This window comes from Macrosteles quadrilineatus, unplaced genomic scaffold (assembly GCF_028750875.1).
Source record: "Macrosteles quadrilineatus isolate MER2022 unplaced genomic scaffold, UCM_ALF_1.0 Scaffold_3__2_contigs__length_128488019, whole genome shotgun sequence".
In the NCBI taxonomy this organism is placed as follows: Eukaryota; Metazoa; Arthropoda; class Insecta; order Hemiptera; family Cicadellidae; genus Macrosteles; species Macrosteles quadrilineatus.
Window position 1 is genome coordinate 47101093 of NW_026542596.1, and position 125695 is coordinate 47226787.

General features: G+C 34.7%; 5 protein-coding genes and 1 long non-coding RNA gene across 8 annotated transcripts; 2 read left to right on the forward strand and 4 right to left on the reverse strand.

The window, feature by feature from the left end:
- The first annotated feature begins 365 nt into the window (after positions 1–365).
- On the forward strand, positions 366–51472 carry LOC128988620 (mitochondrial protein C2orf69 homolog). 3 transcript variants are annotated; one of them, XM_054410080.1, is made up of 8 exons: positions 366–469; positions 27856–27962; positions 31936–32097; positions 36943–37070; positions 39832–39894; positions 46653–46815; positions 47785–48037; positions 49618–51472. In XM_054410080.1, exons 2-8 carry the CDS (start codon positions 27894–27896, stop codon positions 49812–49814), a joined length of 1035 nt encoding a protein of 344 aa, XP_054266055.1. In that variant the 5' UTR covers positions 366–469; positions 27856–27893; the 3' UTR covers positions 49815–51472. The 3 variants fall into 3 exon arrangements, with proteins under 3 accessions (XP_054266055.1, XP_054266057.1, XP_054266056.1); XM_054410081.1 differs by lacking the exon at positions 366–469 and adding an exon at positions 23172–23276; XM_054410082.1 differs by lacking the exon at positions 39832–39894.
- On the forward strand, positions 22072–23106 carry LOC128988623 (two pore potassium channel protein sup-9). Its single transcript, XM_054410086.1, has one exon. It carries the CDS (start codon positions 22072–22074, stop codon positions 23104–23106), a length of 1035 nt encoding a protein of 344 aa, XP_054266061.1.
- A 1509-nt stretch (positions 51473–52981) lies between the features above and the next one.
- Positions 52982–66326, reverse strand: LOC128990271 (uncharacterized). The gene is made up of 4 exons (XM_054412587.1): positions 66195–66326; positions 57781–58364; positions 54075–54176; positions 52982–53112 (listed from the first exon to the last, which is right to left on the reverse strand). Exons 2-4 carry the CDS (start codon positions 58292–58294, stop codon positions 53057–53059), a joined length of 672 nt encoding a protein of 223 aa, XP_054268562.1. The 5' UTR covers positions 58295–58364; positions 66195–66326; the 3' UTR covers positions 52982–53056.
- Positions 66327–90488: 24162 nt separating this feature from the next.
- LOC128989173 (uncharacterized) lies at positions 90489–100125 on the reverse strand. Its single transcript, XM_054411043.1, has 6 exons — positions 100003–100125; positions 98776–98850; positions 98499–98543; positions 96530–97886; positions 93453–95633; positions 90489–91978 (listed from the first exon to the last, which is right to left on the reverse strand). The coding sequence occupies exons 1-6, from the start codon at positions 100081–100083 to the stop codon at positions 90489–90491; spliced, it is 5229 nt and encodes a 1742-aa protein (XP_054267018.1). The 5' UTR covers positions 100084–100125.
- Positions 100126–100912: 787 nt separating this feature from the next.
- LOC128989174 (uncharacterized) lies at positions 100913–106944 on the reverse strand. The gene is made up of 6 exons (XM_054411044.1): positions 106822–106944; positions 105595–105669; positions 105318–105362; positions 103349–104705; positions 101412–102452; positions 100913–100962 (listed from the first exon to the last, which is right to left on the reverse strand). Exons 1-6 carry the CDS (start codon positions 106900–106902, stop codon positions 100913–100915), a joined length of 2649 nt encoding a protein of 882 aa, XP_054267019.1. The 5' UTR covers positions 106903–106944.
- A 9361-nt stretch (positions 106945–116305) lies between these two features.
- Positions 116306–119602, reverse strand: LOC128991168 (uncharacterized). Its single transcript, XR_008490606.1, has 3 exons — positions 119459–119602; positions 117783–117921; positions 116306–117223 (listed from the first exon to the last, which is right to left on the reverse strand). It is a non-coding gene; the product is annotated as an uncharacterized LOC128991168 (long non-coding RNA).
- Between the last annotated feature and the right edge of the window lie 6093 nt (positions 119603–125695).

Here is a 125695-nt window from a genome sequence, read left to right on the forward strand (position 1 = left end):
AAAAAAACAGGCCATGCTGCAGCACGGACAGCGCACCACTACGTCACAGTGGTGGATAGTTGTACTAAACTCTTACCATTAAAATCTTACAAACAGCCAGCTTGTTTATTTACCCAAAACATATGGGAATGGTGATGGCAATGAATTTATCAATGAAATCCATCCAATAGTGTGACGTCATGAATCCTGCAGCATGGCCTATCGGAGTTTCGAAAGTCGAGTTGAAACGAAACGAAATTCGGTTTCAGAACAACATAACTGAACAGCGGAATGTAGCGGAAATTGGGAACGGGCTGAGAATGAGGAACGAGTAAAATGAACTTAAAATTCATTCTTCTGCTCCTGCTGTCTAGTGTCTAGCATAGTAGTGCCTGCCTGCTGATTACTATTCGATTTCACTCTCTGTTTGAGTTTATTACTATTGTTTAGTTTGTTGATAGTGGAGGTGATTGAAAGAATTAATTTCAACGTAAGTATTCCACACTTTATTAAAAACAAATTTAATCTTAAATTTGTCTTTTTTCCGTCGGTGTATAACAGTGAATAATGCCATTAGATTGACAAATGGTAACTAAGTTAATCACGTTAACCGGATTGGCATAAAAAAGCAATAAAGTAAGTTATTAAGTTAGAGGCCCTAGGCTAAACAAATAAATATTGAAAAAGTAAGTCTGGGCTAGGCCTACTTAAAGAATTTGTGTCAGTGGACACATTGAGTAGGCCTAGTAGTTGTTCAAGTTTAGGTGTAGGGTGTAGGCCTAAGCCTAGTCAAAGTTAAATCCCTAACTAACCAGCCCTATTTTTAACTAAAAAAATATAAAGGGCCTAGGCCTACCTACTTATTTGCGAATTTAACCCTCCAAAGGTCCATAGTTTAGGCCTTAATGTCCACCTATTTTTGGCCCCTTTGCAAGGTTTTATTAAAACGGATCTGAGAAGCTTAAAACAATGTTAATTCTAATGTTCTATATACCATTTTGTTTGGAAAATCATGGGCTTCAATATTATATATAAAACATAAGGAACATTTTTTCAAAAAAAAATTTTTAGGTAAAAAAAAATATAATTTTGAAAATTTAAAAAAAAAAAATAAGTTCGCGCTCAATGAAATTGTATAACCCTCCGAGTGTCCATAGTTTAGGCCTTAATGTCCACCTATTTTTGGCCCCTTTGCAAGGTTTTATTAAAACGGATCTGAGAAGCTTAAAACAATGTTAATTCTAATGTTCTATATACCATTTTGTTTGGAAAATCATGGGCTTCAATATTATATATAAAACATAAGGAACATTTAAAAAAAAAAAAAATTTTTAGGTAAAAAAAATATAATTTCGAAAATTTTCAAAAAAAAAAATAAGTTCGCGCTCAATGAAATTGTATAAATTATAGGCCTATAAATATTTGAAAATAGCCACTTTGTTCTAAATTTAATGAGGATTACAAATATATAATCATATAGCGAGGTAAGTTATCAAATAAATAAGTTATGAGCGAAAAACGGATTTCAGTACATAGCGTTTAGCTAAGAATGCATAGCCTAACCATAGCTAGGAATCTGGCTGATAATTTACATCAATATCACTACCTACTTCTTCAGGATCATCAACCAGCACTTCAAAACCACTTAAATCTTCTTATAATGCACCACGTATATCACTACTTTTGATTTTTAACACTAAAACAATGATAAACGTAATAAAACACATCAGTCATCGGTCCGGGGGAACCTAGCTGTTTACAAATACACGCACGTCAGCTGTCTGCTACAATATTTTCGGAACTAAAATGAATAGCGCTTAGAGACAGACCTCTGGAGAAAGCTTAGAATATTACGGAAAGAACGATACCTAACTCGATCCAGTTCAATCCGATTCAGTCAGTCATAGAGCCTTCGCCGTAAACGATGTTTGTGCGTCTTAAAAGCGACGCGTGACCCTACACAAAGTGTGTTGTGTGTCGTTTTTATGACGCGTGACACTCGGAGGGATAAATTATAGGCCCATAAATATATTTGAAAATAGCCACTTTGTTCTAAATTTAATGAGGATTACAAATATATAATCATATAGCGAGGTAAGTTATCAAATAAATAAGTTATGAGCGAAAAACGGATTTCAGTACATAGCGTTTAGCTAAGAATGCATAGCCTAACCATAGCTAGGAATCTGGCTGATAATTTACATCAATATCACTACCTACTTCTTCAGGATCATCAACCAGCACTTCAAAACCACTTAAATCTTCTTATAATGCACCACGTATATCACTACTTTTGATTTTTAACACTAAAACAATGATAAACATAATAAAACACATCAGTCATCGGTCCGAGGTTAAGTAACCTGTTTACTAATATGCACGTCAGCTGTCTGCTAACAATTACGATCGGCTCAGAGAACAAACAGCGCTTAGAGACAGACCTTTAGAAAGCTTAGAATCTAATGAAAAGAACGATACCTAACTCGATCCAGTTCAATCCGATTCAGTCAGTCATAGAGCCTTTGCCGTAAACGATGTTTGTGCGTCTTAAACTAGACGCGTGACCCTACACAAAGTGTGTTGTGCGTCTATTTTTTGACGCGTGACCCTCGGAGGTTTAAGGCAATTTACAGACAAAAGTAGGCCAGAGCTAAAGTCTTCTCTCGGTAATTCAAACATTCGATACGGTAAATAGAAACTTTTGATAGTTGAAAATAAATTTAAAGCGTTGTCTTTAACCCTCTGAGTGTTATGTGTCGTAAAAGCGACTCATAACACACTTTGTTTAGTGTTTTGTATCGCTTTTGCAACTCACAAACACTATTTACGGCGAAGGCTCTATGACTGACTAAATCGGATTTAACTGGATCGAGTTAGGTATCGTTTTTTTTTGGCAGATTCTAAGCTTTCTCCCGAGGTCTGTCTCTAAGCGCTCTTTTTCTCGAGCCGATCATAATTGTAGCAGACAGCTGACGTGCATATTTGTAAACAGCTTTTGGTTAACCTCGCACCGATGACTGATGTGTTTTATTATGTTTATCATTTTTTTAGTGTTAAAAATCAAAAGTAGTGATATACGTGGTGCATTATAAGAAGATTTAAGTGATTTTGAAGGGCTGGTTGATGATCCTGAATAAGTAGGCAGTGATATTGATGTAAATTATCAGCCAGATTCCTAGCTATGGTTAGGCTAGATGCATTCTTAGCTAAACGCTATATACCGAAATCTGTTTTTTGCCCATAAGTTAACTTATTTATTTGCAAATATAATTCCTTATATTATTATATTTTTGGGATCCTCATAAAATTCTGAACAAAGTGGCTATTTTAAAATATTTGTAGACCTATAAATTATAACAATTTATTGAGCGCAAACATAAATTTTTTTCATTTATTTTATAATTTTTGAGAAATGTTAACTCCACAAAAATTTGAACATTTTTTTGTAATGTTTTATAAGTTTATGTTACATTGAAGCCCATAATTTTCCGAACAAAATGATATATAAAACAGTATAGGCCTACTTTAAATTGTTTTTAAGTTTCTAAGATACATTTTAATAAAACCCTGCGATTGCGCAATAAATGGGCGAACATTAAGACCAAAACTAGAGACACTTGGAGGGTTAAAGAATCAGTAAAAAATTAAGGACCCAGACCCCAGCTTACAAACACTTCCTAAAGTGTGAAATTGTGTAACGAGTGTATAAAATGAAGTTTTGGAGGCTAATAATTGGGGGAAAAGCAATTCCAGTCCCAAATATTGACTGGAATTTAATACGGTAACTTAAAACCGACCCTGACGTAACAGTTTCTCCAAAACCTCTATTTTACACAATTCCACACACTTCAAGAATGTTGGATTCACTATAGGCTATCGATGTGAAAAATTCACAAGGAATATGCACTTGACATATAATTTACTTTACCGCCGCCGAAAATGAGCAGAGCCGGCAGAGACAGGAAGACCATCAGAATTGTATTATACCATAAATAAAAACAATAACAAATAACAAAGTAAAAATAAAGTTGTTTGTTTAGCCTATTTTATCCTATATATTTAGTCAAAAAATGGCTTTTAAAAATATTTATATACTTAGGCTAGGTCAATAAAAACTGGTGTAACATCTATCACCTATGTAGCCTATCCTTACCTCTAAAAACGTGAAGTTAAGTTTTCAGTCTTCTTTTGTTTGAATATTGATCAGGGCCGATTTACCGAACAGGCAAGGTAGGCTCGTGCCTAGGGCGCGAGGCAATTGGCTTTTTTGAGGGGCGCCAAAAAATTGGAAAAAAGAAAAAAAAATTGTGGCCGTTTTTGCATGCAATCGCGGTAAACTGATAATCCCTTGCGGCCGTGAAGACACCTTAACAGTCTCCCACAATTGCGGCAAGATGTTAATTATTTACCGCGGTTGTATATACGTCATCATCGTCCGTCTCCCGCGATCGCGTCAAAGTTCTGACTATTTCCAGCGGATGTTTGGACATAATTATCGTCTTCCTTGATCGCGGCAATATATGAACACATCCCGCGGTCGTGATGAGATTATCACCGTCTACCGCGAATGAGGCAAAATTGTAATCTTTTCCCGGGGTCGTGTGGACATGATCATCTTCTTGCGTGATCACGATAAAATTCTGATAATCCCTCACAGCCGTGAAGACATCATTGCCTCCCGTGGTCGTGAGGAATTGTCATCCTCTCCCGCCATTGCGGCAAATGGTAATCATATCCGCGGTTGTTTGGAGATAATCATCGTCTTTCACGAATGAGGCAAATTTCTGATCTTTCCCGTGGTTGAGTGGACATTATCATCGTCTTACGCGAATGCGGTAAAATTCTGATCATCCCTCGCAGCCGTGTAGAGTAGACATCATTATTGTAACTCCCGCGATCCTGTAGACATCGCAATCGTCCCCCGCTGTCGTGAAGACATCATAATCGTCTCCCTCGGCCGTGAAGACATCGTAATCGTCTCCCGCGATCGTGAAGACATCGTAATCGTCTCCGCGCGATCGCGAAGACATCGTAATCGTCTCCGCGCGATCGTGAAGACATCGTAATTGTCTCCGCGCGATTGTGAAGACATAGTAATCGTCTCCCGTGGTCGTGAAGACATCGTAATCGTCTCCCGCTGTCGTGAAGACATCGTAATTGTCTCCCGCGATTACGACAAAATGTTAATAATATCCCGCAGTTATGTGGATATCATTATCGTCTTCCGCGATCGTGGCAAATTTCTGACTGTTTTCCGGGGTTGTGTGGACCATGATCATATCCCGCGGTCATTTAGTCATTATCATAGTCTCGCGCAATCGCGGTAAAATGATGATCATATCCCATGGTCGTTTAGACATTATCATCGTATCATGCGATCGCGGCAATATTCTGGTTATCCTTCACGGCTCTGTGGATCTCATTATCGTATTGCGCGATCGCGGTAAAATCATGATCATATCCCGCGGTCGTTTAGATATTATTATCATCTCATGCGATCGCGGCAAAGTTCTGATCATCCCTCGAGGCCTTGTGGAGACATATTATCGCCTCCCGTCTCCCGTGGTCACGGAAACGTCACTGTTGTAAATTGACAATTCCAGGTATAAATAGAAAATTAACACATAATTCCTGGTTAAAAAAAATTCACGCTTAGTTCCCGGATTTCCCGGTTGGTGGTCACCCTGTTATTTATTGCAAAGGGGCGCTACTATTAGTTGTGCCTAGGGCGCTGACATGGTCAAAAACGGGCCTGATATTGATAGTTTTATTTATTCAAGTTCATTAAAAACGTAGCCTACACCGATCTTAACTCGAAATTGTATTTTTACATTCAAAACATCAATAAAATATATAAACAGATCATGACCTATTTCCAAATTGTTTATATTTAAAAAACAAATATTTTAGAAACGATATATCAAACCGAATTTATATTAATATTTCTGCAGCTACATAATGTTACGAATAATTAAAATAGATAAAACAAACTGGTCTTCAAGGAGTATGGAATTAATAAATAAATATATACCTATATAGCAAGTTTGGTTGGTTTGGTAAGTTTAGAACAGTTTCATTTCATAAACAACAATTATTTTTCCTCATAAAATCATACAGCCAGTTTGGCTGGTTTGGTTAGTTTAGAACAGTTTCATTTCATAACCAACAGTTATTTTTCCTCATAAAATCATACAGCCAGTTTGGCTGGTTTGGTTAGTTTAGAACAGTTTCATTCCATAAACAACAATTATTTTTCCTCATAAAATCATACAGCCAGTTTGGCTGGTTTGGTTAGTTTAGAACAGTTTCATTTCATAATCAACAATTATTTTTTCCTCAACAAGTGAGTGTTCAATTTTCATAAGATCTATATGTTTAAATCTTGCAGTACTTTGCAGTTATAGATCTATATGGAGGACGTAGCTCAAATTTGTGATTAATTTTCATTCTGATTGTGTCGGAAAATCGTGTTTGGACATTATGTAGAAAACGGGGTGATTCCTGGTGAATTATGTGGATAGGTACCTATCAATATGTATTTGTTGGACAAAGTGATTTTAATTTCCGCTGTAGGCTACTTGCTGGTTGGCTATCGGCAAACCAAAGACATGGTGCTCTCCGTGCGTGCCGGTTTTGGTTACCTATCTTTGAGTGAGACGGTAGTAAATTATATGTCAAGTGCATATTCCTTGGGAATTTTTCACATCGATAGCCTATAGTGAATCCAACATTCTTGAAGTGTGTGGAATTGTGTAAAATAGAGGTTTTGGAGGAACTGTTGTCAGGGTCGGTTTTAAGTTACCGTATCAAATTCCAGTCAATATTTGGGACTGGAATTGCTTTTCCCCCAATTATTAACCTCAAAAACTAAAATTTATACACTTTTTACACAATTTCACCCTTCAGGAAGTGTTTTTAAGCTGGGTTCTGGGTCCTAAATGTTTACTAAAATAAGTCCACTCACTACTTATGGAGTGAAGGGAGGGTCAGTTACTTGCTGAATTATCCTCAAGGAACTCTTTGATGGGGGAATGCAGGCCTGGAACTGAATGAGTTGATTTTTATGGTCCTCTCAAATTTACTGTTTCAAGGTTTCTTAGGCGCAGGACAGCTTATTGAACACCATCACCCTTATGGTGAGATCTAGATTTGGGAAATTTTTTCCCACTTAAGCGGAGAAGCAAAAACTGCAATGTCTGCTTCCTAGGAAAAGTGTTTGCAGTCACAACAACTTACTTTAGGCTACTATCAACTCATACAAATCTCTGATTTGGTGTGGACTGAAACAAAATCTAAATCAAATGAGGGTAGCAACCATGTAGGGTCTAAGTTATTTCAAATGGGTACTGGAACCAGCCCAGTCCACTCTTTAACTTTGTACGTAGGTTTAAGTTAGGCCTAAAAAGTTTTTTTCTTAATTTTGCGCTGGCAGAATAGACCAAGGTCTTTTTATTTTTTAAAGCGGTATGTTAAATAACCTAGTATTTGTCTTTACACTTTGATAGGTTCCAAATAAATAAGTTTATAAAGTTTGGTAGATCTGTTTCTAAATTATTAATTTACACAACAGGTGTCCCTCGGAATAATCTGACAGGTATGGGGCCGAGAGGATGTCAGATTACTTATTGGTACCAAAACCGTTGTAGGCCTAACTAACTCTATTATCAAGATTGTTTTTCTTCTTAATTTAAGTTATTCAGTGAAGAATCAAGATTTTAATGTGACCACTATCTAGGCTAACCTATTTGTTGATACGACAGAGTAATAACTTATTAAACAGTATTTAAAGCACAACTAGTTAGTGGCATGTAGGGGCATAAGTTCCTAAAAAGCTCAAATGTAAAACAAATTATTGTTATATTTAGCCTACACAAACTAAGAATCAAATGATCTTTCACACAGCAGTTCTGAAAATTGTAAGTTAATCATTTTAGTGAAAGCAGAATTTATCATCTAAATTATTTGTTTATTAGTAAACAAACATCACAAACTCTATCAACAGAATTAAAACTTATGATACTTACCTACTCCTGTGGCCATTGAAAACCTAGGCAATATTTGGCCTCGCCAACTATGTGCCTTTAGGATCCTCTGTCGGGACCGCGTCTCGTTGTCCCTCCGTCTCGTTGTCCCTCCGTCTACTTGTACCTCGAGGCCTAGGGACAACTAGTCGTAGGTACAACTAGACGTAGGTACAAGTAGACGGTGGCTCACCCGACTAGTTGTACCTGCAGATTTTTAGGAGGTACAACTAGACGTAGGTACAAGTAGACGTAGGTACAACTTGACGTGTATCCCACCGACAAGTAGTATCACCTAGCTTGTACGGATGCGACCAGTTGTCCCTACGACTAGTAGTCCCTACGACTAGTAGTCCCTACGACTAGTAGTCCCTACGACTAGTGGTCCCTCCGTCTAGTAGTCCCTACGTCTAGTTGTACCTACGCGTATTTTGCGTCCTTATAGTCTAGTTGTATCTATCCTTCAATTCGTTACCCTGTTTAATTGATTACTGCACGAGTACTTTTTAATAATACCCTTAATTAAATCAGGAACAGCAGTGTTCCGAGTCGATTGAGTATGATTGGCAAATATTTTTCACCGCAATACGATGTTTTAGTAGTTTTACAGACGTTAATTGGAGGCTGGAAGCTACGCATTGCTGTCCAGGGTCGAAATGGCAGCTATAGTTGTGATTAAAATTTTCCAGCCCTAGTACCAAAAATCGCTTATTTAATTAAAACATTTATATATATCATTAAATACAGGGTGTTGAAAATGTCTGGAACCAACATTATATCTGGTGAGTGGTTAAAGAAAAACAACTGATATTTTGTGTACGGATATACTATGGTTTTACCTATCTTTTGGTGCCTTATGACATTTTTTACCACTTATAGGGAACGTCCTGTGGAGGATGTAGTAAAAAGCTTTAACGGAAGCCTATGGTAAATGATACATCATTTTAAAGGCTATTTTTTTCTGAGTAAGGAGCCACAAGTTTCATCTCAAAAGGACCACCCTAGCGAAAATGGTGACTGTTTGAAGTTTTTGAAAATAATTTAAAGCTAATTGGTATTTCTGTTAAAAATAAGTTTAGTAAAACGCCATTTTCGCTAGGATGGTCCTTTTGAGATGAAACTTGTGGCTCCTTACTCAGAAAAAAATGGCCTTTAAAATTATGTATCATTTACCATAGGCTTACAGTAAAACATTTTACTGCTTCCTCCACAGGACGTTCCCTTTAAGTGGGTTTTTAAATTTCAAACAGTCGCCATTTTTGCTAGGGTAGTCCTTTTGAGATGAAACTTGTGGCTCTTTACTCAGAAAAAATGGCCTTTAAAATGATGTATCATTTACCATAGGCTTCCATTAAAACTTTTTACTGCATCCTCCACAGGACGTTCCCTATAAGTGGTAAAAATTCCATAAGGCACCAAAAGATAGGTAAGACCATAGTATATCCGTACACAAATTATCATTTGTTTTTCTGTAACCACTCACTAGATATAATGTTGGTTCCAGACATTTTCAACACCCTGTATACAAGCAGTATATCCCTAATGAATTACAATAGACCGCTGCCCAGCAATTATGTATTACTATTTTTGCTGATTCCTTTAAATATTTTTCACATAACCTTAAAGTGTTTGCATTGATTAGTGTGCATATCTTATAGTTTACAATGGATTTCCCAGTGATCAATGAACAATGAAGTGTACAATGAAGTTGAGGTCCAGCGGTTGAAAAATACCATAGTAAAATTAAATCAAATAAATAAAATCAAAAGCAATTCATAACAAAAGAATAATAGATACAGAAGGAACGTAATTTCTGAAAATCGACAGGGCCCACATATGCGAAGCCTGTGCGTGGGGACCAAGTTGACTCAATAATTGGCAATTTGTTATAGTCTTATAACATAATTAACTACCACTATTATAATTATCAATACATTTTCTAAGGAGAAACAAACGTCCGATTATTTCTAGGCAGCCACAACAGATAACTTTAGAAAACTACGTTATAAGAATTAGAACAACTCAAAAATTAAATTGTTTACATGATTTGTTTAGCCTAACGAAGAAAATCATGAAAACCAAATTTAACTCCCATAAGAAAAACATGGGGAGCAATTTCGTTTATGTATAAGCCGAGTGAGATAATAGAAAAATATACGCCGATGCTTGATGGCAAATCTGTGCTTGCATACCTTTAATTTGAGACCTCAATAATAAAAGGGTCGGGTAGCAGAGCCAAACGAATAACCCATTTTCTTAAATTTATAAGATTATTTATTATTTATTTATTTTAATTATTTATTTATTTTACTTGACTGTTAATACCAAAGCAAAAGCTTCAACTTCGTGTAGATATTATGCGTCCGGATTACGAATAAACATAAAACAATCTTACACCAATTTACCAATAAGTTTAATAAACCAAAATTGCACATACTCCGGACAGATTTCTTATAAAGAGATGCTATGACAATATGATCAAATCTCTAGTTAATATCGTTTAGGTTGTGTATTCATTAGTCAGGACATTGATTGAATAAATAAAATTTATTTATTCAATTACAGTAGAAAACAGGATCTCTGTTTAAATATTTAATATTTAAACAGTATGTATATATACTAAAACATAAATACAGCACAAAACAAACATATAAAACATAAATGTAAAACATAAATGTACAGTAAATAAATAGCCTAATTGTTACAATAAATTAACAATGATCATTTGTTAAATTAATCAGTTCAATGTTATTTATATAATACGACCATAAAGATAGGCGAATGTCTCTCGTGTTTATTAGGACAATAACACAATATACCTTATTGTTGATTCAGGAACACGCCATGAACAGCTATTTCTGAGAAAGGTGAAAGGAATACCTGTTGTAAAATGCAGCTAAAGACATCTGCTACAAAGTATTTGACTTACTGTTTAATATAAGCAAAACCATATAGATTCAGTACTTGGTAAGGCAAAGGAAATATTTTGTAAACAGCGTACAGAATGTCCCGTTAATCCCCACACGTCACTCAAAATGGACTTCATTTGCAAATTCTTAGAGTTTCCTTTCACAACAATCCATTCCAGTTATTGGGGTGTTGGGTCAGCCCTCTATCGCGTAGTTGCGAGAAAGTGATTGACCTCCAATCAACCTAAATATTGTTTTGATTTTACGTAGTACTGTGGTAGTTGCTAAAAAAAAAAAACTCTTTCACTCACAGTATTAAACATTTTCAAAAAAATTTTGATTATATCAAACTGTTATGAACAGTGTGATTTTTTTATTAATAACATAAGCTTTTAGTTGAGTATTTTAAACTCCTTGAATGACAAAAGTTTTAATGTAAAACAGATCTATAATCTGATGTACGCTGCCCAACAAAGACGTTATTTATTTATTAGTTTTGAAATAATTCCTGGTAATACACATAGCTTAAAAATTAGTCGATTTCGAGAAACAGGTACACTACATTATAATGCAAACAAAACGTAAATAACACTTAGATTTTCAATCCATTACTGATTTTATACTGATTTAAGTCTAAATCTACACGGGAAACGGAACACTGGCGAGCTCTGGCCCTAATCCGGGGTCGAACCCTTTAACGCTTCATTAGGCTTCAGTTCGCACACCAACTAGCTTTCCCCCCAAGAATACCGATCTCCCCAAAAATACCTGACGCGTGGGTAAGAGAGGAGGATGCTCCGGTGGGGGGAGGGGTGCAAAGGGCAATGGCTTTGGGGAGGAAACACTTCCGTTACTGAGAGGGCAACTGATGGGATAGTGACCTTCCTGGAATAGAATTCTTATTGTTGAGATATTAAGTTAAACAAAATGTATTGCAGCCAATTCTTTGAATCACTAGAGTAATAGGATAAAGACGATTCAGGAAATGAGCTAGCTATTTCCGACTTAAACTTAATATATGATTCCGTCTTAAGCATGAGTAATATATGAACAGCTCAGGAAATTACCAAATAGTTTCTAATAGTATATTTTCTGTTCCCTTAGTGCACTGTTTTGTTTTACAATAAAAACAAAAAACTTAGCTGTGTTTTTTGTGAATTTTATTATCGGATCATTATTATTGTATATTTATTATTGTCAATTTGATTTTTTAAGTTTTGTTATCTATTTAGTCAATCAAATGCATAAAAAAATTAATAGTTATATATATACCTAGTTGAGTTCACAATAAAAGTAACTTTAATTTGGACCGTATTTAAATAATGACGATTAAATTTGAAATAATAATGTAGTAACTAGTGTTGTGTATACAACATTCGGTTGTGAATTTTCTTGTGCTTTGTCTTGAAACAAACATTAGTTATATATGAGCGGTCTCTGGAAGATCACGCGGGTTTGTATGAATAGTTTAATGATGCCTATTGATTTGTTTCTATTGTTTCAGTATAAATTGTTAATTCGATCAGTTTGTTAAGCGAATTTCCTATTCAAAGGTGTAGGCTTATTTCCGGAGGTCTCTTAGTAAAACTCCCGGGACTAATTTACTTTTTCGTTTTGAAGGGTCATAGAGGCCAAAAACACCATCCGTCCACATTTTTATGTCCGTCAGCACGATAACTCGAGCAAATATAGTCTGATTTTGATTCAATTAGGTATAAACGTGTAAACTTACGTTCAATAATAAATGAGGGATTTCCCGTTTTGAACCTAAAACAAACAGTTTTTCTATTTCTTTTTAAAAAAATTTTGTAGAGCTTCAAAAAAATTATTTAGTACCACGAAGCGTTGTTTGGTACGCCTGACGGGGGGATAAAATTCAACAAAAATTGTAAAGTAAATATTACTATGTTATTTTCATGAAGAATAAATAGACTGTTGCAGTTTGCTTGTTTATTGACGGATATTGTACCTAATACAATCGGAGAGTTTTGTTTATTTCATACCAAGCTATCGACATTTTAACTAACAAACATACCTCTTTACTATCACTTTAGCAGCAAACTTAGGTGATCATTAAATCACTGTTATTTAATTTGGAAATAAATTAGACAGTTTTAAAGGAATATTTTTTTGTAAATCATAGGTAAATCTTAGGCGATCCTCTAGGTAAGCGGAAATTAGCTTAGTCTGCAGGTTAACTACGGCGGGGGTAGTTTATTATGAAACCGTTTACACTCCAAAGGATTTAAATCTGTACAAAAATTAACCAATAAAGAAAATTAAAGATACAAAAAGTCATCAATTTGTACCTTACAGTTACAACTAACTCATTAAAATAAATTTTATTCCGATGAGAAATCAAACTGCGTTATTTAAAAATCCTCGCCGCAGCAAACCTGCAGACTAAGGAAATTTTAATTCATCTGTTTGGATCTCCAAGAAGAACTGGTAATATTGCGTAATATAAAACTAGCAGAGTATCCGTTCTTTGTAGGCGGTTGGCTTATAGGTATAAAATGATTATTGCAGTTATACTCTAGCTTTGCTTTTGCAATGGGGGAGGATAAGACTTGAGAGAATTCGGTTCTTTATATTTACGGTATGCTATAGTATTACAGATATAGTTCAGTATATATAGTAGGCCTATAGTAGCCTATTACATATCTACCATAGCCATTCTGTTCCACCCCTGCACCTGAACACTATAAAATAGTAAATTATCAAACATTCACACAATATTACAAATTATATATTAAATTAAAAACATAAACATTACTGTAAAAATTCCTACTTTGACAGTTCTCATAGTGTATCAAAGCTTTTTGATGCTGCTTACTTCAAATTAGCTGGTATCTCAATGGAAAAATATATAATAGTGTGTTGGTAAACCTTATCACTTTTTAATGCTATTGAATATCATAGAATAACTTTATTGGTGGAATCAGCTGACAAAATTGTTTAACTCCTTTTAAATGTGAATACGCATAAGGTTAACATGGGAAACTCCAGAGCCACTGAGGCGGAGCCTGAAAGGAGTTTTGAAATAACAATATGCATATATTTTAATCGGGAATGTGAGCTATCATCACCCCAAATTTCAGCCCAATCCGACCAGTAATTTTCGTGTTTACTTGTCACAAACATACATACATACATACATCCAAACTTTCGTATTTGTAATATTCGTAGGATGTTCTTGTTAGAAGAATCATTTAATTACTGCATTCAATAAACCAAACTTAACTATATTTTCTAGGCCTATTACATTATATTAGCCTAGTTAGTAGTGTACCATAAGCACCGGTTAACATAACTTGACTTGACTAACATGACTTTTCATTTTAATTTACCAAATTAAATTTACTTATCATCAATTGGTAATTTTTTTAACACAACGCGAGCATTCCTATTTTGGTAATAAGCAAAGTATAATTTGAATCAAATGTAACAGTTTTAACTGAACTTAAATATACAATACTAGCGGAATACCCGTGCTTCGCTACGGTAACTTTCAAATTGGTAGAAGTTTTAAATGAATTAGTGTCGTATAAAATTCATATAATAATTTTGTATTATCAAAATTAAAAACAATCTGATATTAGTTTTAAGGGGTTCTATTTTCATTTATTATCATAGAACCAACTTGTGCAGTTGAAACAGCTGACAAAATTCTGTATTTCCTATTAAATATAAATACTCATATAGACATGGTAAACTCCAGAGCCACTGGGGCGAAGCCCGAATTTCATTTTTGAGATAAGAATATGTCTATATGTCAATCAGGAATGTGAGCTATCATCATACCAAATTAAACCCTGTCGGTTTAGTATTTTTCGCCTTTACTTGTCACAAACTTCCATCCATCCATCCAAACTTTGTCACTTATAATATTGTTAGAATAAGCACCGGTTAACATATGACTTTTCATTTTAATTTACCAAATTAAATTTACTAATCATGAATTGGTAATTTTTTTAACACAACGCGAGCATTCCTATTTTGGTACTAAGCAAAGTATAATTTGAATCAAATGTAACAGTTTTAACTGAACTTAAATATACAATACTAGCGGAATACCCGTGCTTCGCTACGGTAACTTTCAAATTGGTAGAAGTTTTAAATGAATTAGTGTCGTATAAAATTCATATAATAATTTTGTATTATCAAAATTAAAAACAATCTGATATTAGTTTTAAGGGGTTCTATTTTCATTTATTATCATAGAACCAACTTGTGCAGTTGAAACAGCTGACAAAATTCTGTAATTCCTATTAAATATAAATACTCATATAGACATGGTAAACTCCAGAGCCACTGGGGCGAAGCCCGAATTTCATTTTTGAGATAAGAATATGTCTATATGTCAATCAGGAATGTGAGCTATCATCATACCAAATTAAACCCTGTCGGTTTAGTATTTTTCGCCTTTACTTGTCACAAACTTCCATCCATCCATCCAAACTTTGTCACTTATAATATTGTTAGAATAAGCACCGGTTAACATATGACTTTTCATTTTAATTTACCAAATTAAATTTACTAATCATGAATTGGTAATTGTTTGTAACACAACACGAGCATTCCTATTTCGGTACTAAGCAAAGTATAATTTGAATCAAATGTAACAGTTTTAACTGAACTTAAATATAAAATATGTGCTGTGTTTAATTTAAAACATTACAGTTTAAGTGACGAGGGAGTTATCTATTGATATTTATTTCATTTCACTAACAATATAATAATATATCAACCCCACATGGAATATAAGATCTGCATGGCCCATCCCCCCTACACTTCATAATTTCGTGGAACGGCTACAGGAAGATGCCTATGAATCATCTACAGCTACTTAAGCAGGGCCAAAGTCTCATCCCCATTCATTATCGTTCTCCACACCCCCAGTGAAACAGTTCGATATGGAAAGTGCGTTAGAATTAAAATCTGGCTTAGTAGGCCAAGAAAACTTATGTTTAGGCGGGTTTGTTTACAGTAAAAGCGAGAAAATTTAAAAAGTGTAAATTTAAAGTTCCCTTGTTATTCTTATGGAGAAAATTGTAAACTGTTGTAGTTTGCTTGTTTATGAACATATTTTAATCAAATTTGGAAAATGTATTAGTTTCATACTAAACTACTAGCAGTACGCTTATTCTGCGCGTAACGGGATGAGTGAACGTGAGCGCAACAATGGAAGAGTCCACCAGCACCTAGCCTACGTACTTACCGGTGTCACTGGTGAACACAATCAACCAAATCTCAGTCAACAACAATCCTAACTTCTCGTCCAAAATCTTAACCAAAGTCATTGGTAATATACGTAATGGATTTCCAACAGTTATCGATAGGAGGTAAATCCATCGTTCCTGTACAAAACGTCTTTTGATTAAATGAGTCCTATTTCCTTATTTGTTATGAGGCCTATCATAAACAAAACTAAGCCAAACTGACCTAATGTAACTTAACCTAATTGCCACAGCTCGGTGTAAGGGAGTCTTCTTAAAAATATCGTATGGTTTTTAATGATGATATATAACACATACTAACGATAGCGCTATAATATCGCCTAAAAATGATCAAAAATCCAATATATGTTTATCTAACTAATGAATCTAAATGCCATAAACGATTCCCACACTCCGCACTGCTTGCCTTTACCACTTCCATTGCCACTACCTAAGTGGACCTGTTTCCCTCACTTCCCTCAGCATTTTAGTATTGCATGTACATTAATCTAACTGCCACAAACTGCTCCCACACTCAGAACTTCTCGCCTTTACCACTTCCTACCCCACTTCCTACGACGTGCACCTGTTTTACTCTCTTCCTATAGCCTTTTAGTATTGCAGATGCATTAATCTAACTGCCACCAATGGTTCCCACACTCCGCACTGCTCGCCTTGACTACTCCCTTCACCACTTCCTTCATCGTGGACCTGTTTCCCTCCCTTCTCATAGCATTTTTAGAATTGAAGATACGTTATTCTAACTGTAACAAAGGCTTCCCACTCTCCGGACTGCTAGCCTTGACTACTTCCTTCACCACTTCTTACGTCGTGGACCTGTTTTCATCCCTTCCCATAGTCTTTTAGTATTGCAGATGCATTAATCTAACGTCCACCAATGGTTCCCACACTCCGCACTGCTTGTCTTGACTACTTCCTTCACTACTTCTTACGTTGTGAACCTGTTTTCAACCCTTCCCATATCATTTTAGTATTGCAGATAAATTAATCTAACTGCCACCAATGGTTCCCACACTCCGGACTGCGCGATTTGACTACTTCCTTCACCACTTCCTTAGTCGTGGACCTGTTTCCCTCCCTTCCCATAGCATTTTAGTATCGCAGATATAATATATTCTAACTGTTAAAAAGGCTTCCCACACTCCGGACCCCTCGCCTTGACTACTTCCTTTATCACTCCCTTCGTCGTGGACCTGTTTCCCTCCCTTCCCATGGCATTTAAGTTTTGCAGGTACATTCTTCCAACTGTCACAAATGCTTCCCACACTCCGGACCGCTCGCCTCTTGACTACTTCCTTCACTACTTCCTACACCGTAGACCTGTTTCCCTCTCTTCCCATTGTATTTAATTATTACAGATACATTAATTTAACTGTCACAAAGGGTTTCCACAATCCGCACTTCTCACCTTTACCACTTCTTTTATCACTCCCTACGTCGTGGGCCTGTTTCCCTCCTTTCGCATAGCGTTTTAGTATAAAAATAGACTAATATCATAGATTAAGCATAGTATATATTTCCCATCCTTATGGAACAGCTGAATCTAATTTTATTGTTAGTTCTCTCCGGTTTTCTATAGATGTCATTTTTTGTTTTAATTAGTTTCTTGTTATTCCAGTAACTTAAAACCTCGTTTGAACAAATAAAACTATCTAATCATAAACAATAACTCGTCCACAACACCAAACAGTGAGACACAAATAGTGAGAAACTAACCCTAAAAAAATATAAACAAATTGTAAACAAAACACGACATCTACAGACAACCGGACATAGGCTAGTCAATCTAGAGTCAAAATAAGCCTAACATCAAACTTAAAGCAATAGAAATGAAATATATGGGATTTTGTCAACAAAGGGGTCCAGAACATCATACTAAAAATCGAGAAAAATCGAAGTGACGGAAAGCCGCCATATTGGAAAGAAGCTTCCGCCATATTGGATTTATGTAAGCTTTTAGTAAAATGGATATAGTTTGACAACTAAGCGTCTTAAAAATCTCCGGTTTGTTTTAATAGCTTCCTCGTTAAGTCTACTTCAAGATAACAACAACTTTTATATTATTTAATTATATTTTTGTTTAAATGAGACAGCTTTAAATTCAAAAAATACCAAATTTAAAAGATTTATTTTAGTAAAACCTTACAGTTTTTGCAAATACAAACTCGGGTGATATGAACATACATATTTTGGGGCTATACAAAAAATCGGCATTAAATTTCGAACAATAATAACCATCACATCAGTTTTTATCTCGCTTTGAAGATGGGATATATTATGGGATATACTGTATTTGTTATCAGTCTTCAACTTGGAACGTTAGCCCTGACGTGCGCTACACCGCTACATCTAATCCGGGTGAAATACACTTCGAGGTGGGAAAAATTACTTTAAGAAAATTTAAGCCATATTTTGAAATCATTTATACAGGATAATATACTAACAAATATCCGACAAAATCCGAGCATGGGAACACAGAAAAAGTAGACTTTTTCAAACATAACAAAATTCAATTTTTCATAATAGACAATTACAGTAGTAGTCAGAGAAATAAAGAAATTACCTTAAAATTTTTTTTAATGTTACGTTTTATAGTTTTATTTTTAGTGTTGGGTTTGCAGAGTAACATACTAAAAGTTATTAAAAAAAGAGTCCACAGAAAACCCCTAAAACAACTATTAAAAATGGCGGCTTTTCTCAAAATTGACAAATTTAAAAAAAAACACGTGCATGAACATTTTTCAAGAATTTGACTTGGTACCACTGCTGATATTTATTCATTTTCTAGTTCCTAATTTCGATAGATAATCCTTTTTTGACCACTATCTTGGAATGACATATTGGATATAAATAAAATATTTTAAATGTAATGATAGTTTTGTGACACATCAATTTAAACTAGATTTTTACGATGATTTCAATTCAAGAATACTTTTTTAGATATCCTTTTTAGTTTTCAAACGACCCCTTACATTTCTTATGAACGTAATGGAACTAACAATAAAATAGGCTTCAGCTGTTCTATAAGGATGGGAAATCTAATGCTAATATCTTTGACTATTTAATAGTCAATGCCACCATTAAATTGAATAGTGTAAAAAGCTGATTATTTCTAAATATATACATATATATTTGTAATGTTAAGGCAAATTTTAATACTGAACATAAACTGTATATAACTGCCAACTAATATTGTAAAGTTCAATTTATTATTCTGAAAGCTGTGAAATTATAATGATATATATTCATAGGCGCCATAACTGTTTACTCCATGAATGAAAGAGCTAAGAGTAAAAGTAGTTCTCTCTGTCTTAATCAGACAACAAAATTGTTTTTCGTAAAACGTAAACAAATAAAAAGAAGAAGAAGGTAGCTCCTAATGTTATTCTTATGGGACAAATTTAAAATGTTTTTTAATGGTTTTATAATTACTACTTAGCGGAATCGTCTAGAATTTTAATGGTGTCTTCCCACTGGTGTCATAATTATTTGTGCAAAATTTGAACGCTATAAGTGCGACGGTTCTTGAGTTTTTGGTGCGAACACACAGACACACTCACAAGCGGACAACTTTTCTCCGACTCCGCTATACACGATACATAGATTCGTTCACTTCGTTCACTCATCTATTAACATTTTACAAAAAAAAAACCCCGCTGCAGCAAACCTGCCGACTAAGCGAATTTCCATTTAATTTGCTTGGATTGATTTTCAATTAATCTATTAAATTAACATTTATGTTTCGAGTACCTAGGTTAGCTGCTACAGGGAAACTAATAAAGTGTGTTTTTTTATTTACTTTTTCATTTTGATGTCCCCAGAGGCCAAAAACACCATTCGTTCAAATTTTTATAAATGTATATATATATATCTATATCTATATATAGGCTATATATATATATATATTAAATTATTGTATCAAATAAGTACAACTGAGCACCCTGAATATTATATTTTTATTTTTTTTAAAGAAGTTTTTTAACTTCTTTTAAAAATATAATATTCAGGGTGCTCGCGCTAACGGACACATACATATATATATATATGAATTTCAACAGATGGTGTTTTTGGCCTCTGGGGACATCAAAACGAAAAAGTAAATCGGTCCCAGGCCTAGGTCTTACCATGAGACCTACGGTAATAGCTACTTCCCTATAGGGAAATTTGCTAAAACATCTTTTTACCCTCCCTGTTGCAGCAAACATAGGTACTCGTTAAACTGATGTTATTTAAATAGGGAATAAATGTGATATTTTTAAGGACACATTTTAGTGTAAATCCAATCAGGCAAATGGAATTTCACTTAGTCTGCAGGTTTGCTGCAGTGGGGGTATTTATATATATGTGGATTATTACATTTACTTAACATTAAATAAATAGGTACAGTCCTTATATGTTATGTACAAAATTACATCCACAAATCAATTATACAATTGCAGTTATTAGTCCAAGTGAGGTGGAAACTACATTAATGATCCCTGAAAAAATCCATTAACAATTGTTTGGCATTTAATGTGGATACTTACCATATTAAGTTCTTGTATTTTAACTTATTATTATCATTGTAGTTAAACATACCAATCTTGACTTCATTATTTACAAGGTGGCTTATTATTGTTTTACTTGGTTGGATAGACAACTTTAAGGCTGCCTTAATCTTATCTTACTAATACAGTAGACTCCCTCTTATCCGGACTCCTCGGGACCGAGGCAAGTCCGGATAACGGGTTTTCCGGTTAAACAGACATCCCCAAAAACTTGTTAAAATGGACCGTTAACTGTGATATTCGACTTAAATTTAGGAGAGCATTGTATTTATACACGTGATCACTGGTCTCAAATCTTTCCCACGAGAACAGTCGTTTCAGTACCGCCCACTTCCTGCCGATCTAGTCCGGTTAAACCAATGTGTTGATAAAAATTGTCCGGGTAAAGAGATGTCATTTCCGCCGAGTGTAGTCCGGTTAAACCGATGTCCGGTTAAAAGGTGTCCGGATAAGAGGGAGTCTACTGTATTATAAATGTGAAAGTTTGTGTGTTTGTTTGTTTATTTATTTGTTTGTTTGAAGTTCAATCACGCATTAACTACTGGTCGGATTAGGCTGAAATTTGGTATGATGACAGCTTACATTCCCGATTAACATATAGACATATTCTTATCTCAAAAATCCTTTCGGGCTCAGCCCCAGCGGCTCTGGAGTTTCCCATGTTAACCTTATGAGTATTCATATAAAAAGGGATTTAAGAATGTTGTCAGCTGTTTCAAGTACACAAATTATTCTATGATATTCAATATTATTAAAAGTTATAATGTCATCTACAGGGTGCAGCACTATTATTTTTTTCATTTATGACAACATAGATCATTTGAACAAAGCCGCAAAAAACAAGTAATGCACAATGAGAACTGTTAAAGTAGGATTGTTTACAGTTAAGTTTATGTTTTTAATTTATAAATAATGTTTAATTTATAGATATTGTGCGAATATTCGATAATTTACTTTTTTATTGTTTAGGTGTAGTGGTAGAACATTATGGCTATGGTAATATGCTTTATACTATAGCTTCCGTAAATTAAAAAAAACAAATTTTCTCAAACCGTGTCCTCTTCCGTTGCAAACACAAAGCATGATTATAACTGCAATAACCATTTTATACTTATATGCCAACCCCATACGAAGGACGGGTATTCTGCTAGTTAACCATAATTTTATATATGCCCTGCTATTATTTTTAAAACTATATACCGGCATTGAGTTTGCTACACATAGTCAAGGTTTGTCACAAAATAAGTGATATGAGCCAAAAACGGTAATTTTCAGTATAAAAATATGGAGAGAGGCTGGCATTGGGCCAACAGCACCAACAGAAATAGCTCAGAGCAGTCTCGGCCTTTGTGTCAGTCTGTCAGTGTGTGGCAACATGCGGCGCGGATTACCTGGGTCTGTGAGGAGCCGTGGGTCTAGCACGTCCACGGTGGCAAGCGACCCACGGGAGAAGCTGCAAGACTGCTGTCGCAAGCTGGTGGCGTTTATGTGCACACAGGTCGGCGTGGGCGGATTGATAGTGGGGTACGCCGTTGTAGGTGCAATAGCGTTCATGCACATAGAGGGAGACAAGGACGTCCCTGAGACTGACAAAGTCAACAGCACTCGGTACAGGATCGCCTTGCGACTCTGGGAGTTGACTACGGATGAGAACGTGTTCAACGAGAGTGCTTGGAGTATGAGGGCCAATGAAATACTAAAGGACTTCCAAGGAAACGTGGCCGAGGCTGTGAAAAAAGGTTACGACACGAGAAACGTCAATGAGAGGTGGTCCTTTCCGGCCGCTTTGATGTTTTCGCTTTCCGTTTTCACGATGTTGGGCTACGGGAATATGGTGCCGAGAACTAGTTGGGGGAAACTAGTGACTGTTGTCTATGCGGTTTTCGGCATACCTTTGTATGCGCTGTATTTCATGAATATGGGCAATGTGTTGGCCCAAGTGTTTCGATGGGTTTATACCAAAGTGTACATATACAGTGTGGAAGATAGACACAAGAGGATGGAAGGAGACATGTCTCAAGGACCAAGGATTGTTGTGCCGTCGACAGCTTGTCTGTGGGTGATGGGAGCGTACATCGCCACGGGCTCTTTTATGTTTTCAGCCTGGGAAGATTGGACGTATCTAGATAGCACCTATTTTTGTGTCACTAGCTTGTGCAAAATCGGATTTGGCGATTTTGTACCTGGAGCCAACATATCGGAATCAAAAAGTGGTAATCAGACGAAGCTGGTTATAAACTTTGTTTACATTCTGTTGGGCATGGGGCTGATGGCGATGTGCTACAACCTGATGAGGGAGTTAGTGCGGGTCAAAATGAGGGATTTTAAAGAAAATATCGGTATTTGTTTTGAAGTGATAAGATTGAGAGCGGTTGCTTGTTATAGAAGACGGAGATCATTGGACTATTAAGCCATTTGCGGAATTGTAGGTTTATTGGCTTAGAAGACATTGTATATAAAGTTTTATTATTTTTATTTTTGTACATAAATATTACGGACATTTTTGCTTACTATCACTATTTTCAGCAAAGTATCTGTGGAATAGGGATGTATTTCTTAGTACAGGTGCTTTGTAAAATGGTAAGTTTTAATCGGTATTAATCCAAATTCACATGTTACTTTAATTCTATAATGTTATACAATACATTTTTTAAGTTTATGTGGCATGTTTTCAACTGTAGGCCTACTAATAAATTCTTCAATAATAATTTTATTTGCACATTTTTGGAAAACTGTGTTTTTTTTATATATTTATGACCGGTATACAAAAATGTTGTACCAGTAACTTGTTTATTTGAAAATTTACCTGTTTTAAAATCAGTTTGGATTGGCATCTTTTCCCCGAAAAATATATAAATTGGACGATTTATATTTACACAATTAACGCAAAATTATTCCTAACAACATTGATATGATTTTGTAACAAATCAGTGTTTATTAGGAGAAAACAGATAACAGAATAGAATGATCTCTACAATAAATATTCCTACAATGGATTGAGCAACATGGCATTGAAATAGTGGTTTCTATTCTAACAGTAGCGAGGGCATAACTTGAAGTTCTATTTTTAGATCTGTCTACCTCTGCTGAAACACGTGCTTCTTTAATTGCGGAAGGAATTTAGATACACCAAAAATCTTGTACATGGGGTTCAAATGTGCGTTTAAAAGCAATTAAGCAGTACATACTATTTGTTTTTGCTGTTAGAATGAATTTTAACAATTTTGTGAGCCTCTTACAACATTATAAGTAGTCTACTTAAATAGGCCCATTGAAATCATACAGTAGATTTTTAAATTTTCAAGCCACTATTACTGCAATGAAAATTATAAATAATACCGTATGACAAAGGTTAGAAAAAAATTGTAACTTCATTATATTAAACAGTTTTTATTCAGACTATGTTTATTTAAAATAAAACCGTGTAAAGCAGTAAAAGAAGAACACGCCCTTCATCAGTTACTACTCCACTTCACTATTTTATTCATAAATAAAATCCTTGTTGAGTGTGCAAAATAAATTGGTGAAGTAAAGTGCGTAAATAAACTAGCAAAATATAAAATGTGATTAAATTCCCCTTATACGGTGAAGTATCATGAACAAAATGGAACTAAACTGTTTGACAAAATTTTGGAGTTTGAGTTTTGAGTGGATATAACCCGTTTTGGGTCCCTCTGAACAAAAAAAGTTGTTTTCGAAGTGATGTCTGAGTGTTATGTGTGTGTGTGTATGTATTTGTGGATATTGTGTATTGTCGTCCGATTGTGATGGAATTTTGTATACTAATCCATGGTATCTCCAGGTGTTTTTCAATTTGAATTTTTAATGGGTATTTTCCCATAAAACCCCCTAAAAAAATTTTAAAATGGAATTTTTTCAAAAACGGTCTGAACGATTTTAATTAAAATTTAGTACCTATGTTATTGTACTTTAAATTCTGAACAAAATGGTACAACTCCCATTGCTGTAAAAAGTACAGTTCGAAAGTTTTTGTAACTTATGTTATTTTTTCATAAAATAACAGAAAATCTGATTTTGAAAACAAACTTGTTTTTCAATGTTCTCTCACTGATTTGAGAAAGCAAAGTGGCCAATTCGCTCATCAGTGAGACAATGTTAACATTGTCTCACTCTAACTACTTTGTCTCACTCACTCCAGATTTGCAACGTGAAGGCACAAAATAGTGAGCGCGTAACATGCAGACAAGTTCGTATGCGCGTGAAATACGTTGGCAGCACTGGCTGTAAATCAGCTGGTCAGCTGTTGTACTGTTGTATCATTAAATTTCATATTAAAAGTTCACGTCTGTGTAAAAATATGTTACGTTTCTTTACCAATTTATTTGTTTTATGGTAACTGTAGGAAAAATATAATGTGCAACTTGAGTGCAAAGTGCAATTGCCTCACTCGAGAAACCATTCCTCACTCGCCTATGGCTTGTGAGTAAGTATTTCTCTCGAGTGAGTCAATTGGTCACTTTTCTCACTAGTTGCACAAATAACTATTGTTTGAAATTAGTATGTTATGTTCCTTATAATTCTAAAAAAAATAGTACAACCACCCATTGCTGTACAAATTACGCCTCAAAAGTTATTTCAACTTTTTTGATTTTCCCTATAAAATATCATAATCCCACCGCTTACCCATGATAATGGTTGTTGACAAGCTAATGGGAGAAAATATATGTCAGGTTGCTCATACCGTTTATTAATCATGTATGTACGTGTTTACTTATTGTATCTTTCGAGTAATTATTGTATTTATATTCTGTAAAGTTGCACGGCCTTTAAAAACGAAGAAGTATTGCAAAAACTAACTATATTTAACATATTTTTATGTGGACATTTAAAATAAATTTTCACTCAAAACAAAAATCTACAGCAGTAAGTGTCCGGTTGGGTAGTGATGTAAAATACCTGGGTATTTAAAACTCGGGGTAAATACCCTGGGTATTTACCCGGGTAAATACCCAAAATCCATAAATACCCGGGTATTTTGGGTATTTATGAAATCAATTTAAATTCGTTTATATTTACCCCTAAATATGTTATTGTTATCACTACATGATAAATTAGGATAGCCTATAACACCTTTTACAGTAACTTGAAGCTTTGATAGTACCTTTTATTTAATGATTTAGCACTTTTTTTGTAAATAATACATAAAGTTTCTTAATAAGCATGGGGTTTCGTGTCTTAAATCGAGTAACATCAGTTAAATTAAACATAATAAAAAATAGGATATTAAAAAAGGCTGTGTCTATTTCAATTTTTATCATTTTATAAATTTATAACCATAACATAAACAGGCTGGGTGTGCAGGTGTGCAGTAATAAAACAAGCCTGTGATGCTACCTTTGATTGAGAATGCTAGAAACTAAACACTCCCTATGAAATGAAATCAAGACAACACCTCATCAGAGAAATAGTGAACCTAAACCTACTTTTACTGTTATTTAATTATGATAGTTAAAATTTCTATTGTATAAATGGCTTGGAAGGCTAGACAGACCTAAGCCTGATTGACATAGGCAGAATGGCAGAATACTAAAAGTAATTAAACTTTTCTGTGTTACCGCTTAGTTGGAAACAATAATATATTTGGATAAACCTACTAAAAAAATGTAACTCCTGTTTTTTGGTCTAACTTAATATAATTTTGAAAGATTTATTGTGCTATAGATTCAAATGTTTTGTATCACAAGTTTATGAAATTAGGTTTTTTTTTATTTTGATACCATTGATACCAACAAAAGATCTAGAACAAAAATATTATTAAATCCTGCCATATCCTACAGATTGAGTTTTAATTATTTTCATAAAATGTTTACACATAGGCCACTACTATAGTTCGGCCGCTTAGAAAACGACCTGCGCGCTAATGCTAAACCAATGCTGGAGAAGGTCGTTTTCTAAGCGGCCGACCTATAGGTTAAATCTTCCTGTCATTCTTTCTAAATAATAATTATTACTTTACAAATTATTTTTTTTCACTTCCAATAAAATAAATGCATTTATCTATCATAGAAATTACAAAATCATAAGGAGTCAGGACCAGTGCAACCATGCGACCAGGGTATTATGCCGATAATGCTTTATGCTCAGACCTGGGTATTTATGGCGATTATACCCATAAGTAAAATGCTAGTAGTGACCATATGAAATTTTGTTTAACACATTTTATCATCATTTTACTATCCTTACAGGGTAATAATTGCAAAAAAACATCTAAATCTTCTCTAACTTTAATAAAAATTATAAATACCCAGTTTTTGGGTATTTACCCGGGCCTGGGGTAAAAACCCGGGTAAATACCCAATTTATATTTACCTACCCACTGGGTATTTACCCGACCCACATCACTACGGTTGGGGCTTGATGATGGCCAGTGTAGGCTAACTTGGAAAAAGGAGTAGTAAATCCGGTTATTAGGCCTTTTTACATCTTAAAATCTATGGTGGTCCAGGGCAGGCTGCAAGCTCTCCCCTTATTACTTTGAATGTGTTCAAAGGTGGGATTCTTTACATTGTTACAATTGGAGTTTGTCAGCAAAAGTTATGTACAGTATGAATACTTATAGCTGTTAACAAGAATTGCAGCAATGAATACAAAACCTAAGTGCAATGCCTTTGTTAAAATTCAGCCTGGGAATATTTGAATTTTGGATAGTTCCCGCGGCGGCCGCTAGGTATACAGTAGCGAACGTGTGGCCAAGTCAGCTGACTGAGTGAGAGGGAGTGAGACAGAGTAGTGCAGCCGCCGCGTGAGTGATCCCAGCGGTGACTGTGCAAAGCTCATTTAGGCGCAAAAACCCCAGTCTGACTATTAATTCTCCATAAGCATTTATCTTCTTAAAGGGTTTGTATTCATTAGCCTGCAGTGAAACTTGCTATGAGCACAGAATTGTCCTGGCTGATCTTAGAAATGAGGTTACTCTAGGCATCGCAGTCCATTCCACACACTTTCTCAAATTCAGTTTGTAAGCTGAATGGTCAACATAATGGTCAATTTGGTTGATTGGGTATGGAATGACCCTTACAACAAATGACATAATGTATATTGTTGCCTTATATGAACAATTGGTAGACTCTAAGCTATCGATATTATAAATTCTACTAGGTACTCTGTATCCCCTCTAAAATTCCATATTTGTTTGCAGGAGGGGGAGACAGTACATTTTACCTAACGATGCTGTGAATGAGGTTTTCTTCTACTCTTGCATGTTGCATAAAACGTCTATTCACTACGGGAAATACAGCCCAAAAGGTAAATGGAGAAAGAGCTTTTTAACCATTGAAAATGTTCAAACAATATCTTTTATGATGTAAGCCCTAGGTATGTTTACTGAACATCCTAGCTGCAGAGTCTAAACATATTTCTCTACCATTTTACGTAAAAAAGATGTTCAGTAAAAAAAAAAAAAACATTTAAGTGGTTATCACCTACAAGTAATATGGAATAGTTGGCCCTACACCAATATTTAATGCAGAACTGCTTACGCTATCAGTCTTATGGACAGGGATTTAAAACCTTGTTTTCATTACCTTACTAGCTGCAACCATTGTCAAATTTTACAAGAGTGCAAACCTAAATGAATTTTTAGGTTTTGGAAAAGTCAGTTTTTGTCCTTTGTAATATCAGAGCTGGTTTTGTATAATTCATTATCGAGGGTTTTATCAAGCAAAAAAAAAAAAAATATGTGCTTTTAAATTCAATTAATTTATTCTCGGCATGAAACAGTTTACAAAATAATAACATAATTCAGTAGGCTACAACAATTTTATAATTAACAAGATGACAAGCTACAAGCAGGTTTAATTTAAAACAAACGACAACTTAATTACTAACAATTAATTACAAGATTTAACACACTGAAAAAAATATATGATCAACAATTTTAAAATAAGTACTATTGAGGGCAACAAAAAGAGATAAGAACAAAACAATCCAAAAGACCAGCAAAGGGATCATCTTCAAATGGTCCAAAGTCGTTTGGTCCACAGTTTATATTGCCGTTCGTTTGGTCCAACAGTTAAAAACTCGTTCGTTTGGTCCAAAATCGTTTTATCCAATTTCATTTGGTCCAAAGTCGTTTGGTCCACAGTTTATATTGCCGTTCGTTTGGTCCAAAATCGTTTGGTCCAACAGTTAAAAACTCGTTCGTTTGGTCCAAAATCGTTTGGTCCAACAGTTAAAAACACGTTCGTTTGGTCCAAAATCGTTTGGTCCAAAAGTACAGGCCAAACTAGAAGTAAAATGTTGCATTGTAGAGTAAACTTATGAAATATACTGTACGTTTATATTGCCGTTCATTTGGTCCAAAATCGTTTGGTCCAACAGTTGTAAAACAGTTCGTTTGGTCCAAAGTATAAACTATTGCGTCCCTCACATTGAAGGCGTTCAAATATCCGCCGTCGTATACAATAATAATATTAATACAATTTTTGCTTTAAACATGTTGAGTTTCTATGTTTTTAACGTTAAAGACGCCATGTTTTGTTGTATTCAAACCACTAAAGCGTACATAAACAAACTTAAAGCTCAATAGTGTATCATACGGTTGGAAATCTTATAAATTAACAGTTTTTATCACATTTGGCGACCTTCTAATATACAGAGTGTTCAGTGGACCAACGTGTTTTAAATGTTTATCATACACCTTAATTTGTATTGTTGTACCGGTACCTATTTACAATGGAGTGTTTACTATTGATCATGGTTGTCTATAATTCTTAATCAAAAGGTTAAAATAGAACATGAAAATTACATTAATTAGCCTACTCATATTTTCTGGACGTCCACAATTTCCTGGTAAAAATTTTGTCTTACAGAATTATATATAAGGATCTTATTTTCTTATTTTAAAATTGATGTTATTCTGTATAATGTCATGTTTAGCAATATAACGTTCCATTACGAACAGTTATATAATCTTAATATTACAGTAACTCTTTCAATCATTTCTTATTGCATTATGTTATATCTATTGTACTGGTTGGTGTCTGCCTTTTTGACTACTTTTGCCGATATTTTGTCTTATTATTCAATACTGACAGATCATCACGAGATTATTGTTATACATGTGTATTTAATCATTGGACAATTTCCCATTAGGCTATGTAATACGATACAGAATAATAAAAGTGCAGAAGGCTTTTACAGTCTATGAAAATGAATGTTAAATAGGCTACTTTTATTTATCATAGACATATCATTAAGGTACATCAATTATAGGTCTACTCTTTGTGATATGCATAATTGTCTGAGACAAACATTCAGGCACGTTGCCCATATTTTTTTTTAATAATAGTGGTTTTCAGTAACTGGATAAAATTTTTAATAATTTTATGAATAAATGCATGATAAGTTATAGAAAGTTATTAATCCTAAATTCCAGTTTATTACATACTTTTAGAGAGTTTACTTTGATGCATTCATTCAGCTTAGTGAAAGAATACACAATGGAGTCAGTGAATGTTATTCAACTAAAGAAGTGATGCGCATGTTTACTGGCGCTACTCAGCAACAAAAATTATTGATCTCTCAAAGTTACTTACCCAGATGGTGACATCAAAAAGGCCCAAACTCCATACTATAAACAGTTTCTCAGACCAAAGTCAATTTAATGCGCTTGAATTGTGGCATTTATTAATTCGGCTTATATTTCTCGTAACCAACAGATTGTTCATCTGCAGAAGAAGCTCATTGTGTTCTTATCGTGTCTAATAACATCCAAACACAGAAACCTTAAATTACAGTAGTACCTATATCTTGACAGATGGTTTGCAGTAGCATCTGAGCCAGTAGAGCCACTGGGGCGGAGCCCGAAAGGATTTTTGGGATAATAATATGCTTTAATATTAATCGGGAATGTGAGCTATTATCATGCCAAATTTAAGCCCAATCCGTCCAGTAGTTTATGCGTGATTGAGCAACACACAAACACACACACAAACTCACTAACTTTTAGATTTATAATATTAGTAAGATTAAAAAATAAACCATCTGTTTAACATTAAATGCAAACTCAAAGCAAAGTCAATATTTATCCACAAATCTAGGGAATTAAAACGCGTTGTTTTAAGATTGACTGGGGATAAAAAGTAAACATTACACAAACACATTATATATAAATAAATATATGTATATGTACGTGTTTAGAAATGCAAACATATATATTATTTAGAAACATATCACAAAACAACAAATAATAGGCCTCGGAAGGCAGGCGGTTGGGTTGACGACGTGACGGCGATTATTTGAACGCCTTCTATGTGAGGGACGCAATAGTTCATACTTTTGGACCAAACGAACTCGTAATAGAGTGTTGAATAAAACGACCCGATCGAATGGTCCACAGTGAAACGTACAGTCTATTTCATAAGTTTACTCCACAATACACAATTCTGGTTTTGCCTGTACTTTTGGACCAAACGATTTTGGACCAAACGAACTGTTTTAAAACTTGTGGACCAAACGATTTTGGACCAAACGAACTGTTTTAAAACTTGTGGACCAAACGATTTTGGACCAAACGAACTGTTTTACAACTTGTGGACCAAACGATTTTGGACCAAATGAAATACTCCCCAACTGGATCATAAAACGATTTTGGACCAAACGAACTGTTTTAAAACTTGTGGACCAAACGATTTTGGACCAAATGAAATACTCCCCAGCAAAGAGCCAAATTGAGACTTAAAAAAAAAAAAAAAAAAAAAAACAGTTGATGTTATTAAAACAATGTGAAAAGCATTGGTAACAGTAAAACAGCAATATTGGGATTGGGACGGTCTGGCCGCCGTCCGCGTCGTCCTTACTAAGCAAGCCACTATCAAAAATAAGTCATTACTGAATTTAGTTATCCAATTATTTGATATATTTATGTTGTATATTGTATAAAGTAATCGTTAAAGTAATTTTAATTTAATTTAACTTAAGAATATTAAAATGTAATTTTTTTATGTATTATTGGGAGGACGGCGTCCGAGAGTCCTTATGGGCTAGCCACCACTGAATTCATGTACAATTCCAAGTCGGCTATAGGCTATTGAAAATTGTTCCCAATTTCAATGATCCATACAAAACTCATGTACAATTCCCAGTTGGCTAGACATCCTGTAGTATTTCAGACAAAGACCACAATTCAAGCTTCATGTTTTTAATTTAAATACAGTAACCTTTTACACAGACATTTCTCTGGTGCAATGTAACGTAACCTTGTGTGGTGATATTGCAGGAAGCGCAAGGCAGGATGATGGGGTGTCCAACCCTGCCCTGTCCTTTGCGAGTTCAGGAGGTGAAGGGGTACGAGGGACGCACCAACGACGTCATCTACTGCACACCTAAGAACATGGAGCTGCCTCACTCTGCCGTTGTGTACTTTGGGGGAGATGTCCAGGTAGATAAATGTGTTGGGTTTTTATTTTGTGTACGCTGTTTGGATTCAGATTAAATATTTTTCCCACACCATTGGCTTTTTTGTTTTATTTCGTGATGGGTCGGTACCACTTTTTCAATGTTGGTACCGGTTCCTAGACAAAATCAATTCTCGGTTCCGGCACCATCGGTACCGTATTTAAAAATTTTTAGGATAGGCTACTTAATTTTTTATTTTTAAAACAAAATATGCATATTGCAATTTTTAAAACTGAGTATTTTGCATTAGTATAGGTTGGTCATACTTAGGGAGTTACGAAAAAAAAACTTATTTTTAAAAAGGCCATGTAGACATCATCATTGTCTCACGGAATCGCAGAAACGGGATCGTGGAAACGTTATCGTCGTCAGCCACAATCGCGGCAAATTCATGAACATCTCTTACGGCCATGTAGATGTCATCATAGTCTCCCGCGATCGCGGTAAAGTCATGATCATCTCTCGTGTCCGTGTAGACATCATCATCAACTCTGGTCACAGAAACTTCATCATCGTCAATCACGGTTGCGGTAAAATCATGAACATCTACCGTGGTCACAGAAACATCATCATCATCGTTGTCTGCGATTATGAAAAATATCATTAGCAGCCCTATAGACATCATCATTTATTCCCACGGTCACAGAAACGTCGTCAACGACTCCCATGATCGCAGGCAAGATCATGAACATCTCCTATGGTCACGGAAACGTCATCGTTTTCGTCGTCTGCGATTATGAAAAATATCATAAACATCTTTGGCAGCCCTATAGACATCATCACTTATTCCCACGGTCACAGAAATGTCGTCAACGACTCCCGCGGTGGCAGAACATCAATCAGAACATCTCTTGCAGCCATGTAGACGTCATCATCGTATCCCGGGATTGCGGTATCATCATCATAGTCTTCCATGATTGTGGCTAAATCATGAACATCTTTTTTACGCCACCGTGTAAACGTCATCATCGTCTTCTGAAATAGCGGCAGAGTCATGAACATCTCCCGCAGCCGTGTAGACATCATCATCAACTCCAGCGGTCATGGAAACGTCATCATTATCATCCACGATCGCAGCAAAATCATCAACATCCCCGCGGTCAGGGAAACGTCTTCATCATCGTCCGCAAAATCATGAACACCTCCCACGGTCACGGATTGATCATTGACTCCCGCGGTCACAAAAGCGTCATTGTCATCTTGCGCAACTGTGGCAATATTGGTAATTTTCCGGGAATATTGGTTACAAATTTCGGTACCGATTTCACCATCGATTCTCGGTTCCGGTTCTTTTGCCAATCTTTCAGCTCTATTCTTTTAGCGAATTTCCCATATAGGGAATAAGCTATTACCGTAGGTCTCATGGTAAGACCTAGACCCGGGACCGATTTACTTTTTCGTTTTGAGGTCACCAGAGGCCAAAAACACCATCCGTCCAAATTCATATATATATATATATTTATATATATATATATATATATATATATGTGTCCGTTAGCGCGATAACTCGAGCAAAATTGATCCGATTTTGATGAAATTTGGTACAAACGTGTAAACCTACATTTATTCGAACGAGTTCGCAAACCAGCATAATCGGACCATGGGATCAGGGGTTTATGGGGGGTTTTATGGGGTAAAAATGGGTTTTTCTCATTTTTGACCCTAAAAACTTAAAATTTCTAAATTTCTCTCTAGACCATTTTGAAGAGCTTAAAAAAACAAATAATTTAGTATATTGAAGTGTTTTTTAATGTTCATTGACTACGGAGAAAATTAAAAAAATCTTAAATTTAAAATTCCCATGTTATTCTTATGGAGAATAAATAAACTGTTCTAGTTTGCTTGTTTATGAATATATTTTAATCAAATTTGGGAATTTTGTTTATTTCATACTAAGCTATCAATATTTCAATTGAAAAAACACATCTCAACATCTTCCCCGTAGCAGCAAACCTTTAACTACTCACTAAAATTAATGTTATTTAAATAGGAAATAAATCTGAAAATTTATAGGGAATAATTTAGTAGAAATCGAGCCGGGTAAATGGAAATTCGCTTAGTATGCAGGTTTGCTGCGACGGTTTTTTTTGTAGCTTAACTTGATGGTATTTCATATTATTATTGTTTTTTAAAACCTCAAAATATATGTTTACTGTTTTGTTTAGCTTGGAAACTAACTAATAACTTTGAATGAATCAATATTGAGAACACCTATGAAGTCGAATCAGCAAATAATTCTTGTATTAATTACTAAATATGAAACATTCTCTCTATTTAATTATGAATCAGACTATTTGCTTGGGTACCTTACCCATAATTGAAACTGCTTTGACACCAAGCAAAATATTGAATTTCTTTTTTTTTTTATGATATAACCCAGTTACAAGAACAGTTTTAATCAATTAATTACCTTTTTGGTTTTTCTTGCCTTGAAGTTCTTGTTGGTTTTTGATACCTGATGCGCATTTCGCCACAGGTTGTGGCATCTTTAGAGTTCACTATCCTACACTTACATTCTAATATATACACAGTTTATATACACAAGAGTCACTGTACCGGTTCACATGGTAGCGTTTACACTCGCGGCGCGGCGGGTGTGTGTTGCGAGCGCGGGGTGTTTACTTGTGCCGGGATCGTTGTTAGACTGACAGAAAGAGTGCCTGGTGGATGGACGGGTTGGGGTGTGGAATTCTCAGAATTGTTGTATCTGCGACGTTGTCTAGTTTCTGCGGGGTTGCCAAATCGGTTGGTTTCTATTTCGTACATGGTCTTAAAAATTATGGAGTTATTGAAGTCTTCTTTTATGTTAAGTAGGCTGTCAGGTCCAGATTCGGTAACTTGTTTATAGATTTGGTAGCTTTCCTGTATTTTGGCTGTGGTTTTTGACTGGGTTCTGTTCAGGATAGTAAGGGAATCGGGGAATGTTATTGAATGAGTATGGTTTTGTTTGAGGTGTTTTGCTACTATTGAGGTTGGATTTTTGTAGTGACTAGTGTTGTGTTCTTTGAAGCGTTGGGAAAATGATCTATTCGTGTAGCCAATATATTGTTTGTTACATGGTGGATTGCAGGTTATTTTGTATACTCCTCTGTCTTTTTCTATTGGTCGGGCCTTTGTACTTGCTTCTATGTTGTATAGTGGTATAGGACAGTTTTTGACTTGGTATGCAGGAGTGTAGCCAGATTTCTTGAAAACTTTGCCAATTTTCTCTGATATTCTGCCAGTGTATTTGATTGATATATATTTTGGGTTTGGTTCGGGATTTTGGGCAGTAGTCTCGTTTTCAGGTCCGTGTTTTATTTTCCTTTTCATTTTGTTTATAATGGGGTCAATTATGGTGGGGTTGTATCCATTGTTTTTTGCTATTGTCTTTATTATATTAATTTCTTTTGCATATTCCAGGTCGTTGAGGTTGTAATTTAATAGCCTATAGACTAATGAACGGAAGGCAGCCATTTTTTGATTGTATGGATGGTTGGAGTCGGCAGGTATTATGAGGTCCGTTTGGGTGGGTTTCCTATACGTAATGAAGCAATAGAAGTTCTGAAAAATAGACTAAAATCATCTAACAATTTTTTAGAAAATGAAATTAATGACATAATCAAAATAACTACCATAATAACTAAACAGAGCTACTTTTCATACAAGGGAAATATCTACTATGACCCCAAAGGCCTTCCCATGGGTGGACCTTTATCTGCCACACTAGCTGAATTATATATGCATACAATCAAAAAATGGCTGCCTTCCGTTCATTAGTCTATAGGCTATTAAATTACAACCTCAACGACCTGGAATATGCAAAAGAAATTAATATAATAAAGACAATAGCAAAAAACAATGGATACAACCCCACCATAATTGACCCCATTATAAACAAAATGAAAAGGAAAATAAAACACGGACCTGAAAACGAGACTACTGCCCAAAATCCCGAACCAAACCCAAAATATATATCAATCAAATACACTGGCAGAATATCAGAGAAAATTGGCAAAGTTTTCAAGAAATCTGGCTACACTCCTGCATACCAAGTCAAAAACTGTCCTATACCACTATACAACATAGAAGCAAGTACAAAGGCCCGACCAATAGAAAAAGACAGAGGAGTATACAAAATAACCTGCAATCCACCATGTAACAAACAATATATTGGCTACACGAATAGATCATTTTCCCAACGCTTCAAAGAACACAACACTAGTCACTACAAAAATCCAACCTCAATAGTAGCAAAACACCTCAAACAAAACCATACTCATTCAATAACATTCCCCGATTCCCTTACTATCCTGAACAGAACCCAGTCAAAAACCACAGCCAAAATACAGGAAAGCTACCAAATCTATAAACAAGTTACCGAATCTGGACCTGACAGCCTACTTAACATAAAAGAAGACTTCAATAACTCCATAATTTTTAAGACCATGTACGAAATAGAAACCAACCGATTTGGCAACCCCGCAGAAACTAGACAACGTCGCAGATACAACAATTCTGAGAATTCCACACCCCAACCCGTCCATCCACCAGGCACTCTTTCTGTCAGTCTAACAACGATCCCGGCACAAGTAAACACCCCGCGCTCGCAACACACACCCGCCGCGCCGCGAGTGTAAACGCTACCATGTGAACCGGTACAGTGACTCTTGTGTATATAAACTGTGTATATATTAGAATGTAAGTGTAGGATAGTGAACTCTGAAGATGCCACAACCTGTGGCGAAATGCGCATCAGGTATCAAAAACCAACAAGAACTTCAAGGCAAGAAAAACCAAAAAGGTAATTAATTGATTGAATTTCTGATTAGTTTTTTACCATTAACAGGACTATCCTGAAGTGATGGAGAGCCACCGAGACAACAAGAACTACCTCAAATGGAACTTGGAAAACACAGCTCTGATCTTACAGACATCATTCCCAGAATCTCACATAGTTATTGTGAAGCCTTCAAGGTATGTGCGGCATATCTATGAACAATAGTGTTACAAGTTGAATATTACTCCTCTTTTAAAATAATACAAAACTTGCATCACCGTTCGCTAAACAGAACTTGTAAGCAATACGAAGTCATAACAAGGTGTTTGTCAACTGGATTAGCCTAAATCAGGTTGTGAGGAATATTAAGTAGATGGGAAGTTTATAGTTTGTATTTTAATCTTAAAAACTTTTATGATTTTTTGTTTCAAGTTTACATTGCCATCAGTTGTGATAATGTGTGGCAGTAATTATGCCGTAGACATTTTTGGACCAGCTCTTGTTTTAGAAAAGGACTTTCCATTTGACAAATATAGAACTGTGATTGAACCTTAACTTGTATCATTGTGGAAGCATTGGCTTAAAACTATAAATCATTGTGAAATAAGACTAGTCAAGGTAGGTTTTTGGTTAACTTTGGTTAAAATGGTCTGAAAAATAGTGGAAAGCTATGCATTTTATTATGGTTTTGATCTGATAGAATTCTTGATACACAACTTGTTATTTTTACCCACTTCATTTAATAACCCAAGTTCATTTCCCACAGTTTTTACTGCTAATCGATATTCTTATCTTTTGCTTTAGCTAAAACCTCTCTTGGAAAATGTTATATTTGATTACCCTACACAATTTTCACATTTCATTTCATTCACTGTTTAAATTGAAAAAAAAAAAAATATAATAAAAACTTCCAACTGGCATGGCAAAATTCTCTAAGTGCAGTAAGCATACACATTGTTCATTGGCTACCCACCAATTAACTCAAGTTTTATCAACTTGGGTTATAATACTCGTATCACTTCCCGTTTGTTACTTTTTTATTTCACAAATAAGCTAGTTATTGTTAGGAGGTTTTATTTCATTAAATGGTTAATAGAATAAGTTGTGGGAACTAACAAAATTTAGTATTCTTTTGTTAGTTGTTAAAATTTTGTTAGTTGAGTTAATACAGTTAACTGTTAACTGGGAGTTTTATTATTAAAGATAAATAGGGGTTGTTCTTTGCTAAACGCTATGTTAATTGAGTTTCCAGTTAACTGTTTGTATAATTGAAAATGGGAGTTTCATTTTTAAGAGGAATAGGGCATTATGTACCCAAGTACTATCCAAGCACCATCATCAATTAATTAATAACTCAATTAATTGAAAATTAATTAATTTTTGAGTGTATAACCTTGTTGAATGGTGGTTTGTAGGCAAGTAGGCAAAAAACAACGCTTTCATGTTACAGTGAGTACACATTTAAAATGTATTAGAGCATAAAATTTCTTAAAATATTGATATACATAAACATTACATATTATGCCTGTTGTAATACTTTTTATGTTATTTAAAGTTTAAATTATTTATTTAAAGTTCTGAAGTAAAAAAAATTATTTTGCAAAATACTCTAAACCCTACCCTTCTAAGTATTTTACAACTCTTTAACAAATTTGCCTCCTGATTTTTCGATCATGTGGTAATATTTTCTTTCAGCTTTTCATCGCTGTTGAAGCGCTGCCCGCGAAGGAAAAAATTTAAATGAAGAAACGGGTTTAAATAGCTAGGTGCGACGTCAGGGCTTTTAAACATAAAATATTTTCATCTAGTATTGGTTTAACTTTTCTGGCACTCAGAAAACAAATTATAGACCTAACTTCCCAATTCAAGTGAGCACTTGAAAAGAATCGCTACAAACTGTGCACACAACATCGAGCTCAAAATGGTGTCATTTTGTTTGTCTTGACTCTCAGCTGCTGTTGAGAAAGCGGGAGACTACGATCGTAGCGTGGTCGCGGAGAAAAATGGAAACTGAACTTACTTTCCAAACGTTGCTTATTTAATTCCGGATAACCCAAACAATCAAGTAATCCACACAAGTAAAAAAATTAGTTTACTTTCACTTACGATTCTCACTCTAGATAATTTAAGGTTTCCTTTTATATAGCGAATTCGTCATTTAAAACTAAGAACCATATTGTGGTACCTTTTCACTGGACTGCCCCCTAACAAACTTGAATATTTTTTATTTTCAACAATTTTGGCTAATTTTTTAAATCACATTAGAACCTCGATAACAACACTCTTTTGGGGTTTATTAAACAATAATTGTTATCAAGGTTGACTTCTTATAGAGGTTGGTAATAACGTGTGATTAGGGGTAAAATAAATTCTAGGGGATTTCAAAATGACACTTGTTATCAAGTGTGACTTGTTATCAAAGTGTCTTATTATTGAGGTTCCACTGCATATGAATTAAATATATTTTTCTAAAGCACTCAAGGTTTTTAAAGCCTTGGTCAAGTTAAAATATTTGAAGTAAAAATTTAGGTGACTACTCTCTGGATCACCACCCTTTTGTTTCTGGCTTTACAACTATTCCAAATAACTCGCAGAACATACACAATTCGTATATAAGAATGAGCCATGCCAGTTTATCAACAATGGTTAAGTATTGCTATTTAATATGAAAACTTGCTTACATAGCAAAATTAAATTGGCTGTTATGAAATCTGAATCTGCAAGTTGCTTTTACAGTTTTCTAAATTTATTACTGCACATTTCTTTGATATTTCCATTAAGAACAAACAGCCTTCAACTAAAATTATTGTATTATTACCAAAGTAAGTTTTCATTAAAAATTCAATCTTATCTTATATTCCTTAACTGCAATGACAGCTGCCAAGTCTTAGTGGAAGTATCAATGTCAAGTATTTTATGGATGAGCAAGCATGTGCATCATATTTGTGTGTTACTCAGATACATGTCACCCAAACTAGCCACGTTCATGGGAATTGTCTGCAATGACTTGGACCACACCAGGCAAGTCATTTTCTGTTCTAGTTTAGAATTATGGTTGAGTAAAACCTTGTTTATGCGGTTTGTCTGGGTCGATAAATAATTTTAGTGCTTTATGGTTGAAAATATAGGATTTGTCTCTAAATTAAGGTCTCCTTGAAGTTTCCATTGTAGCAAAACGGGCTGGTTTAAATAAATACCAGCACTGTGGTATTTACTTCATCCACCATTACTCTAGTCTATTTCCACCCCAAGTGCAATGCTAAGCGATATTAAGATAATTTGACGCTCCCACCAAGAATAAATTGTGTTCAACGTTGAGATTTCTGTAGTCACAGGCTTTGACTGGTATTTAATTACATCGCCAGTTGATGGGCGTGAATGAAGTAAAGTGTTTGGACGTAGAAAATGTGTGTGAAGTTGGAGGGAATTCGGGGGTGGACATAAACATTTATTTACACAATATTTATAATGTTTTGCACGGAGTAGGCTAGTTGCTGTTTTCTATCAGTTAACTTTGAGAGAGTTAAGGGAATTTAGCATGTGGATCGCAGTGTAACTGAACGAGAGATTGCCAAACTATGAACACCTTTATTAGACTATCAAGAACCGTAAACCCTAGTAATGTTAAAATGCCTTATCAAGAGACAAAGATTCTTCAAACTTAATCATGGTTTTGATATAAACAAACTGATAAACATCCTCTTCTGGCCTCGTTGCACACTCCCTAAGCCACTTATGCATTTTTTCTACTTCTCAACACCTACTTGCATACACGCCTGTCAACTGGTGGATTTCATTAGGGGTTGGTTAATTATGGATGCAGTAAAGAACTTGGCGTTGGTCTTAAATTTGAACTAGCTTCCTTGGCCACAACTGGAGCTCAATATAGATCTTAATTTACGAACAGCCCATGTAGAAAAGCTCAAAGAAAATTTGTTAACGTATTAAGTACATATTTTCCTTGTTCTAAACTATCGTTTGACCTAATTGTAAATCACTGCTGTGTGAGTCATGATATATTTTAACGAGTAATCCTGGAATGGGACTCTTTTATTTCCTGTACACCATGTTTTCCTGCTGCGAGCCTATAGCTTTCAAAGTAGACAACTGAACCAGGAATCATCTTTCAAATTGCAACAAAGAAAAACCCAAGTGCATACTTTTTGGAAGTAATGTACATAACTGGGCCAATACTGACAAAATTACTTCTTGGTACATTTCACAAAGAGTTATAGTGGGGGAGCTACAGTAAAAAAACCATAATAAAACTGCAAATTGTGATAAGAGTATGCCCTTTGGTTGGAATGTAGTGTAAGGTTGGGCAATGAAAATGAGATGGGGAGGCACCGACAAAAGTTGCTATAATAAAAATGGCGGCGATTTTTCAAAATGGCTGCCCGTATTTTGGGTTTTATATATTTTCTTTTGATATACATCATGCAAAATGGTGTTTCTGATAAATCTTAAGGTTTTTAGGTATTAGCTAAGTATATAAGTTCAGTAATAAGGTAATAAACGTAAATTTATTTACAGAAAATGTGTATCACCAAATAAAAAACACGCTATATTTTATAAGTTGCAGAATATTTCCACCAACACCATTTTTAGCTATTTTGCCTATGGGAAAGTAGCTATTACCGTAGGTGGCATGGTAAGACCTAGGCCCGAGATCGATTTACATTTCATTGTGTCCCCAGAGGCCAAAAACACCATTCGTTCAAATTTGTAAATATGTATATATTTTGTGTGTGTGTGTCCGTGAACGCGATAAATTGAGTATTTTTTGTCCGATTTTGATGAAATTTGGTTTGAAGGTGTAAGGCGGGATAAACTTGAATGATTTCGCGAACCAGCAAGATCGGACCATGGGAACGGGGTTTTACGGGGGGTTTTATGATGTGAAAATTGGTTTCTTCAATTTTTGACCCTCTAAACACAACATGTCCCAATTTCTCTCCAGACCTTTTCAAAGAGCTTAAAAAAACAAATAATTTAGTATATAAAAGTGTTTTTGTACAATTATTGGTTACGGATAAAGTTCCAAAAATTGTTATTTTAAAATTCCCATGTTATTCTTATGGAGAATGTTACAAAATGTTGTAGTTTGCTTATTTATGTATACATTTTAATCGAACTTGGTAAATTTATTAATTTTATACTAAGTAATTAATATTTTAATAAAAAACGCACTTTTTTACTCTCCCTGTAGCAGCAAGCCTAGGTACTCATCAAACCTAATGCTAATTAAATACGTTTAATTGAAAATCAACTCAGGCAATTGGAAATTCGCTTAGTCTGCAGGTTTGCTATGGTGAGGGTATTTCTGACTCATTTCATTCCACACAGATATTCATTGAAAACATTTATATCTATATAAATTTCGGCGAGTAAACCATTTCTATCATCAAAGTTCTGAAGTTTTTGACAAGCGTTACATATCCGGTGCTGCAAGCATTTACATTTTTATTATTTGCAGAACAAAGCAAACTATCATTATCTGTCTTTTGTTTTGGCACAGTATAAAAATGATCCAATCAACAACTTTTGGTTAATATCTACCCAAGTCACTCTGAGGAACTAAGTGTAACGGCTTCGCCATTTTTAGAGTCCAATCTTCATTCACTCGAATCAGAAAAAAATAAAACCCCTAGAACTGGCACCGTGTTAGGCCCGGTGTAACGGCCAAATTTGTACAGGTTTTCCTAATAAAACTACACTCAGAACGTGAGCGACACATTATAATAAACACAACAATGACCTGTAGAATCAGCTGTTGGCAATATTTGTCTATTTAGCATTGCCAACCTTTTTGAGAAAAATAATTGAAAGTGTCATAATTTTGTTAACATTTTTATCCTCTTATATTTTAATGGGTAAAATATCTCAAAGAAGAAGAAGAAACTCTCTTTACAGTGATTTCACATTATTAGCAAATTTCCCTATAGGGAATAAGCTATTACCATAGGTCTCAGGGTAAGACTTAGTCCCAGGACCGATTTACTTTTTCATTTCAATGTCCCTAGAAGCCAAAAACACCATCCGTTCAAATTCATATACATATGTGTGTGCGTGTGTATCCGTTAGCACGATAACTCGAGCAAAAATGATCCGATTTCGATGAAATTTGGTACAAACGTGTAAACCTACGTTTATTTGAACGAGTTCGCGAACCAGCATGATCAAACCATGGGAACGGGGTTTTATGGGGGGATTTATGGGATAAAAATTGGTTTTTCTTATTTTTGAACCTCAAAACATAAGATTTCCCAAATTTTCTCTAAACCATTTTGATGAGCTTAAAAAACAAATAATTCGATATATTGAAGTGTTTTGTATGGTTATTGGTTACGGGGAAAATTGTAAATTAAAATTCCCATGTTATTCTTATGGAGGATAAGTAAACCGTTGTACTTTGCTTGTTTATGCATACATTTGGATCAAACTTGCCCAATCCATTTATTTTATACTAAGCTATTCATATTTTAGTAAAAAACACACTTTATTACCCTGTAAGCAGCAAACCTAGGTGCTCGTAAAACCTAATGTTATTTAAATAAATTTAATTGAAAATCAAATCAGGCAAATGGAAATTCGCTTAGTCTGCAGATTTGCTGCGGCGGGGGTATTTTTATTTACCTTATGTCTCAAAATGGATGCAGGCAAATGTGAAAAACACGTTGTAAATAAAACGTTGTAGGTGAATAACTTAACTCTTAAATAAACAGCTTTTTGGTGACCTTCAGAATTGGCTGAAAACTAGTATATTTTCAGCCTTAGATTATAGACATGATATAATTGTAATGTATTACAAACTTGGTATTAAATTAAAGGCCGGAATCTCCAGATTAAGATTATACCAATATTTAATAGTGTTAATGCCGTTTTCAAGCTTTTATTAGTGAATATCTAAGATAACACAAAATACGGGCAGCCATTTTGAAAAATGGCCGCCATTTTGGATTATAACAACTTTAGGAAATGCCTCCCCATCTTATTTTTGTTGTCGGACCATAACCTACATTCTTACCAAAAGGGGTTTTCTTATCACAATTTGCAGTTTTTATATACGTAGCTCCCCCACTATTAGATAAAAATCTTCAATGATAGCCTATGTTTGATTGTGCTTGAGTTTTACTGAAAAAATGCCACAAATTTAAATTTTAAAGTTAGATTCACTTTTTATTTATTGCTGTTTGAATTTGGAACCTATTGGTACACTTTAAGCATTCCAAAACTATTGAAGAAGGTAAATCATCACTTGTTAAAAACTATGTTTGGTTTCTTGAGATTAGACTGAGTTTCAAAAGTTTTCATTTTTGATGTTAGCCTCCGGATTACGTTGAATATATAAATTGGTTTAAATACCTGCTTCTAGTAATCCAATAGTCGCAATTTCTGTCACGCAACTAGTTTTGTCTTCATACAGAAGTCATCCTCAGGCGTCCAGTGGATGTCAAAATAATCACTTCATCAGAAGGTCGTCGATTCACACATGGTACATTCACACGCAAACACGCACACGAACATAGTCACATAAAAAAGGTACATTTACAACGATAATAATACTAGTACTACTAGTACTACTCCCCCGAGTCACAATTGTAGAGTTAATAACATAATAACTAACCATCAGCTAAAATCTCCCTGTCTTTTTCTTCTGAAATATAAAGTAATCCTAGATTCCAATAAACAAGGCTTTACTAGTAGTTAAAATGAAATTTTAACTGTTTTAGAAATAAAACAATGTGTTAAGTGGTTATAGTAGTTAGGATTAAAGTAGTCAGTCACTTGTAGTTACTTATATATTTGTTTGCATGTTGTCTCATCCATAATATACTCAACATTTTGTAAAACAATGCAATAACAGAGTTTTAAGCTATCTGTTGGTAGCTTGATTTTAAAATTTCCTCATATGACTTTATGAAAGCAAAACCACAAATCTTCACAGAGATTTTTAACCTCGATTTTCTTCAACCTGGAATATCTGAATTAGCCATGAAATTCATTTTGCTTTTTGGATTAGTGATTGTTTTTTGTTTTTTTTTTTCGCTTTGCATTTTAGCGCTCATTAAGGATTATTTAGGGGGTTAACCCTCCAAGTGTCCATAGTTTAGGCCTTAATGTCCACCTATTTTTGGCGCATTTGCAAGGTTTTATTAAAACGGATCTGAGAAGCTTAAAACAATGTTAATTCTAATGTTCTATATACCATTTTGTTTGGAAAATCATGGGCTTCAATATTATATATAAAACATAAGGAACATTTTTTCAACAAAAAAAATTTTTTAGGTAAAAAAAAATATAATTTCGAAAATTTTCAAAAAAAAAATAAGTTCGCGCCTAATGAAATTGTATAAATTATAGGCCTATAAATATTTGAAAATAGCCACTTTGTTCTAAATTTTATGAGGATTACAAATATATAATAATATAAGGAAGTATATTTGCAAATAAATAAGTTATGGGCAAAAAACTGATTTCAGTACATAGCGTTTAGCTAAGAATGCATAGCCTAACCATAGCTAGGAATCTGGCTGATAATTTACATCAATATCACTACCTACTTCTTCAGGATCATCAACCAGCACTTCAAAACCACTTAAATCTTCTTATAATGCACCACGTATATCACTACTTTTGATTTTTAACACTAAAACAATGATAAACGTAATAAAACACATCAGTCATCGGTCCGGGGGAACCTAGCTGTTTACAAATACACGCACGTCAGCTGTCTGCTACAATATTTTCAGAACTAAAATGAATAGCGCTTAGAGACAGACATCTGGAGACAGCTTAGAATGTAACGGAAAGAACGATACCTAACTCGATCCAGTTCAATCCGATTCAGTCAGTTATAGAGCCTTCGCCGTAAACGATGTCTGCTTGTCGAAAAATCGGCAAGTAACACTATACAAAGTGTGGTGCTTGCCGAATTTTCGTCAAGTAACACTGGGAGGGTTAAACAATTTGGCTTAGCCTATATTGCCTGTAATACCAATTTATCATCAAGGTGTTTAATTCTATCATTATATCTTTTTCATGTTCACTCATCATCGTGTTAAGCTAACAATCAACAATGAAATTAATCATGGCTTATTGAAATCAGATCAACTATACGGAAGAGGTTTCTAATGGTTTTAACAAAGTTGTGATTTCCTTGGTACCTGAGGCTAGGGTTGAAGTGAGGAGAGTGTATGCACAGTGTGTTACCATTGTACTAAAGTAGACTGGGATCCAATAAGTCAAGTCCAGAGTCTGGGTTAAATTAAATGAACAATGAAAATTTAGAATGGCAGTATAGCACTCAATTTTCAGGTTTGTTCCTACCATCCTTGCAAAAAAGAAGGAATGAGTACCCTGTCATTGGGACAAAAATTAATGTTGTATGCCTTGTAAAGAGGGTCAAGGGAAATTCGGTTTAGATTACCCATTAACATTTGCATCACAGGCTACACAATGCCGTAAAAAAGCCTTAACAACTTCCTGCAATTCGCTTGTTAGATTGATGCAATTTTAAACTCAATGTTTTTCCAAGGGAGCTTATACTGTCGAATTTAAAGTTTAGGCTAAATGTATTAATTTGTTCGTTTGCAAAGTCTTTTCAAGCACAGCGGTAGTTACTTACGAGTCCATTTATTGAAAATATTATGTCAGGTCATCATCAGTCTTGGGCAGTAACTTAGTCACTTTTTCATCTCATTCATGACTCATTCATTTTCATTTGTGTTTAGTTGAATCGTTAACAGTATGCTTACATAGTCGTGTTTGTCGCCCAGGATGGAGTTCAAGACTTTTGCCTGCTATGACAACTTTGTACCCTCCAACAGCTGTGGAGTGCCGGAGCACACACCAGACCACAGTGCACTGTTACATCTGGAGAGGCTGTTGCAGAATCTATCCTCCCAGGTCAAAGACATTGCCAAGACGGAGGCTAAGGAGGTGTGTATGGATTTTTTATTACTTAGTTTAAAATTTATTGTATTTTAAATTAAACTTGATTTTTCCAAATTGGCAGGATTTATGTATAAGCTGGTACCCCAAAGTTAGTTGAATTCAAATTTAATTGTTTTCAAATCTGAAGGTCGGGATCGATTATGGATGCCGTTTGTCATTGGGCTATCAAATTGATTATGTAAAAAACAAATGTGGATGTTAGGTTAGGGATTAGAATTATATTGTTCTCAATGTAAATAGGTGAATTGAGTGGTAAAAAGTTGTTAGTACTTGTTAGGCTGCTTATTTTCATTGCATTTTAGGTCTTCTCAAGATCTATTTGCTTTACCACCCAATGAACTTTTCTGATCTATAAACACATGTGTTGCATAATAAGTTATTAAGCTTTGACTTGAAAATTAGGGTCAGGGCTCAACAAAATATGAAGATACTCTATCCTTCATTAAATATTGTATTTTATATTCACTTTGACCTACCCAATTGTTTTTAATCATAAGTTAAGTTTTCGTACCCAGGCCTCACAAATTAGTCGTTGTCGCTAAAAGGTTAAATTTGGTAGGTAAATTGGAATAAGGAACTTGTTGGTTTTATGTAGTAACCATTTTGTTTAACTGTTATTTTTTACTGTAAAACCGCAAGGAAATATAAGCTGTTTGCAAACAACTCCCTTTAAAATCTTTATTTATTTTAAGTTTTTTAATCAGAAAATGTTCATAGAGTTATACTATCCCTGTAGACAGTTGATTTTTTCAATTAACTCAAACAGCGCAAGCTTTTCGGCATTTAGAATGGCAAAACAATTTTTACAAACAAGCACGTAAAATCCTCTGAACATCCATAAACAGATAATGCCAATGGGTTAGTTGAAATAAGATTATTTCATGCTAGAAGTTACAAAGCAGAAGCATGTTTAACACTTCAGTTTAAGTTTTCATGCACTGTTTTACATTTCAGGACACAGAAGATATCCAGTTCCCCTCCTTAGACAAGGTGGAAATCCAGCTTGTGGGGTTCAGTAAAGGGTGTGTTGTCCTGAACCAGTTTCTATATGAGTTCCACTACTCCAAGACGCTTACGCCGGACGATGACTCCAAGTGTCAGGTCGTACCTCACATCACAGACATGTATTGGCTCGACGGAGGCCATGCGGGGGGTAGAAACACTTGGATCACATCTAGGAATCTATTGGAGACTCTCACTAGGCTAGGTAAAATCTTAGGGCAAACCATTGACTTCCTCTGTATGGACCAGCTGTAGACAATTTTTACTTTGTCCCCCAATGGGAAAAGTATTAATTTCATCAAAAGGTTTTGAGTTTTGGATGGAAACATCCGTTTGTTTTGGGTTCCCCTCAACCCCAAAAAAGTGGTTTTTAAAGTGGTTGAGTGTATATTTAGCTACATACTACACCTGTTGTCCGATTTTGATGAAATTTGGTATATGGGTAATCCATAATTGTCCTCTCGAGGCATTCTTATTTTTATTTTTATTTTGATTGTTAATGCCGTTTTTCTCATAAAAATCCATAAAATAAAAAAAATGGGTTTTTACAAAATGGGCTCAAACAATTAAAATTAAGATTAGATTAAGATAAGATTAGGATTAATATGAAGAAAAGAATAAGTTAGTTTATTTTACACTTAACAAAACAAACTATTGTACTTGATTAACTATTTGTTCAATGTGTGCAGGTTCAATGCTGCTGATTCCATAAAGCTAGTGTTTTAGTTTTTATTTTCAACACTATAACAGTGTTTTATTGAAATTTTCTTCCGCTGAGATTATTTTGTATTTTTATTTCAAAACTTCAAAAAATCTTCTATATTCTGTTTGGTTATTGGTTGCTAAATATTGGTGTAACTGTAATAAAGTAAATAAAAGTTCTGACAGATTTTGCAATACACCTGTTAAAGAGTGGTATGCCTAGTACAGTATATTAATTTTGGTCACAGTATATTTTATTCTGTCTATTTTTTTTCTATATTTGCCATCTTTTAGCGAATTTCTTTATAGGGAATAAGCTATTACCGTAGGTCTCATGGTAAGACTTAGTCCTGGGACCGATTTACTTTTTCATTTTGATGTCCCTAGAAGCCAAAAACACCATCCATTCAAATTCATATATATATATATGTCCAATAGATGAAAATAGATAAAAATGATCCGATTTCGATGAAATTTATATATATATGTGTCCGTTAGCACGATAACTCGAGCAAAAATGATCCGATTTCGATGAAATTTGGTACGAATGTGTAAACCTACGTTTATTTGAACGAGTTCGCGAACCAGCATGATCGGACCATGGGAACGGGGTTTTATGGGGTAAAAGTTGGTTTTTCTCATTTTTGACCCTCAAAACATAAGATTTCCCAAATTTCCTCTAAACCATTTTGAAGAGCTTAAAAAAACAAATAATTCAGTATATTGAAGTGTTTTTGTATGGTTATTGGTTACGGAGAAAATTGTAATTAAAAATTCCCTTGTTATTCTTATAGAGAATAAGTAAACTGTTGTAGTTTGCTTGTTTATGCATATATTTGGATCAAACTTGCCCAATCTATTTATTTTATGCTAAGCTATTAATATTTTACTAACAAACACACTTTATTACCCTGTATGCAGCAAACCTAGGTGCTCGTTAAACCTAATGTTATTTGAATAGATTTAATTGAAAATCAAATCAGGCAAATGGAAATTTGCTTAGTCTGCAGATTTGCTGCGGCGGGGGTATTTATAATTGATGTTTAATTTACCTAGAAAACTTATTCTATAATCTTTATACAGGAATCAGAAGTCACATTCACGTAACACCTTACCAAATCAATGATGATCGTAGACCGTGGATTAGAAAAGAAGAAAAAATGTTCAGCGATCTGCTTCACAAGATGGGTGCTGCCGTCGAGAGGACGGTGCACTTTGAAAACCAAGTTCCTTCACTAGAGACTCATTTTACACTTATTACAGAGTTTAAAAAGTCATAACCGAAAATACATGGTATAAACACTGTTTAAAACTATCGCCATGCCTTATACAATACTCTATGTTGAATTGACCACAGTAATCGTCTTTGTTAATTTAAAACACCTGTTAAGTGTATTTGGGATATGTAATTTCGTAATGTTCTATGTTACTTAACGATTTGTACATGTGTATATACATCGTATTTAATATTCTAAGTGATGAATTAGTAATGAAACAATGTTCAAAAAGGTTTTGCATGTAACTTGATTTACAAGTTTTCTGCTGCACAGTTTCAGTTGTTTTGGAATTGAAGTGATTGGATTCTTACATTGGATTATGTATCAAATTTTTTCTTTAAAAGCAAAACAAACAAATTATGTCCCATTAAAATTACAGGATTATTAAAATACCTTTACAGTAGAACCTCTTTAATCCGAACCCCTGTAATCCGAACGTCCACTAATCCGAACGCCTCATTTCTGTACTCTATACACAGTACAGTAGTTCTTTATTGTATAATGTATTTATTGATATACGCACCATAATTATTTTAATTGTAATATACAGTACTGTTCGTACCCTATGTTTACCACTGTATTTAATAAACACTGTATTTTACTTTATAAGGTAATTTTCACTTTTCTCTAACTATTGTTATGTAAAAACAACAATATGTTCTGTAATACGAACTATTGAATGGTCTGAACTACCCCCGGTCCCAATTAGTTCGGATTAAAGAGGTTTTACTGTATTTTCAAGCTTTTCAAATATAAATCATTTGTTTCTATCAAAGTTAAAATGTGTTCATCATGTTGTGGTTTTACATGTACGGTTGCAATGGAAAATGTGAATGCACCATTAGTGCATTTAACCACTATTGACTCAAAGAAAAAGACTTGATTAGTATTAAGCTATATAGAAGTGAAAATGTCATATTTGTCTCAATATTTATTGTAATAGTTTATAATATCTCTTGCTATTTCACTTTTTTTAAACGACAAACATTGCATTTTAAATTCATTCTATGTTTTGAGAAGAAATAAGATTTGTCTTATCTATTTAGGGAATTTTTTTAATGTACTAACTTTGTATTGTTGTTTTGTTAATCAAGTAATTTTACAACTCTAGACAAAAGTTGTTACAACACCAAGTTTCACTACGAAACCATAGAAAGTTATCTTAGAAAAAATCTTTTCAATTGATGAATTTTTAGAACCATCGAACGGGTTTGTGATATGGTTAAGTCAATTTCTTAAGTTAATTTTTACAAAACTTATATTTGAGGAGGGCAAATACCTCTTGGAGTTAAAATTTTTGTCTTGGAGGTCTCGGAAAGAAACAAAAAATTAACTGATAAGAAAGCTTTATTATTTTGATTGGCTATACCTTTGACTATCAATACACTTCTGTATCCAATAGTCAATGGCTATACCAATCAAATTTTCAAATCATCGATTGATTTACTGTCATTAAATATGTAGTTAATATTAAATTGTAGATTTTGTATGTGTCATATTTATTTTGTCAATTTATTTGTATATGTTGAAATACTGGTTCAGCTCTTTTATATTTTGTTGACGCTTTGAACATTTGTTGTTACTTGTTATTAAGTTATTTATTGTAACGCAATTTTATTGCAATACCAATAAAATCGAAATAAATTCCTTTTTCAATTTAATGCAGTTTGCTCAATAGTACCAAAACCTTTTGAAGGAGGGGTTTTAAAATGTCTTTATTAATCGTTTCTCTGGTACACTAGCTTTCCAGAACAACTTTGATACTATACTAGATATCCTCTTCTCCTATTTGCCCGTTGTACACTTAAAAGACCTTTTACAATGAGGGTCCAACATACAACTTTGGTTTTGATCAAATACATTTTCCTACTGTAATGATAAGTATACTCTGAGGGCAGTCTTCGGTCAATGTTACAAAATTATAAATATTTATTTGTAGTATATCTTAAATCTGTCAAAATTAATTGTTCATTGTAGTTGGTACTTGATAAGCACAATAATAAATTATCACATCATTCACGTCATAAGATCATTTTGAAACTTATCCATGACACAAAGGTAAAGCCTGGTTTAAATTACAATAATTGATGTTGATGAATACTAAATACTATGTATGCACAATAATTTGTTTAATCTTACTTCTTCTACAGTTATCCTTCAATCAGGCTACCCTCAGCGTTAATCATTTGACCCACTGTAAAAAGAGAAAATACTTTGAATAGCTTATTTCATTTATGGGAAATTTACTAAAAAGGAATGCCAATGGCAACAAGTTTGTATCAGAATTCATTGTCCTACTTCTGGATATTGAAATTTAATTATTTGGTTACCTTACAATATCCTTATTTGTCAGGTAGAACTATGTGTTGCATGGCAAAGTTTTCTGTTAAATGTCTCGTATCAAGAAGTGTTTTGAGTTTAATTTTAAATGTATGACAAATCGTAGAAGAGGATGAACCTGATGATGTGGCAGTTGCCATGAAACATGTAGTTCTACCTGACGAATAAGGATATTGTAAGGTAACAAACAAATTCTATTTCAAAGACTACAGGCCTAAATACTTTTGCCACCCTGCACAGAGAACACAGCTTTATACCAGTTTTGCAATAGAGTACAACAATGCTATGCTGTTGACGAAAATGGTGTCACTTTGACAGGCGCCAGTGGGAAGAGTAGTGTGATCATTTACTACATAACCTATATAGGCAATGCATTAAAATAGGGAATGTTGTTAAATTCCTCATGAAATATTAGTTAATTTGAAATAGATTAGCTCAAATCTCTGGCTGATATCTGTGTACATTACATGTATTTTATAAAAGATCATGAAATAACCGGAATGGAATTCCATAAGGCCCTTGTTAACTTTTCCAAAGTTATTATGCATATTATGGTGATAATAAATTTTCTTGGATATAACACTGGTCTAGAACTTATTTTCGAAGCAGAATGCAGTTATACCGAATGTATAAGGGTGTTTCTTGGTGCCGATTCCGAGATCGAAGTAACAAGTATTCAAACTTTACTCTTATCATATATAGGATGTTTCATATTAGGAATACCGTTGTACACTCTCTTGTCAGCTATGCAGCTTCATACACACTTTTAACTTGATTTTAACACAAAAACGGTGTTGTTTAATCATGTTGTTCAAGTAAAAAAACACGGGTTCAGTTTGTTTTCTGCTGTATTTAAAAAATAAAAACTTACTGTAAAATACAAGGTAACATCACAGTTTTGAGATCTAACAATGGTTTGAACATGGGGTCTGGAATCTGCCTAGTGATTTCTGGATGTCATCTGAAAAATTGAAAGTAAAAAAATTCATGATCAAATTAATAAAACTCCGAGAATTCATTATAAAGTTTCTATTTCACTATGCAAGATCATTAACTGTCATCAAGATGTCCAAGAAGATAATATTTTAGAAAAGTTTCAAAATGTCCAAAGCTAAATTAAGAAGTGTTGAAGGTCCTGTACATAATGAAGTGTCCGTATTATAAATCATCGCCTGATTCTGCAAAATTGAAATATTTTTAATTTGTGCCGCTCAAAATTGATTAATAAATAATGTTCACTTTTGGCATTGGAGACAAAAGATAAAATTGAATCACCTATGGTTAGCTTATTGTTAATACCGCCTCAAAAGGATTAGTCTTGTAGGCTTTCCAAGAGATGCTTGCCTTGCTAATGTACCATGTATAGCTTGGTAACTAAGCTTATCTTCTAATAACTGAAGCAATAATTTACACAAATGGTTCAGCATTATAGAACACTGGAATGAGTTATTTCCTGGTTAGTGCCTCATTTAGTCCACTAGAAAGCATATTTTTATTTTAACTACCCAAGATAACAAAATTATACAATTATAGTTGATCTAAAGGAACGGTAATTCGTAATCACTGCTTAGATTTATATATAGGTTGTTTAATTGCTTTATTTGTTGAAAGAGAATTAGTTTTTTTGTCTAATTTGAAGGTTTAAAAATAAAAATCTATAACTTTAGATTATTAAAATGTTATCAACAAAGCTAATGTAAACTTAATATAGTAATTTCATAACTATTTTATGAAAATATACCAATAAAATTCATATAAACTTTATGTCATATATTTTAAAACTAGGAAAACAGAGTCCTAAGGATTTTGATTGGCAATAAAACCAAGAGCCTTTCCAGTCATTGAGAAATTTCCAACGGTGTTGGTTATGCATAAAGAATATAGATTTGCCTTTTTAAATTGTGGATTAACAATGGTTATTACCAGAGAGCCTATTAGAAAGCACCATGCCTCCCCATTCGTCTGACCCATCACAGCAATCACAGATTCCATCATTGACTCGACTAGAAGGAACCGATTTGAGATCTGAAAAATATAATTTTCCTACAGTTAAATCCGACAAAGTGTGTCCTTGCACTGATTAGGATAACTTACAAAGTAGCTAATTGCTGAATTTACAAACTAACATTTACAAGCAACAAAAAACAGTGTGCTTTTATTAGACTCGTAGTACGTGTACGCTTGAAAATAAGTTGGCAACCCCTAACTTAAAGATACTATGACTACGATCAGCTGGTGCAGCGTTTCCCATTTCGTTCAACAGTTGGATTTAACCTAATCTAAAAACGTGTTGTATAGGCTCTTACATCTCAAATGCAATGAAAATAATAGGGCACGCAATGCAAATATAGTGATACGATAAGAATCGTTTTCAACTATATATAAAATATATAACAGATTTTGAAGTCACGAAGTGACGCAGGCTGCTTCTTTACAGATTAGATTCAAGAGGTCATTTTTATGAAATTGTAATTCCCAATGTCACGATCTCCATCGGTGCTGTATCTTTTTCCAATTCTCCAACAATGAATACGTTTTACACTTGGAAACGGATTTTAGGGAATTTCCCATAGACTGAATATAAGCAATTAGGCTACCAGGTATCATGGTAAGACCTGGACCAATTTAGTTTTTTGTTTTGAGGTCCCCTGAGGCCAAAAACACAGTTGGTTCAAATCCATGTGTCCGTTAGCACAATAATTCACGCAAAAATGATCTGATTTTGATGAAATTTTGTGTAAACCTAGATCTACTTGAATGAGTTTGCAGACCAGCATGATCATAATATGGGAAGGAGATTTATAAGCAGCATCCTATTATTATTTTATCCATGTAGGTTATACAGTAGGATTGAAACTACTAAGTAATATTTGAAGTACTGTAGACCCCCCTCTTAACCGACCTCACATTAACCATTAATCTGATTATCCGCCCTTGCTCGTAGAATATTACAGTTTGTTCCAACCGACCTTGTTTTGAGAGTAGTTAGGTTTAACTGCCGCTTTCTAGGAATCTCAGCATATCTGCCCCTAAACTAAATTCCCTCGCAGGGCCGCATTTCCCTAACCGCGGTTGCCAGTGACCTCGGCCTAGGAGGGGGCCTCACCATGGGGTCGCAACCATAGGAGACGAGACGATGATGATGTCTACACAGTCGCGGGAGATGTTCATGATTTTGCCGCTCAAGACGACGATCACCTTTTCGTGACAGCGGGAGACGATGATGATGTCTACACGGCCGCGAATGTGTTTAACATTTCTCCGTGGCTACATGAGTCGTTCATGATCCGCCGCAATCGGAAAAGACAAAAATAACGTCTCAGCACCCGTGCAAGATTCTAACTATTTCTCCGCGGCCTTAGGAGACGTTAATGTTTTTACGGTGATCGGAGGTAATGCAGATGATTTATCCTCGATCGCGCAAGATGTTCACCATTTCTCCATGGTTGCATGAGTCGTTTATGATTCCGCCGCGATCGGAGGAGACTAAGACGACGTCTCAGTGCTCGGTCACGCTAGAAATTAATAGACTTATTTATTAGCTATTCTCCTAGGTCTTTTAGCGAATTTCCCATATAGGGAATAAGCTATTACCGTAGGTCTCATGGTAAGACCTAGACCCGGGACCGATATACTTTTTCGTTTTGAGGTCCCCAGAGGCCAAAAACACCATCCGTTGAAATTCATATATATATATATATTTATGTATGTGTCCGTTAGTGCGATAACTCAAGCAAAAATGATCCGATTTTGATGAAATTTAGTACAAACGTGTAACCTACGTTTATTTGAACGAGTTCGAGAACCAGCATAATCGGACCATGGGAACAGGGGTTTATGGGGGGTTTTGTGGGTATTTCCCATTGTTTACCCTAAAAACAAAAAAATTTGTAATTTCTTTCACAACCATTTTGTAGAGCTTAAAAAAATAAATAATTTAGTATATTGAAGCGGTATGCCTAACGGTCACGGAGAAAAAAGTGTAATTTACTTGTTTATGGATATAATGTTGATAAAATTTGGCAAATTTATTTATTTCATCCTATACTATTGACATATGGTCAAAAAACACTTTTTACCTTCCCCGTAGCAGCAAACCTAAGCACTCGTTAAATCCAATGTTATTTAAATTGGAAATATATATGTCTTATTTATGGAAATATTTTAGTAAAAATGCAATCAGACAAGTTGAAATTCGCTTAGTCTGCAGGTTTGCTGCGGCGGGGGTATTTGTTTATCAGATTGTTAGAATTAAAAGGTCAATTCATCGCAATACCATGTGTATTTCTACACTTAAGTTCTATTCTTCGAAGAATCAGAATATAGAGAGGAGCCTCTCTGGTGAGAGCTGCCGGGGCCCTCATCGATTCTAAATACGGCCCTGTTCCCTCGGCGATGTGAACAATACGCTAAACTCCAAAGGATGTTACTGATAAACATCCTGTCTCGTAACAAATCTTTGCTTGTTTCTTTAATTTAAAAAAAAAAGTTCTGTACTGTAGGTATTACGATAGATCTAGAAAGCATCGATTAATTATTACTAAAAAGATAGGCTACCTATTAAAATTAGGCCTATATTTAATTTTTATTGACTCTTGCCTACGACTCTTAATTTATTCTACCGAAAACATTTAATTTCACTGTGTTTTGGATTTAGCCTATTTGTGACCTGTCTGTCGTCAGTAAGAGAAAAAAATACCCCCACCGCAGCAAACCTGCAGACTAAGCGAATTTCCATCCACCTGGCTGGAATTCCACTAAATTATTCCCTTAAAATTGTCAGATTTATTTTCTATTTAGGCCTAAATATCATTAATTTTAATGAGTACTTAGGTTTGCTGCTACAGGGAAGAAAATAGGGGTATTTTTATTGAAATATTGATAGCCTAGTATGAAGTAAACAAAATTTCATTAAAATATGTCCATAGACAAGCAAGCTACAACAGTTTATTTATTCTCCATATAACATGGGAATTTTAAATTTACACTTTTTGGGATTTTTCCCTAACCGTCAGGCATACAATGCTTCAATATACTAAATTATGTGTTTTTTTTTAGCTCTACAAAATGGTTTGGAAAGAAATTGCAAAATTTCATGTTTTCAGGGTGAAAAATTAGAAAAACCCATTTTTACCCCAAAACCCCCCCATAAACCCCTGTTCCCATAGTCCGATCATGGTGGTTCGCAAACTCATTCGGATAAATGTAGGTTTACACATTTATACCGAATTCCATCAAAATCGGATCGTTTTTGCTCGAGTTATCGTGCTAACGTACACATATAGGCATATATGAATTTGAACGGATGGTGTTTTTGACCTCTAGAGACCTCAAAACAAAAAAGTAAATCGGTACTGGGACCAGGTCTTACCATGAGTACTACGGTAATAGCTTATTCCCTACATGGGAAATTTGCTAAAAAGAGATAGGCTATGTGTAGTTTTAAAAGACCTTTTAAGTTCCGTAAGGGTTGGTTAAGAGGAGGTCTACTGTAATTGAATATTTTGATGGTACAGTAAAGTTGTTAGGCTTGCAGACTTGAAAATTCCAACTACCTGGATTTGGATGTTTCGAAAATAGGGACTACCTAGTCCACAAATGTGAATACTTCTGTATAAATTTTACTTACGGTGTTTGGATTTAGCTTGGTATTCACAAAAAAACTTCCCATGTTGACAAGCATTAGTTCCAGGTTCATCCATTCCGTCAGTAGGACAGTCGCAATAATCATCGTTTACTCTTGATACATCTATTTCTATGGAGTCCAAAGAGCAGACAATTTTTCCATTGCTATTGGGTATATACTTTTTATCATTTTTAAGCACACCTTTAAATGTTAAATTATTCTGTATTGAATGGATTGAATTCTCAACATCAGAATGAAACTTTTTCCAACTACTTATTCCTTCTATTTTTCTAGTTTCTTCTTTTTCTAAGCGGGAATTTTCGGCTTGATTTTCAAAACTGCTATCAGCTACGTTATGGGTATTTTTGGGCTGATTTTGAATACCGCTATCAGTTATTTTATAACTAATCATTATTTGATAGGTTATAAGTACCAAACTTGAAACGATCACAGAAATTGTTACAGTTCTTAGCTTGAGACGTTTGATGTAACCCATACAATGTTCCAAGACCACCATTTCATCGAATGAATCCCAAGATGTTGGAGTAAGAAAACACCAGCAGAAAATTTAAACATTAGAGCTCCAGCTGCAACAGAAAATAATATATTGCTTAATACTACTGTTTTCTTGTTGTCTACATTGGTGGAGTTATTCATCTGTTGATTAATCTTTGGAGGTATTTTGGAGATTAGGCCTACACAAAATAATTAAGTGGGCTTCCTTGCACAGATTATACTACAGAAAGCCTTACTTTGGCGTACAGTTTTTACTTTGGCATACAGTTTTTACTTTGGCACACAATTTTTACTTTGGCGCACACCATTATTCCAACCAAACATCACAAAACAGTGTGCTTTTATTATGCACTAATCCGTGTACACTTGAAAATAAGTTGGCAACAACACTTTAAGATATTACGACTACAATCAGCTGATGCAGCGTTTCCCATTTCGTTCAATGTTTGGATTTAACCTAACCTAAAAACGTGATGTACATTGTTTGAAAGACTAATTATTTATATGATTTAGAGTACCTAACTGTAGGAAAAATATAATGTGAAACACTTCAAACTGCCTTTGCTGCACTCAAGAAATTTTCCACACCCGCCTAAGGCTTGTGAGTAAACATTTCTCTCGTGTGCAGCAAAGTGCCACTTCACCCACTAGTTACACAAATAACTATTTTGTCCTAACCCATATATTTTAGGGATGTGCCATGAAATGAAACCAAACCGAACTCAAGTCCAAGACGCTAACCACTAGGCTAGCAAAGCATCAAATGTTTTTAAGAAAAAAATCAGTTCTGGGTTTGGGAGTTTACACACTTTACAACGTTGATTGTTTTAACACTAGGCCTAACTTATCTGTCATTGTCACAGATGCGACATTCCGGCAGATTATACTTGTTGTGTTTAGTAACTGCTCTGAATGTTTCATCCATATGCTTATTAGAAAGTTGACTATTAAAATGAAAGTATCAGTTGACAAGTAAAATATAGACAGTACCAGATGTTACAAAATTAAATTAGGCCTAGTTAACATTCGAGCCAGTTACCCTATGTCACTTTCTTACAATAAATCATCTGTAGAGTCATCGACTACACAGTGAATGCGACTTTGGGGTGCCATCAGCTTGACAACATGTGCCGAAACGTGTGAAAGCACTTTTATGATTAGGTACATTCCTGAAAATACAGTACTGAGCTATTGCCATGCCAAGATTGAAAATTACATTTTTTTTACTGGAAGTTTTACAACTTTTGGGTCATTTTGTCCAGGATTTAAAGCACTAAGTTTTATAACATACATTTCAATAAAATCGCTTCAAAAACCATCCAAAACGAATATTAACTTTTTTTTAATGATTGCCATGTGTCTACCATGTGAAAGGGAGATAAGTTACTTCATTTTATTGGGAGAATTGCAAATATTACGTGATTTGGATTGACACTCCCACAAAATCTGCAATTTTTTAATTGTTTGTTGATACTGAAAAATATTTATCTATTGTAGTTGTCAGCTGATAAGTTAAGTATGATATGTTTCAATTTGTTAAGTTCGATATATCGAAAAGAAATCATCGATAATAATGAATGTTCCCTTCAGGAAAGTACCAACGCTCCTTGTTTAGTTTCAGATTACAGTAGACTCCCTCTTATCCAGACTCCTCGGGACCAAGGCCAGTCCGGATAACGTTTTTTCCAGTTAGGCCTAAACCGACTTCCCCAAACTTTTTTTAAACAAACTGTTTAAAGGCATACTGTATACAGTATTATTTGAATTAAATATAGGAGAGCATTAAGTATTTAGACACGTGATCACTTAGTACCGCCCACTTCCTGCCGATATAGTCCGGTTAAACCGATGTGCTGATAAAAATTGTCCGGTTAAAGAGATATCGGCAAATATTTGATATATCTACAATGCGATATCGTGTAATTTTTAGATGTCTACTTACAGTATTTTTCACGCTGAATCCAAAAATGCAATCAGTTTTTGTCGGAGAGATTCATAAGTGGCCGTAAAACGAAGGTTGAAATTATGAATCTATGGTTCATTGAGCTACTGATGGTAATATGGCGTGGTCTGGATGGGTCGGTATGTGGACTTTGGACTGATGGGTTGGTATGTGGACTGTGGACTGAGTGAGCAGGAGAGCAAACAGCTGTTTATGCTAGACTTAATGCGGAATGAAATCAATTCGTTTTGAAACCAAATAATCAGTTCTTATTTAGACATGTGAGGAAGGTAGGTCGGGTTTTATGCGGATTCCTGACTGTATTAAGTGTTTTGAAGTGAGGTTAGATTAGGAAGGTAAAGGTTAGGTTATAATTAACCGACTCATTAATTTATGCTACTTAAAGACTGTTTTTGCACAATTAAATAGTGGGTGAAACACAATGTTATTCCATTGTGTTTCACCCACTATTTCAATTGTGCAAAAACAGTCTGGAAGTTGCATAAATTAATGAGTCGGTTCATTATAACCTAACCTTTAACTTACCTAATCTAACCTCACTTCAAAGGACTTAATACAGTCTCGAATCCGAATAAAGTCCGACCTATCTTCCTCACATGCCTTTTCTAACATAAAATAGGATTTAAACATTAATATTAAGGTTGGGTTGGGTTAGGTTAGATTAGATTAGATTATGTAACATCATTTATTAGTTGCTGATACATGAAATTATGTACCTACTGTAGCACGTTTTCACTTTTAGGCACAATGGGATTATGTACTATGGGATTATGCACTATGGCACGTTCATTAACAGACGTTGAGGATTGGAATGAGGACGATCATGTTGGCAGTGGCCTAGCTTCTATTACTGACATTTTACGTGAATAAATTCTATTTTGTTTTATAATTTATATTGATGTGATTAATAGTTTATGTATCGTAGTTGATTTGTTGTATTTTCTAAACAGCACCAAAGTCCATTTTCTTTTAAAAATCTAGTTATTGCATATTGTAACTCTGATTTTACTCTCATGGTGTCGTATGTGGTTTTGACTGTTTAGTATCGAATGTAAACAACTGACATCTGTTTCCACTCCACAAACCTTCCACCCCTTTTAGTGTTAGTCGCCACTAGAACTTGGACTCGTCCATACCACAAATATGTTAATAAATCAACAAAACTGAAGCTTAATATTAATTATTTAACTATACGGCCACTTAGGAATCTCTCCGACAAAAACTGATTGCATTTTTGGATTCAGCGTGAAAAATACTGTAAGTAGACATCTAAAAATTACACGATATCGCATTGTGGAAATATCAAATAATTACCGAGATATCATTTCTGCCAAGTGTAGTCCGGTTAAACCGATGTCTATTACCGGATAAGAGGTGTCCGGATAAGAGGGAGTCTACTGTCATTGTTTTCTAAGTAGGGTTAGGCATTAACTTAATACTTTCAATTAATCAGTTTGATGTAAGGCATGTTAAACTTGAGTCTGTATGCTAGGCTAATTATTCAAAATAACAATACAAATTGCATTGAAAGTTGATTACATGATTTTATTGACCTAGGCTAACTTATGGTGAAATGGCTGCACTTTACTTTAGGTCCTACACTTCGAGTAGGACCTAAAGTAAAGATTGGAGTGAACCTGGCAATAACTCCAGCAATAAGTAGTGCGCGCACCCGATAAAATCTATTGCTGGGCGCAAGCACTACTTTTAGCCGACTTTACCCCCCCTAACTTACCCCCCCGGTACATAATATTGATACTGTCTTGTCCGTAAAGGTGTCCTCTATCTGTTGACACTCTCGGTTGTCACCTTCGCGGCCGTATTTTTCCGTAAAACGTCTAGCAATCGATTTTTTCGGGCGCGAGCACTAAGCCGACTTTACCCCCCCTAACTTACCCCCCCGGTACATGATATTGATACTGTCGTGTCCGTAAAGGTGTCCTCTATCTGGTTACTATCTCGGTTATCACCTTCGCGGCCGTATTTTTCCGTAAAACGTCTAGCAATAGATTTTTTCGGGCGTGAGCACTACTTTTTGCCGACTTTACCCCCCCTAACTTACCCCCCCCCCCCCCCCCCCCGGTACATGATATTGATTCTGTCGTGTCCGTAAAGGTGTCCTCTATCTGGTTACTATCTCGGTTATCACCTTCGCGGCCGTATTTTTCCGTAAAACGTCTAGCAATAGATTTTATCGGGCGCGAGCATTTCATTTCATTTCATATAACTTTATTCATTAAAGTACAATACATAGATACAGGAATGGCGTCAAGAATAATTTAACAAATCTAACTTAACTAAAATACTCATAACTATCAAGCATGGCGTAACAACATACCATCCATATGAACATTCTTTCAGCTCAAATAAAGTAAAACAAGCAGTGCAATATAAAAGTTTAAACATGAAAATATCAAAATTAAAATAATAGATAAAATTATTTTAAAACCAAAAGTTTCAACTTATGAAATAAAGCAATATAACTTATGGAACTAAAACTCTTCAAAGGAGTACATAGCCTTGTTGATAAGAAACTTTTTCAATTTTGATTTAAATTTATTTTTTGAGGTTTCCAATTTGATTTCTTTAGGAAGATTATTATAAAATTTTGAACCGGCATACTTAGGTGTTTTCGTGAAAAGTTGCAGAGTATGAGAGCTAGTGGCCAGATTCTCTCGATTTCTAGTAAAGTAATTGTGGTAGTCTCCAATAAGTTGTAATTCATCAAATCTGATAATACTGTTTCATAGACATACATTCCATAAACAGTCATAATATTTTCAGTTTTGAAATGTTCTTTGACTGAAGTTCTACGTTTTAAATTGCATAAAATTCGAATAGCTTTTTTTTGTTTTTTTAGAATTGATTTTAATTTTTTCTTCTTTGCTGCACCATAAAGTGAAACTCCAAATGATATGATTGAATGTATGTATGAAAAATATATAATTTTTAATGTTTCCTTATCACATAGGGGTTTTAATCTTGTTAACGCATATAGGCCAGATGAAATTTTAGAAAGTAACTTGTCAATATGATGGTTCCACTTCAAATTTTCATCAATTTCTAATCCCAAGAATTTGATGTGTTCTTTATTTTGAATTGTGTTGTTATTAACTACAATTTTTGGCAGATTTTGCAGTTTAGTTTTCCCTGCTTGAAAGCACATAAAATTAGTTTTATCTGTGTTCAAACGCAAATTATTTGAGTTAAAAAAACTGTTGTAATAATATATCAGAATTGGCCTTGGCTTCAAGTTCAGCATACGTTTCTGCGGCTATTTTTAAATTTGCATCATCAGCATATAGGCAAAGCTTGCTCAAAACACTTAGTTGGGGAAAATTTCTCAAGTAAAAGATGAATAAAAGGAGGATTGATCCTTGGGGCACCCCATATTTAACTTCCCGAGTACAAGAATTGTAAGAAATTTTATAATTTTTATCATTACAGTGACTCAGTTCCACGTATTGTTTTCTATCAGAAAGATATGACTTGAACCAGTTCAATGCAGTACTATTTAGTCCACTACTACTGAGCTTTAAAAGTAACAACTCATGAGAAATGGAGTCAAAAGCTTTACTGAGGTCCATGAACAACCCAACCACTTTAGATTTTCTTTCTAAGCTATCAACGATGGATTCAATGAAAGCTGTGGCAGCTGTTATGACAGATCTGCCCCTTCGGAATCCATGTTGGCAGTCATCAAATATACCATTATTTTCAAAGAAGCATACAAGTTGGTTATAAACAACCTTTTCATAGATTTTTGAAATAGAAGGCAGCAGAGCAATAGGTCTATAGTTTGATACTGTTTGTTTGTTTCCTTTTTTGAATACTGGTTTTAATTTTGTAATTTTGAGTTTATTAGGAAAAATTCCTGATATCAAAGATGAGTTAATAAGATGGGCTATTGGTTTAAGTAGGACTAATTTAGCTTTTTTAAAAAGAACCATGGGAATACCATCGTAGCCAGTACTATAGGAGTTTTTGAGACTTTTAATAATTTTATCAATATCTCTCTCATCGACAAAGCTAAATTTAAAGCTCCTTTTATCTGAAGAAATTACAGGATGCAGAGTGTCATCAACAGTTTTTAGGAATGAATCTATATTGAAAGTATCAGTTTCTTTTACTACATCTGCAAAATAATTGATGAAATGACTACAGACCAGGGAAGGGTCAGAACATACATCATTATTTACTATTAGGTTTATATTACAATTATTTATAGTTTTAGCTCCTATTTCAGAGTTCACAATCTTCCAAGATACCTTATTAACATTGTCAGAATTACCAATTTTTCTTTTATAATACTGTTTTTTTGAAGAATACAATTTTTTTCTAAACTGCTTATTTTTTTCTCTAGCCTCCTGTAGCATTTTTTTGCTATTTAACTCTCTAGCTGCTTTGTTAAGATTAATAATATTTTGTCTTTCCAACTTCAGTTCATTAGAAATCCACTTGCAGTTAGTATGTTGTCTTGAGAGAGTTGATGGAAAGAATGTATTAAAATAATGCATAAATATTTCATAAAAAACATCATACTTGCATTCTAAAGGGCATAAATAAAGATTAAGCCATGACTCATGTTGTAAAGCAGATATGAATTGTTCGACGTTTTTATTATTAAAATTTCTTTTATGTTCAAAATAAACGGAAGAATTATTCAGGCTATTTTTTGTATTAGTAAAAACTTCAATTATTTGGCCATCATGGTTCGAAAGTTGTGTATTAATACCCGTGATTTTATAACAGCCACTATTTAAATTTGTAAAAACATTATCTATTGCAGTTTTAGTTGTATCGGTGATTCTTGTAGGAAAATCAACCAATGACCGGAAGCCATTAGCTGTTACAACATGCAGTAAGTTTTTCCTGCTGGTGTCATTTAAGTTCAGCATATCAATATTAATATCTCCCATAAAAACCACATATTTGTATTTAAAACTAATAATTTCAAGCATTGTATCGAGTACTACTTTCAGCCGATTTTATCCCCCCTAACTTACCCCCCCGGTACATGATATTGATACTGTCGTGTCCGTAAAGGTGTCCTCTATCTGGTTACTATGTCGGTTATCACCTTCGCGGCCGTATTTTTCTGTAAAACGTCTAGCAATAGATTTTTACGGGCGCGAGCACTACTTTTAGCCGACTTTACCCCCCCCTAACTTACCCCCCTGGTACATGATATTGATACTGTCTTGTCCGTAAAGGTGTCCTCTATCTGTTGACACTCTCGGTTATCACCTTCGCGGCCGTATTTTTCCGTAAAACGTCTAGCAATAGATTTTTTCGGGCGCGAGCACTACTTTTAGCCGACTTTACCCCCCCTAACTTACCCCCCCGGTACATGATATTGATACTGTCGTGTCCGTAAAGGTGTCCTCTATCTGGTTACTATCTCGTTTATCACCTTCGCGGCTGTATTTTTCCGTAAAATGGCCAGTAATAAATTTTTTCGGGCGCGAGCATTACTTTTAGCCGACTTTACCCCCCCGGTACATGATATTGATACTGTCGTGTCTGTAAAGGTTTCCTCTATCTGGTTACACTCTCAGTAATAACCTTCGCGGCCGTATTTTTCCGTAAAACGGCCAGCAATAGATTTTATCAGGCGTGCTCACTACTTATTGCTGGAGTTATTGCCAGGTTCACACAAGTAAAGTAAAGTGCAGCCGGTGAAATGAACTTCATTATCTTAAGTTAACTATGATTATAATGATTGGATTTATTGACGTGATTTACTTACTATCTTTCCTGACCATGTCTAAACTTATTAGTCCCTAAATTTAGGCCCAATTTATTTTTAGTTAGTCAGTCAACTTTATATTATCATCAACCATAGGATTGTAACCACCAATAGGCTAGCAAGTTACCTATAAAAAATAATTTAATATGTCAAAGCGTTTGTAAATCAAGTACTAGCCTATACACTTACGTTTTAAGGCGGAATTGATTTCGTTATTTCCTATAGCTTATAGCACTGAGGTATATTTTTAATTTGGCAAATTCAGAATTGGGTGTTGTTGATGTTAATATGTTTGTTTTCCAAATATTTTGTTTGAGGTTTTTTTTTTAGTTTAGTTTTTTTGAAGTTATCCAAAATCCAAATCCCGTCCGAAATCCGATTGGCCGGCAGACTGTGACTGACTGAGACTGAACTCGAACTGAGAACTGACACTGACAGCGACAGCAGTGACAGCTGGAATTTTGCAGCGTTGCAGCTTTATTTCAAAACCAAAAGACGAACAAGATTCTCAACTCAAACAACATGACACACAACTCAAAAGTATTTAGGTACTATTTTTGCACGGCCGCCTTTATTTTTGTCGTTAATGTTCATAATATCCATAGGTTATAATGAAGCCAATTTACATATAATCAAAAATATGCCCAAGCAAAAGACATTATTTTAAATGAATTAGTAAACAAATTCATAGTTTCTCACTTGAAATTGTTTTGCAGCATTAAATATATATCAAAAGCATGACTTGAGTCAAGTAATATTTGAGCCTAGTTAGTTAATCCGTGGGGTCCCAGTTTATCGACATCCCAAAAGATCGACACTGAAATAGTCCCACTTTGTCGACAACTCAAAATGTCGACAGTGTCGGTAATATGGGATGTCTGTAAAGTGGGATGTCGGTTATGTGGGATGTCTGTTATGTGGGACGGTTGTGTAAATTTTCCCACTTTATCGACACGCAAAATGTCGACAAGCAAAACAGATCGACAAAGAGCGGGAGATTCAAATTGAAGGTGAACAGCTCTTGCTGAACAGATCGGTTGAGTATAATGAGAGTCGTTCTTTTTTTAAACTCCGAACGACTTCTATTCACGGCGCTTGCAGCTTGCAGTCTCCTTCAAATTTGTCAATGCTATCTCAACTATCTTGTGTATATAATATGTGTTCTGCCGTTTGAAGGCTTAAAATAATTTGACATTTATTTGTCGCACTTGTATTATGATTTATTAACAGTTTTTTTCGTGTAAGAAGGTAGTTAAAACTTGCTACCTAGGCCAAACTTTGCTAGAGGATGATTATGGTATCCATCAAAGTTTTTTTCAATCATACATTTATTTGAAATATATAATGACATAGTAGGGGTGTACATAGTTTTTTCATTTAACTTGCTAGCTTAGTGTTAAAACAGATTAATCCAAATAACAAATTTACGTTGTTCATTGTTACACTTTGAAATATTAAATGAGTTGTAGTACATTTGTATCAGCAACTTACACCGGAAATGAGGAAATTAAAAAACTGCGTTAATTTGCCTAAACAAACTGCAGATGCTTTGATTCTGTTGTTAACCTTTCCATTGCCAATATGGCGATCCATAAAAAGCAATGACAACATAAAATTTTGCAATAATTTCTTTCCAAACTATTTTGTAGAGCTTAATAACAAATTATTTAGTATATTGAAGCACTAGCTGTACCCGCGGGCTTTGCCCCGTTTAACTTCATAAGTATTCGCATGCCTCAATCACGTCCTGGTTGAAGTTCGTTCGCTACGCTCACTCACCTTTAGGTTAGAGCTCGTTCGCTGCGCTCACTTACCATCAGGTTGATGTTCGTTCGCTACGCTCACTCACCTTTTGGTTGCAAATTGGCTGTAGTCATAAATTAAAAAAAATAGTGCTGCACCCTGTTGGTAATCCTTGTAACTTTAATGCTATTGAACATCATAGAACAGAACCAACTTGTTTAATTGAAACAGCTGTTAAGAAATTCCTTTTAAATATGAAAAATCATAAGGTTAACATGGGAAACTTCAGAGCCACTGGGGCGGAGCCCGAAAGCCCGATCAGAATAAAAACTACTTAGTTTTCCTATTTAATGCCCAAAGAATCGGTGTACCGAATTTCAGCCTCCTAGGTAAATGGGAAGTGGGAGAATTAGTGATGAGTGAGTGAGTGAGTGAGTCAGTCAGTCAGTGAGGGCTTTGCCTTTTATATATTTAGATTATTATGCGCCTAATGGTTACGGAGAAAACTCAAACCGTTTTAAATTTTAAATCCCAATGATATTCTTATGGAGAATAAGTAAACTGTTGTAGTTAGCTTGTTTATGAACATCTTTTGATCAAAATTTGAAAATGCATTTATTTCATATTAAACTACCTACATGTAATAATATTTTAAAAAAAACCCCTTTAAAACCCTCCCTGTTACAACATACCTAAGTACTTGTTAAACTAATGCTATATTGAAATAGGGAATAATATTGTGATATTTTAAGGAGATAGTGTAAATCCAATCAAGCAAATGGAAATTCGTTTAGTCTGCAGGTTTGCTGCGGGGGGTATTTAAAATAAATCAAAGAGTTGTTACAGTGTTTACAAACACACATCAGAACCACCTGTAAACTGTAATGGCTGCTTAAGAAACTTAAACACCTTATCTAAATGCAGTAGGTATAAAGAAATAGTATATGCCTACTGTATTAGGTTACTAGCCAGGTAAGCGGTAAGGTGTTTATAGAAGGCGTAGCCGAGTACGGGATTTTCGTGCGACACAATTTATTTAGGACAGAACATAAATTAGATTTTTTTTCTGAAAATAAAATAGGCCGCTGAAATTAGCTGTTTATTTCAACAGCTGACTAAGTACACTGTAATAGTATATTACGTTACTAGTCCTGAAAATAAGTGTGTTTACCGGACGAGTGTGGTCGTTCTCGTGCGAGACGAAGTCGAGTACGGGATTACCACACGAGTCCGGTACACACATTTTGGACGAGTTACGTACGTTAGTTTACGCCATACTAATAAATCTGTACAAATCCTTATATATTCCCACCAACTAAAGGACTAAAAATCACTACTCATTACGTTTTTGTTTATAACCATTCATTGCCACCTAAATACAGTATAATCAGCTGATTGGTGTCCGGTAACACTCATTACAGTATAGTAGTACAGTACGCAATGAAACCCCAATTGAATAAGCTGGCGGCAAACAGCTGTTTTCTGGACTAAATCCTTGCGTGGGAAGTTCGTCAAAATAATGTAGTGTGGCGTAAAAGTACATTACTACTTTTCCGTGTTTAGGCATGGCAAAGGGTAACTTCCCATCCTATGGATGGAATAGGAAAAGTACCTGTTTCTGTGTAGTAAGATGTAAAGAATTTTATTACACACAAGGTTAGGTGTTAAAATTAAGTTTTTAATCTTAGATCCATAACAGGCCTAGATTTTTAAACTTGCAACTCTAACCACGTTCTCCTCCCGTTGTGAAGCTCGGTTACTATATAGACATACCACGAACAAAACAACCTGCTTATAGCATCTCGTATTTTCTTAAAAATGTCAGATTATTTCTTTGCTAAATAAAAAGAAATAAACAAAGATTACCAAATTTGATTAAGTAAAATCCAAGAACAAGAAAACTAAAAAAGTTTTGTTATTATCCTTAAGAATAACTTGGGAACTTCTTATACATCAGTAGATATAATAGAAGAAAGATACCCCACTTTCGGCGTTTTAGAGGCACTTTTAGGGCACTTTTTATAGGGGAAAAATGAGAAAAATTAGTGGCTCATTTTTTTGGCCACTTTTTTAAAGACCCAGCTCTCGACCTATACACCCCTATATAAATTTTCTACTTTTTTAATACTGAAAAACACGTCTGGAATATGGCTAATTTTTTTGGCCACTTTTTAAAGACCCGGATCTCGTTCCTACAAATGTACAAATCCTACAAGCCCATACAAATGTTCAAACTCCATTAAAATTTCAAATCCATATCCATTCCCATGTATATTTTCAAAATCATGTGAGGTTTGTGCGTGAACTCGGGCACGCTTATGGCTATGCGTAAACTATGCCCGACTCAAATGAATGACTGCGAGTGTAACCTAATGACCCCAATCAAAACCAATTGTCAACATTCTCTGCCTGTCTGGCGCCAGTCTGTCTGGGGCAGGTTTAGACAATTACCAAATATGTTTGATTGATTGACCTCAATTATTCAATTGTTCAATTTCAGTTTGTTCAATTTCCATTGTTCTAAATTAATTTAGACAATTTTGTGGTATATAAGGGGGGAATTCTACGGAATCGTCACTCACTCTTCCACCTGGATCTTCTTGTTTTGGTAAGTCTTTGACATCTAAGCTAGACTATTGTAATATGTTGTCGCGTGTCGGGTCATGGGATCAATTGGTGACGTAATTGATGTTTGTACTCATACTCTGTATTTCTTTTAACTTAGGAGTGTAGCTAATTTCCCGAGTCCATTTTTAAAAAACTTAGCCGAATTGAGTCACTAAGGAACTTGTAAAAAATGTATATAAGTATATTTTTAAACCCTTAGAGTATTTTGAACAGTCACCAAGGAACTTAAAATGTATATAAATCTATTTTTAAACACTTAGAGTATTTTGAACAGTCACTAAGGAACTTAAAATGTATATAAGTCTATTTTAAAAAACTTAGCCAAATTCACTCATGAGGGGGACTTTGAGTCAAAAGTTTGCACAAGTTATTATTTAAAAACTTAGCCGAATTATACTCACGGGGGGAACTTTGAGTCAAACGTTTGCACAAGTTATTATTTAAAAACTTAGCCAAACTTCACGCACCAGGGGACTTTGAATCAAAATGTGTACAAGTTATTATTTAAAAACTTAGCCGAATTATACTCACGGGGGGAACTTTGAGTCAAACGTTTGCACAAGTTATTATTTAAAAACTTAGCCAAACTTCACGCACCAGGGGACTTTGAGTCAAAATGTGTACAAGTTATTATTTAAAAACTTAGCCGAATTATACTCACTATATAATTTTGTCGAGTCCCTTTTAACATAGGTAACACTCACTCTGTATATATGTAGACTCATAAATCTGAATTGCTAAAAAGTATTTTTATTTAAGATTTTGGATTTAGTTTTGATTTAAAAAATTACAATTGCCAAATTTTATTGTATGAAATTGTTTTGAATATTAAAATTTAAAATTCTGATTTAAATTATTATTTCCCATTAATTGAAATTGTCTAAAATGTAATTTCCACCATATAGAAGATGCTAACTTTGTTTTTTTAGTTACATGTTAACTGTGTGCTGCTTCTCTATCCAAAAAAGTAACTTATTTTGTTATTACTATTTTTAAGTGAGTCAAAAATATATACAAGTTATTATTTAAAAACTTAGCCAAACTTCACGCACCAGGGGACTTTGAATCAAAATGTGTACAAGTTATTATTTAAAAACTTAGCCGAATTATACTCACGGGGGGAACTTTGAGTCAAACGTTTGCACAAGTTATTATTTAAAAACTTAGCCAAACTTCACGCACCAGGGGACTTTGAGTCTAAAGTGTGTACAAGTTATTATTTAAAAACTTAGCTGAATTATACTCACTATATAATTTTGTCAAGTCCCCTTTAAAATAGGTAACACTCACTCTGTATATATGTAGACTCAGCAATCTGAATTGCTAAAAAGTATTTTTTATTTAAGATTTTGGATTTAGTTTTGATTTAGAAAATTTCAATTGCCAAATCCTATTGTATGAAATTGTTTTGAATATTAAAATATAAAATTCTGATTTAAATTATTATTTCCCATTAATTGAAATTGTCTAAAATGTAATTTCCACCATATAGAAGATGCTAACTTTGTTTTTTTAGTTACATGTTAACTGTGTGCTGCTTCTCTATCCAAAAAAGTAACTTATTTTGTTATTACTATTTTTAAGTGAGTCAAAAATATATACAAGTTATTATTTAAAAACTTAGCCAAACTTCACGCACCAGGGGACTTTGAATCAAAATGTGTACAAGTTATTATTTAAAAACTTAGCCGAATTATACTCACGGGGGGAACTTTGAGTCAAACGTTTGCACAAGTTATTATTTAAAAACTTAGCCAAACTTCACGCACCAGGGGACTTTGAGTCTAAAGTGTGTACAAGTTATTATTTAAAAACTTAGCTGAATTATACTCACTATATAATTTTGTCAAGTCCCCTTTAAAATAGGTAACACTCACTCTGTATATATGTAGACTCAGCAATCTGAATTGCTAAAAAGTATTTTTTATTTAAGATTTTGGATTTAGTTTTGATTTAGAAAATTTCAATTGCCAAATCCTATTGTATGAAATTGTTTTGAATATTAAAATATAAAATTCTAATTCAAATTATTATTTCTCATTAATTGAAATTGTCAAAATGTAATTTCTACTATATAGAAGATGCCAACCTAGTTTTTTAGTTACATATATAAAAATGAAGACTACATGTCAACATTGTTTCGCATCGCTCTCCAAAAAAAGCAACCTTATTCGCCACTACAATTTAAAACATCAAATGAAGGTATGTAAACTGTGTGATTTAATCTGTGATAATAATGTGGCTCTAAAATCTCATATATTACAAAGTCACAAGACTTGTAATTTCTGTAAAAGAAATGTTGTTGGTCATTTTAAAAGACACGTAAATTCTTGTAACAAATGTCCATATACAATGATTAAATTTTTCAGTGAATCGATTAAAACTGAACTTAAAAGTACTCTTCAGTCTTGTCCTCTACCGATAAAATGGACTTTAGTAAGGAGAATCAAATTTATAAAATATACAATAGATCAAAATGGAAAATTAGTTAATGAGAAAGAATGTATTGCAGATTTTAGAAGCCTTACTATCCTAACCATTGAGAAGAGAGATTTAAAGCATCAAATTGAAAATGCTCTATTAAAGATTGACACTTCTATGCACAAATACCAAGCTGAAGGTAGTGGATGGATATATGACTATACTAAATATTGGCAGTTGCACGTTTACAAGTATAAGCCCCTAACTCCAAAGTCATATATTCCCACACCAAAAAGTATTCAATCAAAACATGCTGTTTTAAATATAAAGAATTCTGACAATAAATGCTTTCTTTGGTCAATTTTAGCAGCTTTACATCCAAGGAATGCTAAACATGCTAATAGAGTCTCTAGCTATGCACCCTACATAGGTCAGTTGAACATGACAAATATAAAATATCCCGTAAAAATATCTGAAATAGATAAATTTGAAAGACAAAATAATATAAGTGTTAATGTATTTGGAGTTGAAGACCGAAAATTTATATATCCATTAAGAAGAACCAAACTGAATAGTAACACTCATATAGATCTATTATTATTACAACAAGGTCGTAAATCACATTACTGTTTAATTCGTGATTTTAATAGGTTAATGCTACGGTCAACAAAAGATAACCGTAAAAAGCATTTTTGCAAGTTTTGTTTACAACATTTTTACACCAAAGATAAATTAGAACGTCATATAACATATTGTAAAAACTTTGATGCACAAAGAGTGGAAATGTCTAAACAAAATACATTACAATTTAAAAATTATAAATATCAACTTAAAGCCCCATTTGTAATTTATGCAGATTTTGAGTGCTTTATAAACTCCAATATACATATTCCATCGGGATTTGCATTTGTCGTAGTAAAAGATTCTAAGATTATTTCTGAAGAGTTATACAGTGGTGCAAATGTTATGGATGTGTTTTTCGAAAGATTATTTGAGACTTATGATTTTATTAAAAGTCAAATGGCGATATATATTCCTCTTGTAATGACTCCTGAGCAAGAGGCATCTTTCCAAAACTCAACACATTGTCACATTTGTAAAAAGCCCTTATATTTTGATAGGGTACGAGATCATTGTCATTCAAATGGCCAATACCGTGGAGCTACCCATAATGATTGTAATTTAAACTATAAAGTAACGAAGAAAATCCCAGTATTCTTCCATAACTTAAAAAATTACGATGGACATTTAATAATGCAACACTTGGGAAAGTTTAATCGTAAATTAAATTGCATAGCCAAAGATATGGAAAAGTACATTTCATTCTCTGTTGATGATTTAGTATTTTTAGATTCCTATAACTTTCTGTCCCTTCCATTATACAAATTAGCTTCCAATTTAAATACATTTAGATTCATAGACAATCCACTACTACAACGCAAAGGCGTATTTCCCTATGAATACATGACGGGACCAGATAAGTTTGCAGAGTCTCTACCTTCAATTGAAAAATTTTACAGTACTTTAACTAAAGAACATATTTCTCCCATTGAATATGAACATGCTAAAAATGTCTGGACCCATTTTAATATAAATAATTTACAAGAATATCATGATTTATATCTTAAAACAGATGTATTGCTACTGGCTGATGTGTTTGAGACATTTAGAGACCTGTGTTTAAAGGATTACAAACTTGACCCCGTACATATGTATTCACTTCCAGGACTAACATGGGAAGCCTGTCTTAGAATGACTGGTATAAAATTACAATTATTTCAAGATATTGACATGCATTTGTTCATAGAAAGTGCAATCAGAGGAGGAGTCAGTATGATTTCTACACGTTACGCTAAAGCCAATAATAAATATATGGGCGAACATTATGATCCCAATCAAGAGAGTGTGTATTTAATATATTTAGATTGTAACTTGCTATACTCCACAGCTATGTGTGAGACACTACCCGTGGATGAATTTCGTTGGACTAATGAGGTAGACTACAAATATAATCAAAATGATGAGTTTGGATACATTTTAGAAGTTGATTTAAAATATGATAAAAGCTTACATGATTTACATAATGACTATCCATTAGCACCTGAGAAAATGAATGGCAAATTAATACCTAATTTAAATGACAAAACTAAATATATTTTACATTATAAAGCATTACAAAAATATGAGGAATTGGGATTGGTTGCTACAAAATACCATAGAATTTTAAAATTTAGACAGTCCAAATGGCTTGCACCCTATATTAATTTTAATATTGAAAAACGCAAATGTGCTAAAAATGATTTTGAAAAAGACTTTTACAAATTGTTAAATAATAGTCTCTTTGGTCGAACAATTATGAATCAACGAAAGTTTCGTGATATATATCTCAAAGATGAGTCACTATTAACAAAATATGTCACTAATCCAAGGTTTGACTGTAGCAAAAAGTTCGATAACAATTTACATGCTATACATTTAAATAAATTAGTTGTAAAGTTTAATAAACCTATATATTTGGGAATGACCATTTTAGATATTAGTAAAGTAATAATGTATGATTTCCACTATAATTATATGTCAAAATTTAAGAATAAAAGATTTCTAATGACAGACACTGATTCTTTAATGTATTCTATAGTTACAGAGGACTTTTACAAGGAAATAGAATGTGACTTGCACTATTTTGATACCTCTGGATATAGTAAAGACCATTTCTTATACTCTGATAAAAATAAAAAAGTCACTGGAAAGTTTAAAGACGAATTAGATGGTCATATTATGTATGAATATTGTGGTTTAAGACCAAAGTTATATTCTTATATTCCTCTAAAATGGTTATATGAAGAAGACAAGCAAGCTTTAGAGGTGAAGAAAGCTAAAGGAGCTGATGGTGCTACAGTTAAACATCTCCTCAGACATCAACATTATTTAAACTGTCTTGCAACTGGGCAAGATTACTATGAGAATGTGACAAGAATTAAATCTACAAATCATCATCTTCAAACCTTAACTATGAATAAGAAAGTACTATCGTTTGACGATGACAAGAGGTTTATTCTGGAAGATGGCATCAATACTCTTGCGCTTGGTCATTATAAAATTGATCAAACATAAATCTATATTTGCCATTATTCTTTGACCTTTCTTTGTCTATTACAAAAAAGCCATATTTAGTTTTATCCCAACATTGATGACAGAGATTTTTAAATTGGTCGAATGAAAAGTCATTTCCAACATGATTGTGATATACATGTTTTAAATTTAAATCATCTTGTTTGAATAATATTAGGAAATTTACATTATCACGTAAATGTTTGTGTACTTTGCTGTAAGATTGACACAAGTAAAAACAGTTAATATTTTTATGTCGACCCATTGAGAAAAATTGTGTAATATTTGGACTATTTATGTCATCAAATACAACAACTGACTGTGATTCGACATCATTTGGTGTGATTTCACAGTCAGTAAACGTGTGTAATTTCACTTCATCACACAAACTAAATATTTCAATTATTTTTTTATATTTTTCTTGTTCTAAAGATTTAGATATTAAATATAAGTTTGTAAATTTTAATCCTTCCTTTCTTACAATTAAATTGTAAATTACAACTGTCTTCCCACTTCCACTTGGACCACAAATAACACATCGAATATTGGTAGGAAATAGGCCCAACTTCTTTGGTATATTTTCCTTAGTATGTACTATTTTAAATTTGTGTTTTTGTTGAATAAAAGACATTTTTTATATAATAAAAATGGTAAAAAATAATAAGAAAACATGTAAAAAGGGCAAAGGTTTATTCTTAAAGCCTTACAGGGGTCGAGGGTTATTGAATACTCTTATAAATAACCTTCCATTCCCACTTCACATACCACAATATCGGTACTGTGGACCTGGAACGAATATACGTGAGAATTTAGCTAAAAATGTACCTCCAAAAAATAAACTAGACTCTTATTGTAAAGAGCATGACATATTCTATATGAATAATCCCGATACCGCTGCTCGGAACAAAGCAGACATGAGATTAGCAGACTTAGCTTGGACTAGAGTAACAGCCAAAGATGCAAATCTTGCTGAAAGAGCAGCTGCTTATGCCGTGACCAATTTGATGAAGGCAAAAGCAAAGATGGGAATGGGATTAAAATTTAATAAAAAATATGGACAACTACCAGCTGTTAGAGGCCGCAAAAGACGTGCCTCACTTCAGGGGGGTGTACCTAAAAAACGAGCTAAAAAATCTAACACCAAGAGTAAAAGAGTGCGGAATAGTTAATTTAGACAGTTCATCTGGCACACATTGGACAGCATATCGTAAAAATAAAGATATTGTAATTTATTTTGACCCATTTGGAATCCAACCTCCAAAAGAAGTAATTAAATATTTTGAGGGACATAAAATCTTCTATACTACTGATCAAATACAAGATTTAAATAGTTCCATTTGTGGAATTTTATGTTTATCATTCATAAAAAATATTTCTTTATAAAAATGGATTCATTTACTATAGCATTTTCGGGTACAGAGCCAGAGCTAAAGTCAGTGTTCTTTCCTCCCATTGAATTAAATGATGATTATGTAATTGGATTAGTAGATTTTCAAAGTTATAATTCTATATTTAATGTTAAAAAACCACTAAATACTTTAACATATTACAAAGTAGAGAAAATAACATTACCAAAGGGAGAGATCTTAGTTGATGATTTAAACCAATTATTAAATGGTAAACTTAAAGTTATAATAGATAAAAATGGAGAAGCATTAATTAATACTAAATCCAAACTTTTATTTAAAGGGCTTATTCCAAAATTAAATCAACTTAAAGGCAACAAATTAACCATTGGAGAAGGTGATGATGTTTTCTATTATGACCACAATGCTCCAGTTACAATAGAAATTTCTGAAGGAACATATGAGGTGGTTGAGCTTGCAAAGGAAATTCAAAAGCAAATTCCAAACTTTTTCCTTACAGCTAATAATAAAACTATGAAAGCGACATTACTTTCTAGCCACGTGTTTGATTTTACAAAACCATGTTTAGGGTCTGTTTTATTGGGATTTAAAGGTGTTTCTACTCCTGGTGTTCAGTTTGAATCTACAAATAAAATAAACATTAATAATGTAAATGTGATTAGAGTAAAATGTAATATTGCAAACGGGTCCTATTTAAATGGAAACAAATCACACACCATACATAGCTTTTATCCAGAAGCTCCTCCTGGCTACAAAATTATTGAAGTTCCAAGAAATATTATATATTTTCCTGTAAATAAGAGAAGTTTAGATGTTGTCAGTATTACATTTGCCGATCAGCATGACAAGGCAATTGACTTTAACGGAGAAGAAACTACAATTACTTGTCATATAAAAAAGATATGAGAATTTATAAGAATTTATCTATAAGTGTACAAAATGCTAGGTTCCTACGATCAATAGGACTAAAGTTAAAATTTTCTATTAATAAAAATGGAAGATTTTCTAGACGTTACAGGGAAATCCCAATTCGACGATAGTGTGGTTAAAATTACAAATCACTCCTATGTTCCCCACAACACTTTAGCAATAAATAATTCTGATGAAATTCGAATATGTATTAATAATCAAGATTTGCTAACTCTCCCATGTAGGAGTTATCTGTATATTAAGGGAGAAATTGAGAATCATGATAAAGGTCATTTTATAAATAATGCATTTGCGTTCTTATTTGATGAAATTAGATATGAAGTTGCAGGTAAAGAAATAGACATTGTAAGAAACCCAGGAATTTCTAGTCTTATGAAAATATTGAGCTCTTACAATAAAACTACTAAATTGTCAAATGTAGCATTTGATTCTGACACGAATTTAAAAGAGTTCCATAAAGGTGGCAAGTTTAGTACTTGTTTGCCATTAGAACTGTTAATGGGTGTATTTGAGGATTTTAATAAGGTATTAGTAAATGTCAAACAAGAATTGGTGTTGAAAAGATCCAAAAATGATTTGAATTGTATATTAACAACCACTAGTGCTCCAGCCAGTGGCACTGCTGATACGATTCCTAAAATTACACTTAACTCAATTCAATGGGTGATGCCACATGTAATACCATCAGATGGGGAGAAGTTACAATTACAAAAGATGTTATTGCAAAATAAAAATCTACAAATTGCATTTAGAAGTTTAGAGCTGCATGAACTTCCATCATATCCCAATACTACAAGACATACATGGTCAGTAAAGACATCTTCAAGTTTGGAGAAGCCTAGGTATATTATATTTGGTTTTCAAACAGCTAGGGATAATAGTGCACGAAAAAGAACTGATGAATTTGATCACTGTAAATTAAAAAATCTCAAAGTATTTCTAAACTCTGAATATTATCCTTATAGTGATTTAAATCTCGACTTTGAAAATGGAGATGTCTCTAAAGCTTATGAGATGTTTATGAGGTTTAGAGAGACTTACTATAATACTATCCCAGATCCTATGATTAGTAGGGCTGAGTTTATGAAGAAATATCCACTAATTGTAATAGACTGTTCTAGACAGAACGAAACAGTGAAGGAAGGAATTGTTGATATTAAATTAGAGATTGAAACTGCAGAAAATGTACCAGCAAATACATCTGCATATTGTTTGATAATACATGATAAAGTGTTTGAGTACAATCCTTTGTCAAATGAGATAAATAAAATGTAAATAAAAGATGAAAAATATTCAACAAGAATTGGTTGACTCTGCAAATCAAATACGAGAGAAATATAGAGCTTTAAAACGTGGCAAGTTTCTAGAGGCTGAAGAGAGGTTTCAAACATTCCAACCTTTAATAGAGCCATTACAAGAATTAAAAAAAATCGCCAAAACAGAGAGGCCTCGAATGGAGATTCTCCCAATGACTCCATCTAGAATACCAATAATACCAAGATTGCAACCATTACAGCAATCCACCCCACAGAAATTAGATTTTGGTCTTTTAGCATCAGACTATTTAGGAAATTACCTCAGTAAAAGTAGTATGACAGACACTACATATGGTATTAGACGAGAAGCAAATAAATTTTTTATTGGAAATAAGGAAGTTGACATTGCCAATGATGATGTTACAATTGCAAATAAAACCTACAAGGGGACAAAAGGTTTGTGGCAATTGTTAACTTTAAAAGAACCTGAGGATTATACTCCGGCTGATTTGCAAAATTATAAAGAAATTTTGGAAGCTACAAATGGACATTTAAAGAGTTACAAAGATGGTGCACCAATTTCAAGTAATAGACATACTAAATATCTTAATATAATTAAACCTCTTTTTAAATCTGTTGGTGAAGGTTTGAGACAAGTGACTGGTAATAAAATAGACTATATTTATTGGGATGATCCTAATGAGCTTGTAGATAGGTTAAGACTTCTTTGGCTAAGTCGCCAAGCCGGTAACTCAGGAGTGGATAATGAAATAGATTCCATTATTGAGGAATTGAGAGAAAGTGGAATTATTTATTAAATAAAAATATGTTTATAGATAAATTTTATCGTTTATATAATCCATATAATAAGCCTGCAGAACCCAGGGCTAGTAGTGAACCTACTTTAAATTTACAAGACGATAGTTGGAATGGTTTAAACCATAAAATTGGTAATGTTAAAGATGGGGAGCTTGTAGATGATGTATCAACTTTGAGACAGACATTAACTAGAAAAGGTGATGTCTTTTTACAAGGTAAAACTAAATATGAGTTTTTAGAATCTAAGAATAAAAATTGGAATGCTAAGAAACGGAAAATTACTAATGTGGAAAAGGGTGAAAGTTTAGATGATGTGCCCACTTTACAACAGACTTTAATACGAACAGATGGTGGTACATTTGTACAAGACAATAAAAATTATGAATTTTTAGAATCAGAGAATGGTGTTTGGAATGCTAAGAAACAGAAAATTACTAATGTAGAAAAGGGTGAAAGTTTAAATGATGTGCCCACTTTACAACAGACTTTAATACGAAAAGAAGATGGTAAATTTGTACAAGACGATAATAATTATGAATTTTTAGAATCAGAGAATGGTGTTTGGAATGCTAAGAAACAGAAACTTAGCAATTTGATGGAAGGTACAGATAGTAAAGATGCTGTGAATGTTTCACAAGTTCCAAAAATGGAAGCAGGCTATTGGAGTTTTTATAATAAAAGGTTAGTACGTGTTAAACCTGCCATTGATGAAACTGACTGTGTTATAAAAGAACAGACTATAACTTTTGATAAAAAAGAAAAATGTTGGGATGCCAAAAAAATATTTATAAGGAATCTACCAGAGGGGGAACATTCGGATGATATTTGTCTAATGTCACAAGCTATGCATTACGATGGATCAAAATTTGTTTATGGAGAAAAAAATTTTAATTTGATGGAATATAATCCTGATTTATTAGTTGCTGACCCCACATCTTTGAGTGGATTTAAGTATATAGATAATAGACCATATATACCAGAAAACTATGTATTTAAAAGAATGGAAGATAATCTATTGATTGGGGCTAATGGTGATGTATTTAGAGTTACAGGGAAGGATGATGTTATAAAAAATGAATGAAATTGCATACGAACTTCATAAGCCTGCAAGAAAGAATTTCATTAGAAGGTCTTTTAAAGTATTGGGTATAAACGAAACCATACAAATAGATTTAATTGATATGCAAAACTATGCTAGAGAAAATTCTGGCAATAAATATATTTTAACTTTAATAGATACATTTTCTAAAAAAGCTTATGCTGCTCCACTAAAGAATAAGACAGGGTTAGTGGTTACAGAAGCCATTAAAACCATTCTACCAAAGGGGGTTAAAAACATTCAATCTGACAATGGAAAAGAATTTTTTAATCAATATTTTAGCAAACTAATGAAAAAATTAAATATTAATCACTATCACACATTTTCTACAACTAAGGCTGCAATTGTGGAGAGGTTTCAGAGAACTTTAAAGAATTGGCTATATAGGGAATTTAGTGCTCAGGGAAGTTATAAATGGTTGGATTTACTTCCAAAGTTAATTCGAAAATATAATAATAAGGTGCATAGATCTATAGGAATGAAGCCTAACCAAGTGAATGTTAAGAATAGTAAATATGTGCATGAGAGGTTGACTTCTAAAGTAATGCAAGTTAAAAAACCAAGATATAAGGTAGGTGATAGCGTAAGGATTTCCAAGTATAAACATGTTTTTAGTAAAGGTTATACTCCAAATTGGACAGGGGAACTATTTACAATAGCAGAAGTTAAGAATACAAAGCCTGTGACTTATATCTTGAAAGATGAAAATGGCAATATAATCAGGGGAGGCTTCTATACAGAGGAGTTGTTAAAGACCAAGTATAAAGACATGTATTTGATAGAAAAGGTAATTAGGAGAAAGGGTGATTCGTTGTATGTCAAATGGCTTGGGTTCCCAAGTAGCCAGAACTCGTGGATTTCCACTAAGGATGTCCAAGGGAGCACATCATATGCACACCCGAGTTCACGCACAAACCTCACATGATTTTGAGAATATACTTGTGAATGGATGTGGATTCAAAATTTTAATGGTATTGAACATTTATATAGGCTTGTATTGGACGAGATCTAAATATAGCTGGTCTTTAAAAAGTGGCCAAAAAAATTAGCCATATTCCAGACGTGTTTTTCAGTATTAAAAAAGTAGAAAATTTATATAGGGGTGTATAGGTCGAGAGCTGGGTCTTTAAAAAAGTGGCCAAAAAAATGAGCCACTAATTTTTCTCATTTTTCCCCTATAAAAAGTGCCCTAAAAGTGCCTCTAAAACGCCGAAAGTGGGGTATCTTTCTTCTATTATATCTACTTACATCCTCAACCGGTAGGCATGCAACAATAAACTAAATTATTTCTTTTTTAGCGAATTTCCCATATAGGGAATAAGCTATTACCGTAGTACTCATCGTAAGACCTGGACCCGGGACCGATTTACTTTTTTGTTTTGAGGTCCCTAGAGACCAAAAACACCATCCGTTCAAATTCATATATATATATATATCGCGCTATTGGACACACATATAAATATAAATATTTATATATGTGTCCAATAGCGCGATAACTCGAGCAAAAATCATCCGATTTTGATGAAATTTGGTACAAACGTGTAAACCCACGTTTATTCGAACGAGTTTGCGAACCAGCATGATCGGACTATGGGAACAGGGGTTTATGGGGTAAAAATAGGTTTTTCCCATTGTTGACACTAAAAACTTAAAATTTAGCAATTTCTTTCAAAACCATTATGTAGAGCTTAAAAAACCAAATAATTTAGTATATTGAAGCGTTATTATATGCCTAATGGTTACAGAGAAAACTCCAAAAATCTGTAAATTTTAAATTCCTATGTTATTCTTATGGAGAATAAGTAAACTGTTGTAGTTTGCTTGTTTATGAACATATTTTGATCAAATTTGGAAAATTCATTCATTTCATACGAAACAATTACATTTTACAACAAATACCTTTTTACCCTCCCTGTTGCAGCAAACTTAAGTATTCGTTAAACTAATGTTATTTAAATAGGGAATATATGAGATATTTTAAAGGAGACATTTTAGTGTAAATCCAGTTAGGCAAATGGAAATTCGCTTAGTCTGCAGGTTTACTGCGGCGGGGGTATTTTACTCTAAAGTCATAAGTCATTTATTTATCTAGATTTACATAAGTTATGCATTGGTTACGTCAATTACAGAAATACATAAAATATATACTAGGTGGCGTTCGCAGATGCATCCACAAAATTGAGCGGAGTCATCAAGGGTTCATATTATATTGTTTACGCCACACTACATTATTTTGACGAACTTCCGACGCAAGTATTTAGTCCAGAAAACAGCTCTTTGCCGCCAGCTTATTCAAATGGGGTTTCATTGCGTACTACTGTGCTGCAATGAGTTTTACCGGACACCAATCAACTGATTGTACTGTATTTAGTATTTAGGTGGCAATGAGTGGTTATAAACAAAAACATAACCTCTCAATGACTAGTGATTTGTAGTCCTTTAGATGGTGTAAATATATAAGGATTTGTACAGATTTAGTAGTATGGCGTAAACTATCGTACGTCACTCGTCCAAAATGTGTGTACCGGACTCGTATGGTAATCCCGTACTCGACTTCGTCTCGCACGGGAACGACCACACTCGTTCGGTAAACACTTATTTTCAGGACTAGTAACGTAATATACTATTTTGTCATACTGCAGTAAAACAGTCGCCATTGATGCATGCGTTGCGGGTCTAAAAGTAGCATTTTTACTCTTTAATGAATAAAATTCGTTCGTCATCGTCGCTTTTGTCAACTCAGTTGTAAATTTCTATTGTAAACTATTGAATACGTATCGAAATATGGTACGATTCGTGCTTCATAATCATTTTAACCAGTCTCATCCCATAGCATTTTAACATTGCAGATACATTCATCCATTCCCACACTCAACACTCCGCACTGCCCACCTTTACTACTTCCTTTACTACCTTTACCTTTACTACCTTTACCTTTACTACCTTTACCTTTACTACCTTTACTAACACCCCCTACGTCGTGGACCTGTTTCCCTCTCTTCCCATAGCATTTTAGGATTGCAGATACATTAATGTAATTGCCAAAGACAGTTCCCACACTCTGCACTGCTAGCCTTACTACTTCCTTCACCATTTCCTACGTCATAGACCTGTTTCCTTCCCTTCTCATAGCATTTTAAGTATTAGATACATTTATCTAACTGCCCAAACGGTTCACTCAATCTGCAATGCCAGCCTTTACTACTTCCTTCACCACTTCCTACGTCACGGACCCGTTTTCCTCCCTTCCCATAGAATTTTAGGAATGCAGATACCAACCTAAATCTAATCGTCTTAAACAGTTTCCACACTCCAGACTGCTCACCTTTACTATTTCCCTCACCACTTCCTACGTCACGGACCTCAAGCTAGTCTCGTCATTTGATTATATTTATGATCCATACCACCGTTTATGTTCTAATATCTGTGGCATAGCTATTTATTATCTAATGCATTCAAAAGTCAACAGCTGATCATTGTCTTTGTTTATGTGTCAAATACTGCTTCCATAAGGATTACATTGAAACTTTGAGACTCAGTGGGGCGGATTCCTGAGAGACTTTTTTAACGCCATATAGATGTTGGCACTCACCGGTATGGTCTTTATCACCATGCAAAATTTGAAAACGATTGATTTAGCCGTCTAGGAGGAGTTTGCGTATTACGAAATGCATAAAAGTCGACGTATAAGAGCTTCGCTCGCTCCGCTCAACAAAATTCCTTATCCTGCATGCCATACATAAGCTATTTGCAATTGGTTAACATTTTAAATTTTGTTTGGAGATTCACTCATTATGCCCATGTAAAAATCTTTACCTTATTCTTATTACCCTCGTAATAGTAGTTTACGCAACGATTGCGTTAAGTTAGTCTTTACGACACGAGTAGAAAATTTAAGGCACGAGCCTCGGCGAGTAAAGCCTCGGTACACCGATTCTTTGGGCATTAAATAGGAAAACTAAGTAGTTTTTATTCTGATCGGGCTTTCGGGCTCCGCCCCAGTGGCTCTGAAGTTTCCCATGTTAACCTTATGATTTTTCATATTTAAAAGGAATTTCTTAACAGCTGTTTCAATTAAACAAGTTGGTTCTGTTCTATGATGTTCAATAGCATTAAAGTTACAAGGATTACCAACAGGGTGCAGCACTATTTTTTTTAATTTATGACTACAGCCAATTTGCAACCAAAAGGTGAGTGAGCGTAGCGAACGAACATCAACCTGATGGTAAGTGAGCGCAGCGAACGAGCTCTAACCTAAAGGTGAGTGAGCGTAGCGAACGAACTTCAACCAGGACGTGATTGAGGCATGCGAACACTTATGAAGTTAAACGGGGCATATGCCGTTATTATATGCCTAATGGTTACAGAGAAAACTCCAAAAATCTGTAAATTTTAAATTCCTATGTTATTCTTATGGAGAATAAGTAAACTGTTGTAGTTTGCTTGTTTATGAACATATTTTGATCAAATTTGGAAAATTCATTCATTTCATACGAAACAATTACATTTTACAACAAATACCTTTTTACCCTCCCTGTTGCAGCAAACTTAAGTATTCGTTAAACTAATGTTATTTAAATAGGGAATATATGAGATATTTTAAAGGAGACATTTTAGTGTAAATCCAGTTAGGCAAATGGAAATTCGCTTAGTCTGCAGGTTTACTGCGGCGGGGGTATTTTACTCTAAAGTCATAAGTCATTTATTTATCTAGATTTACATAAGTTATGCATTGGTTACGTCAATTACAGAAATACATAAAATATATACTAGGTGGCGTTCGCAGATGCATCCACAAAATTGAGCGGAGTCATCAAGGGTTCATATTATATTGTTTACGCCACACTACATTATTTTGACGAACTTCCGACGCAAGTATTTAGTCCAGAAAACAGCTCTTTGCCGCCAGCTTATTCAAATGGGGTTTCATTGCGTACTACTGTGCTGCAATGAGTTTTACCGGACACCAATCAACTGATTGTACTGTATTTAGTATTTAGGTGGCAATGAGTGGTTATAAACAAAAACATAACCTCTCAATGACTAGTGATTTGTAGTCCTTTAGATGGTGTAAATATATAAGGATTTGTACAGATTTAGTAGTATGGCGTAAACTATCGTACGTCACTCGTCCAAAATGTGTGTACCGGACTCGTATGGTAATCCCGTACTCGACTTCGTCTCGCACGGGAACGACCACACTCGTTCGGTAAACACTTATTTTCAGGACTAGTAACGTAATATACTATTTTGTCATACTGCAGTAAAACAGTCGCCATTGATGCATGCGTTGCGGGTCTAAAAGTAGCATTTTTACTCTTTAATGAATAAAATTCGTTCGTCATCGTCGCTTTTGTCAACTCAGTTGTAAATTTCTATTGTAAACTATTGAATACGTATCGAAATATGGTACGATTCGTGCTTCATAATCATTTTAACCAGAATCATCCCATAGCATTTTAACATTGCAGATACATTCATCCATTCCCACACTCAACACTCCGCACTGCCCACCTTTACTACTTCCTTTACTACCTTTACCTTTACTACCTTTACCTTTACTACCTTTACCTTTACTACCTTTACTAACACCCCCTACGTCGTGGACCTGTTTCCCTCTCTTCCCATAGCATTTTAGGATTGCAGATACATTAATGTAATTGCCAAAGACAGTTCCCACACTCTGCACTGCTAGCCTTACTACTTCCTTCACCATTTCCTACGTCATAGACCTGTTTCCTTCCCTTCTCATAGCATTTTAAGTATTAGATACATTTATCTAACTGCCCAAACGGTTCACTCAATCTGCAATGCCAGCCTTTACTACTTCCTTCACCACTTCCTACGTCACGGACCCGTTTTCCTCCCTTCCCATAGAATTTTAGGAATGCAGATACCAACCTAAATCTAATCGTCTTAAACAGTTTCCACACTCCAGACTGCTCACCTTTACTATTTCCCTCACCACTTCCTACGTCACGGACCTCAAGCTAGTCTCGTCATTTGATTATATTTATGATCCATACCACCGTTTATGTTCTAATATCTGTGGCATAGCTATTTATTATCTAATGCATTCAAAAGTCAACAGCTGATCATTGTCTTTGTTTATGTGTCAAATACTGCTTCCATAAGGATTACATTGAAACTTTGAGACCCAGTGGGGCGGATTCCTGAGAGACTTTTTTAACGCCATATAGATGTTGGCACTCACCGGTATGGTCTTTATCACCATGCAAAATTTGAAAACGATTGATTTAGCCGTCTAGGAGGAGTTTGCGTATTACGAAATGCATAAAAGTCGACGTATAAGAGCTTCGCTCGCTCCGCTCAACAAAATTCCTTATCCTGCATGCCATACATAAGCTATTTGCAATTGGTTAACATTTTAAATTTTGTTTGGAGATTCACTCATTATGCCCATGTAAAAATCTTTACCTTATTCTTATTACCCTCGTAATAGTAGTTTACGCAACGATTGCGTTAAGTTAGTCTTTACGACACGAGTAGAAAATTTAAGGCACGAGCCTCGGCGAGTGCCTTAAAAACTTCTACGAGTGTCGTAAAGACTATTAACGCGAGTTGCGTACACTACTTTACCTACGACCGTTTTTTAATTACTATCAATCTGGATTTAATTACTAACAATCACTAACGATAACTTTTTAGAGAGGTTATGTTTTCGTGTATTGTCAATGCCACTGAAAGTGATGCAACGACTTGTTGTATAATCAGCTGATTTCCTGTAATTACGTGTTTGTTAAACTTCGTTAAATATTACATTGCTAGCAGCATTCTTACCATAAATAATATTGTATCAGGTACAATTCGGCAAATATTTCATTTATTTTTGGACTTCCACCAAGTTAATTAAGAATACGCGAGTATCAACATGAACAAGTCGGATCAACAATTAAATTGGTCAACTGATCAGCTGATCAGCTGATTAGTTGACGTTCGAAGCATTACAATTTTAATTCTTTTCTCTCAATAACTGAACCTCATTGGTCCGTTACCTGTGTGGATATGAGAAAACTATGCGGATATGAAATGAAACTATGCGGATATGAAAGTAAACAGCTGTAAAGTGAAACTTTTCAATTCTAAGAACTGGACTGAAATGGCTACTTTAAAAAAACGGTCGTAGGTAAACTCATTTTCGCGTATTCCAATTGTGTTGGTTCGCGGACTCATTCGTTGTAGGTTTACACGACACGTTTTTACAAATTTCATCAGGATCGTATTATTTTTGCCATGAGGCCATGAGAGATTTTTTCGCATACGCGTATTACCTATATGGAACATTCACCAAAATGTTTTTTCATCACTCCGTAACGAAAGTAACTATTTTCGATAACGGCTGACATCAATGAAAGTAATCATTTCGCAAGCTCAAATTTAGGGCGAGGGAAAATCGATCAGCTGATTTTCCCTCGCTCTAAATTTACTTTCCCTCGCTCTCAATTAGTTCTCCATTTATTCACTACGCGCGCTAGTGTTTTGTTACGGTATTTAATGATTTGAATCAGCTGTATGTATTGTTAAAAGATGTTTTATCTTTTATTTTCATGTTTAAACAAAATTTATTGAGAAATATACGTAGGTTTTCTTTTAGAAGATTTTATTTTATTTTGATGTTCAATCAAATTAATTGAGAAATAGAATAGTTGTAATATTACTGAGGTCTGCTAATCTGTGTTTGTGTATTTTTGCGTCGTGATGAAAAGTATCGTTCATAACTCGTACCGAAAGTTATTATCCGGCACTTGCTCCATTATTCCCGACCTCGGCTTCGCCTCGTACGTGAAAATAGCTCTCACATACTCGGCTTCGCCTCGCAGGTGAAATTGGGGTTCCCTGTGGAGGGATCTTAAAAGGTTTCTGGGGCAGAGCCCTAAGCTAATTTACTTCGTTTTTCTTTTGATAACTCATCTACAGACAAAGACCTTTCTTAGGACACCTCTACCTAGTTTCTACGCCCAGCCGTTCTCTCAAATTAGTGGAGACAAAGTTTCCAATTAAATATTTAGATTCCCCCATGTTAATCTTATGGGAGAAAACCCAACTTTGATGGAAGATCCAGCCCGAACTAATAAAGATTTCAAAAAAATAAAAACACTTTGTAAAACTACAGATAAGGGCCATTCTTTTGACACTTTAATCATACAAATCGGTCCAAAAATGAGGGAGGAGTTCTGTTCACAAAAATCGGGAAACACTTTTCACACGAACTGCGCCTCGCAGTTAAAACGCACCCTCGAAAGGGCGGGGGGGGGGGGGTCAACGTCCTAAGGTTGTTTAGGCCTAAATTAATATTTCGGTTGGAAATCAATAATTAATTACGTTATTAATAGTACCTGGGGAATCATTAGTATTTACTATGAGAGAAATATTTGTTCAATGTCATCTATCAAAAACATAATTGTTTATCAGTCTGTTATAATAGTAATATTGTAGTTGACTTTGTTTTTTAAGCAAAATTGACGATTCTCATGTAAATTAATATAGTAATTTATTACATCTTTAAACAATAAAATATTGTGATTTATTTTTCAAAAAAATAAAAACATCCTAATTTGGCTACATTGTAGTTGAGTATAGACAACATGGCATGCTATAATATTGCAATTTAAGTTCTAAGGATTTCCACACAAGAACTGTAAGCATCTCAATTCACTTTTCCAAATAGTTTTCTTAAACAAACAAAGAAAAATATCACAGTAGTTACAATTAATATTACAGAGTGAGGCTGCATTTATTGTAAAAACATGAAAACTACAAATTGTTTATACGATTGTTTTTTATAGACTAAAACAAATAACATAACAAACACATAAGAATTCAAATTAGTCAGTTTTAAACCAATTTTAAACTATAAAAATGTAATGGTGATAAGCATTCAACTGTGGTAAAATAGGATATAATACAATTACATATTTTACCTCTGCTCTAGATTCTAATTTGACTATATTCTTCAGATTATCGACAATTAAGTCAACAAACTATTTAATCCAAACTAAATAATTTCAAGTAAGGTAAGCTAGTTATTATGGTACAAATTTAAATATTAATTACATAGACCAAAATGAACTAACATTTTCAATATTGTTCATCTGAATATTTCCATCCAAACAACGTTTTTAGTTAATTTTCTGTCTCTAGATGGCAAAACAACTTTTAAAGAGTTTCTTGTTCGTACTCTGGAGAAAGCTACATAGAGCATCCCATGCATGAATACGGGGTTGTTTAACACAACACCAACAGACTGAAAGGTTTGGCCTTGAGACTTATGGATGGTCATAGCAAAAGCTGGTCGAACTGGAAACTGATGTCTTTGCAGCGAACATCCGAGTTGACACTTGCTCGAATCAAGAGTGACTCTTGGAATGTGTACATCTCGACCAGAATGACTGCCAGTAATTATTTTAGCCTTAATAATGTTCGGACACAACTCCGTGACAATCAGTCTTGTGCCATTGCATAAACCCTCCGTCACGTCTAGGTTTCTGAGTAACATTATAACGACGTTGTTTTTTAGTCGGAGTTCATGAGGTGGTAAATCTGATATTTCAATTGAGTTTAAAAACTCAGTTGGGAATTTGAGAGCTCCATCAGGTTCATCTTTTACTGAATCAAAACTTTTATAAATTGTTTCTTGTCCAGGGATAATTTGGATGATCTCGTTATTGATATTATCAACATCTCTATTTAAAGGTGCAAGGATGGCTCTATCTCTCATAGCATTGTAATCTCTGTTGGCTAGACAATCGCCATATATTTGTTCAACAATATTTCCATTTGAAATAATGTCATCGGGAATATTTATTTCACAGTCATTGTTGGTGGGCAAATCTCCATTTCCAAGTTGAAGGAGATATCCAGCAAATGCACTTTCATCGAGATTGACTCTCATGTTTTGATGAAGAGAGAAGAGCTTGAAAAACTTCCAAATACTGCAACGTTTTACAGAAAGGTCGATCAGCTCAGATCGATTTGCTCTAGGCTGGACTGGAAGGCATTGGCGGAAGTCTCCTCCTAGGATCATAGTTTTTCCTCCAAAAGGCAAGTTTCTGTTTCCTAAGCTTCGCAGGAGTCCGTCAATACAACTTAGGCCATATTTTGGTAGCATTGGTGCTTCGTCCATCATAAATACGTCTACTTCTGCCAGTTCTTGGGCCTTCTGAGTGCCTGGCTGAATTGATGATTTAGAATCGCTAGTCAATGGAACTTTTAGACCAAAAGTCCTATGGGTAGTACGTCCTTCAGGTAGCAAGATTGATGCAATGCCGGTATATGCCATGCATTTTACATTAAGATTTTTTCCAAGAATTAGATGGTAGAGGGTATTGTACACGTATGTCTTCCCTGTACCTCCTGGTCCATCGAGGAAAAAACACTTGGGGATGCAACTCATCGGGTCTTCTATTGCTTCCATAACAGCATCAACAAAGTCTTTTTGTTCGTTATTCAAATTGCTATATTGTCTGCGACCAATGGCTTCTAATTCGCTGACATTGTGGGTTTCTTCATTTCCCTCGTCTTGAAAATTCTGAATGTCATCCATACCATAGTTTTCCACCCAAAATTGGAAGTTTCGGCCTGAAATAAATAATTATTTTGAGTTCACTTTTTACTAAATCATAAGTATTAAAACATGTAGTATAATTTATTTTAGTCTAATGCTTTCTCTTATTTTAATTTGTTATAATATTCATTGCATATTTTTTATTTTTATTTTGCTTCACACTTATATTTAATAAAATTTGAACAATTATACACTCTAATTTTACAATTATCATAAATGACATTAAAAAATATAAACGTTTCACAATGTTAATAAAGTTTATGGTCAAGTAATCTACTAATGAGTCACAGTAACAAATGCTAAATATTTAATTTAATAATAAGTTAGCATTTTCAATTCTGTACATAATTAGTATGGGTTAGTTTCTCATATTTTAGAACTTATGTGAAGCCTAAGTCTAGTGCGCTTCCAATGTTAGAATTGAAATTTAAGCCATAGAATCAGTTGATCAAAAGTAATTGTATGTTATTGTTATTGATACTATGAGAAAGAATTACCTTCAGTAGCTTCAGTATTCAGCTTATGGGCAATAATACGGTAAGCCTTCATGAGTGTTGTGATCATTTACTGCATGACTTATATTAGAAGATTCATTACAATAGGGAATGTAGTGAAATTGCACGTGAAATAATAGTTAAGTTGAAATAAATTTAGCAGAAATCTACTACCCAATAAATATAAAAGGAGGTGTATAAGTTAAAGCTAATTAAAGATTATTCCATCCTCTCATTAATTTAACTACCGCACTCGACATTGACAGAAATTGGTTTTTCAGTTATAGTATAATATGCTCAATGGTATAATCTGAATGTTAATTTCCTTTGCTCTGTATACACACATTGTTATTTCCTTTTGGTCTGTGTAAACATATGCTACAAATAGCATGGGCAAGCTGAGGTGCCCGTGGGTACAGAACGTCATGTTATGTCTTAAAATGTAAACAAAATGACAACAATGGCGGAATGTTTTCTCATAAGGCCCATGTTAAATTTTCAAAAGTTTGCACTCATATTATGGCGAAAATAGATTTTTCCTGGCTATACCACTGGTCTAGAACTTATTTTTGGCACAGAACTTAGTTATTCCGTAAATATAAACGATTTTGTTAGGGCCGATTCCCAGATCGAGTGGACAAGTATTCAAACTTTACTCGTATTATATATAGGATAGTAAGGACTGTATTAGATCATCTTTGATCATTATTTTGAAATGACTTTTAAAGACATTAAAATAATTGAATATTGATATGGTATTATGTATGATATGTTGAAGTAATTCACTAAAGATTGATATTTAACTTTGGTAGACCAATAGACAACATTCATTGACCATCGGCATGGCTAACCTACTCGCTGTCAGTTTAAGAGAAAGATATTATCATTTAAAATAAAATATAAATAAATATATTATACATTTTGAAGGGGTATCCACTCAAAATAAACTTAATTTAAGTTTTGTAATAAGTAATATTTATAAGTTGATTATTACCTTCTGTAGCTTCAGTATTTAGCTTGTAAGCTATGATTCTATATGCTCTGTTGTAAGAATCTTCTAGAGGGGTTCCAGAAATCTCTGCTTCTCTAAGAAAATCTTCTGCCAACTCGTCCTTAAACATATCCCAGAGACGTTTAGGGTTTTCTGGTGATCCGAGAATCAAGATTTGACAAAAGAGTGTCCTCATGACACTCGGCATCTTTGACAAAGCGGATTCCCGCAGCCCATCAATCCATTGCTGGTCATCATATGTAAGGCCTTTTGCTAGGCATGCTTGTTTATAAGTGGAATAGGCAGTCCCATTTACAAATTTAAGGTCTTCAAAACTTTTGGCATCTTTGGTATGGAAGAGGAGCATTCTTAAGTGATAAAGTTCAGGTTGGGCCACCAAGTTCACAGTGTGGATCCTTCCAATCGTTTTTGAGCTTCGCTGTCGTACCACCCATTCACTTGTTTTGCCTAACCATTTGTACTTTTCTGGCATCTGCCAGTAGAAGTAGTAGATTACTTCATTCCCATTCTCTTCTTCTATGTGAAGTTTAGAGTTGTGTTTAAAGTACGCCTCTAAGGTGGACCCTTTCAGGCCAGTGTCCGCTACATCTTCTTGTGTCTGTTCAATGTTTCCCACACGGTACTGACCTTCTAGATGGATGTCCAAACGTTGCACCGAATGGCTTTTCCTTTGGATTTCATTTCCAGCCAGCCTCCAACATGCTTCAGGGGGCGAAATATAACGTGCCTCAACAAATGTTTCTGCTTCATTATACATTATTCGGGCCACATTTTCAACAATTTTTACATTTGCGCAGTCATGCCCTTTATAAATGTATTTATAGAGGTACTTAACGGCTCTAACACTACCAACATACTCGATATTTATGAGGCACATGTATTTCTTCAGTAAATAGCCATTGTATGGAGCAACATGTCTATTGTCCCGTGTAACTTTTTGTCCATCACTGTTTTTGCGGTACACCGCATGGACGTGAGAAAATTCTGGGTTATTTGGATCCAGTTGTGGGTCATACCGTCTCTTGTAATTCGGTTTTTTGTTGTCAACAATCGACGTAAACTCTTGATGAGCTTTGGGGAATCCAAAGCGGCATTTAGCTGATCCACCCTTATTCTCCATACATGACGCAGACGGATTAAGTTCGCCACATGGATTGTGAATCATCCATTTGAGGACCAACTCCCTTAGAACTGGGTCATCATTAGGAATTTCTGCCGAAATGAAAGTGTCTACTTCCTCTGGAGACCGGAGTTTGTCTTCATTTGCCATGATGACAAGAAGATGTAGGTGGGGTAATCCTCGTTTTTGAAATTCTATAGTGTAAACAAAAGCAGAAGACTTCCCAAAAATCTGTTTCTTACTGATATCTTCAACTATGCTGTCAAATTTCAATTTGGCTACCCTAGCCACAATGTCAGGTCTTTCTTGGGCGAACTGTTGTAGTTTAGAACCATCAGAGAGCTCAATACATGCAGCTTCTTTTAATTCTGGCCATGTTGGACTGCACGTTATTGTGATAAAAAAGTCTGGAGAGCCAAACCTTCGGACAATTGCCATAGCGTCTTCAAAGTGTTCAGTGAAATATCTCGTTGATCCGGGAAAAGATGATGGTAAAATCAGTTTTTCAGCAACTGTAGCATTTTTCTTTTCAGCCAATTCATTTAGAAAATGTGTTACTCCTGCATACTGATCAGCTTGAAGTTTCTTTTGGTTATATTTGATCCACTGAATACGATCACGTTCAACACGGATGTATGTGTCCACGACGTACTGTTGAAACAGTCTACCACCAAAGTGGAGAGCATTAAATCCAATCGACCTTAGATCTAATCCCTCTAGCAATGGTTCAGGAGGAAGAGCCTTGGCTTGTTCTGGACGAAAGGCTAACCTGTATTGAGCCAACTCCATCCTCGTCATGTGTGCACGGCTTGCATAAGGCGTTTTAAGAGGAAGCCCTACAGTAAACCCAAAAGTTCCTTTTGGGTAGAGGAGAGGGTAGGTGAATGGTTCTACTCGGCTGTCAATGTTCTTGAGCGTTATTAACTGTTTTCCTCGCTCCTTAATAACCATCTCATTTTCCGGGATACTTTGGTCTGCATTTAATGTAATTACAGCAGCAACTTCATTATAAGTTGGTGAGTTGAATCGCCTGGGATCATCGCCTAAAAGTAAACATCGTAAATTAATGATATGAAAAACAAAAAAATCTTAACTTTAATCGTTATTTAGTTCTAAGAGAAAAATGACACAAATAAAAATATGTTTTTTACCCTAAAAACAAAAAATTTCATAATTTCTTTCCAAACCATTTTGTAGAGCTTAAAAAAACAAATAATTTAATATATTGAAGCGTTATTGTGCGCCTAATGGTTACGGAGAAAATTCCAAAAAATTGTAAATTTAAAATTCCTATGTTATTCTTATGGAGAATAAGTCAACTGTTTTAGTTTGCTTGTTTATGAACATATTTTGATAAAATTTGTAAAATACATTCATTTTTTACTAAACTATTAACATTTTACCACAAAACATCTTTTTGCAGCAAACCTAAGTACGTTAAACTAATCTATTAAAATAGGGAATAAATGTGATACTTTTCAGGAGACATTTTAGTGTAAATCCAATCAGGCAAATGGAAATTCACTTAGTCTGCAGGTTTGCTGCGGCGGGGGTATTATTATTTTAACAGGCTGTTGTAGTTATTCTTACATGCAATATAGAAAGCTACGGAGAAGAGAAGAGAAAGGAAATAAAAAAGGCTACGGCGCGCTTACATGCTTATATGCTATTATATATGTTATTATGCTTATATGGAAGTTTTCAGAGTTTAGTACTGAGATTGCAGCAAAACGTTAGTTGTGGCGACCCTTCAATTAAATATCCCTTCAGAGTCATCATATTTATCGAGGAGTAACAAACACAAGACAACTTACTTGATAAATTTGCATAAGTTTTATGTTTAGTTACTGTTTATTTTATATTTCTGATTTTATATTTTTGCAGCAACTACAAATAAAATACAAAATAATTGTGATTAGAGAAAACAGTATTATTTTACCTGCACGTTCAGCAAACAGGAGGTGGACATGGGGTGGTTGGACACCAAGAGCTTCAGCACGTTGATTGTTTTCCTCAACTATCTCCCTCATCATCGTAAAAGCCTGTGAAAATGGGTTTTGACTTCTCATTATCTCCTCTAAAATCTGTATTAGTTCTTGATTGATGCCTTGATTCATTGGTTCATTCATACGTTCTGCAACGGCTGTTTCCGGATCAATGAAGTACATTTGGCCATATCTAGGTCTTTCCAAATCACCCTCACTGTTGCTGACTGGCTGAGCCGCCAAATTTAACTTGTGATACACTTGTCCACCAGCAGTAAATGTATAAATACCTTTACTATTGAAAGTCCTGTCATCAGCAACATTGAATGAAGAAAAAGCAAAACAGGCAGAAATATTTCGAATTTTATCGTGGAACTGTTTGGCTAGTCTGTGTTGTTTTGTGTACAGCAATGCCAATTCATTGGGAAACTCTGGCGCAGGTTGTTCAATGCGACCATGAAGGCAACAGTCACCAAATGAATTAGGGTGAATTCTGTTCTGCACTCTCTCTTTTAAAAAATGAACAGCACCACAATGAACACATGCGATGTCAAACATTCCCAAATTGCTGTACTCTACGAGGCTTGAGGCAGCGGCTTTATAGGATTGAAGTTGGTTACGCTCAGAATTCTGTCGTATTTCAGCTGTACGACGACGCTGTTCTCGCAGGCGTTGAGCACGCTCGTCTACCACTTCAGCATCCCTGCGGTTGGCATCTCTTTGCCTCTGTTCTTCAAGACGTCGAACACGCTCGTCATCGTCCTCGGCGGCTCTGCGGATAGCGGCTGCTTGCCGCAGTTCTTCAAGCCGTCGAACACGCTCGTCTTCTTCTTCGGCGGCTCTGCGGATAGCGGCTGCTTGCCGCAGTTCTTCAAGACGTCGAACATGCTCGTCTTCGTCCTCGGCGGCTCTGCGGATAGCGGCTGCTTGCCGCAGTTCTTCAAGGCGTCGTGCTCGCTTGTCCTCCTCCTCGGCAGCCCTGCGGTTGACGTCTCTTTGCCGCTGTTCTTCGAGGCGTCGTGCTCGCATGTCCTCCTCCTCGGCAGCCCTGCGGTTGACGTCTCTTTGCCGCTGTTCTTCGAGGCGTCGTGCTCGATTCTCCTCCTCCTCGGCAGCCCTGCGGTTGGCGTCTCTTTGTCGCTGTTCCTCAAGGCGAGTGGCACGAGCCTGGCTGTCTTCTGACATTCTTCTTTGCTCAAAATAATTTACCTTTTCTTCCACCATAGATTGACTTATTTGAGCACTTACATCAGAAATTATCTCCAGAGCCCTTATCTTTGCACATCTAATGGGTTTGTTGGAAGTCATCAGCTGTACAAATAAAAAATCTGTATTAAGGTTGTGTTAATTTGTAATACTGCAACATTTGTATCCTAGTCTACTGAGAGTAAAAATTGAAGCATCACCTGGCCAATTTTAGAATATATTCCTATCTACACTTGTTGCGTTATACTTACTCTTGGCATACTCCAATACCAGAATAAGAATAATAATTTATCATAATGGAAAATAAAAATAAATGTATAACAACTTCAACAAACAATACCAGTAGGTCTATTTGTTTACTAGCAACAGTAAAGACTCATGAAAATATATGATGATCCTCTAACCTATATCCACCATTAATGGTTACTTTTTGCAAAAGTTATCTTTTCTATTCTGGTCTTTAGGTACATAAGGCATTTACACTGTCCAAAAATCGAGTAATGCAATTTTTAACCGCATACAATAACAATAATGACAGATTTTTTTGCGTGATTAGAATATTTTTTTAAATTTTCTGTTTGAACCAAACTCATACTTTTCTACAGTACATTAAATGTAATTTCAAATATGAATTAACCACAAAAAGAATGGTTCAACTTTTTAAAATTATTTAGCCTACTGTGGCAATGCGGTTTAGGTATAGTTACTCATACTCACATTTTCATCTGATTGATCTGGTAACATGCGCACTCCATTTGTGACCTGAAATTTAAATATTTGTCTTTTATGCTTGTTGAAAGGTAATTTTAATTGTATCTAAGTGTAAGCTATTTTTCAAAGATCGTAAAATTGGTGACTGATTACTTACCTACTTTATTAGTTATTGGTACTGTATTATTAATTTATCACAAAATAATATTTATAAACTAAATAAATTAATACTTTTGAATAATTTTACATTAATAATACGGTTGAGATGATAATAAAGACTCACATTTTGTTCAGATTGAACTTCTAAGACACATACACCAGACCCCTCAGGTCCTTCAGGATCAGGTTCTTTTGCAGCCTGAAATAAAAAAAAAATGTTTGATCAAAGAAAGAAAATTTAAGCTCCTTTCTAAAGGTCGTAAAAAATGGTAACTAACCCTATAGCCTACCTCTTCCTCCACAATGCTACTTACTTACTTTCCGTGTCCGGAAATCAGACTTCGCTTTTCCAGAAATTAGCTACCGATATGGCTTTGTCATTCGCTTGTAAAAGGTAATCTAATGTGGTCTAGGCATGGACATCAGTACATGGCCGGGATCCTGAACAACACCACACGCACACAAGACGTTGTCTTCGTCTTGTAAGAGACCCATTTCTGCATGTTTGTCTTGCATTTTGGTACCTCGACCCTGATTCGGTCTTGAGTCTTCCACACCGTGTAATGAAGGCATCCACCAGGAGCCAGTTCCTCCCTGGCTGGTATGGGAGGGTTGGCCTCCCACCTTTCCATCCGATTGCTCTGAGTGTGATCCATCCAGAACTCGTGTCCGTGATATGAAGCTCTTTTTGGACCGAAGTAAGACTACACTACACAATAGTAAAGATATTTGTGTGTAGGACAATGCTCAAGACGGTCTCCCCACCATGTCACATTCAACTTACAGCCTGCTTCTCTATTGTTTGGGTGAAAAAGGCACAAACTTTCTGCTTGAAACACTCTTGCTATTTCAATAGAACAAATTCCTGAATGATATTAGATTTTACAAATTTATAATTGGATGCTAGCTCATACAAAACCATTCTTATCTACAGGTTTTGAAGTATTGAAAACTTACCTTAAACTCCTCATGAGCTTGCCTAACTACTAAAATTTATTAGAGAAACTGACATCATTATATTTATTTAACCATAATGACCAGTAAATTGGACAAAAGTTAAGAATTCAAATTTTTTAATTAAACAAATAAGTTTATTCCTTAGTTATCCTACCTTTATAGAATTGTTTTAATCCATCCTAAACAAAATATAACTATTTCAATGTAATGATGTTCACAAAATTGTAAATTGTCATCTAACTTTTTAATGTACCTCACACAATGAGCTATAGAGAAATATAAAATAAGCAACTCTATTCCAATTTCTGTATTCGTGGTGTAAGCTAGTAATGACATACCACACGGATTTAATGTATGTAATTAAATTAATAAAGGTATATATTTTATAACTTACCTGGTCTTCATCAGCTTTGTGACTTTTAAAGAAATTCCCCAACTTCTTCAAACTTCTATTTGGTGGTCGTCCTCTTTTCATGATTTCAGATTTTTTGTTGAGTACATTTCCATCTAGTAACGAATTTTTTGAGGCAAGATGTTTACAAACAAAACTCTATTGTTGATACGTTAATCACAAACATGTGACTTTTAACCACATGTGCATAATGCAAAATTTTTATTTCAGTATTAGTTTTGTAATTATTTATTTCAGTATTAGTTTTGCCATAATGCATAATGACATAATACAATCCAATCGGATTGAGTCGACTCTAGATTTTAAACAAAGTTGGCCACAATAAGAATAAAATATTTTCGACTTTTTTCGAGCTAGTGATATAGTAATACACTTTTTACCGTTCTAGAGTTGAGATATATAGTTACCAAAGTATGTGCTTGCATAAAGCTCATACAATAATTGACATAGGCCTACCACTTTTCCATAATTTCATACTACATAAATATTTTACCCTTTTCTTAGGATTTAAGCATGGATAGAATATGATAAAACATAGTCCCTTAGTAGATTTCCCATCCTTATGGAACAGCTGAAGCCAATTTTATTGTTAGATCCGCCCGGTTTTCTGTAGATGTCGTGTTTGGTTTACAATTTGTTTCTTGTTATTTCAGTAATTTAAACCCTAGTTTAACCAAATAAAACTATCTAATCATAAACAATAACTCGTCCATTAGCTATATAACCAAACAGTGAGACACAAATAATGAGAAACTAACCCTAAAATAATAGAAACAGATTGTAGACAAAAACGACATATACAGAAAACCGGACAGAACTACCAATAAAATTGGCTTCAGCTGTTCCATAAGGATGGGGAATCTAACCGTAGCATTTGAGTATTTTAGATACATTAATCCAACTGCCGCAGACGCTTCCTACACTCCGCACTGCTAGCCTTTACTACAAACATTGTATCCAGTAATCTTCAGCATAATCTTTGCTTAATAGTAACAACTGATGTTTTTGCTTTTGTACTGTATTTTGTAATTTCTAGTATACTGTGGGTAGATGGCCTTTATGAACACATGTTTTAACTTACAAGTCTTTTGATTACTTTTTCCTTGTTATTTAATTCTTCCAACATGGTTACTTAGCAACCCATAAGACTAATGTTAAAAAAATGTGACTTTCAGTTTCATTTTTCTACGTAATTAGATTTTTGTTGGCAGTTGTAACTGTAGTAAACTCGTTTTTAGGCCAAAAATAATCTATTTACAACATTTGAAGAAAATCGTCGGAGCCGTTTTCGAGATCTTGGTGCAAGCAAGCAAGCATACATACATACAAGCAAACATTGCTCGTAATGCATCCAAAGCGGCATTTAGCTGATCCACCCTTATTCTCCATACATGACGCAGACGGATTAAGTTCGCCACATGGATTGTGAATCATCCATTTGAGGACCAACTCCCTTAGAACTGGGTCATCATTAGGAATTTCTGCCGAAATGAAAGTGTCTACTTCCTCTGGAGACCGGAGTTTGTCTTCATTTGCCATGATGACAAGAAGATGTAGGTGGGGTAATCCTCGTTTTTGAAATTCTATAGTGTAAACAAAAGCAGAAGACTTCCCAAAAATCTGTTTCTTACTGATATCTTCAACTATGCTGTCAAATTTCAATTTGGCTACCCTAGCCACAATGTCAGGTCTTTCTTGGGCGAACTGTTGTAGTTTAGAACCATCAGAGAGCTCAATACATGCAGCTTCTTTTAATTCTGGCCATGTTGGACTGCACGTTATTGTGATAAAAAAGTCTGGAGAGCCAAACCTTCGGACAATTGCCATAGCGTCTTCAAAGTGTTCAGTGAAATATCTCGTTGATCCGGGAAAAGATGATGGTAAAATCAGTTTTTCAGCAACTGTAGCATTTTTCTTTTCAGCCAATTCATTTAGAAAATGTGTTACTCCTGCATACTGATCAGCTTGAAGTTTCTTTTGGTTATATTTGATCCACTGAATACGATCACGTTCAACACGGATGTATGTGTCCACGACGTACTGTTGAAACAGTCTACCACCAAAGTGGAGAGCATTAAATCCAATCGACCTTAGATCTAATCCCTCTAGCAATGGTTCAGGAGGAAGAGCCTTGGCTTGTTCTGGACGAAAGGCTAACCTGTATTGAGCCAACTCCATCCTCGTCATGTGTGCACGGCTTGCATAAGGCGTTTTAAGAGGAAGCCCTACAGTAAACCCAAAAGTTCCTTTTGGGTAGAGGAGAGGGTAGGTGAATGGTTCTACTCGGCTGTCAATGTTCTTGAGCGTTATTAACTGTTTTCCTCGCTCCTTAATAACCATCTCATTTTCCGGGATACTTTGGTCTGCATTTAATGTAATTACAGCAGCAACTTCATTATAAGTTGGTGAGTTGAATCGCCTGGGATCATCGCCTAAAAGTAAACATCGTAAATTAATGATATGAAAAACAAAAAAATCTTAACTTTAATCGTTATTTAGTTCTAAGAGAAAAATGACACAAATAAAAATATGTTTTTTACCCTAAAAACAAAAAATTTCATAATTTCTTTCCAAACCATTTTGTAGAGCTTAAAAAAACAAATAATTTAATATATTGAAGCGTTATTGTGCGCCTAATGGTTACGGAGAAAATTCCAAAAAATTGTAAATTTAAAATTCCTATGTTATTCTTATGGAGAATAAGTCAACTGTTTTAGTTTGCTTGTTTATGAACATATTTTGATAAAATTTGTAAAATACATTCATTTTTTACTAAACTATTAACATTTTACCACAAAACATCTTTTTGCAGCAAACCTAAGTACGTTAAACTAATCTATTAAAATAGGGAATAAATGTGATACTTTTCAGGAGACATTTTAGTGTAAATCCAATCAGGCAAATGGAAATTCACTTAGTCTGCAGGTTTGCTGCGGCGGGGGTATTATTATTTTAACAGGCTGTTGTAGTTATTCTTACATGCAATATAGAAAGCTACGGAGAAGAGAAGAGAAAGGAAATAAAAAAGGCTACGGCGCGCTTACATGCTTATATGCTATTATATATGTTATTATGCTTATATGGAAGTTTTCAGAGTTTAGTACTGAGATTGCAGCAAAACGTTAGTTGTGGCGACCCTTCAATTAAATATCCCTTCAGAGTCATCATATTTATCGAGGAGTAACAAACACAAGACAACTTACTTGATAAATTTGCATAAGTTTTATGTTTAGTTACTGTTTATTTTATATTTCTGATTTTATATTTTTGCAGCAACTACAAATAACATACAAAATAATTGTGATTAGAGAAAACAGTATTATTTTACCTGCACGTTCAGCAAACAGGAGGTGGACATGGGGTGGTTGGACACCAAGAGCTTCAGCACGTTGATTGTTTTCCTCAACTATCTCCCTCATCATCGTAAAAGCCTGTGAAAATGGGTTTTGACTTCTCATTATCTCCTCTAAAATCTGTATTAGTTCTTGATTGATGCCTTGATTCATTGGTTCATTCATACGTTCTGCAACGGCTGTTTCCGGATCAATGAAGTACATTTGGCCATATCTAGGTCTTTCCAAATCACCCTCACTGTTGCTGACTGGCTGAGCCGCCAAATTTAACTTGTGATACACTTGTACACCAGCAGTAAATGTATAAATACCTTTACTATTGAAAGTCCTGTCATCAGCAACATTGAATGAAGAAAAAGCAAAACAGGCAGAAATATTTCGAATTTTATCGTGGAACTGTTTGGCTAGTCTGTGTTGTTTTGTGTACAGCAATGCCAATTCATTGGGAAACTCTGGCGCAGGTTGTTCAATGCGACCATGAAGGCAACAGTCACCAAATGAATTAGGGTGAATTCTGTTCTGCACTCTCTCTTTTAAAAAATGAACAGCACCACAATGAACACATGCGATGTCAAACATTCCCAAATTGCTGTACTCTACGAGGCTTGAGGCAGCGGCTTTATAGGATTGAAGTTGGTTACGCTCAGAATTCTGTCGTATTTCAGCTGTACGACGACGCTGTTCTCGCAGGCGTTGAGCACGCTCGTCTACCACTTCAGCATCCCTGCGGTTGGCATCTCTTTGCCTCTGTTCTTCAAGACGTCGAACACGCTCGTCATCGTCCTCGGCGGCTCTGCGGATAGCGGCTGCTTGCCGCAGTTCTTCAAGCCGTCGAACACGCTCGTCTTCTTCTTCGGCGGCTCTGCGGATAGCGGCTGCTTGCCGCAGTTCTTCAAGACGTCGAACATGCTCGTCTTCGTCCTCGGCGGCTCTGCGGATAGCGGCTGCTTGCCGCAGTTCTTCAAGGCGTCGTGCTCGCTTGTCCTCCTCCTCGGCAGCCCTGCGGTTGACGTCTCTTTGCCGCTGTTCTTCGAGGCGTCGTGCTCGCATGTCCTCCTCCTCGGCAGCCCTGCGGTTGACGTCTCTTTGCCGCTGTTCTTCGAGGCGTCGTGCTCGATTCTCCTCCTCCTCGGCAGCCCTGCGGTTGGCGTCTCTTTGTCGCTGTTCCTCAAGGCGAGTGGCACGAGCCTGGCTGTCTTCTGACATTCTTCTTTGCTCAAAATAATTTACCTTTTCTTCCACCATAGATTGACTTATTTGAGCACTTACATCAGAAATTATCTCCAGAGCCCTTATCTTTGCACATCTAATGGGTTTGTTGGAAGTCATCAGCTGTACAAATAAAAAATCTGTATTAAGGTTGTGTTAATTTGTAATACTGCAACATTTGTATCCTAGTCTACTGAGAGTAAAAATTGAAGCATCACCTGGCCAATTTTAGAATATATTCCTATCTACACTTGTTGCGTTATACTTACTCTTGGCATACTCCAATACCAGAATAAGAATAATAATTTATCATAATGGAAAATAAAAATAAATGTATAACAACTTCAACAAACAATACCAGTAGGTCTATTTGTTTACTAGCAACAGTAAAGACTCATGAAAATATATGATGATCCTCTAACCTATATCCACCATTAATGGTTACTTTTTGCAAAAGTTATCTTTTCTATTCTGGTCTTTAGGTACATAAGGCATTTACACTGTCCAAAAATCGAGTAATGCAATTTTTAACCGCATACAATAACAATAATGACAGATTTTTTTGCGTGATTAGAATATTTTTTTAAATTTTCTGTTTGAACCAAACTCATACTTTTCTACAGTACATTAAATGTAATTTCAAATATGAATTAACCACAAAAAGAATGGTTCAACTTTTTAAAATTATTTAGCCTACTGTGGCAATGCGGTTTAGGTATAGTTACTCATACTCACATTTTCATCTGATTGATCTGGTAACATGCGCACTCCATTTGTGACCTGAAATTTAAATATTTGTCTTTTATGCTTGTTGAAAGGTAATTTTAATTGTATCTAAGTGTAAGCTATTTTTCAAAGATCGTAAAATTGGTGACTGATTACTTACCTACTTTATTAGTTATTGGTACTGTATTATTAATTTATCACAAAATAATATTTATAAACTAAATAAATTAATACTTTTGAATAATTTTACATTAATAATACGGTTGAGATGATAATAAAGACTCACATTTTGTTCAGATTGAACTTCTAAGACACATACACCAGACCCCTCAGGTCCTTCAGGATCAGGTTCTTTTGCAGCCTGAAATAAAAAAAAAATGTTTGATCAAAGAAAGAAAATTTAAGCTCCTTTCTAAAGGTCGTAAAAAATGGTAACTAACCCTATAGCCTACCTCTTCCTCCACAATGCTACTTACTTACTTTCCGTGTCCGGAAATCAGACTTCGCTTTTCCAGAAATTAGCTACCGATATGGCTTTGTCATTCGCTTGTAAAAGGTAATCTAATGTGGTCTAGGCATGGACATCAGTACATGGCCGGGATCCTGAACAACACCACACGCACACAAGACGTTGTCTTCGTCTTGTAAGAGACCCATTTCTGCATGTTTGTCTTGCATTTTGGTACCTCGACCCTGATTCGGTCTTGAGTCTTCCACACCGTGTAATGAAGGCATCCACCAGGATCCAGTTCCTCCCTGGCTGGTATGGGAGGGTTGGCCTCCCACCTTTCCATCCGATTGCTCTGAGTGTGATCCATCCAGAACTCGTGTCCGTGATATGAAGCTCTTTTTGGACCGAAGTAAGACTACACTACACAATAGTAAAGATATTTGTGTGTAGGACAATGCTCAAGACGGTCTCCCCACCATGTCACATTCAACTTACAGCCTGCTTCTCTATTGTTTGGGTGAAAAAGGCACAAACTTTCTGCTTGAAACACTCTTGCTATTTCAATAGAACAAATTCCTGAATGATATTAGATTTTACAAATTTATAATTGGATGCTAGCTCATACAAAACCATTCTTATCTACAGGTTTTGAAGTATTGAAAACTTACCTTAAACTCCTCATGAGCTTGCCTAACTACTAAAATTTATTAGAGAAACTGACATCATTATATTTATTTAACCATAATGACCAGTAAATTGGACAAAAGTTAAGAATTCAAATTTTTTAATTAAACAAATAAGTTTATTCCTTAGTTATCCTACCTTTATAGAATTGTTTTAATCCATCCTAAACAAAATATAACTATTTCAATGTAATGATGTTCACAAAATTGTAAATTGTCATCTAACTTTTTAATGTACCTCACACAATGAGCTATAGAGAAATATAAAATAAGCAACTCTATTCCAATTTCTGTATTCGTGGTGTAAGCTAGTAATGACATACCACACGGATTTAATGTATGTAATTAAATTAATAAAGGTATATATTTTATAACTTACCTGGTCTTCATCAGCTTTGTGACTTTTAAAGAAATTCCCCAACTTCTTCAAACTTCTATTTGGTGGTCGTCCTCTTTTCATGATTTCAGATTTTTTGTTGAGTACATTTCCATCTAGTAACGAATTTTTTGAGGCAAGATGTTTACAAACAAAACTCTATTGTTGATACGTTAATCACAAACATGTGACTTTTAACCACATGTGCATAATGCAAAATTTTTATTTCAGTATTAGTTTTGTAATTATTTATTTCAGTATTAGTTTTGCCATAATGCATAATGACATAATACAATCCAATCGGATTGAGTCGACTCTAGATTTTAAACAAAGTTGGCCACAATAAGAATAAAATATTTTCGACTTTTTTCGAGCTAGTGATATAGTAATACACTTTTTACCGTTCTAGAGTTGAGATATATAGTTACCAAAGTATGTGCTTGCATAAAGCTCATACAATAATTGACATAGGCCTACCACTTTTCCATAATTTCATACTACATAAATATTTTACCCTTTTCTTAGGATTTAAGCATGGATAGAATATGATAAAACATAGTCCCTTAGTAGATTTCCCATCCTTATGGAACAGCTGAAGCCAATTTTATTGTTAGATCCGCCCGGTTTTCTGTAGATGTCGTGTTTGGTTTACAATTTGTTTCTTGTTATTTCAGTAATTTAAACCCTAGTTTAACCAAATAAAACTATCTAATCATAAACAATAACTCGTCCATTAGCTATATAACCAAACAGTGAGACACAAATAATGAGAAACTAACCCTAAAATAATAGAAACAGATTGTAGACAAAAACGACATATACAGAAAACCGGACAGAACTACCAATAAAATTGGCTTCAGCTGTTCCATAAGGATGGGGAATCTAACCGTAGCATTTGAGTATTTTAGATACATTAATCCAACTGCCGCAGACGCTTCCTACACTCCGCACTGCTAGCCTTTACTACAAACATTGTATCCAGTAATCTTCAGCATAATCTTTGCTTAATAGTAACAACTGATGTTTTTGCTTTTGTACTGTATTTTGTAATTTCTAGTATACTGTGGGTAGATGGCCTTTATGAACACATGTTTTAACTTACAAGTCTTTTGTTTACTTTTTCCTTGTTATTTAATTCTTCCAACATGGTTACTTAGCAACCCATAAGACTAATGTTAAAAAAATGTGACTTTCAGTTTCATTTTTCTACGTAATTAGATTTTTGTTGGCAGTTGTAACTGTAGTAAACTCGTTTTTAGGCCAAAAATAATCTATTTACAACATTTGAAGAAAATCGTCGGAGCCGTTTTCGAGATCTTGGTGCAAGCAAGCAAGCATACATACATACAAGCAAACATTGCTCGTATTAGAGTATAGGATATGTCTCTGTTTGAAGTAGGCCTAAAGTAAAATATCAAATAATTTTTGATTTGTTATTTATACATATTTGAAATGATTATTACAGTACAAGTATTATTTTAATAACGTGCGAAAGTTCCGCATTGACCTATACCTAGACAATTTGAATCATAAAAGTACAGTACTAGGTTGACCGCAACTGTAGCCGTTGGGAGGCTCACATCGTTGGACGATCCTTTATGATATCAATGGCATTTCCGGCATTTCCGCTCGGGTATTGTATACTGCTGGAGAGATAGACAGCAATTGAGATAAGACTTGTTTGATTTGTTTCGGCTTCTTTAATGTATGAAATGTAAAAATACACAAATTTTCAATTACCTCCACCTATTGAACTAATGTATTATTATCAATTGCATGCACCCAACGTTTTTTGTTTTAAATCTTAAGTATTTATACTCTCCACATATTTATAATTTATTTTCTAGTTTTTAATGTGTTTGGATGTTAAATCTATTAAGCATCTATATCAGATTAAGACAGAGGCATGTGATGGGAAATCTAAGGTTTATTTGAGTTTCTTTTCATATAATTATGTATTAGATTGAATGTATGGCCTACCTACTAACTATAAATATACCAATCTACTAGCAGAGTACCCGTCCTTCTTATGGGGTTGGCATATAAGTATAAAATGCTTATTGTAGTTATACCATAGATAAAATGAGTATAGACTATAATCAAGAGTTATACTCAAGCTTTGCGTATGCAATGGGGAGGACACAGTTTGATAAAATTTGCTTCTTTAAATTTACAGTTTACATAAACATAGCCATTAACTTATGTTCTACCACTTCACCTAAACAATAGAGAAAAAAATTATAAAAATCCACAAAATATCACAAATTATTCATGAAATTAGAAACGCAAAGATAACACAATCCTACTTTGACATTTCTCATTACTATCACAGTTTTTTTTTTGCTGCTTAGTTCAAATGAGCTGTTCTCATAAATGCAAAATAAACGGTATCAGCAATTTGACACATACTTTCTCCCATTAGCTTGTCAACAACCTTTATCATAGGTAAGCGATGATAGTGGTAGGCCTATTTAATAGGTAAAATCTCAAAAGTTTCCATTATCCCATTACCCATTATCCATGATATTATATGGATTAGCCACTTTGCCGTTAATTAATGAATTAAAAACCATCACAGATACAAACCAAGTATGACATGCGGATGACTCATCATGTCAAGAAAAACTTTATAATGTGATGAAATGGTGAGAGAAATTACAAGAAATTGGGCCTAAATATGGTTACTAACCACAAGCTCGCAAAACCTGTTTGATTGTTGGATCTGAACCATCAACATTAGACCTATCCAACATATCAGGATTAAAGATTGTTACTGGGAGTAGTTATTTAGGAGGATTTATTGGATGTGTCAAAACTGAAAAAGATGTCTTTATTAAAAAGAAGGTAGAAAAGTGGAATAGTCATTTGGTAAAAGTCTGGCGAATGTAGCTGAAAAATACCCACAATCTGAACACACTGTTGCCACAAAATCAATACAAGCTAAATGGATTTTTTTTCAAAGAGTTGTTGAAAGTGAAGACATTAATTTTCATCCAGTAAAAAACTCAATAGAACAAAACCTATTTCCTGCTTTATTTGGCTCTCACCTAAACCAAGATGAACAACAAATATTACATCTGCAAGTAAAAAATGGAGGAATTGGTTTAGTGGATCCTACCGCTCAGGGAAAAGCATTGTTCCGAGCTTCAAAGAGATGTTGTAAATTCATCATAGACTCCCTAAAAACTAAGAGGAAAATAAGAATGCAAGAACATGAAGAACATTTGATTATCACAAAAAATGACTTGAAAGAGGAGAGAAGATTAGGAGAAGAAAACATTTTGAAATCGACTATTCAAAATTTTCCTCTAAAACAACAAAAAATTATCTTGCGAGGAGCAATACTAAAGCGAAACACAGTGGATGGCTGTCATGCATTCCTCTGAAAAAACTTAACTTAGATCTTTCTCCACTGGAGTTCAGAGATGCTCTTGCATTAAGATATGGGAAAACTCCTATACACCTCCACTCTTCATGTGATGGCTGTGGCAAAAACTTCAATATGGAACATCCCCTTAAATGTTGCACAGGTGGTTTGATAATAAGAAGACATAATGAGGTAAGGGATACCCTTGGAAGCTTGATGGAGCTAGCATGGGGAAACTGTGTGTGTGGGGAACCAATGATCTCTGAGCAAGGATCATTTGATACTGCAGCACTAAAAGCAGACTTGGCTTGTAGGGGTGTATGGGAGGTTCAGACGGAAGCATTATTTGATGTACGTGTCGTTGACACTGATGCTCCATCGTACTTGAACCTCCCATACAAAAAAGTGTTGGAGAATGCAGAAAGAGAGAAGAGCAAATATTTAACAATAACAGAAACCAGAAATGTATCTTCACTAGTCACGTCTGTGGACGTAATGCTGGGCAAAGAGTTTCAGACCTTGCTCAGAGCAATGGCAGAACGCCTAACAGAAAAATGGAAGAAACCTTTTTGTGCGACGTTTAGGGCCAGCAGCATGTGTCTATAAGGAGGACAAGGAAGAAGTGGAGGACCCTTAGAGAGTTTGAAGATGGGGCTGGAGTACCAGTTATTTATTAATTTAAATAGCAAATGTTTTATTATTTTTCCATATCAAAATTGTGAATTATATTATTTAGTATTAAAAAAAAAATTACAGATGACTTAAATTAATTGATATATTTACATTCTTTCAAAATGTAAACATGGAAAATTTGGAAGGCCATGGGGCATAGCCCAAGGGAAATGTGAAATTAAATGATATAATATTGCATTTTCATCCATTTGGGGAGCTATGTTTCAAATTTAAAGTCTCTAGCTCATCGGGAACTTTGTTTAAAATTAATATCAAAATTTGTAGGAAAGCGACTACCGAGCTAATAAAAACAAGCCCATGCCCATGGGGCGTAGCACAAGGGAAATATGAAAATTAAATAATATTGCATTGTCATCCATTTGTGAGCTATGTTTCAAGTTTCAAGTCTCTATAGCTCATTGGGAACTTAGTATAAAATTGATTGCAAAATTTGTACCAGACAAGAAAGCGAGCTAATAAAAAACGTGTTAATATATAATTCTGAGCAATTTACAGACAAAACTCTAATTATATTTATGAAGATTTATTGTTTGTTTGTTTACTCTATTACTGAATTATTAATTATAATCATAATTATGAATCTTTGATTCTCAATTCAATTCTCATTACTGTATAGATGTTTGCATTACCACAAAGTTATTGGTTTTTGTTCTGTCATACTGTTCAATGCAAACACAAGGTTGCCTGCATATTCCAACCATGGTAAGTGTGTGTAACTTATTCAGTTATAGGCTAGTTTGACTAGCCAGAAAACCGGGCTGACACTAACAATGACAGGTTTTTACTTTCCTGACCCTATTTTCACAAGGTCAGTTTGTGTGATGTATTTTCCAGGGTGGCTATTTCAGTGACATCCATATCCATGTTAACACGTTCGCGGCGGCATGGGAGCGATCGCTCCCATACGGAACCCTAATGCCATCCTGGTGGGTGCGATCGCTCCCAAGCTGCAATGCAGTACGAAATGATTTATTTTTAAGCCAGGATTAGAGCTAGAAACTTGAAACCTCGCACAGCACTGCTCAATAGTATACTGTATTTTGTTGTGGTGTTGGTTGGTAGTAAATATTCCCGTAAATCCCCGTCTGGCAATCTCAAAATTCTACTTTTGTCCCGTCTTTTTCCCTCCATTTGGCAATACAATTCCAATGGGACCGGCTACGTTACAAGCAGTGCTGCTATCTGTTGGTGTTTAGCGAACTACGTCAACTCTCGTTGTAAAGCAGGACATCCCTGCACGTTATTTGCTATTTGTCAGCCCGAAATTGGAAAGCCAATCACACGCGGCAATCGGGTTTGTTCGATGCTGAGGGCTACGCCGGACCTGGGATACGCCCGCCATTTGACGTGCCGCCGCGAACGTGTTAATCAAACACAAGAACAAACACTGAAAATCTTCAAAAATATTGTTCAAAATGGTTCTTTGTGCTGGAAATATATAAACACCTTACCTACCCTATGTTAAAAAAATCTAAAATCGTATAACTCATTGAGCGAAGCTCTTATACGTTGACTCTTATGCATTTCGTAATATGCAATCTCCTTCTAGACGGCTGAAGTAATCATTTTCAAATTTTGCATGGTGATAAAGACCATATATATCGGTGAGTGCTAACATCTATATAGCGTTAAAAAAACTCTCTAAGGAATCCCCCCCACTGGCTCTAAAAATTTGTATGTAATCTTTATGGACGCAGTATTTGACATAAAAACAAAGACACAAGATCAGCTGTTGACTTATTAAAGGACTTAACTGAAACGGCTACTTTAAAAAAAGGTCGTAGGTAAAAGGAATTACTGTAACTGTTATCTTATTATAATAATAGTTGTTTATTACAAATCCAGTTATTTTATTATAATAAACCTTTTAATTGGAAGTCAACTATACTTTTTATACTAAATAAATTGTTGTTAATTTAATTCCCTCATCAGTAGATTGAAATATATATAAAAATAGTCACACAATGTCCACAAAATGTCAATATCAAGCAGCTGATTCGAATCCTACCTGGTGTTTTCTAGTTATGTTTAATTTTTTTACTCCTATTATGGATACTATAATAAAAAGTGTTCCAATAGTTACATGAATAACAAAACCCGGTTCTTATAAAAAAAAGTTGACCCATAAATTGAACTAGGTATATATGTTGCTTGAAATCGAGCAATCGCAAAGAAGTACATAAAGGAGTTATTTAAAAACAAATAACTTGTTTAAGAACAAATATAATTTATAAATTCCGATGAGTCTAAAAGAGTCAACTCAAAGATTACGTAACTAATGATAATACTCACAATGTAACTTACCAGTTCAACAAAATCAACATTTCTTGTAAATATCTTATCATGTTTCAAAAGCTGATCTGGCTTTAGCATGGTGGAAGGAAAAAAACATAGGTGTGCTATTCCCGTCATATTCTGATGTCACTTGGATTGCAAACAAAAGATCACCTGATTATAACTGTCAAATTAGTATATGTATTTGTTTTGATTTGGTTGTTATTGTTTTTATAATGTGTTTTTTTATAAAAAAACATTAACAATCAAATCAAAACAATTACATACTAATTTGACAGTTACAATCAGGTGATCTTTTGTTTGCAATCCAAGTGACGTCAGAATATGACGGGAATAGCACACCTATGTTTTTTCCTTCCACCATAGGCTTTTAGTGTGTTGTAGAAATGTTTCCCACTTATAGCCACAATAGGTTGTCCATGTTGGTCTTTGTCAATGATAATGTAGTTTGCGTGGTATCACCCATTGTCGCCAGTACGTTTACAAACTTCAGTCTTTATTTTAATAGCACTAAATAACCATTAAGAGGGTTCCCTACCCCCACCAAAAAACTTCAGAAACCGCTTCGCGCGGTATCATATAGCGATTCTAGTTTTAACATTTAAATTGTGAACCAAACACCATATTGTACATAAAGAGTGGTTCTACTAAGTTTGCTTTTTAAAAAATGTCTATGCTTACGCAATCAAGGGCAACGACTTGTCAAAGTTAGTGAACTTTAACTGTAAAGTTCACTAACTTTGACAAGTCGTTGCCCTTGATTACGTAAGCATAGACATTTTTTAAAAAGCAAACTTAGTAGAACCACTCTTTATGTACAATATGGTGTTTGGTTCACAATTTAAATGTTTAAACTAGAATCGCTATATGATACCGCGTGAAGCGGTTTTCTGACGTTTTTTGGCGGGGGTAGGGAACCCTCTTAACTACCTGATTTTCTGCATAACCTCTCTGTCACAATTTTATAATTAACATATGTTCTTCTTCTCACTTTAAATTTCTGACAACAGCTGGAGTTTCATAACAATATTTGTTTCCCATGTTAATCTTATGGAGAAATACAAAACTTTAAAGAGCCCCAGGTCCTCACTCTCTAATTATTTCCCTAAAAAGAAAGTTTCTTGCACAACTTCACGTTATGCTCTTTCCAATGACACCAAAAACATGTCAATCGGTTCAGTAATTTCGGAGAAGTAATTGTCACAAAAACCTGCTTGCGTACCTTTTTAATAAGTAAAGATACAAAATTAGGTACATCAATCTCCTTAAAACCAAATCACAAATCCTTCAATCACTCAAAAGTCACAATAAATCATTAATAAAAACACAAACATAAGCTGTTATAAACTTTAGAATATTGCTATGTCTTTTTAACCCTTAATTTGGCAAACAAATCTTTTTTTGAAAACTACTTTTTCCTTGCAATATTCCAATCAAAAGGGTCCAAAGGAACTTCAAAAAATAATTTTAAAATTTTTATAAGTATTTTTCACAATTTTTTCATGTGTGCCGTTTTTGGCACTTTGCCAAAGATGCGGAGATTTCTCTATGAATCTTATGTTGAATTAAGTACAACAAGTTTATCTGTATAGCACTTAAAAATAAACTTTAGGGTTTAAATAAGTCGACATTATCACATATTGGATATCAAAATTTTGATATCAAAATAGTTATACAATTGTATAACTATAATTATATGTAAGATATAAAAAAATCAATTTCTCCACAAAAGTTATCAATCCAATATAAAATGGTATAAACGTCATTATAAAAAAATGAACTAAAATGTATACACATGTAAAACCTCTACAAAACTATGTGATTACAATAGAAAATACATTATTATATAATTTATTGATATTTCATTAGTCATGCCCATCAGGAAAATCGTTTGAAATTTCATTAGAGTATGTCCATCAAGAAACGTCATCTACTTTTGGTGAAACCCCACAAAACAATTGCTATTTTCTTTCAGTTACAGCCTTTCCCACACTTAGAACACTCTATCGACGGTTTATTTTTATTTATTTATTTATTTTTGCAAAATCTGCATCGACCTCTTGATGTATACAAAGAAAGGGTAGTGTCCAACACCATCAAAGCGTACATCTTCAACATACATCAGAGCAGCTGGTGTGAGAAGAAGTAAAATCCTTGTCTTTTAGAACACTTGTCTTTTACTCCTTTCTTTGGTTAGCATTCAAAAGTCTCATAACTAAAATTTTTTAGTGACATATTGTCTTGCTAGTTTTCAGTTTAATTATTTTCAACGTGGCAGCAATGCCTTATTCCACGATATGTCGATACGGTGATAAAATATTTGTAAGTACCAAAGTCTCTATCGGAATGCCCAATCAACTTTCATATAAAAAGATTCACTTTCAGCAGGAAATAAAACTCTTTTTGGTAGATATTTGTTGCAATGGATGGTCAGGATTTTTTGTAAAGCCAAAGTCTTTTCTAAACAGCCTATAGTGAAAAATCTTTCCTCGCAAAAACATTTTTATTTTACAATTTGTGAAAATAAAAGACATAGCCTACATTTACAAATATAAATACCTTTCACTGTTTTATAAACAGTGTGCCACTTTAGGCGTGCTCAATAAACTAAAAAAAATAACTGCATCTTCGGTAATGTGCCATTTTTGGCACGCCCAAAACCGTTCATTGTTCCCTGGTTCTTTGGCAATGTGTCATTTTTGTCACACTCAAATTGTTCGGTTTATAAAAAAATCTATATTCATATTTAAGCTAAAACTGACCTGGGTTATGTTTTCTTATCTTTAATCCGTGCAAATCACTTAGATATATAAGTAAACAGCCTAAAATATTGAACTAAGAAGTAATTTACTAACCTTCTACACTAAGCCTCCATACTTCCTTTTCTATATGTTGGTCTAAAAGTGATAGTAATTTCCAAAACATCCACTATAGTGCACTAAACCATAATAGCAATAGGCAAAGAACCTTTGGACACCGTTTGTTGAAATTAAAAAGTTAACAGACGAACGTGACATTTTTTTGAATCATCATGTGCCAATAATGGCACGCTGTCAAATTAAGGGTTAATAGTGTGTAATCAAAATATATAAAAAAAAACAACATTTCATTTCATATAACTTTATTCATTTCAGTACATCAATACAGGAATAGCGATCTATACTATATAAAGTTGGAAATGATTAATTTACCAAGTATCGAAATATAAGAAGGTTTCTACTGACTTATACAATCCCCGCCCATAGAACAGGCACCCTGCTAGTTAAATATCAAGATATCTCTTTTTACCCAAGACAAGGTCAGTTAGTGAAAGTAATCATTTTAACAAAGATAATAATAATAATAATAATTTATTTGTGCAACTAGTGAGCAAAGTGATAAATTGACTCACTCGAGAGAAATACTTACTCACGAGCCGTAGGCGAGTGAGGAATGGTTTCTCGAGTGAGGCAATTGCACTTTGCACTCGAGCTGCACATTATATTTTTCCTACAGTTACCATAAAACAAATAAATTGGTAAAGAAACGTAACATATTTTTACACAGAAGTGAACTTTTAATATGACATTTAATGATACAACAGTAAAACAGCTGACCAGCTGATTTACAGCCAGTGCTGCCAACGTATTTCGCGCACATACGACCTTGTCTGCATGTTACGCGCTCACTATTTTGTGCCTTCACGTTGCAAATCTGGAGTGAGACAAAGTAATTAGAGTGAGACAATGTTAACATTGTCTCACTGATGAGCGAATTGGCCACTTTGCTTTCTCAAATCAGTGAGAGAACATGTACATTGTTAGGTAACTGTAGGAAAACAGTATTTTTTTACCAGGCAGAAGTACAAACAAATATTAAAAATGTAAGAGAACATCTTCATAAAAACAATAAAATTATCTTAATTTAATAATCTAAATGAGAAAAAAATTTAAATACTGATGTTCAAAATAAATGTTAAACTAATCAACAGAATGGATCTAAACTGATTTGTCTCCACTTCTTCAGCCTCCTCTCCCCCAACCTCCATCGCGATCCACCCTGTCATCAGGCCTGGATATAACAGAACAAAAATTAATATTAAAAACAGTATTCTGAACAGAACAAGAGTCTTTTTATGCATACTTCTATCATTATTTAATGTACTCAGTGGCGTACTGAGGGGGGGGGGGGAGGTTTGCACCAGACCCCACACCAACATAGGCCTCCAAATCAGGGCCGTATTCCCCTAACGGTGGACACTGCGATTGCCAAGGGCTTCGGCCTGGGAAGGGGGCTCACTTGGGGCCTCAAAAGAATGCTTTTTCTCTTGGAAAATTTTCCCAAAATCTGTTAGAATTAGGGGGTACAATAATCCAAGTTTGTCTTGTATTCTCATGATAGCCGAAAGCATCTGCAAAGATTGCGTGATCGAAATTTACGACTACCAGCGGGTAGTCGTAAAATATAGCCTACATTTCCTAAAAAACAAAAGCAAATTTTTGGGCACATCTCCAGTTAAAATGCTGGTTAAATACTAGTAATTCAGGAGGGTTATGCGAAATAGGCTTGGGGGCAATGGACACGGCCCTGGATTTATAAGTTTTAAATTTAAGTAAATGGCAAAACTTACCATTAGTTAGTTCTCTTCAATCTTAGTCTTTACTTCGCCCCATCCTCCATCTCCTCTTCCTCTGACACCTCTCCCCTGTATTCTCCAATGTCGGAGGATATTAATTACAACGCCCCCATTTTACTGGTAGGCTTCAGTTCTGTACAGAAATATTGCAAAAAATAGTGTTATACAAATACTTTGAGTCCAACAAATAATACAAGTCTGTACACTCCTTTCTATATTTGTAATATTCAAATAGGTACAGATAATAGGAAAATGTTTGAGCAAATCTGGGTCAAGTTAGTACAACTATTATAATTTGTAACAATAATATGGTTTAGGCAAAATAAATTGGTTTAACACGTTCGCTACCACAATTATATAAAATTTACGTTTGCATAGACTAGCGACGCAATTGTGCGTCGACTCATTTCTCACAATAGACCACCGACGCATATTTGCGTCAGCTGATCATATTGAAATAGACTAACGACACACACTTGCGTCGGTGTTCAATGTTATTAATCAGCGTATTTCTTAGCAACGGTCTATTTTAAAGCCCTGATTTTATCGTATCAGTCTAGAGGGATATCTGCCGCAAATGTGCGTCGCTTGGTGTGTGGATATGACGATTGGTTACGTCACACAACAGTTGGCAACATTGTTGTTTACATTGTGCATTCCGCGACATCTCAGAACAGATGTAAACGTTATAACCTTTGCAGTTTTGGCGAGTGTTTGGAGTTTCTTTATTTGTTTGAGTAAATGCTTGAAACAACCAAATTTAAAACGACGCTTAAACGTGCGTCGCCTGGTCTATTGAAACGAAAATGTAGGTAATCTTTTTATCTGAATTTTATTAAATAGACTGACCGACGCATATATGCGGCGTTTTAAAATTTGCTCAAAACGATAAATAAAAACAATATTTATTGCTTACTAATTCACTTAAGGTCAATATGAAGTCAATTAGTCCATTTAAACGATATTTCTCTTTTGGTCTGTTGGCAATGTTATTCCTATATCACTTGGTCTGTAAGCAACGTCATGATCATTCCTTTTGGTCTGTAGGAGTGACCGGACCGACGCATATGAGCGTCGCTCGGTAGCGAACGCGTTCAACATTAATTCTTTGTTATTTCCCAATTTGCAAAAATGCAAGCTCTAGCCTAATTAAGACATTTCCAAACAACATGTTTCGAGATGTAATCCAAATGCATTTTAAGTAGGGGCCTAGTTTTGAATGTTTATAAAAAAACTATAAATTTGCATTAAGATTAATTATCCTTATGTTCCACCAAAAACTATTAATAATAGTTTATTTGTGTAGGTAACTAGTGGGCGAAGTGGCACTTTGCTACACATGAGAGAAATGTTTACGCACGAGCCGTAGGCGAGTGTGGAAAGTTTGTCGAGTGCAGCAATGGCAGTTTGCACTTGTGTTACACATTATATTTTCCCTACAGTTACCATAAAACATATAAATAATTAGTTGTTCAAACTCTGTTCAACACAAAATGCAAATGATTCAGTTTGGATCAGTGTCTATGGTTGTCGATAATATGGAACCCACCCAAATATCGACAGTAGGCCCTCCGGATAACACTTACCAAAGTACCGATTTGAACTTTGAATAACTTAGTTAACAAACATAGCCTAGAATCTATCACAAAGGGGAAAGAATGTTGACTCACCTCACTTAAGTTATGGTTAGACCAAGGAACATTATCACGGCAGTATGGTAATTGCCTCCAGGGTCCACAACTCTGGTCTCTCTTTCTCTCTCATCTGCTGTGATGTCGATGGCAATGTCGTCCAGAAAGGTTAGTCCTCTTAACTTATTGATTCAAGACAATATTTAAAATATAGACCAATTTGGGTTCAGGTCAAATTACAGCCTTTGCTCCAGGATCATCTATAAAATTAACATTGATGTCATCAGCAATGAATGATATAATCCAAGTCTAGTCTTACACCAAATACAAACAGCTCTAGAATATTTTGCAGCACTTAAGTTTACGTCCTACACTCATTCCAATGAATATATTTCTTTAATACTTTCTTTCTTATTACTTTGGCGACCATACAAAGTAGGTATTTTAAGCCAAGTACGAATGGAAATGAGTGTAGGATCAGGATGAGTGGCGCGATCTTGTAGTCTTGTTAGTGACTAAGGCCGACATTCCTTAGACACAGCTGTTAATTAATAGCCCATACAGCTAATGGCAACTAAGGGACCTACAGTTTATAGTGGAATCCGAACCACATTATTGCCTTGGTCTATAGCCTATACGAATTGGTCTAATTATCAGGATAGTACTGCGGATAGTCGTAGTACTCACACCAAGGAGTATCACATCCACAGTGCATGCCTATAAATATCCACAATTCGTGACCTCCTACGGTAGTAGCTGGATTACAGGACGACGCCACCCGTCCCAGTCATATTGATTATTTCATTCGATAAACTTAGGCCTATATCAATTTTGGGTAATGTTAGGGTGAAACCTAACCTAACTAACGGAATGAAATATTCAAAATATTAAATAGTCTAACTTATGTATTCATATCGGGTACAGTTTCTTAACTGGTCTATGCTAATATTGATTGAAACTATCGAATTGAAAATATTGATTAGTAATCGATATTTTTAAATACATCTATTGCAAAATAAAACTATCATAACCTAACCTAACCAACCAAACTTGCTGATGGTGAAAAAATCGCATGAAGGTTTACAAATCGAAACGATAGTTGCAATCGATATTAGCATAGCCCAGTTAAGAAACTGTACCCTTAATATCTTTCATTTGAATGAATAAAGGACATAAACTAAAGTGCAGCCGCATATTTTTAAATAACAAATTCTTAAAGTTGACACTGGGTCAATGGGAATAAGAGACAATCCTAATAGCCTAGGGATATGCCTATTCAAACATTTGCTACAATATTGCTTGATGATTCAGAATTAGCCTACGAATAAGCTGTATCTTAAGTTCTTGTTGGTGTCTTACTTTACCTTCTTGTTGGTGACTTACCTAAAGTGTCTGTTATCATGTTGATTAGCCTACATAACCTACCTATACAAATTATTTCACATTGTTTCCCTTAAAAACTATTGTTTGTAACACACGAGTCACCAATTTTCCTGTAAGCAAGGAAAGAAATAAAAAAGATAAATATTTACAATATAAAAGTAATAACTTAATGCTTAGTCAAAATGGCCAGCTTATCATTATTCATTGTCCGTCGGAATTCGGAATTAAATATTGCGATGCGACTCGTAAGTTGAGGAACTGAACGATGAATTAGACAACTCCTTTTCAAGAGTAGCTCCGAAGAACGGGAGCTTGTCGATATACTGGGACTATTTCAGTGTCGACATAGTGAAACTATTTCATTGTCGACAATATGGGATGTCGACAATTTGTGGTGTCGATCATTTGCGACGTCGGTTATTTGGGATGTCGGTTAAGTGGGAATATTCCAGTGTCGACAAACTGGGAATAATTCAGTTTCGATCAATTTCTACGGTTGTCGATATTATGGAACCCACCCAGTTAATCTATGGCTTAATAAACCAGGTTTATACTAAGTTAGTCCACGGCCACCTTTAACTAGAGGCCGCGGCTTGGTAGAATTGGCAACGTCGCAAGTGGTGTTGTTTAGTGACAGACGTCCCATAAAAAAACATGGCAGACAGGTGACATCAGCTCATTAATTCGCACTTTATTGATTTAAATTTAAATTAATGAACATAAATTTATTAAAATACTGAAAATAAAACATACAGAATTGAAAACCGAAACAAAATTAATTCAAAATCTCTATATGTACATTTTTAAGCGGATTCAATATTGTCATGGTCCAGTAACCAATCTTTCGTAAATACACAAATACCATTAGCTGCTTCCAAACAAAACAGCTGTTACAACACCACTTGCGACGTTGTCACTTCGAAGGCCTCGGCCTGTATAATTAAAGGTGGCCGTGTTTATTCACGTCTAGTATTACCACGGCCGCTTGCTTGGTTACTGGACTATGAAAATATTGACTCCACTTAAAATGTACAGATATAGATTTTCAATTAATATTGTTTTGGTTTTCAATTCTGTAAGTTTTATTTTCAATATTTTAATAAATTTATGTTCATAAATTTAAATCAATTAAGTGCGAATTAATGAGCTGATGTCACCTGTCTGCCATGTTATCTTATGGGACGTATGTCACTAAATAACACCACTTGCGACGTTGCCAATTCTACCAGGCCGCGGCCTGTAGCTAGAGGTGGCCGTGCACAGACACACCACGGCCACCTTCGACTCCTTAACACCTTACCGACTGTAGTTAAAAAATGTCGACGTGAAACCACACAATATTCTCTCCATCTCATCGAATTGTTATGACCAACATTTCATCATAGACCTACCTAATTACTAGAAACATTCGAAATTACCGACTAGAGATAATTCCATTATTCTAGGCGTTTTTTTTAAGTAAGTACCGTTTTTAAATTTCTCCGTTCCAGCACTGCGATTGGCATTTTCGACATTTGCGCTTTGTATGGGCATCTATTGGGCATCTATTGGTAAGACCACCCGGCAATTCGAGAACAATCGGTTGCGTTTACATCCGGTTTCGAGCATTCAAAATAGTGCCACCAATTGAGACTGCCGCCGACTGTGAAGTGCGCACTGTAATTAGATTTTTAAGTGCTTAAGGTGTGAAAGCGATTGAATATCATCGACAGATTAGTGAAATGTATGGCGAGAACATTATGATTGACAAAATGGTACGCAAGTAGGTAAGGGCATTTTAAGACGGCCCCACCAACGTCCATGATGAGCAACACACTGGGTACGGGGACAGTAATGACGATGTGTACGTTCCAGTGCGTTACTTATCATGAACGTTGGTGGGGCCGTATTTAAATGCCCTTATCCACTTGCATACCATTATGGCACTCATAATGTTCTCGCCATACACTTCACTAATCTGTCGATGATTTTCAATGGCTTTCACACCTTTAGCACTTAAAAATCCAATTACAGCGTGCACTTCACAATCGGCGGCAGTCTCAATTTGCGGCATCATTTTGAATGCTCGAAACCGGATGTAAACACGGCCGATTGTTCTCAAATTTCCGGCTAGGTCTTACCAATAGATGCCCATACACAGCGCAAATGTCAAAAATGCCAATCGCAGTGCTAGAACGGAGAAATTTAAAAACGGTACCTACTTAAAAAACATGCCTCGTATATGAGCCCTAAGATGCAATATCAGTAAGATCTTAAGGTGGATTTGATAGAAGCCACAGTGGTAATTATACAGGGTGTTCATTTGAAAGCTTTCCATATCTGTAGTGTGCAAAGTTAAGGCTTTTAACACCGGTTTGTTCTCATTTCCCCCTAATTTGGACATGCCAAATCCAATAAAATTATTTACAATTTTGAAAAATGCCCCAAAAGGGCTCAATTTGGGGGGTAGGGGTGCTTTTTGAGAAATTTTCAAATGTAAACATGGGTTGTGTGATACATCAATTTAAAGGTCTAATTACCCCGATCATTTTGGTAAAAAAAAAGAATTATCATTAACCGTATTTACAGGGTGTGTCAAAACGTTTTAAAAAAGGACTTTGAAGTTAACCATTAATCATTAAAGTTAATCATTTACAGCTATATGACTAAAGGTCTTACCTAGATATTTATTGTTAAACACTTTGCAGTTGTCCTGGAACACTTTTGTTCTGACCAATAAGTAAAAATAAAGACTATTTTTTTTAGTGTACACCATATTCGATTAGGTTCTAAAAAAAATAGTACTTTTGAAATTAGTAGTCAATGGTACCACAGAAAGCGGCCCACTTTTGGGTTTTTGTCATCAGCTACAAGACTTGTTTTCACAAAGTAAAATGTAATAACTTGTTTGTCTATCAATAATTATGATTTGTTTCCTTCAGTTAATGCACTATAAATGTAACTAGAGACGAATTTTGTCTGTTTTATTAGAAAACTAGTTACAATTTTACTATAGAAAATTCAGTTTTTCTACTGAAATTTCTAAACGGTAAGAGATAGAAAGAAAACTTAAATATGTAAAATGTTTGTTTAAAAAGGACCTTTCACATGATATGAAATTTGTTATACCTTGCTATTTAAGAATTTTCAGCTTTCTTTTATTCTTCAAATTTGAGATTTTTTTAAAATTAGAAAATAACATGGAAAATGCCCTTACTACGAGTTATCTTAAAGAGTAGCTCAAGAATAAGCTTTGAAAAAAAATTGGCGCTGTTCCGTTCAGTAGTTAGGGTTATACGGTAGTTAATTTCAAAGTCTTTTTTTAAAACGTTTTGACACACCCTGTAAATACGGTTAATGATAATCAAACTTTTTTTGCACCAAAATGATCGGGGTAGACCTTCAAATTGATATATCACACAACCCATGTTTACATTTGAAAATTTCTCAAAAAGCACCCCTACCCCCCAAATTGGGCCCTTTTGGGCCATTTTTCAAAATTGAAAATAATTTTATTGGATTTGGCATGTCCAAATTAGGGGGAAATGAGAACAAACCAGTGTTAAAAGCCTTAGCTTTGCACACCTCAGATATGGAAAGTTTTCAAATGAACACCCTGTACAATATGAAGATCCTCTTATTAGCCCCGAATCTATTACAACCGTCCAACTCTGCACTAATCCATATAAATTAGGGTGTAGTAATAAAACTTCAAGCAAGGCGTGTTCCCTTATCATAAAATTATGTCTATGACACATATTTATTTGCTTTTGACAATTGTGAGATTTTACGTAAAAAAGTCTGGTTTTTGTTCCTACATTAAAAAACCATTGACAAATATTTTAATGTCTTTATTGGGGTTGGTTTAGTGGAGAAAAAATTTATTTAATCATTGAAGGACCAACATCTGAAATCAATGCGGCGTCTGAAATCAATACTGGACACCTTAAGGCCCGTTTTGCAAGAAGCGTCTGGTGGGTCTGACGCTTAGCGATGATCGCTAGAGCGATAATCGCTCAGCCTCTATCGCTCGGGCCTATTTTGCCAGAAGCATCTGTTTCTTGCGATTATTTGATCAGTGAGTGGTTTGCTTTGGTGGCGAATCAAATGTTTCTGAAAATGAGCTGTAACAATCAAATAGTAAAGTATTAGTTAGCTGAGGAATTAGACGATGAAGAGATATTAGAAATAAGGGGCAAACGTAGGGAAGAAGTGCACACTATGTTTTTAAAGAGACCTGAAGAGGGAAATTTTAAATTGTTGATTGGAAATACCCTCCTCCGCTCTGATGAGACCAAGTTTCACTAGTTTCATCTAGTGTTTCAATGTTTCATCTTCTTCACTATTAAATCCCCACTTTGATTGTGACATGTCACTAAACTTGAAAACACAACTTATTTGAGGAAACAAAAGTTAAGTCAACACCTAAACACGTGCTTATTCCAGTAACAATCGCTAGCGACTGCGTCTCAGTCTGCTCCAGGAGCAGTGGTCCGCGTCAGACGCTGGCGTCTGTAGTGATAGACGCTTCTGGCAAAATAGACTAACCTAAAACAATGCAAAGCAGTGGGCAGCGATAGACGCGGTGCGATAATCGCTGAGCAATAGACGCACGAGACGCTTCTGGCAAAATGGGCCTTTACTAGGTTCACTCTGTATATTGCTAATTCTTAAAACTGTAACTTTTGATGATTATTGATACTACCCCAATAACGTATACATTTATGTAAAATGGTGTGTTGGCGTTTAAGAAGTAAATGTAAGATAGAATGTACAGTGGGCTACTATTGAATTGAATTTGGTAGGAGACTCTAATCCTATTGTGAAAACCGAGTCTTGATGCTGGTAGGGTTCTGGGCATATGTTATTTGGGGCTTAGGGGAACTGTAATGCTTGTATCATGGATAAACACCT

Excerpts from the sequence above, each read along its gene's own strand:
- LOC128988623 (XM_054410086.1), top strand. The coding sequence starts at position 22,072 with ATGCGGCGCGGATTACCTGGGTCTGTGAGGAGCCGTGGGTCTAGCACG.
- LOC128988620 (XM_054410080.1), top strand. The coding sequence starts at position 27,894 with ATGAGGTTTTCTTCTACTCTTGCATGTTGCATAAAACGTCTATTCACT. Across the intron at positions 27,963-31,935 it reads CGGGAAATACAGCCCAAAAG|GAAGCGCAAGGCAGGATGAT; the intron begins GTAAATGGAGAA and ends GTGATATTGCAG. Across the intron at positions 37,071-39,831 it reads GTTATTGTGAAGCCTTCAAG|ATACATGTCACCCAAACTAG; the intron begins GTATGTGCGGCA and ends TGTGTTACTCAG.
- LOC128990271 (XM_054412587.1), bottom strand. The coding sequence starts at position 58,294 with ATGGTGGTCTTGGAACATTGTATGGGTTACATCAAACGTCTCAAGCTA. Across the intron at positions 54,177-57,780 it reads CCAAGCTAAATCCAAACACC|ATCTCAAATCGGTTCCTTCT; the intron begins GTAAGTAAAATT and ends TATATTTTTCAG. Across the intron at positions 53,113-54,074 it reads GCTTTCTAATAGGCTCTCTG|ATGACATCCAGAAATCACTA; the intron begins GTAATAACCATT and ends TCAATTTTTCAG.
- LOC128989173 (XM_054411043.1), bottom strand. The coding sequence starts at position 100,083 with ATGAAAAGAGGACGACCACCAAATAGAAGTTTGAAGAAGTTGGGGAAT. Across the intron at positions 98,544-98,775 it reads AAGTTCAATCTGAACAAAAT|GTCACAAATGGAGTGCGCAT; the intron begins GTGAGTCTTTAT and ends TTTAAATTTCAG. Across the intron at positions 91,979-93,452 it reads AAATACTGAAGCTACAGAAG|GCCGAAACTTCCAATTTTGG; the intron begins GTAATAATCAAC and ends TATTTATTTCAG.
- LOC128989174 (XM_054411044.1), bottom strand. The coding sequence starts at position 106,902 with ATGAAAAGAGGACGACCACCAAATAGAAGTTTGAAGAAGTTGGGGAAT. Across the intron at positions 105,363-105,594 it reads AAGTTCAATCTGAACAAAAT|GTCACAAATGGAGTGCGCAT; the intron begins GTGAGTCTTTAT and ends TTTAAATTTCAG. Across the intron at positions 104,706-105,317 it reads CAGATCAATCAGATGAAAAT|CTGATGACTTCCAACAAACC; the intron begins GTGAGTATGAGT and ends TTATTTGTACAG.